This window comes from Miscanthus floridulus, chromosome 6 (assembly GCF_019320115.1).
Source record: "Miscanthus floridulus cultivar M001 chromosome 6, ASM1932011v1, whole genome shotgun sequence".
NCBI lineage: Eukaryota > Viridiplantae > Streptophyta > Magnoliopsida > Poales > Poaceae > Miscanthus > Miscanthus floridulus.
Genome location: NC_089585.1, coordinates 141,475,645 through 141,594,022, shown reverse-complemented (window position 1 = coordinate 141,594,022; position 118,378 = coordinate 141,475,645). Strand labels below are relative to the sequence as shown.

At 46.3% G+C, this 118,378-nt stretch overlaps 5 protein-coding genes, 1 long non-coding RNA gene, 1 other non-coding gene and 3 pseudogenes across 9 annotated transcripts; 9 read left to right on the top strand and 1 right to left on the bottom strand.

The window, feature by feature from the left end:
* Window positions 1-30,488: 30,488 nt before the first annotated feature.
* On the top strand, window positions 30,489-51,359 carry LOC136461392 (protein NRT1/ PTR FAMILY 2.4-like; annotated as a pseudogene).
* Window positions 51,360-52,415: 1,056 nt separating this feature from the next.
* LOC136462082 (small nucleolar RNA Z247) lies at window positions 52,416-52,548 on the top strand. The gene has a single exon (XR_010760603.1). It is a non-coding gene; the product is annotated as a small nucleolar RNA Z247 (small nucleolar RNA).
* A 5,731-nt stretch (window positions 52,549-58,279) lies between these two features.
* On the top strand, window positions 58,280-60,385 carry LOC136457173 (mitochondrial import inner membrane translocase subunit PAM16 like 2-like). The gene is made up of 4 exons (XM_066457218.1): window positions 58,280-58,500; window positions 58,621-58,708; window positions 59,669-59,799; window positions 59,945-60,385. The coding sequence occupies exons 1-4, from the start codon at window positions 58,498-58,500 to the stop codon at window positions 60,062-60,064; spliced, it is 342 nt and encodes a 113-aa protein (XP_066313315.1). The 5' UTR covers window positions 58,280-58,497; the 3' UTR covers window positions 60,065-60,385.
* A 749-nt stretch (window positions 60,386-61,134) lies between these two features.
* Window positions 61,135-61,754, top strand: LOC136457178 (uncharacterized). Its single transcript, XR_010759688.1, has 3 exons — window positions 61,135-61,380; window positions 61,498-61,555; window positions 61,658-61,754. It is a non-coding gene; the product is annotated as an uncharacterized lncRNA (long non-coding RNA).
* A 4,411-nt stretch (window positions 61,755-66,165) lies between these two features.
* On the top strand, window positions 66,166-68,192 carry LOC136461391 (uncharacterized; annotated as a pseudogene).
* Window positions 68,193-68,998: 806 nt separating this feature from the next.
* Window positions 68,999-74,431, top strand: LOC136457165 (E3 ubiquitin-protein ligase RGLG3-like). The gene is made up of 12 exons (XM_066457209.1): window positions 68,999-69,299; window positions 70,463-70,605; window positions 71,766-71,850; window positions 71,971-72,111; window positions 72,214-72,327; window positions 72,612-72,709; window positions 72,783-72,859; window positions 72,928-73,033; window positions 73,293-73,420; window positions 73,535-73,679; window positions 73,764-73,820; window positions 74,037-74,431. Exons 2-12 carry the CDS (start codon window positions 70,477-70,479, stop codon window positions 74,118-74,120), a joined length of 1,164 nt encoding a protein of 387 aa, XP_066313306.1. The 5' UTR covers window positions 68,999-69,299; window positions 70,463-70,476; the 3' UTR covers window positions 74,121-74,431.
* A 203-nt stretch (window positions 74,432-74,634) lies between these two features.
* Window positions 74,635-79,545, bottom strand: LOC136457155 (pentatricopeptide repeat-containing protein At2g26790, mitochondrial-like). 3 transcript variants are annotated; one of them, XM_066457199.1, is made up of 5 exons: window positions 79,430-79,545; window positions 75,818-78,418; window positions 75,417-75,704; window positions 75,195-75,281; window positions 74,635-75,122 (listed from the first exon to the last, which is right to left on the bottom strand). In XM_066457199.1, exon 2 carries the CDS (start codon window positions 78,352-78,354, stop codon window positions 75,889-75,891), a length of 2,466 nt encoding a protein of 821 aa, XP_066313296.1. In that variant the 5' UTR covers window positions 78,355-78,418; window positions 79,430-79,545; the 3' UTR covers window positions 74,635-75,122; window positions 75,195-75,281; window positions 75,417-75,704; window positions 75,818-75,888. The 3 variants fall into 3 exon arrangements, with proteins under 3 accessions (XP_066313296.1, XP_066313298.1, XP_066313297.1); XM_066457201.1 differs by having other exon boundaries at window positions 74,635-75,083; XM_066457200.1 differs by having other exon boundaries at window positions 75,818-78,400; window positions 79,430-79,531.
* Window positions 79,546-79,609: 64 nt separating this feature from the next.
* On the top strand, window positions 79,610-88,026 carry LOC136457156 (uncharacterized). Its single transcript, XM_066457202.1, has 13 exons — window positions 79,610-79,853; window positions 79,939-80,090; window positions 81,266-81,357; window positions 81,490-81,603; window positions 82,933-83,263; window positions 84,124-84,303; window positions 84,457-84,537; window positions 84,736-84,954; window positions 85,059-85,201; window positions 85,757-85,923; window positions 86,281-86,498; window positions 86,682-86,774; window positions 87,115-88,026. The coding sequence occupies exons 1-13, from the start codon at window positions 79,691-79,693 to the stop codon at window positions 87,304-87,306; spliced, it is 2,145 nt and encodes a 714-aa protein (XP_066313299.1). The 5' UTR covers window positions 79,610-79,690; the 3' UTR covers window positions 87,307-88,026.
* A 454-nt stretch (window positions 88,027-88,480) lies between these two features.
* On the top strand, window positions 88,481-89,843 carry LOC136457162 (probable sarcosine oxidase). Its single transcript, XM_066457207.1, has one exon. The coding sequence runs from the start codon at window positions 88,481-88,483 to the stop codon at window positions 89,729-89,731; it is 1,251 nt and encodes a 416-aa protein (XP_066313304.1). The 3' UTR covers window positions 89,732-89,843.
* A 778-nt stretch (window positions 89,844-90,621) lies between these two features.
* LOC136457161 (uncharacterized) lies at window positions 90,622-92,306 on the top strand (annotated as a pseudogene).
* Window positions 92,307-118,378: the final 26,072 nt, after the last annotated feature.

The window sequence follows — 118,378 nt, the reverse complement described above, 5'->3', positions numbered from 1 at the left end:
CGCTGAAATTTAGCTTATGCTACTGCTTATGCTGATTTGTTATAAAAGAAAAATATTATTGCTTCACTAAAAAGTACAACTAAAGTAGTGCCGGAAAACCATACGAATAAAGGCTCTATTTGCCTAGGGGCTTTAGCTCTGGTTTCTTATATTAGTGAAGTCTTGTCAAACATTAATCCATGAAATAGCTCTGCAACAGAAGCTATAGGCCCCGTTCGCTGGTCTGAAATTTGGCTGAAATTGGCTGGTTTTGTGAGAGAGAAACACTGTGGCGGCTGATTGATAAATAGTGCTTTGTGAGGGATTCCAGCCGGCTGGTCTGAAGCTTTGTGACCAGCGAACGTCGCCATAGAGAGAAGGTGTCTTTTTTTCGCTAGACGGGTGAAGACGATTAGGCTGTGTTTAGTTCGTGAAATGAAAATTTTTGGATGTCACATCGGATGTTTCGGGAATATCGGAAGGGGTTTTCGAATACTAATAAAAAAACTAATTACATAGCTCGCCTGGAAACTACGAGACAAATTTATTAAGCCTAATTAATCCATCATTAGCGTATGTTAGTTACTGTAGCACTTATGGCTAATCATGGACTAATTAGTCTTAAAACATTCGCCTCGCAATTTCCAACCAAACTGTGCAATTAGTTTTTTTTCGTCTATATTTAATACTCCATACATGTGTTGCAAGATTCGATGTGATAGTTTGGGATGAAAATTTTTGGGAACTAAACCAGGTCTTAGATCTTGTTTGATAGGTCTCCTCTTCAAAAGCTCGTGTAGAGAAGGTAGAGCCGTTCTAGAGAAGCCATAATTGTTTCTCCTTATTTTTTTAATAAAAATGGTTTCTCCTACTAACCGTTTGGTAGAGGTCCTCTGCAACAGCCGGAGAGGAACCCTCCTAAACATGGCCTAAACGTGTCTTCTCTAGCTTCCGAGGTGAAGTCATCTGTATTATTTTATTAGACGGATGACACCACTTAAATATTACTTATTCTCTGCTTCTTTGGCTACTTTAGGTGAAGCAGTTTGCAAAGAAGTCGTACTAATAAAGAGGGCCTATGACCCTGAAACTTGAAAGCAAATGATCGAGGACCACTAGACATGTTGTGAATTTTCTATATATATTTTTGAAACTTAATAACCTTTGTTGCTTGCTTGTTTATACTTCTTTTTTTGCGAGGATTGCTTGTTTATACTTCAATAATAATTCACTGGTACATATATACATGATGCATTGACTATTTAAAAGTGTAAGCCATTGACATTGCGATAGGTAATATAACATATTCAATTTAGTAGACAACGTATAACATACTTTCTCTATTTCAAATTATAAGATGTTTTATTTTTTCTAGATACATTATTTTTACTATGTATATAGATATAATGTATATTTACTCTCTCTATCCACAAAAGGTGTCATTCTCACTTCTCGAGAAGTAATTACATAAAAGCAATTTTAGATGAAGATCAACACTAAAAGAAGCAACAAACAAATTAAACAACATGACTAGCAACTAAGAGTGACTGCCCTAAGCAGCCAAGACCTCCACGAAATCAACCAACAAAAGTGAGGATAGTAAGGGCTTGGCGCTTTACAACCACATGATGAGGATTTAACCTTGTCTTGAAGCATAACTTCTTAAATTCCCTAGTCACCGGTGGTGTCCTAGTACCAGATGGTGGAGATGGTTCGACATCTCCACCATCAACAATTAAATATTGAGGAGGCAATTTGAACCACCATGTCAAGCGTGAATCTACCACCAGTGAGAGAAGCGATCCCCCATCCACACCAATGACCTTAACAACCACATGTGAGGCTCCATCATATCCATTGTAACTAACAGCGATGGAAAGATGAAAAACATTGGCTAGGGAACTTCATCCACAACTAAAGGTGATTGGCACCCTCCAAGAGCAACAACCAAGGGTAGGGCGTAGAGTTAGACAACATTAGAAGGACCTTCAAAGGTAGGGCATGAAGCAGCAATAAGCACCCCTAACACCGCCTTAAGGCTAGGCAACAATGACATTAGGTCTTCATAGACCACAAGCTCATCAGCAGTGAGAGTTCTCACACCACACACCCAATCGAGTCAAACCATCACCTCCTTTGCTATTTCCAACTAAACAATTGATGACGGCATACTTCCACAGTCAATGGTGATGAAGCACTACCAAGAACAATCGTTGGGGGCATTGAGTTGGAACTTGAAATGGATTGCTAAGGTAGGGCATGGAGCAATATTTCATACAACCTAGCCTCCATCTCGAGGTGGGTGGGGGTAGCAACGACTACATTAGGTCATCATACAATACATGTTTATCGATCGAGAGGAGCATTATCTCACATGCCAAACCGATATGAAACAACACCTCCTTGGTGATTTTTAGATGGTTTGCAGGCAACATAAGCTCTTTCAGCTGAGAGGAAGAGAGAACAACATAAGGAATACCCAAAGAAGTGGCAACAACGATATTCATTCCATTTTCCTCCATGAAAATGACCACAAGAGATTTGAAAGCTAGCGGTAAGGGAGAACATGATGGGGGCAAGAAAAGCATGAAGAAATTAGATGGTGAGGTGACCACCCTTGCTATCGTCATCAACAATGACAGTTATCGCACCAAGAATTTGCACCATCGTAGTAGGAATTGGTGGCTGGCAGAGCAGCTTTGCATAGGGCTACCTAGAAGACAATGCAACAACCAGTGGGGACAATGATGACTACACGCAAAGGGAGGTAGAGGACACATGGAAGGAGTTGGGCATCAGCAAGGGGGCCATGATGGTGAGTGATTCGCCTATTGTGCCATCAGACCCCAAGTTTTCCCTAACAAATTTTTAAAATAATAAGAAAAATGCACAAGTCACTACTACCAGAATGATTGTAGGAGATCGACAAGATATTCTATTTTTAGAGACGGACACTTTTAGCCGCTGCCTCTATAAATCAATAGGGAGCCATCTAGACAAAGACCGCCGCTGAAAATGATTTACAAAGACAGGCTTCCTAACATGGTTGTCTTGGTAAATGGGCCGACCTCATTTCTAGAGGTGTACCCCTTATGAGGCCAGTCTCTAAAAATATATTTTGTACAATATATTAGAACATACAGCAATAACGACATGGCCATTGTATATACTTATGGGCTAATGCTACTATGCTAGGCACTGGTGAAGGATATTGGAGGAACTAAACACACATTTATTTAGTCTCAGAAGTGACAGTTGGCAGTTGATCCTTGTCAGCGGTAGTTGTTCTTCTCGGCTTCATCATATGGCTTGTGTCAAGAATGTCAAGGGTGGTCCCAGCGATGAGGATCTAAGGCCCCTGCCTTGCCAGCCTATAGATGCAAAAGGCAAGACGACGATGAAGCGAGGAAGTGCAAGTACCCTGATGCAGATACAGCGAGAGCAGCCATAGTTGCGGAGGCCATAGAGCGCGCAGAGAGAGAGGAGGTGCTCGGAGTGGTGTTGTTATTGCAGATCAGCTTTCTCCATCTATGAGGGCTGCACTTGAGCAGGTTGAGCGCCATCATGGTGGTCCAGCTGGGACTCTCATGGTTGGAGGACGGCGTGTCGCTATTGATGAGAGTCAGTCTCAGGGGGAGCCTCAGCCGCAGCCATAGCCAGTAGAGCAGACTCAAGAGGGAGAGCAGGCCAAGGAGACAGAGCAGGCACCTTAGCCATAGCTTCGCCGCTCTGGTCATACCCGTGCTCTAGTCACACCGAGGTCAGACACACAGCGGAGGGGTTCTCATCCACCGCCTAGACCATAGGGTTTGCCTCCAGTGACTCACTTGGATTTGAGGGCTGCCATGGCCAAGTAGGTGCAGCAACTTAGATTTGTAAACTTTGAGCAGTGATTTCCACCGAGGCGGGATGAGCGTGCTTTAGAGGGTTTCTACACACCTCTGCGGAAAGATTTTTATAATGCATATCTTAACAGTGGGGTAGTATTTAGATCTCAGAAGGTGTGCAACATTGAGATCATTGTAGCAGCAGCTAGAGAGCATATTCGCCCTCACCTATCTTACCTACTAGGGCTGACAGATTTACTCGGATAGATAGACTTATATGTTCCATCTTGGGTCCATCAGTTCTATGCTACACTTTGGATTGACCCGCAGCATAGATTCATTCACTTTGCTTTCAGAGACAGAGATTACAGGCCAATGAGCACTAGGGTCAGAGAGATACTTAGACTTCAGGAGTAGTCTATCTGGCTACATGAGGTTTGCTATGGATAGACAATGCCTCCCAGACACCCTCACGACGGTCTTGTGCCCCCTACAGATCTAGTCCACCATTGCTTTACAGAGCCATTCGACAAGGGGTCGAGTAGGATACCCAGTGATCTCACTCCTATAGCTAGAGTGCTAGATGCTATTATGAGTAGGACACTACTTCCGATGATGGGGTATCATAAGGGCTTGACTCGTATATAGTTATGGTTACTAAACTCTCTGATGTAGTAAATAGTGTTTGCCATTTGGGATCTCCTTCTATCAGAGATGGAGGATATTATTGTAGAGAGGTTTAGGGGTCATAGGCAGCTACCATATGCTCACTGAATTACATTCCTAATCCACAGGGCAGTTACTGTGAGGCCACTAAAGATGCTAGCAGAGTATAGTGATGCTACTATAGAATTCCCTACATATAACATGACTTAGATGATCCGTCATAGTGTAGTGAGGACACCCAGCTAGCCGAGCCAATGTCTAGAGGTGCCAGAGACTGTAGCTTAGTAGGATGAGACCATTAGGGGCATAGCAGCTATAGAGGAGGAGCAGCTTGATGCTCAGTAGGAGGGGATTGTCATGAGCGACCCTAGTGACAACTTAGATGATGACTACTAGCCTATTCCTCATATGCCTCCACGACGACATGACCATGAGGCCGGTAGCTCTAGTTTAGCTCCACATGCACCGTAGACAGACCCCACTCTACTTGCCATACTTAAGAGGATAAGGCAGGATCAGGCTTGCTAGGCTCAGGAGACAGCTACCACTTTTACATAGTTTTAGATTAGACATGATGAGTTCCAGCGATAACAGCATGCGATCTAGTAGTAGCAGCAGGCTATACAGCAGCAGCAGGCCATGCATCAGGAGTAGCTTCTCATGCAACAGCAGCTACTAGGATTTATGCAACATGTTGTGATAGCTATTGGGGCTCCATCACCATAGCCTTCACCCCATCTTGGTCAGCCTGCCACCACTTCTATGACTCTAGCATTACAGCCTAGTGGGCTTTAGAGTCAGGGATAGCCACCAGCATAGTTTGCTTCACCTATAGAGCAGGTGTCTTAGTGGTTTGCCTCACCAGTGCTAGCCCCACAGTTTACACCTTTTCAGACGGGCTTCACACCGGCTCAGACTTCTTCACTGCTAGTGTCAGATACCTCAGTCTTCAAGAGCCTTGGAGTGACTTTTAGTGAGTTGACAGGGCAGCCTACTTTGCCATATTTACATGTCCTAGGTCCTTCTATAGTTGCACCTATTACCGAGACTATAGAGACGGTCCCTTCTTTTATTGCATCATTAGAGCCGCTTGCTTTAGTGATACCTGCATAGTCCATGACCACTCCAGTCCCTGATCTGACCCAGACCACTTTAGTATCGCTTCCAGCTAGATAGGGTCAGATAGCTCAGAGCTCAAGGTCAGATGATGATGGCACATAGTTCTAACTCGCTCCTCGTACCTCAGCGTCCGACTCGTTCGTTGCAGCCCCGCTGACCGACCCTTAGGTTTTGGTGTTTGACGCCAAAGGGGGAGAGGGATCGAGTATGTTAGACTAAGGGGGAGCGACTTAGGGGGAGCTTAGTATTCTATTATATTTGGTTTTTATGTGTGATATACTATTATGCATTCGTGTGTATTTACTTTCATGCATCAAACTATATTTATGTGATAGTGATATCTACGTGATCATGATATTTGACATGTGTGCTCTCTACTTTGAATCTTTTATATGTCATATCACTAGTGTTATGCTCATTTGCTTTGCTTCCATGTTTTACTCCGATGCAAATGAGCTTTATTACTTGTACTCATGCTTATTTCATATCTTTTGAGTATATCATGTTGGCTTGGGTCATATAAGCTTGCCTAACTCATTTGTTCTTATTGTCAAAAACTTATATGAACCAAGCATGTTAAAAACCTCAACTCTTTCACATACTTGAGGTGGTGTTGTCATCAATCACCAAAAAGGGGGAGATTGAAAGCATCTAGGCCCCTAGTTGGGGTTCGGTGATTAATGACAATACGTGATTACTATGACTAAGATGTGTTTTCCAGAGGTAATTAAGTTAGGTCATGGTAATGGAGATGGATTGGGCTATCATTATGGTCATGCCCCTATAATGGAAATCATTTTGGTTTTCAAAGGATGAACGATAAGATTAAGGATAGACTAGTTCTAAGTGTTGATTAGAGTGAAAGAGACACTTAGAGTAGTTTAGGACTTTGTTTTTCCTTTAGCCATACTATTAAGGGAGGTATGGACAGGTAGCTTGACCTAGGTGAGTCTAGTGAGTTAGGTGTGGTGCACACTTGCTAAATCTAGCACTAGGTAGCTCCTAAGAAGCTCTTAGATCTATTGGAGCAAACTTCATTCACATATGATCGAGAGTTGGAAGTGAATAGAGGGTCAAATACTAACTGGACGCTGGCTCTGGGGTGACCGAACACTGGCGTAGAGTCCGGTCAGTTCATTTGATCAAGGTGAAATCATCTGGTGTGACCAAATGCTGAGAGGTGAAATGACCAGACGCTGAGTCCCAGCGTCTGGTCGACTCCAGTAAGGTTCCAGAGAGGGAAAATTACAACCGGATGCATCCGGTCACATCTTAAACACTAGAGTTTAGGGAGAACTGATCGGAGCGTCCGGTCAACATGACCAGAGCGTCGGTCACCCCACAGAGACACATAATGGTTCATTTTTCAGACATGGTTATAAATACTTCCTCCATTCATGTATGGGGTACTTTTGCTCATTCAAACAGCTGAGAAACACTTTTGAGAGTGCCAAGAAGAGCAAGGTCCTAATGAGGTGATTGAGATTTGAGAATCCCAAAGAGAGCCCTCGTTAGTGAAAGCAGGAGTAGCAAAGTATGTATCCACCCTTCTCATTAGGCTTGTCATGGTCAAGTAAGAGTTTGTGCTTGTTACTCTTGGTGATCGCCATTACCTAGATGGCTTGGTGGTGATTGGAAGCTTAGTGATCATCCGGTGGAGCTTGTGGATGACCCAACTCAAGTTGTGAGCGATTGTGGGTGATTCACCATGATGAAGTGTCAAAGAATCAACCCGTAGAGAGCACTTGATCCTTGCATGGATTAAGGGGGAGCTACACCCTTATGTGCGTGCTCCAACAAGGACTAGTGGGGAGTGGTGACTCTCTGATACCTCAGCAAAACATCACCGTGTTCCTCCTTCTCTCTTTACTTTGAGCTTTTACTTTAAGCAATTCAATTCTTGTCATTTACATTGATAGAATTACCATGCCAGAGTAGGATTGGAACATATGTTGCTAAACTTTTGTGCGGTAGATCAATAGAAATACTTTCTAGGCACAAGGGGTTAATTGGGCTAACCATAGGACTTAATTATTGCAAAAAAAATTAGAATTAGCCCAATTCACCCCCCCTCTTGGGCATCTTGATCCTTTTAGTTGTACATCGGAGGGGCTTATAGTCTTGCGAGATCACACCAACCGCGTTTGTGGTGTGGCCGCCACCGTGTATCGGAGGAAACAAGGCCCGCGACGTTTCGGTCAAAAGCTTGATAGTGAAGACAGCGGGAAGCATCTGGGAGGGGCTTACTGGAAGGCACGTCGAAGACCCACTTGCGCATAGAGAAGGCTCGAGGCTATCCATGGAGTTACCCGACCAGGAGCTTGGCCCTTACGAGGGATTCCTTGCGAGGGGCTCCAACAAGGACTAGGGGGAAGCTTGCGTGCTTCTTGATACCTCGGTAAAAATACCAGAGTTATCGATAGGAGTTTGCATATCTCTACCTTACTCTTTAGCTTCCGCATTTACATTGATTGTATTACTCCTTTTGCGGTAGACATAGCAACACAATAGCAAAACCATAGTTGCACATTTAGATAGTTTATCTTTTGCATAGGTTTTGCTAAGGTTAGAAAAAGAGGCCATAGTTTAGAGTTACAATTTTAAGTTGCCTAATTCACCCCCCTCTTAGGTGTCTCGGTCCCCTTCTATTGGTATCAAAGCCGGTTGGTTCAATTTGGATCTTTGGCTTAACCGCCGTTGAGCCGACGCTATTTAGAGTGGTTGGGATGGATACCTCTAGGCCTCCGCACTTTGACGGTACTAACTTCCCCTATTATATGGCTAGAATGGCTTGCCACCTTGAGGCAGTTGATTTGGGTGTTTGGAGAGTCACTCATGATGGGATGAAACCCATTAAGGATCTTGAAAAAACCCACAAAGAGTGATGAAAAAGAAATGTATTTCAATGCTAGAGCTAAAAATTGCTTGTTTGAATCATTTAGTATGGATGTGTTTAACCAAGTGTTCACTTTAAATATGGCGCATGAAATTTGGTTAAAATTTCAAGAGCTCTATGACGGCACGTCTAATGTCTATGAGCAAAAACATTGTCTAGCTAAACAAGATTATGATTCCTTCACAATGAATGATGATGAGCTTGTTCATGATATGTATTCTTGTTTGAATCTAATTATCAATGAGCTCCATTCAATTGGATTAACAAACCTAGATGATGCGGACATCGTGAGGAAGGTCATCTCTGTGCTACCATAAAAGAAATATGCAAGCATCATCACCATCCTTCACAACATGAAGAACTTGAGCACCATGACCTCGGGCATAGTCATTGGCAAGATAGTGGCATTTGAAATGTCATGTAAGATGGGTCAAGAGGAAGCCTCTTCATCGAGCAAAGGCAAAGCTCTCGCATGTAGCGAGAAAAAGGAGATGAAGGGCAAGCAAGTTGAGACAAGCTCAAGCTCAAGCTTCTCAAGTGAAGATGAAGAAGAAGATGAGGACGACGACGATAATGATGAAGATTCAAGTGAAGATGATCAATCTTCCTCCTCCACCTCCGACCTTGATGAAGAATCAATCAAACTAATCAACAAGGTGGAGAAGATGATCCAAAGGCTAAATGTCAAGGATGTGCCTATCCAAATCCAAGATCTCATTTTTACCAATCAAAGAAATGAGCAAAGAAAGAGAGGATGCTATGGATGCGGCGAGTTGGGGCACTTTGTGGAAGTTTGTCCAAACAAGCCCACACCCAAGACAAAGAAGAAGGCATGCAAGAACCAAGCCCTCACATCAATAAGGTCATGGGATGATTCTTCAAGTGAAGAAGAACACCATCACAAGAGGTGAGGCCGTAAACACTCATCATCAAGCTCTTCTCGTGTGTGCCTTATGGCACGAGGTAATGAAAGCTCATCCTCTAGTGAGAGTGATAGTGATGATGAAATGTCTTCTTATGATGAAATTTTGCAACAAAATCTTAATTATGCTAAAGTTTGCACTAGTCAACAAAAGAAGTTCAAAAAATTAAAAGAAAAGCTAAATAGTTCACAAGAAGCATACAAAACTTTGCTTGAACAATATGAGAACTTTGCTAATCTAAATGTTGAACTATCTACTAAATTTGAGCAACTTAAGGCTAGTGCAACAACAAATGCATGCACAATCAATGATGAGCAACTTGTAAAGAAAAATGAAAAATTAAAAGAAAAGTTAGCTAGCTCACAAGATGCTTATAAAAGTTTGCTTGCTAAAATAGAAACTATGTGCAAACATTATGATGAGCTAACTAATAAAGTTGCTAATCTTGAAGCCATTAGTACAACCCCCACTAAGGCATCTAAAAAGAAAAATTCTATCTTTAACATGTCTAAAAAGGATGCCTCCACTTCTTGCATTGATTTATGTTTAGACTCACCCTTGTGCAACCAAGTTTGTATTAAGAAAGTTGTTGTAGATACATGCACACAAGAAGTTGCAAAGGAGAATGAGCAACTCAAGCAAGAAGTAGCTTGCCTCACCAAGGACTTGACTCAAGTAAAAGGCAAGATGAAGCAAGCCCAACTTCATCAAGATAACACCGTCAAGGGAGTGAAGAAGATTAATGAAGGACAAACCGTGGTTTGCTATGTATGCCACAAGAAAGGCCACAAGTCCTATGAGTGCAAGGTAAAGAATGGGAGAGGAGCAAAGAAGAAAGAGAAAAAGCAAACAAGCAAGCTCTCCAACATCTACACCAACAAGGTGGACAAGAAGGCCTCCACACCTTATCTCTTGAAGAAGAAGAAAAATAATAAGGTGGTGGCCATCAAGGTGAACAAGCAAGCCAACAATAGGGTCAAACGCTTTTGGGTACCAAAGGAGATCATTTCCAACATGAAGAGCACTAAGAAGGTTTGGATCCTGAAAGGGAAGTGAGAAGTTCAATGGACTTTGGGGAATTTAGAGACTTGGCAAAGTATGGGTGTATTTCATGGGGTGCATCATGATGGACAAAATCATTGCCAAATGGGTTAGTGAATACTATGAACCCAAATTCCCCTTCCCATGTTAGGTAACTAGATTCAATTTCCTTCAAGTAGTATCAATTTGCATTTCCTACAAGTGGTATTCCTTACAAATTGGTACCTTTAAGCATCTAGTTACTTTTCATGTCTATGTTTGCATTTGCATACTTATATCTTTTGTCATGCATACACTAGGTATATCTTATGGTAGACTTGCTCGGTTTCATTCTCAACCCTTGGAGCAAACATACATAGTTTAAAATTATTTAGGAGCACGGTACATAGCTTGTCTTTTGATTGTTCATCTAATATGTGCCTAAATCCAAATTGTAGATAATCTCTCCTGAATATCATCTTCGAAAATGATTCTCACATTAATGAGATGTCATCTTTCAAGTGGTATTATTGATTCTAAAATCAATGTGCATCACTTCTACAAGTATCCCACACTTGTGCGCACAAATTTAGGGGGAGGTTACTCTACAAGTTGGATGCTTTGAGACTAACACATTTTCAAACTTATCATGTGTGTAGTAGTCTCATTGCAAGGAAAATGGAGTCCCCGGAGTTAAGCATCATACTTCAAATATCCACCACCTATTGCAAGTGGTAGAAATCAAATTGGTTTCCACATGTGGTATTTTTAAACCAATATCATCATGTTAATTTCACTTTGATAATTATATGCTTTCTCCATACATTATATAGATTAAATTCCCTTGAGCAATAGTTTGCCAAATATGCATATGCCTTGCTTTCTACCATAAGTATGCATATATTTAGGGGGAGCTTAATCTATATAATGTGGGAGTCAAATTTTGTGACCTATTCACCCTCCACATAAAGGATCACAAAGTTTGACCCTCCCTTGTGCTACTAATGTCTTCCTTTTCGGTGTTTGATTCCAAAGGGGAAGAATTTGAAGGACCAAAAGCAAGCACTAATTTATAGGACCAAAAGCTAGATCATAATAATTTACAAGTGGTAATGGTCTACAAGTGGTGTCTACAAGTGGTAATGGTCAGAGAAAGGGAGGATAGTAGATTATGGATTAGCCTATGTAATGGGGAGAATTTGTGGCTTAAATCCATAATACCACATGGGGATTTTTGTAAGGGCAAGATAAGTGTTCAAGTGGTATCTTCTAGTCTTACAAGTAGTATCTTTTAGCATCATATAACCTTGCCCCTTGCATTGCATCCTAGCAAGTAGATAGTTTTTAATTCAAAATTTTTATTATTTGCTTGCTTTGGTCATGTTGTCATTAATCACCAAGAAGGGGGAGATTGTAAGGAAAATGGACCCTAAGCCCATTTACTTTGGATTTTGGTGTTTGATGACCAACACAACCAAATTGGACTAATGAATTTGCAAGTGATTGTTTTGTAGTTCAATAGGATGCAAGACGTGACTTGGACGAAGGCAACGTGATGATTCGATGATCAACACCATAAGCAAGACCCTAGGAGCACAAGAGAAGACCCAAGATATCAAGCAAAGTCTAAGCATGAATATAGGAACCAAGCTATACGCAAGATCGTGAAGAAACAAGCTCACAGAGGTGACTGAACGCTGGAGGAAAGTGACCGAATGCTTCGATCAAGAGGCTCGGCAACAGGCATGACCGGACACTGGACCAGACACTGGCGGTAGATTGACCGGACGTAGGACAATAGAGTTCGGTCGAGTATAGAGAGGTTCTAGAGCGGCAAAAATGCGACCAGATGCATCTGATAGCATGTGACCGGATACTAGCAGCGTCTGATCAGTGGTTCATGGCTCTAATAGTCGGGATGACCGGACGCGTCTGGTTAGGATGTGATCAACGTCTGGTCAGTAGCAGAAAAGTGGGATTTCGTCCCCAACGGCTACTTTCTCTGTGGGGCTTATAAATACAACCCCCAATCGGCCAAATAAGTTGAGTGGAGCTGAGGAAACAAATCTAGGGTGTTGATACACCATTTTAGTGACTAGTGTTTCATTAGGTGATTAGCGTAGGTGCTTTGCGAAGTGCTTAGGTTGATTAGACCAGCGCTTATGCGCTTGCTCTAGTTTTAGGCCTAGTGTTTAGTGAGGTTTGCATACCTCTTATCACTCGGTGCTTGCGCGCACCATTGTTGTACATCGGAGGGGCTTGTAGTCTTGTGAGATCACACCAACCGTGTTTGTGGTGTGTCCACCACCGTGTACCAGAGGGAACAAGGCCCGTGGCATTTCGGCTGGAAGCTTGATAGTAAAGATGGTGGGGGCATCCGGGAGAGGCTTGCCGAAAGGCACGTCGGAGACCCACTTATGCGTGGGGAAGGCCTGAGGCTATCCACGGAGGTACCCGACTAGGAGCTTGGCCCTTATGAGGGATTCCTTGCGAGGGGCTCCAACAAGGACTAGGGAGAAGCTTGCGTGCTTCTCGATACCTCGGTAAAAATACCGGAGTCATCGATAGGAGTTTGCATATCTCTGCCTTGCTCTTTAGCTTCTGCATTTACATTGATTGTATTACTCCTTTTGCGGTAGACATAGCAACACAATAGTAAAACCATAGTTGCACATTTAGATAGTTTATCTTTTGCATAGGTTTTGCTAAGGTTAGAAAAAGAGTCCACAGTTTAGAGTTAGAATTTTAAGTTGCCTAATTCACCCCTCTCTTAGGCGTCTCGGTCCCCTTCAGGATCTGAGGACCACGGATGACAAGCTCGCCTAGATAATTGAGGATGTATTTTAGTCTCGACCGACCCTAAAGGGATGGTTTCTGCCTTGCTAGACCCCTCGGGCATGGGGCTTGTGTCGCCCAACCCTGAGGGTATGGGAGCCATTTCATTCAACCCTGAGGACATGGGCTCAGTCTTGCCTAACCCCTTAGGCATGGGCCCCATGTCGCCTGACCCTAAGGGTACGGGAGCCGTCTCACCCAACCCTGAGGGCACAAGCTTTGTCCCACCTGACCTCAAGGGCGTAGGCTTTGTCTCGCCCGACGGGGATCCATATCGCCTCCAACCACTATGGGTCTAAGGGTATGACCCTAGGGTCAAACTTCTGACACCGGGAGGGAAGCGAGCATGTCTCGACTTGACCCATGGCCACGTTAGGCCACACCTGGGGGTTCACATCACCAACAGTGATGGGGGCATGGTCATTATGCTGCCTAATCCCCATATGGCCACTGATAGGCACGTCGGTTCACCACGCCATCCGCTAGGATAGGATGGGACACCATGACTAGCTGATGATGTCGAGGCATGGCACCAGTGGTGAATAGGAGCCCGATGTGGAGCCATCCCCATCACCATCTATAGTGTCAGTAGGACCCGTATGAAGGAGAAGAAGGGCGCGGTGGCCCTGGAGGCCTTCTTCTCCCTCGCTTTTCCCCTTTCCTCTCTTTTTCTCTCTCTGTAACCTATGCCTTCCCTTCACCTATAAAAGGTGAAGCAGGATGCCCCATGAGGGCACGAGCACATGGCTAAATGAGCTCAACAAAACTCAACTCCATTTGATCTTTTTGTTAGAGATTTGGGACCTTCGCCCTCTCTCACCTGTTTGTAACCCCTACTACAAACTAGTGCCGATAACACGAGTAGCAGCAGACTAGACGTATGGACATTCCACCTAAACTAGTATAAATCCTTATGTTCTCTGAGCACACCATCCGGGCTAGATGTGTAGATACAAATTTACTAGCTGGTGGTTCGAAACACCGACAGTTGGCATGCCAGGTAGGGGCTTTTTGCCCGTCTCGATGTCCACATCAAGAATCAGATGGCTAGTCACGACGTTAGCTAGGTCCTAGGTGCACACGTGTGCTTTGGAAACCTAGACTTCATCACCATGATGGAGGGAGACTTGGCGCAGGCTCCCGCCGCTATCTAGCCTCTCCACTCTGTCGGCCTCGATGCGATCGTTGAGGCGCTTGAGGAGCTGTAGCTGCACACGCTAGAGGCCCATGTCCCTGGGAGTGACCGGCTCATTAGCTTCGATTACAGGAGGCTAGAGCACCAGCTCGATGCCTTCCTAGGACCTGGCCATCCCAAGAGGACCTATGCTAGCTCACCTTCTCGTTCACCAATGTCATTATGTAGCTTGCCGAATGGGAACCACTTTCCCTAAAATACCTCATCCGGAGTGCCCCAACAATGTTCCCATTTGGTCTATGCAATGCTGTGTGGACCATTGGCCACCTTGTGGCATAGTGCATGCACCCATCCCCTATGAACAATGAGTTCGTGGGGATGACCGAATACGTCGTAGAATCTTTCCATAACCTTCTCATGAGAGATTCAGAGTCGCTTTCTGACTCTGACTCCAACAGGGGGAGCCATCACCCCTTAGGAGAATGTTTAATGGTAGGTACCCTTAAGGGATGTGTTGAAAGCATCCACGAGGGAGGGGCTACCCCACCAAACAACCTCGACGATGAGGTCGAGGAAGATGCAGGTGGAACAGCTAAGGGCGTGGCACTAGGAGCTCGAGGATGCATGACTCCAACTCGAGTAGGAGCACATAGAGCTCGAGCATGAGATCAAGCGCTGTGGAGACAGTGGGCGTGCGCGTGCCATGGCCCATGATTTGAACTCGAGGATCATCAAAGATGATGGAGCCCTCCCACACTTTGCCTAGGCAAGCAAGAACATCGCTGCCACGGTGGCCTTGCTCTGAGGGCTCCCAAAGCCTATGACACCCTAGGATCATTAGGCCCATCACGAGATCTGCACGCTGCTCGAGCGCATGGCGGTGCAGCATGAGGAGAGCTTGCTGTCTCGGTGATGCGAGCTCGACGCCAGTCAGCACGCGCCCTCGGGACGACATGTTAGGGATGTGTCTGTCCACCAGGCACCATGTGTCAGTGGGGGGTGCACCGCAGCCCCAGTGCATGAGTGTCTCAGCCTCTACCGTCATGCACGTAACACCCTTGATGCCCGTGGGCATGGACGAAGCGACGAGAGAGAGGAATCCTGCCGTGGTTACCACCCTCATCACGGCGGATGCTACGACAGTGGCGAGGACCTAAGCCCAAGCCCAGACCCAGCAAGACCTTAGGCCTTTGGCTGACATATCCTCAATGCCGCCTTTCCACTACGGTATGAACCACCGACCAACATCCCAAAATACTCCGGGGAAACAAACCCCGCGCTATGGCTCGAGGATTACCGACTTGCTTGGTAAAAATATAAATAATGATACCTAGAATACTCTCAGGTGAAGTGCTACAATGGTGTATTATCTGTGCGCTTGTAGATTCCTTTTCATTCATATCTATATATTCCTCCTAGTCACATAAATTAATAAAGAACTATTTAGTATTATTCTAGTAGTAATGCTAGGTAGTACCAATAAATATCTCTAGCAACATTACTAGGGATGACAACCTAGTAAAGTAATGTTAGGAGATATAGGTTTATAATCGGTGGCTATTAAAACAAGCGACAAGTTAATAAATACCAATAGTTGTGCTACAAATAGGAGCTGCTGAAAGGTCCTAATGGCTAGAGGGGGGTGAATAGCCTAATAAAATTTATACAACAACACTTAACAAAATAGTTAGACAATTATGAGGTGAAGCAAGTGTTGCGCTAGCCTACTCAAAATGCAAGCCACCTACCACAATTTTAGTTTAGATAGTATCTATTCACACAATAGCTATGACACTACTCTATGTTAGTGTGCTCTCAAAAGCTAACTAAAGAGCCACACCAACCAAGCAAGCAAGCTCTCACAACTAGCTATACTAAAAAGCTTGACAACTAGTTTGTGGTAATGTAATGAGAGTGATCAAGAAGGTTATATCACCGTGTAGATGAAGGAACCAATCAATCACAAGGATGAATAACAATGAAGACTAATCGCCTCAGAATTAATGATGAACACGATGATTTTTACCGAGGTTCACTTGCTTGCCGACACGCTAGTCCTCGTTGTGGCGATTCACTCACTTGGAGGTTCACACGCTAATTGGCTTCACACGCCAAACCCTCAATAGGGTGCCACACAACCAACATAAGAAGAGGATCACACAAGCCACGAGCAATCCACTAGAGTACCTTTTGACTCTCCACCGGGGAAAAGTCAAGAATCCCTCACAATCACCACAATCGGAGCCAGAGACAATCACCACCCTTCGCTTGATGATCCTTGCTGCTCCAAGCCATCTAGGTGGTGACAACCACTAAGAGTAACAAGCAAAATCCATAGTGAAACACGAACACCAAGTGCCTCTAGATGCAATCACTCAAGCAATGCACTTGGATTCACTCCCAATCTCACAAAGATGATGAATCAATGATGGAGATGAGTGGGAGGGCTTTGGCTAAGCTCATAAGGTTGCTATGTCAATGCAAATGGCCAAATATATGAGCTTCAACTAGCCATCATGATCACTTGATAAACTATGTTAGCACTTAGGGTTTCATCAATTCACCAAAACCAAACTAGAGCTTTCAATCTCCCCCTTTTAGGTAATTGATGATAACCCTTATACAAAGATATGAAATAAAATTCAATTGAATCCATGTTGCTTGCCCAAGCATATTTACCATGTGTAAAAGAATATGGACAAGTTTCATGAACCCTAAATGGTAGCAATTGCTCTCCCTACATATGTGCTAAGAGTTTGGATTGAAGCTTGCACATATGCTTAGATAGAAAATGTAGGAGACAATGTCTACCAAATGATGCTAAGGTATAAAAGATGGACCTTTGAAGCGTGATACCAATCGGAGTGCACCATTATACCATCCTTAACACCATGGTTAGCTTTATACTACTTGAAATCATACTTTGAAAAGATACCAATTGAAAAGCTTAGAAATGAAAGTTATCTAGTGATTTCATTTCATTATTCAATCTTACACTTAGCATACATCACACAAGCTTGGATTTTGAAATTTAAAACTTATGCCATGCAAGCAAACATATGAAATGCACATTCAAATGCACCATACAAGTTCATGAGCTTGCTCCCCCTACTTGTGTGCTCTAAATTTTAATTGATTCCTTTCCTTTGTCATATCTCTCCTCTTATGTCAAGTTCTCCCCCTATCACTTGTATCTTTATTTCTCTTCCCCTTTGTGTTGTCTTTTCACTTATCTTTGTGCACTATCTCTCCTCCTTTGTCACTTATATCTTTGTTTCTCTCCCCCTTTGTCATCAATGACCACAAAGGCTTAAAATACAGATAGTACCACTTGTAGGATTGAGATTATCAATGTCAATCAACGGGGTGAGGATCATTTTTCAAATTTGGTCTAGTCTAGATCATTGACCAAAGATATTTAACTTAGTTTGATTCAAGGACAAGCTTCTTCACACCTCCAAATAAGGGTTATCTTGTACCATGTTGAGTTAAACACTTAGAGTTTATTTTCTAGATTAAACACTAGGTTTACAAGCCCACAAACATGTCATATGCTATCACTAGATCAAGTCAAACATAGAAGCAATAGTGATACCATATAAACATAAAATTCATTTGATTTTCATGAATGAGCCTAATAAAATAGGACCATTTGAAAAGTCCTAATAAGAATTGAAAATATGACTAGATGCACTAAACATGTCCTTAGCAAGAATGTATGTCATGCCAATCAACTTTTACCTTGAATAGCTCGAAGGAGAGGCTTGTCATATAATTGGGGGTGCATCAACACATATTTGAGAAATCCAATATGTTCAACTCATTCCTTAGCTTGCAAAACCTTTTCTCATTCAATGGCTTGGTAAATATATCGGCAAGTTGATCTTCGGTGCCTACACTCTCAATGCAAATGTCCCCTTTTTGTTGGTGATCTCTTATGAAATGGTGGCAGACATCAATGTGTTTTGTTCTTGCATGTTGAACCAAATTGTTGGTTAGCTTGATTGCACTCTCATTGTCACATAGCAATGGCACTTTCTTGAACTTGATTCCAAAGTCACTCAAAGTGGCCTTCATCTAAAGTATTGTGCACAACAACTACCAACGGATATGTATTTGGCTTTGGCGGTTGATAATGTAGTACTATTTTGCTTCTTTGATGACCATGAAACAAGTGATCTTCCCAACAATTGACACGTGCCCGAGGTACTCTTTCTTTCAACCTTGCATCCCACATAGTCCGAGTCGGAATAACCAACTAGCTCAAACTTTACTCCTTTGAGATACCACAAACCAACATTTGGTGTATGCTTTAAGTACCTCAATATTCTCTTTGTAGCCTTCAAATGACTTTCTCTTGGTGAGGCTTGAAATCTTGCACACATGCCATCATCTTTCCAAACTCATCACAAAAATCTTAATTGGTTGATCCAAATATGATATCATCAACATAGATTTGCAAGATAAATAGATCTTTTTCAATCTTCTTGATAAAAAGAGTGGTGTCAACCTTTCCCATTGTGAACCCTTTAGATAGTAGGAAGTCCCTCAATCTCTCATACCATGCTCTAGGTACTTGCTTCAAGCCATACAAAGCTTTCTTCAACTTGTACACATGGTTGGGTTTCTTGTCATCTTCAAAACCGGGAGGTTGCTCAACATATACTTCTTTATTGATGTAGCCAATGAGAAATGCACTCTTAACATCCATTTGATAGAGCTTTATATTGTGGGCACAAGCATAGGCTAGCAAGATTCTTATTGCTTCCAATCTAGCAACCGGGGCATATGTTTCTCCAAAGTCAAGACCTTCAACTTGTGTATAGCCTTGTGCTATCAATCTTGCTTTGTTCCTTACTACTATCCCATCTCGATCTTGCTTGTTTCTAAAGACCCATTTGGTTCCAATCACATTGTGTCCCTTTGGTCTTTCTACCAACTCCCATACTTGATTTCTTGTGAAGTTATTCAATTCTTCATGCATAGCATTCACCCAATCAACATCCTTCAATGCTTTATCTATCTTCTTTGGTTCAATGGATGACACAAATGAGAAGTGTTCACAAAATGATGCCAATCTTGATCTTGTTTGTACACCTCTTGAAATATCACCAATGATAGTGTACAATGGATGATCCCTTGCTATATTTTTTGGTTGGAGGATTGGAACTTGATTACTTGCACTTGCTTGATCATTGGATTGAGATGATGTACTAGCCACTTGATCTTGTTCATTGTCATGAGATCCACTTGCACTAACTTGATTTGTATCATCTTACATATTTGAGTTAGAGAGCACTTGCACTTGATCATCTTCATCATCATTTACTTGCCTAGGCCTCAATTCACCAACATCTATGTTCTTCATGGCATTTGAAAGTTGAATGCATCTAACATCTTTCAAGTCCTCATTCTCTACTTGTGAACCCTTGGTTTCATCAAATTCAACATCATGAACTTCCTCAAGAGTACCACTATCCAAATTCCAAACTCTATATGCTTTGCTTGTAGTGGAATAATCAAGTAGGAATCCTTTATCATATTTCTTATCAAACTTGCCCAATCTAGTGCATTTCTTTAAGATATAGCATTTGTAACTAAAGACCCAAAAATATGCAATGTTAGGCTTTCTACCATTTAAGAGCTCATACAGTGTCTTCTCTTTCAATGGGTGACAATAGAGGCGGTTGCTACAATAGCAAGCCGTGTTGATAGCTTTGGCCTAAAAAGATTGACTCACATTATACTCACTAAGCATAGACCTTGCCATATCAATAAGTGTTCTATTCTTCCTCTCAACAAGGCCATTTGATTGTAGTGTACTTGGCTGAGAATTGATGTCTAATTCCAAATTCATCGCACAACTCATCAATTCTAGTGTTCTTGAACTCACTACCATTGTCACTTCTAACTCTCTTGATGGTTGTTTCAAACTCATTATGAATGCCCTTGACAAATGATTTGAATGTTGCAAACACATCACTTTTATCCACTAGAAAGAATACCCAAGTGTATCTAGTATAATCATCCACAATCACAAAGCCATATTTGTTTCCACCAATGCTAGTGTATTGTGTTGGCCCAAACAAGTCCATATGCAATAACTCAAATGCTTTACTAGTGCTCATCATACTTTTCTTAGGATAGGTGTTTCCAACTTGTTTGCCAGCTTGACAAGAGCTACAAAGCTTATCCTTCTCAAACACAACATCTTTCAAGCCTCTAACCAAGTCATGCTTAACCAATCTATTCAATTATTTCATTCCAACATGACCAAGCCTTCTATGCCATAACCAACCCATGCTAGACTTAGTGAACAAGCATGTAGATAATTTAGCTTCACTAGTATTGAAATCAACCAAGTATAGATTCTCATATCTAAAGCCTTTGAAGATCAAGTTAGAGCCATCTACACTTATGATCTCTACATCATCTACCTTAAATATGCATTTGAATCCAAGATCACACAATTGAGCCATGGATAGCAAATTAAAATTCAAGCTCTCTACTAGCAACACATTAGATATGCTCGTGTCATTGGATATTACGATCTTACCAAGCCCTTTGACCTTGCCTTTGCCATTGTCACCAAATGTGATACTATCATAACTATCATTGCTATTGGTGTTGATTGAGTTGAACATTCTTGCATCACCGGTCATGTGTTGAGTGCACCCACTATCAAGAACCCAATGCCTTCCTCCGGCTTTGTAATTGACCTACAAAAGAAGATCAATTCTTTTTAGGTACCCAAACTTGCTTGGGTCCTTGAAGGTTAGTCACTAAGCTCTTTGGTACCCAAATAGCTTTTTTCTTTGAGCCCATCCATGGTTTACCAATGAACTTAGCCTTCACACCATTTGTATCCTTAGTAAGCATATAGCATGAATCAAGCTTTATGAAGGATACATTAGTATTTTTGCTCTTGTTTTTGCATTCATGCTCCTTATGACTCACTTGCTTGTAACTAGTGCAAAACCGACCATTGTTCTTTACAAAACTAGTCTTGTGAGAAGCAAAGGCTGCTTTGCCTTTCTTGGGGGTATAGCCCAATTCCTCTTTATAGAGAGAAGCTCTTTGGCTACCCAAGCACATAAGCAAGTGGTCCTCACCACCATAGGACTTAGCTAAGGTGTGAGTGAGCTTGTTGACCTCCTTCTTGAGGTTCTCATTCTCAACCACTAGTGAGGTGTCACAAGTGAGACCATCACTACTAGATGAGGTAGAAGTGGAAGTGCTACAAGAAGGGTTAGTAGGAGCAATAATGATAGGCATAGATAGTGATTCATCAATTATATCACAAGTTAAACCTACATTGCAAGTTTCAACATGCGTCTTTTTATTTTGCTCATCAAGCAAAGATGAATGAGCCTTTTCAAGCTTTTTGTGAGCTTTGCCAAGCTTCTCATTGGCTTCCTCTAGCCTCTCATGAGATGCATTGAGCTCATCAAAGGCTTGCTTAAGGGCTACTAGTTCCTTACGCAAGCTTTTGCATTCCCTTCTCTTAATGTCAAAGTATTCTTTAAAAACTTCTAGCATATCAAATAGTTCATCCTTAGTAGGTTCATCATTATCACTATCACTATCATGGCCATTTTCATTTTCATTTTCATCATCATGTTCTTCATCGCTTTCATCATCACAAGATTGTACCTTAGTGGCCTTAGCCATGAAGCATGATGAAGATTCGAAGAAAGAAGGCTTCTCATTGATAGCAATGCTTGCAAGAACTTTCTTCTTGGTGGTCTTGTTATCATCACTATCATCATCATCATCACTTGAGGAAGCATCACTATCCCAAGTGACTACATATGAACCACCCTTCTTCTTCTTGAATGCCATCTTGTCATTCTTCTCTTTCTTTTCCTTCTTGTCATTCTTCTTGTTCTTCTTGTTGTCATCATCATTGTCGCTATTGTATGGGTATTGAGCAACAAGATGATCTTTGCTTCCATATTTGAAGCACCTTCTTGACTCTTCTTTGTTCTTGCATGAAGACTTCTTTCTTCTAGCATAGTAGCCCTTCTTCATCATGAACTTGCAAACTTCTTGACAAAGAGAGCCATCTTCTCATCATCATCCCAAGATTCATCTTCTTCACTTGATGTCTCTTACTTAGCTTTGCCCTTGGATGATGTGGCTTTGAATGCCATGCTCTTCTTCTTGTCATCCTTCTTCTCATCTTTCTTCTCCTTCTTTTCTTCCTTCTCATCATCATCTATATAAGTATCATCGGTCATTATATCTCTCAATACTTAGTTTGGTGTCATGGTGTCCAAACCACTTCTTACTAGAATAGTGACCAATGTGCCAAATCTTGAAGGTAAGCATCTCAAGAACTTATGGGAGAAGTCCTTGTCCTTCACCTCTTCTCCAAGTGCTTTAAGATCATTGATAAGCACTTGAAGCCTATGAAACATCTCCGGCACACTCTCATCTTCCTTCATCTTGAAGCTTGCAAACTTCTCCTTGAGAATGTAGGCCTTTGCACCCTTCACGGCTTGAGTGCCCTCAAATGATTCTTCCAACTTCTTCCAAGCTTCATGTGCCATCTCAATATTCTTGATTTGCTCAAATGTTCTTTCATCAATTGCATCATGAATAGAACTTAGAGCAATGTCATTGTTTTGGAGAAGCACTTCTTTGGCCACGGTGGGATTCTCTAGATCTTCAATCTCAATTTTTGTTTCTACTACCTTCCACACCTTTCTATTGATTGACTTGATGTGTGTGGTCATCTTTGACTTCCAATAAGGATAATTTGTGCCATCAAATTGGGGTGGCTTCTTGGTGTTGTTGATTTGAGCTATTTTTACACCGAAGGTTGTTAAGCCTCAAATCATGGTGACCTCAGCTCTGATATCAATTGAAAGGTCCTAATGGCTAGAGGGGGGTGAATAGCCTAATAAAATTTCTACAACAACACTTAACAAAATAGTTAGACAATTATGAGGCGAAGCAAGTGTTGTGCTAGCCTACTCAAAATGTAAGCCACCTACCACAATTCTAGTTTAGATAGTATCTATTCACATAATAGCTATGACACTACTCTATGTTAGTGTGCTCTCAAAAGCTAACTAAAGAGCCACACCAACCAAGCAAGCAAGCTCTCACAACTAGCTATACTAAAAAGCTTGACAACTAGTTTGCGGTAATGTAATAAGAGTGATTAAGAAGGTTATACCACCATGTAGATGAAGGAACCAATCAATCACAAGGATGAATAACAATGAAGACCAATCACCTTAGAATCAATGATGAACACGATGATTTTTACCGAGGTACACTTGCTTGCCGGCAAGCTAGTCCTCGTTGTGGCGATTCACTCACTTGGAGGTTCACGCGCTAATTGGCTTCACACGCCAAACCCTCAATAGGGTGCCACACAACCAACACAAGATAAGGATCACACAAGCCATGAGCAATCTACTAGAGTACCTTTTGGCTCTCCATCGGGGAAAGGTCAAGAACCCCTCACAATCACCACAATCGGAGCCGAAGACAATCACCACCCTCTGCTCAACGATCCTTGCTGCTCCAAGCCGTCTAGGTGGTGGCAACCACCAAGAGTAACAAGTGAAATCCACAGCAAAACACGAACACTAAGTGCCTCTAGATGCAATCACTCAAGCAATGCACTTAGATTCACTCCCAATCTCACAAAGATGATGAATCAATGATAGAGATGAGTGGGAGGGCTTTGGCTAAGCTCACAAGGTTGCTATGTTAATGCAAATGGCCAAAGGTATGAGCTTCAACCGGCCATGGGGCTTAAATAGAAGCCCCCACAAAATAGAGCCATTGTACCCCTTCACTGGGCACAACGCGGGCTGACTGGACGCTCCGGTCATGTTGACCGGACGCTGGACCTCAGCGTTCGGTCATCAGACGACAGCCACGTGTCCTGACTTCAATGATCACTTAAGTTGACTAGACATAGTGCTATAACTGACCGAACGCTGAGCCACCAGCGTCTGGTCGTTTCCAGTAAGGTTCCAGAAATGCTTTTCACCCACCAGACACGTCCGGTCAAGCACGACCGGACCCTTCCATTGTTCGGTCAGAGACCCTAGCCTCTGAGCGCTGCCCGACAACAGGACCGGACACACCTCGCCAACATCTAGTCGTTCAAGACCTAGCATCCGATCATTTGACCGACACCAGCATCACAGCTGTTACAACTGACTGGACGCGTCGGTTCCACTAGGACCAGCGTCCGGTCACCTTGTGACCAGCGATATTAACTCTTTTTCACTTCTAACTTCTTCACCCTTTCTTGAATATGCCAGCCATCAAGTGTATCACCTTGTGCACATGTGTTAGCATATTTTCATAAACATTTTCAAGGGTATTAGCATTCCACTAGATCCTAAATGCATATGCAATGAGTTAGAGCATCTAGTGGCACTTTGATAACCGCATTTCGATACGAGTTTCACCCCTCTTAATAGTATGGCTATCAAACCTAAATGTGATCACACTCTCTAAGTGTCTTGATCACCAAAACAAAATAGCTCCTATGGTTTATACCTTTGCCTTGATCTTTTTGTTTTTCTCTTTCTTCTTTCCAAGTCCAAGCACTTGATCATCACCATGGTATCATCATCATCATGCTATGATCTTCATTTGCTTCATCACTTGGAATGTGCTACCTATCTCATGATCACTTGATAAATTAGGTTAGCACTTAGGGTTTCATCAATTCACCAAAACTAAACTAGAGCTTTCAGCTGCACCGCGTGTGGCTGCAAGCATGAATACTGAAGCGATAGCTTTAAACAAAGCCGAGGGAGTGCAGACGAACAGAACCTATGAAACCTTGTAATGTAGCCATCTCTAGCTAACTGCTGCCCCTTGGCTGCTGCAAGCCTACGACTGCTTGGATAGGACTACACTGTATAGTTCACCTAATGATAGAAGGTCTGACCTGACTAAAATATTCATTACTTGGATACTAGTAATGATGAACGTGGTGTGCTTGTGTCAGAAGCCTATTCCATCCCTGGCGTCCCATACGTACAAAGCAAGGTTTAAAATTGAGGGCTATAGCAAATAGAGGCATTGTTTTTTAAAAAGCTATAAAGTTATAGCGCCGCTATAGCAGAGCTATGACAAATAGCGGTTTTTAAGAAAAACCATGAAAAATACAAGTAATTGATTCATGAAAACATAAGAATCATGAAATTTGATAAATACAAATATATTTTCAAGACTTTATGAGTCTACAAAACATTACATAATATAGAACTATAGCTTGATTTGTGAAGCTCAAGTGTTCAATTTTTGAAAAGACCAACATAGCAGCAAAAGATAAGTAGATAATAACTAAATTGTCACTCTAAAAGCCAAAACTGAAATAGTGGCACTATTTTAAAGCTACAACTAAGCATTTTAGCATTGTTAAAGTGCAATATAGTTGTCATATTGGCATAGCGGAAAAAATAGGAATAGCTTAGCACGGGCTCTCTTAAGAAGCTATAGCGGTGCTATAGCGCCGCTATAGTCCGCTATTTAAATCCATGGTACAAAGCCTGGCCTCACTCCTATTGTTTGACTCCTATTGTAGCCCCCACTCGGTGCCCTCCCCTGCCTCCTCCTCAATCAACGTACATCATGCCAGTCCACCTCTCTAGCCCTCCGGCTTGCCACCATCCACACAATGTAGCTCGTTCCACGCGATAATCATGTCGCTGATGGTGCTCCCTGTCAAGGTGCAAATTGTGATCATGGGCCACCTCACTGCAACCTTGGAGCGGCCCATGGATGGCCTCCATAGACTATGGGCAACCTGCTCGTCCATGCACTGCATCTTTGGTGACCCTGCCATCGGTCGGCATCTGGCACTGACTCGGTTCAGACGTAGGAGGACGTGGGATGACCCCATCGACTACAAAGCCCTCCTTGCTAGCCTGACCTAAGTCAGCAACCCAAAGGCTTGCTTCCTCACTAGGATACAAACCGTATTCATGGAAAAGCACTACCCCCGGCCAAGCCTCAATGATCTCGCCTACGTCGCTGATGGCGGGCACAATCTGGTGCCCTATCTGGTCGCCCTATTGCTCTATAGGCATAATGGCGATGCCGGCGACGATGACACTGTGAGGCAGTACATAAGATAGGTTGAGGGCGAGGAAGTATCATGGGTGGTGGTGGCAGACCAACGAGGAGGTGGCTAAGCAACAAGGGGTGTGTGTTGTGCTGTCTCTCGACCACCGAGGTGGTCCTCTGAATGACGTGGGGCAAGTTGTCATTGCCATCACCAGCACTGGTGCACGGTGATCTTCCGTGCACAAGTGGTGTCTGGGGCTATGCAGATGGATAGGAAAGAAGGGCTCTGTATTACAGCGAGGACTGTTGGCTTTGCCAAGAAATCCATTTTTTGAATGGGAAATTAGAATAAGAAACTAGTAATTCACTCTTTTCAAATGTAGTGTATTCTATCATTTGAAATTTGTCCTCAAATATAGTGTATTCTATAGCTTTTGATTTCTTGTTGCTTTTGCTTTTGCTTTTCTATTGTTTTGTTTCAATTTTATTTGTTTCCTTTAGGCCTTGTTTGGATGCATGTGTATCTACTTCAATCCACATGTGTTGGATTTGAATGGAATGGAACTTAGTTTAATTCCACTCGAATCCACTTCAACACATATGGATTGAGATGAATATACATGCATATCCAAACAAGGCCTTAGGGATTCAATGAAAGTACTAGTACAAAACTGGTTTCCCTGTATAACATGAGACGTGTCCGGCCTGGTCAGATTTACAATGCTCGGACTTTCTTATATGTTCAGTAAACTTTGAATAGCTATGTGGCTCCTCCGTTAGGCATTAGATCGACTGGAGACTTGATTGGATGAATTCTGTTATGCATATTTACCATACTACATATCAGAAAGAGAACCAAAAAGAAACCAGCAGGCAAAACCAACCAACAAAGGCTAGAAAACGGCTACCAAATGACCAAAGGACATGATCTACACCATGCTCAACAGAGTTTAACCTGCGCAATCGCTATGTCTGCATTAACTTTTGTTGAACTTTGTATTAGGTGGGCTAAACTCTATCTAGCCCCTGCTGGTTGCTTTTGCCTATAGTTCTCTTTCTGGTTCTCTTTCTAATATGTAGTATACTAATGGTGTTCGCCCTTTCTGGTTGGAATTTTCTGGAGCCTAAGACAGTCTAACCCTAGAAAATATAAACGATATGGATCACTGTGAGTCGATGAACAATGAAATATAGTGATGGCAACTATCAGGGGCCATCCAACTAGTCCATTGAACCCAACAATTAGTTCATAATACAAATAGGTATGGACTAATAAAAACAACTAATTGGCTAATTTTTAGCCATGGCTAACTAGCCACAGTCCATCTAAACAGGGCCTAAGATAGTCCGATACTTAGAAATCTTGATAGGCCGGATAATACAAAATATAGATTGTGTCAACTCTTGCGCCGAGTTCACCACCTCCATCCACCATTTGTCTTGCGCACCTCCACCATGAGCTTAGCTTCATCGTCCTCCAGCTCCTCCTCCCATTCCTCATCGTCGTCATTGTTGCAGGTGGCCTCATGGATCACGCTAAAGAAGCAGGTGTCACCGACATTAAGGTTATTATCAGCGTAGAAAGCGCCCCACCTATAGTTGAATGACACTCGCAAGCCTTTGTTTGTGATGGTCCTCTAAAATCCCATGAACCAGGACTGCCCAACCATCTATAGCTCGACCATGCACTGCTGGTTGTAGTCATGCGGTCGCTCGAAGTCCACTAGCACATTCTTCGCCTCACCTAAAAAAGACTGATGACAAAGAGGACAATGGTAACTTGAGACATCATCGGTACGTTCTGTTTCTCGCGCGAGTGCTCACCAGATACTTTGCTTTGAGGTGGTACTGCCTTAGGATCATTACAAAACTCCTCGGCTCTAGGATGGGTAGGGAGAGCTGACTACTGCCGGCATCGAAGTCGTGTGGGTATTGCTTGCGGTAGGTGGTAAGGTCGAAGACATTGATGTTAATCTGTGATCGGCCATCATACCGCAATATAAGAGAGTTTTGAAGGTGGAGGTAGATGGCACGAGCAAAGTCCTTTCATCCTCGGCTCGGCGGAGGTACAAGTGACCGTTGTTGAGGAACACCTCCACCTTCCACAGGGTCAAGCTCTGCTCATCGTCCAGACAAAGCTCGAGTTTCTAGAGACCTTCGATGGCCTAGGCAATTACAACTGGTAGCTTCTGCATGCACAAAGATCGACATAGCCAGATAGAGGGACAAGTTCATTCCCAATGGCAAACCCCAGCAGATCGGATTCAGCAAACATAAAATAGGCACTTACTAATTTTTCTGCATACATTCTAGGACAAAGGATCTTCAAGCACTCTAGGTCACTCTAGCTCAGTCCTACCATGTCTTCTTGTAGCCCCACCATGCGAACTAGTACAATCTTGAGGAATCCTTGCTGATATATCCCTATTCTCATTCTCCTCTCATGGGGGGCTTTCTTTTTCTATGTTTTTAGTGTTGTCACCAACGCAAGGAGTGCACGCACATGTAGTAAAAACCAGCACCGAGGCTCATGCCGTTTCATCGGCATAAATAGAGGAGACGTGCTCTGTTTTGATCAGTGTATGTTTGGGAACATCAATGCTCCTGCATCTCTAGTCAAACACGCCTTCTGTGGTATGATAGGTTGTGATTCCCCAGGGAGCGCCACGGTACCCGAGGCGAGGCACACCGGTTGGAAAAAAATCTTTATCTTGCCTTGCCTTAGAGTCCCTATGATGGTCTAAGCATTGTAAATCTAACCGAGCTAGACACGCCTTCAGTCTGCCCCTCGACTGTTGTGACTGTTTGGATTGGAATCAAATAAGTACAGAAAAGACCTATCACAACCGCACCAGGCATTCAAGTTTCAAGCGTGTCAAAAGCTCCTTTTGTCGAATCACTTCTTGTGTCCAGCTTTCCTAATGCATTCGCTTCACTCTCATATTTTACTGCGCTCGCAAGAAAGTCTAAATACAGCACATTTGATCTCATTGGACACTATATAGTACAGAGTTGTGAGTAAAACTATTGCCTACGGAGTGCACTTGGTCACAACATTTGTATCAGTAATAGTAGTCATGAGTGGCTTTGATCTTTGTTGAACCCAACTCATCTTATTTTTGTGTATTTGATAAGATTTGTTGAACTTGTAAGAACAATGCATCAAGGATTATTTTTATTTAGAAATTGTATACTTTATAGGATCACACAAGGTTTGGCCATCTGAATTCTAGACTACCCAGATGATGTGCTCCTACATTCCCATGTAGACACATGTGCGTGGGTGGCGTCAGCAGCCTGTTGTAGCAGGAGACATCGCCTCCTTGCTTATCGCATTGACATGACACGACGAAGCCCCGCCTCCCACCCACACAAACATCTCGGTCGTGGGGTGGTCGATGGCCCCCAAACTATAACAACAGAGAGAAGGGGCAAGAGGGAAGGTTATACACCTACTGCCTTCTCTCTCTAGAGCTCTTGATTCTATCCCAAAGCTTTTGTGTTCCACCCTACTACGCCGACGACGCCTCCTGCTAGGACCATGGTGGAGCCAACAAGGTTGTCTGTCGATTGGGAGGCCTCGGAGGCCTTCCACGCCGACAATCCTCCACCGATAGATGGACCTCTCGTCGGCATGGTCTCTCACCCACCTATTCCCCCTTTGGAGGTGTATCATCACCATACCGCTGTTCAAGTTGTTTATCTTCATTTAATTAGAGTATGCGAGTAATGCTCACACTAGTATTTGTGTTCATGCTATTTAATTTAACTTATATTTGGAATTTGCCTACTATCTCAATAGGTGATCATGGGCGTGATGGCATTCCTAGCCTTGTTGGCCTTGGAGGCCAGTTCTTCATCTATGGTCGCACTCAGAAAGTGGCCCCACAAGGCATTCCCCGATGGAGGTAGCCACCTATGATTCTATGCCATGCTATGCCAGTCAGTTCGGTAAAAGTCATTTGCCTTCTCAATCAGATCGCTCTCCCCATTATCCTATATGGGCTTGAACCTGGCTTGCATTATGTAGCACTTCCTCCATGGCGGTGCCATCCCTAGTTGTGGGTCTTTCCCCCGATGGTGCCAGAGAGTCATCTTGTCGCCGTTTGCCACCACCGAGCCTGTCTGTCCCTGCACAACCCTCTGGTTCTAAAGTCGGTGAATCATCAGAAGAGCTTGAATCCTTAGACAACATAGAGTACCATCAATTATTGAAGGATTACCGTGAGGCCCAAGCGGATTTGTCATCGACCAGGTGGAACGCCAAGATGCTACGTGGTGAGCTGGACGCCGCGTGCGATGCACTTCAACCTTCTAAGAATATGGCCTCCAAGGCGCGACATGACTTGGTGATCGCCAAGGAGCAGGCCCAACACATGATGAACCTTACTGTGGTACTAAGCACATGGGTCGACACCCTATAGCTGTCCATGCTAGCCACCTATAAGGTGGCCTTCCCCATTGGAAAAGTAGATAATCTGTTCACCACAGAGTAGCACCTCTGAGCCCTATCGACCCGTCTTCAATCCATGGTGACCAAAGCCGTTCGTCAGGGGGCTGCCATGGTGCTAGTTGCTGCCTAGCTTTAGATTGGCACTATGGTGAACCTCGGAGTGGTAGAGCAAGGTTTTCCATCACGTTCGATGGATGATGACATTATCGATCTGATCGAGAGTTTTGAGTTGGCCGCTAACATCGTCTTACCGAAGGTGGACGTGGATGAGATCCTGCATGCCAACCTCGACCCTTGATCTGTGGGACATATAAGTAGTATTAGTAGTCATGAATAAGTTGATCTATTGGATGCCCTTGCAAAATATGTGAATTCTTATTTGCATGCATGTATTAGGTGGGTTAAACTCTGTTGAGCATGGTGTAGCTTAGGTTGTTTGGTCATTTTGTAGCTAGTTTGTAGCCCCTGTTGGTTGCTTTTTGCTGTAGATCTCTTTCTGGTAGTCTTTTATCTGATCTATAATATGCTAGACATTAATAAGTGCCTTTGATCTCTGTTGAAGCCAATTCATGTCTTTGATAAAATTTGTTTGCTTTAGGGATTCACCGAAAGTACTCGTACGAAATAGGTTTTCCTGTATAACATGAGATGTGTCTAGCCCGGTTAAATTTACAATGCTCGGACTTTCTTGCGTGTGTAGTAAATTTGAATAGCTATGTGGCTCCTACATTAGACATTAGATCAACGCGAGACTTGATCAGATGAATTCTGTTATGCATGTTTACCATACTATAGATACTATATCCTCTATGGCTTTGAGTGCTGTAGTAATTTGTGTGGATTTGTTTATATAGGAGATAAAACGAATCTCGGCCTCATGTCATACATTATTCCTGAACCCAAGTTATAGGAGACAAAACTTTAGATGTGACAACCATTAAAATTTTAGCTAAATCAAGTCTTACCATCACACTTACAATCAAGGTACCAAATGACCAAAGGACCTAATCTACACCATGACCAAAGGACATAAGGAAAGAGTAACAACATGTACTCCCTCCGTACTCCCAACATAAGGAAGATACATCAAATGTCACAAAGTAGTACAACAACATGTCTCACTCTGTCTCATGATTCACCATTGACACAAGCCATTGAACAAACAAAAAATAACAAATAACAAATAACAAATGCAATGTGAGATACATCAAATGCAATGTGAGATACATCAAATGGAATTTTATTTACTCCTCTACTCATCATCGGTATCACTATTCTTGTCCTCATCCTCGTCCTTGTTATTGGTATCAACATCATCATCATCCACCTCTATAGCCCTAAGGCCTTTTTTCTCATCAGTGGTGATGCGGTTGGCCACCTACTCAGCATCGACATGAACCAGGTTGCGCCAGTGCTTCTCGGTGTTGTGGGCGGTGCTGATTCCTTGCGTTGCGATGCTAGTGTCGAAGCCATCTATCCAGCTCCAATAGCAGGCGAGGATGTACTCCATGTTGTTCGTGTGACTCTCCTTTAGGTAGGCTGGCAGTTCTTCTAGGACATTGATGAGTTGGTGAAAAATGAAGACATAACTACTCACCTTTTCAACCCGAGGTGAGGTGAGAGTGCCTAGATTAGTAATTTCTACCACACTCTTGATCTTCTAGAAAGCCTAACTCATGGTGCCAACGGCCCAAATGTCTCTATCTCCAAAGGGATCCGTCGGAGCTTCATCTTGATTCACCACAGGCACGACATCGTCCTCCTACACCATAGGCATGGTGTCATCCTCCTTCACCATGGGCATAGTGACATCCTCCTTCACCATGAGCATGGTCTCATCCCCCTCCCATGCTCGCTTCGCAAAAGGCTCACCCTTGTCCATGGCGTTGGCTAAGAGTCAAGTAGGTTTGGAGAAGGAGACCACATGTTCCTAGTGATTTTAGATCTATAGTGGGAATGGGAGGGCTCGAGGAAGGAAGGAAAACAAGCGTAGTGACGGAAGAGATCACGGTGGTTAATATATCACTACTATAGAGGAGCCATTAGTGTTTTTTATGGAACAAAGAGGAGCCATTAGTGTTGAAATGTTACTGCGCACGCAAGAAAGTCTGACCTCCGTAGGTTTAGACATGGCAGATAGTATTCTGTATCCTCTGTGGCTTTGAGTGTTGCAGCAATTTGTGTGGATTTGTTTATATAGGAGATAAAACTATTCTCAGCCTCACGTCATACATTATTCCTAGACCCAAGAACCTTGCAGCGAGGATAAAGTCTCGCCTCACTCTAATGTAGAGCAGAGGAGCCATTAGTGTTGAAATGTTATTGCACACGTAAGAAAGTCCACTCGCAAGTCTCACCTCACTGTAATGCAGAGAAGAGGAGCCATTGGTGTTCAAATGTTATTATGTACATAAGAAAGTCCGACCTCAGTACATTTGAACGCGTCTAACAGTATCCTCCATAGTTTTTCTCATTTTCCTTTTATGCTTGTTACTGTGTTGTTTACAATTTTAAGTTTCACTAGCTTAATAGGAAAGAGTACCAACATCTATGACATAAAATGCAAAGGGAAGATACATAAGGAAGAGTAACAACATAAGGAAGAGTAGCAGCATCCATCATTTAGGAAATTAACATTGTCCATAGACAAGCAAACAACATTGGTCCATTTAAAATGCATGACAGAGAGATACATCAAATGCAGTATTATTTATTGCTCTGCTAATGAATCTAAGAACAAGGGTACATACGGAAGATAGTATGGTCTACAAATGAACTATTTATTAATGCCACGTCTACCATACAGAAAGACACGGGCAGAGATGACATGAACTTTTATGCGGTCCATGTCATATGCGATGATTGTTCCATCCTCCCCAGTAAAGAAAATCAAATTCTATTTTGGGTGAACTGTAATCACTGTGTAGTCTTCATCATAATCCATAAAACCAAATCTAATATTAATGCTTCCAAACAGCATCAGCGTGTTGACCATATGCTTCAATGTTTAATTATTAGTACCATAGTCTTCAAGGATCTAGATTGAAAGCTTCGAATCATTAGGACCAACAACAGTACATACACACAAGTGACCCTGAGCTTGATGCATGGAGTGTTGAAGACCACTAGGCCTACCAATTTTTCTCCATATGTTTCCCTCCATATCCACAGCAAGTATCATAGAGTACCCCCAAAGTGCCCCATAATGTGTAGACAATCATTAAGAAACACACTTGGTGATTTTGAAAATGTCACATCAGTATCCTCACCCCATTCAGATTCCTTATAGAGCCATGCTGTAGTTTTAGATGAGTAGATCTCCACACCTATGCACAAACCATCCTCATCCACATATTCAAGCACATGGAAGTGCGAGGAGGCTATCGGATCAAACCCCAAGCGAGCCTCACCAACAAATGGCCAACATCATGGGTGCTAAGCGGTAGTATACTAAACTTCTAGGTCATTGGATTGCAGATGACATAGCGACGTCCATCATCCCCAAGGCACCAGCATAGGATGAGGTTGTTGCAGCAATCTAAGATAGCTACATTGTGAAGGTTGTCGAAGGGCAATAATTCCAAGGAGGGGGCGTACACTAGGGAAGCTGGTGAAGTGTTGATTGCCATTCTCACTATCATAGAAGAAGCCAGCCATAGTCTAGGGCATCAAGTTATGGTTGACCGAGATGAGGTTGAAGGGTCGAGATGGCGGACTAGAGGGGGGGTTAATAGTCTTTTCTAAAAATAATCGCGTCGGCTAACCGAAACAAATGCGGAATTATAACTATCGATCTAGCCAAGACTACACCCCTCTATCTATGTTCTCTAGCACCTTCCAAAGATACTAATCAAGCAACAAAGGTGCCAGGCTAGCTAGAGCTCTCCTAACAAATTCTAGGAGCAAGGTTACATAAACCTATGCCACTAGTACTTTAAGCAACAAGGGAGCCCCTACACATGCTAGTAAGCAAAAGCACAAAGCTAACTAAGCTCACTAGCAATGCTTAATAACAAGGCAACCAATGCCTAATTAGAGAGCGCAAAAACTTAGCTACACAAACTAAGCAATGTGACTAACAAGGTTACTAAAACCAAATTAGCCACGCAAGGGAGCTACTTCTATGCTACACAAGCAAGAAGATAATTAGCAAGCTACACAAGCTATCTAATTACAAGAGCAACTACACAAGCTTAATATGTATAAAAGTAATTGCAAGCTTGTGTAACAGGGATGCAAACCAACGGGAAGAATAAGGTTGACACGATGATTTTTCTCCCGAGGTTCACGTGTTTGCCAACACGCTAGTCCCCGTTGTGTCGACCGCTCACTTGGTGGTTCAGCGGCTAATTAGCATCACCCGCTAAGCTCGTATGTCGGGCGCCGCAAGAACCTACCCCAGAAGTGAGGGTAGCTCAATGACACGCTTTACTAGAGTTGCTCTTCATGGCTCCCGTGGGGCGAGCACAATGCCCCTCACAAGCACTTCTCTAGAGTGCCACAAAAGCTTCTTGCGCGCTTTGACGGAGACCACCACCAAGCCATCTAGGAGGTAGCAACCTCCAAGAGTAACAAGCACCACTGGCTTGCAACTCGATCACCTAGTGCCACTCGATGCAACCTCACGATGTAATCGCACTAGAATCACTCACTCATACATCGGATGATCGCTATCAAGTATATGTGAGATGGAGGGCTCCTAAGCACTCTCAAGCATGGACACAAAGTCCCCCAAGGTGCTCAACACTAGCCATGGCCGAAGGCCACTTCTATTTATAGCCCCAAGGTCTAAACTAGCCGTTACCCCATCACTAGGCAAAAATTGGGCCGACCGGACGCTCCTGTCGTGTTGACTGGACGCTGGACCTCAGCGTCCGGTCACCCACAAACGACCACGTGTCCCGATTCCAACGGTCACTTGTCCTGACCAGATGCAGTAGCTTCAACTGATCGGATGCAGAAACCTCAGCGTCCGGTCATTTCCAGCAAGCTCCCCGAGGCGTATTTCTTCGACCAAACACATCCGGTCGCACATGATCAGACACAGCCTAGCGTCCGGTCACACTCCAGCTTCTGCGTCACCATACGTCAGCCTGATCGAATGCACCCTGCCAGCGTCCGGTGCTTTTAGACCCAGCATCCGGTCAGTTGACCAACGCCAGTGTCTTCGCGATCAACTCGTTTTTACTTCTAACTTCTTCACCCTTGCTCCAATGTGCTAACCACGAGAATTTGCATCCGGCGTAATAGAAAATAGGCATTTTATTTTTTCGAAAGCATCGAATCCATCTCAACCCTATAAACACCACCTCCTTTGTAAATGTGCCAACACCACCAAGTGTATACCACCATGTGTATGTGTGCTAGCTTTTCACAATCATTTCCCAAAGGATGTTAGCCACTCAACTTGCCACGCCACTCGATCCTAGCGATGATGCAAAGTTAGCTCACTCGAGTGACACTAGATGACTGATATGTAAACAAGTTTGCCCCTCTTGATAGTACGGCCATCTATCCTAAACCCGGTCATAAACTTCTCTACACACCTATGACCGGTGAAATGAAATGCCCTAGGTTATACCTTTGCCTTGCACATTCCATTCCATCTCCTCCAACATCGATGCAACACATGCACCAACACGATCAACAACGATATGATCCACTTCATAACATCACATGATCATATTGGTTCATCGATCTTGACTTTACTTGCTCTTCACCGTTGCTATCATCCATCGGCGCCAAGTCTTGCTCAAGCTTCACCGCCATGCGGTCCATCACTCCAAAGCCTTTGACTTGCCCTTCATGCTTGCAACTGGTCCATCAAGCCAAGTCTTGTCTTGATCTTCTCCACCTTGATCACATGACTCAATGTCATGTCTCATGTGCATTTAAGCTCCTTCATCATCACATGCGTGAGCTTTGCAACATCTCTAAGCCATTTTCATCTTCATGGCATATGTTGCTCACACACATGTACCTATGGACTAATCACCTGTGTATCTCACATAAACACAATTAGTCCACCTAGGTTATCACTCAATTACCAAAACCAAACAAGGACCTTTTAGAGGTGTTTCTAGGAGCGACAGACACATTTGCAGCAGAACAAGGAGCGGGTGGGGATGCAGTAGAGGATCTCGACAACGACATCATCCTTGAGGCTAGCTAGTGCGTTCCTCTTGTTGGGGCCTCTTCCATTTCATTAGTGTGCAGCAGGATGAAAGCTTGCTTAGTAATGAGATCACTAAAGAGGAAAATAATCCAATAAAGATCCATCAGGAAAGTCCACAACTCATACCAAAGTGCAACTTTAACAACCATTAACAATTGTCATGGTACGACGCCATCTAAATTTAGAGTAGTACCACATAGATATTTATAACTCAAACTAGAGTAGCAGTTAATGGAGTTGTAACCATTATAATTTTAGCAGTTAATGGAGCTTGCTCAGTTTTCACAACTAGAATGCTAGTGAACAAGTGGTAGTGATCATCATTGGCATCAGTAGCAACATGTGCAACTTAAACATTAGTGGCCTCAGTCATGTGAACAATGGACACAAAGTATTGATTTGCTTTCGATGCCTTCCTCCTGTTTGGAACCAAATGGATAACTTGGTTGTCAACAAGGAGAAGACACAGAAAGCAAACATATGAGCTGCATACTAATACATCCAATAGTAATGTAGACATTATTGGCATAGACAAGTGGCCTCAGATATGTTACAAGTTCAAAATACCATAAGGACTCAGTGGTGGCATCGGAGCATATGGAACAGAAATATAGAATCAAGCAAGCACTAGATAGGAAACCAACCAGTGCCACCTCCTAGTTCTTTTCATCATCATATCATTAGCCTAACTAGATCTCCAATGCAAGAATATTTCTTGTATACCTCATGTTCAAGCCAGGACCAAAATAATGAAGCGAATAGGAAAAGGCAAGAAAGGAGACCTACGGATCGGATCTGTCGCCTCTGTCGTGGCACACGACGAACACGGACGCCAATGCCACCGCGCTCCACCAGGAAGACCCACCGCCTAGCCTCCAAAAGGACGCCTAAGCCACCATAGCACACCGGGGATCCTCCGCTGCCGCCACAAGTCGAATGGGCATAGATTTGTTTCCACTTGCAGGGGATATATCCAATATATAGGTCAACCTATAGTGCATCCACACAGAGAATATATACTACTATAAGGACTCCAAAGACATGTTAGCACAACAAGGTGTCTAGCGCAATGGTGAAGATGGTCCATTCCTTGTTGTGGTTCCCAGCTTCGATTCCTAGGTCTCATGGTTTTTTTGAATTTAGATTTATTTAACCCCGGTGGTAGAGAAGTGACACATAAGCCATTGGGTCCCACAGGTCGAATGGAGAAGGGTCCACAAGTGACACATAAGCCATCAGGTCCCATAGGTTGGATAGATATGGAGAAGGGTCCTATAACTACATGTGACCCACAAGCCGTTGGGTCCCACAGGTCAGATGGAGATGGAGATAGGTGTCATTGGGTCCCATAGGTCGAATGGAGAAGGGTCTAGAAGCACAAGTGACATGCAAGCCATCAGGTCCCACAGGTTGGATGGAGATAGAGAAAGGCCCCATAGGTACACGTGACACATAAGCCATCGGGTCCCATAGGTCGAACGAAGAAGGGTCCCATAGGTACACATCACATGGAGCGAAGACTTTTATAACAAATTGCAAGCATCACGGATGAGTAACTGCAGGTCCCATAGGTACACATCAGATGGAGAAAGTACCATGTGGAGATCTATGACGAAGCCATTTGTTATAGATCAAATATTTGTTCATCATAGATGTTTAATTAGTTCAATGACGAAGCCCTGTTCATCACAGTTGTAAAGGAGGTCATCATAGATGAGTCGCATGAGTGATCTATGACAAAACCCTACGCTCTTCTATGATGTTTTTTTGTGACGTTGCCTGATTTCATCATAGAAAAAGAGGGTTGCAGGATCGTCATTACTGATCTATGATGAAACAGAAATATTCATCATAAAAAGCGATCTTCTATGATGGTTTTGGATCCATCATTAAGATTTTTGTCATAGAAGTGGATACTTCTACTAGTGTCAAGCCCAGTGTAGAAATAGTCGACTCGCACCGTTCACTCAGTTTCTATGGGGGCTAGGGTTTCAAATTGATGGTTAACTAGTTGATGAAGATGCTGGAGTAGGGTAGGTGCCCACATGGAGGCATTTTGATGGAAGGGGTTGTCGCACGAAATAAAAACTGAGTCCTAGAAACTGCGTTTATCAAGTGCCAGTGTAGAAATAGTCGACTCGCACCATTCACTTAGTTTCTGTGGGGGGCAGGGGTTCAAATTGATGGTTAACTATTTGATGAAGAAGCTGGAGTAGGGTAGGTGCCCACATGGAGACATTTTGATGGAAGGGGTTCTCACATGAAATGAAAACTAAGTCCCAAAAACAGCGTTTATTAAGCGCCAGTGTATAAATAGTCGACTTGCACCATTCACTCAGTTTCTGTGGAGGCCAGGGGTTCAAATTGATGGCTAAATAGTATTGGTGCAAAAAATTGTGGCAATGCAGCCAACACACAGCAAGTCGGACGATTTGAGCGAGGTCAACTCGTAGATCTTGCTTGGCTTCAACACAGGACCAGTCGATCATGAAAATCCCGAAGGCATGCCAGTCAATTTGACCTGCAATTGACAAGAAGAGAAAGCTAATCAATAATTTAGGGTGGAACATGTTGGTTTTGCCCAAACAGTTCTAAGTATGCTGCTTCAGGAGCAGCCAAACAGATGAATCGACCAAATAGTCGATACGAGAAGAAATCGACTGTTAAGGACTGTGATGCTTACGGGTCATGATTGATTTATGATAGCAAGTACGATGCACCTAGATATAAGTAATATGAAGAAACTTCATCAGCTAGATGGATTAGCCAGTGTATAACATTGAGCCGATAATTTTAATGGGAAAGGATAAAACATGCGAATAAATCGACTGTCCAGTACAAATAGATTTATAAACGCTCTAAATCCAATCTATTATCATCAACAGTGAGGTTCGATCGGATCGATATAGCTATGATAATAGTAACAAGCTAAAGCCAAAGAATCTATAAAACCATCTATATATTGACAGGTTCATGGAAAACATGCTATATGTGTGAAAGCACAGGTGAATCGGCTAAAATAGCCGATACAGGCATAGCAAACAAACATAGTACATATCTCGATCATGAACAAAACCACTAATCGATAATCTCTGATCTAAAGTCTTACTAGTGAGATTCGACTGGGTTGATGCAGCTATGATAGTGTCATTAGATTAGATCTCATTAACTATTGAGTTTGTTTAAGATTGAAACACGTCTTTAGATGCGTACTATGTTTGATTGGAATAGAGATAAAACAGTCGGTCTATTAGAATTAAGCCATCGATTATAAGATTTGAAGCATGACCAAATCAGAGGACGACCAATTAAGATGATATGATGCTGATCTATCTCTATCTCAATAGGGTGATTTTGTTATAATTAATAAAACATTAATTATAACAAGATCGATAGCTGGTGAATCAACCAAAAACAACAAGAAAAATCTTACTAATCTTAGCAGATTCGATAATTGGTGATATTATATTAAACAAGTTATTTAACATAAGATCGATAACTTTGATCTATATTATGATTCGTAGAGATTAGTCAGCTGATGCAGCCTTGCAAATAATGATATAGATCGATAACTAATCTATATTATACTCATAAAAGATCAATCGGCTGATGCAGCTTTACAAGTATGATACAAGTCGTGATGGTACTCATAGACAAGCTGGAGGTCGATCAGTCGATGCAGCCCTACTTGTTGAAGAACTCATCGAGATCTACAATACTCCTAATCCTAAGGGTTGGCGTGAAGGCGAAAAAAGTAATTGTATTGATTGATTGATTTGTTGATTGTTTTATAATAGTCGGGGTCTAATATTTATACTTGGAACCTAAACATGAATCCTACTCAAATACGACTCATTATAATTCTTTGGAATAAAAGAAAACATTCCTAACTTAAGATAACTTGGACCCTAATCTTTTCCTTTTTTGTAGAGTCCGACATATTTTTCCTCGATGTCATCCGTACATAGTCCATTAACATTATCTGCTGATGTCATAAAAAAAGAGCCGATCCTTGTACCGCATCTGAATCAGCTGATATCGATTCACATCTGATCGATTCCTTAAGGGTGCAATCTTAGAAGCTTTAAGTTCCCACGTTCTCTCTACTAAATTTTGGTGTAAACAAATAGTTGCTAAAGAAGCTAGAGTAGGGTAGGTGCCCACATGGAGGCATTTCATTGGAAGGGGTGTCGCACGAAATGAAAATTGAGTCCCAGAAATGTCCTGTTTATCAAGCCCCGATGTAGAAATAGTCGACTCACACCATTCACTCAGTTTCTATAAGGGCCAAGGGTTCAAATTAATGGTTAACTAGCTGATGAAGAAGCTAGAGTAGGGTAGGTGACCACATGGAGGCATTTTGATGGAAGGGGTTATCGCACAAAATAAAAAATGAGTCCTAGAAATTGCGTTTATCAAGCACATTAGTAGAAATAGTCAACTCGCACCATTCACTCTGTTTATGTGGGGGCCAGGGGTTCAGATTTATGGTTAACAAGTTGGTGTAGAAGCTGGAGTAGGGTAGGTGCCCACATGGAGGCATTTCGATGGAAGGGGTTGTCGCACGAAATGAAAATGGAGTCTTCAAAATGGCTTGTTTATCAAGCCACGGTGTAGAAATAGTCGACTCACACCATTCACTCTGTTTCTATGGGGGGCAGGGGTTCAAATTGATGGTTAACTAGTTGATGAAGAAGCTGGAGTAGGGTAGGTGCCCACATGGAGGCATTTTGATCACAGTTATTAGGACCGGACCGGACATCAAACCGGTGAGGCTGTCGATTCACTGGTTCACTAGTCCAACCGTTAGGAACCGATTGAACCGCCGGTTCAATTGTTTTGGACCGGATGAATTGGACCGCTCACAAATACTTTGAACTGGTACAACATAATGATATACAACATATAATTAGCAACATATAGTTTGTCACATATATACCGATAAGATGATAAAAACACAATTATATAACCAACTTCCAACAAATCTAGCCACAAGTCCACAGATTTTTTGGTATTATAGAGTTTTTTATAGGATATGCCAAAATATACCCATAGAAACATAATATATGGAACACTTATTAATTAGTACAAAAAAGATCTAATAGTAATTCAAATATTCATTACTGTAAAACAATCTCAAATGCTAAAATAGAGTTTACCATTGTAAAGAGCTCGTTGAGATAGTCAAAATGGATATATCATTTGTTTAATTTAGAGATCATATAAAAAAGTTATGAAAATTTGAAATTCAAAAGGCAACACACATGAGCTAACGTTAGCAACACAAAAGTCAATAGCACATGCAGAGGCAAGGTATGCGCACTGTACAGGCTCCAAGCGCACACAGCGGCAGCAGCACTCATGCGGGCCTAGTGGTAGCTGCACAGGCGGGCACTAGGAGGCGACGCAAGGGAGCACACGCGCCACCAATCTAGAGCCAGACGGTTTGACATGGAACCGGCCGGTTCACCGGTTCCTTAAAAAACTGGCCGGTTCAACCGGTTTTTAGTGGTCTAATTGCATGAACGGTCTTTTAAATGAACCGAGCCGGTATAGTCTCTGGTTTGGTCTTTTACTGGTCCGACTGCCGGTCCGGTCCGGTCCAAATAACTAGGATTTTGATGGAAGGGGTTGTCGCACAAAATGAAAACTGAATCCCAGAAACTGTGTTTATCAAGCACCTGTGTAGAAATAGTCGATTCGCACTTTGTTGGCGGTCATGGAGGCATTTTGATGGAAGGGGTTGTCGCACAAAATGAAAACTGAATCCCAGAAACTTTGTTTATCAAGCGCCTATGTAGAAATAGTTTATTCGCACTTTGATGGAAGGGGTTGTCGCACAAAATGAAAATGGAGTCCTCAAAATGGCATGTTTATCAAGCCACGGTGTAGAAATAGTCGACTCACACCGTTCACTCAGTTTCTATGGGGGGCAGGGGTTCAAATTGATGGTTAACTAGTTGATGAAGAAGCTAGAGTAGGGTAGGTGCCCACATGGAGGCATTTTGATGGAAGGGGTTGTCGCACAAAATGAAAACTGAATCCTAGAAACTGTGTTTATCAAGCGCCTGTGTAGATATAGTCGATTCGCACTTTGTTGGCGGTTTTTAACACATAATTATACCACCAACATTAGTATAGAATCCACCAAAAACAACACTAGTAGGGGTTTTGAGCTAACCATTTCCATAGTTTTGGTGAATTCTCTATGTTTTGCAGGATTATCATGAAAACGCACCAAAATGGGCCAAAAGGAAAGAAAGAATAAAAGAAGAATAACCATTCTCCATTTTGGCCCAAGCAAAGCAAAGAAAAGGAAAAGCCCACTGAAAGTGACCCATTCGGGCAAGACACCAACGTGGATGTGGCCTAGGCCCATCCAGCAACCGCCTCGGCAAAGTTAGTGTGGGGAGGCACCACCTAGGGGGCAGGTGCACCTAGGGGGTGGCCGCCCCTGCCTTACCGCCTCTCAAGCCCACCTTCAGCAGGGCGGTGTCATCAATGCACCTAAGGTCGGTTGCGGTGGGGATTACCAAAAATAATGTAGCAAACCGCCTTACTCACACTATATAAGAAGACCCCCTCTTCACATCAAAGGCATGATACATTTTGGGAGAAGAAGAAGAAGGGCTACACTCTTTTCATTAGCTTCATAGCTAGACTAGTATAGGGAGTGAGTGAGGAAGAGTTAGAGGAAACTTGGAGCTCGGCTACCTCTACTTCTTGTACTTGGCAAGCCTACTACATTGGGTGGACGGAGTGTAGGACTTGTCAGCTCCCTCTACACTTGTACCTCAATGATTGTCTTACTAATTGGAGTAAGAAGTTCGTATTTATCTATTGGTTTTGATTCTCTTAAGAAAGTTATCTTTGTTCGTTATAATCTTGCGGGTTTGTCGTCCGTCCCCATGGTGGATACTCTGTAGAGGACTCCTGATAAAGACGGAAGTTCCTGTCCAACACTAGAGTAGTAGTAGATAGCGTAGACTTGGTGTCTGAGCTAGAAGTTACCTTTGTTTGCCTCGTTCCCCACGGTTGAGGGGTAGGCGGCAGGTGGTGATAGCCCTATCCATCCCTTGTAATCCCCCATGTTTGGGTTCAGCATAGAGCTATAGGCTGGCATCACCTGACAGACTAGGTGTGATTCGGTGCCCGAAGCAAGGCTACAACGACAGAGTTATCTTCACTTAAGGTTTCTACCCTTAGAAGAACCTCACTACCCAAGCTATCCTTCTTGTTTCCTAGGGAGAACTAGTTAAGAGACTTCATGCATGTTCATTCCTTGTGGAAATACGATACCCTGCTTACCACCAGGTGAAGTGCTACAACAGTACTTCTGTACGCTTGCAGACTTTTCTACTTATGCTAAGAAGCACCAACAAGCATTTCTGGCGCTGTTGCCAAGGAATAGTCGTCGTAGTTATCTCCAAACCTAGTTCATCCGTGTATCCTTTATTTTATCCTTTCTTTTCTTTTTACCCTTTTTTAATGGAGCAACCCACCATTTAAAACCTTTCTGCTCCTAAGGGTGAGTTCATAGAACTACCACAATCCTTGAAGCTAATCATAGCTTCTAGTTATGAGCTCCGACCAGGCTTTATAGACATGGTTTGGGAACAAGCCTTTTCAGGCCTAGATTATGAAAACCCATATCATCACCTATTGGAGTTTGAGCAGCTCTGTGCATGCCTAACCATTTCAGGCATGTCAGAAGAAACCTTGTGGTGGAAATTGTTTCTGTTTTCTCTTAATGAGAGAGAGAGAGACAATAGTATGCCCATAATGTAGGAAAGGTAAACATGGATTGGGAATAACTGAGGAATAGATTTTGTCTCGTGTTCTTCCCTATATCTCGAATCACTGCCCTACAACAAGTGATACTCAACTTTCAACAAAAAGAAAAATGAAACCATAGGTGTAGCCTAGGACCGATTTTCAATCCTATCAAGGTTTGACCTAGACTTGTCTATGTCAAACCACGTGCTATTATAGCATTTCTGGTTAGGTCTTAGCAAGGAATCTGCCCTACAGCTCAATATAGCCGCCGAAGGGTCATTTACCCACAAAACCATGGCGGAAGGAGAAGCTCTTTTAGATCGCATTCTAGAGAACACTCCTCCGCTACAACCCCTCCATGTTGAGCCCAAGCCAAGCCATGAGGAAATCTCTTTAGCTAAGGCTGAACCCATTCCATCTATAGAGAAACCCTTGCCCAAACCAGAAGACCCGAAGGAAGGTTTCCAACCTTCGGACCTTTCATTTTTCAAGGACGATCTTTTTGAAGATTTCAAAAATACCTCGAATTACTCATGTCCAAGGAGGCCACCGGTTCTCATCACTCCTTCTGACCCCCTAGATGAAGAATTTCTTAGGGAATCTATCAAGGAGTTGACCGCCATTATGAGCAGCGAATGGGTAGATGAGGGAGAGCTTTCTTCTCAAGAAATTCATATTCGCACCCCTTCCCTACCTATTCGATGTAAAATCCAAGGGAACTGGGTGGATATGTTGTATAATCCAACTGTTGGAACAAACCTCATGTCAAAATCCTATGCATTTACTTGCCTAGGAGAAAGACCCCGTACTCCAATAGTTAAGTCCTTTAGAGTCGCCCCATGATCATGCTTAAAAGGACTTGGGATCTTACACAACATAACACTCCATCACAACAATGTCGAAATGGCCCTAGATTTCCATGTCTTCGACATTCAGGATTTCTACATTCTGATAGGGCATCCCCTAGAAAAACTTTTCACTGACCCACCAAAAATAGGGGATCTGAACATAAAGTTGGGGAGGGACGCTTTTTCCATCCAAGTCACTCGAGCCAAAAACTCAATGGCAGAACCTCTCCCCTATCATCATCTGCTTTCAGAAGTCATGTCGATTTTGCCCTTTGAATCACCTGAGTCATCCTTAGAAAAGGATGTCAAACTCTTCATAGAAGAAGAGGATGACTTAGAAGAAACCATAGATCTTTCCAAAGAGGAAGCACCGGCACGATCTCCAGTTGAACTTAAGCCCCTACCCGCTGGCTTACATTATGCTTTCCTAAATGGCGACAAGGAAACTCCTGTAATCATTAGTGATAAGCTTTCTGATGAGTGTTGGTATTTCTTGATGAATGCAGAAGTAATTCGCAAGCACACAGAATTATCATTGTAGCATTTCACCCGAAAGTATTTAAAGTATCGTATTTCCACAAGGAACAGAGGTACTCTTCTAGCTAGTTCGTCCAAGGACAACACAAGGATAGAGTTGGTAGAGGGTAGAGAAGGATTCCTATGGTTTTATGGTCTAAGGATAGATAAACCATACTTATACTTGCTCACTTTGGGCACCGGCTTACGCCTGGTCTGCCAAGCAATACCGGCCTATAGCTCTATGTCGTACCCAAACATGGGGGATTATAAGGGACGGACAGGGCTATCACCACCTATCGCCTACCCCTCACCAGAGAGTATGAGGCAAACAAAGGTAGCCTCTAGCCTAGACACCACGTCTACGCTATCGACTACTACTCTAGCGTTGTACAGGGTTATCCGTCTTCATCAGGGCCCTCTACTAGAGTATCTGCCACGAGGACGGATGATGAACCTGCAAACAAGTAAGAGTAAAGCTTAACTAAACGAAAGACTTTATACCATAAGAACCACGAACACTTAGCGAATAATCTGTTGAGGTACAAGTGTTCACCGAGGTACAAGCAGGGGAGACACTGACAAGTCTGCCTCTTCTCCTAAACTCTCTCTCACATCTCTCCCTAAGCTCTAGCTAGCTAGGGCCTAATCCCTTGGAGTGTTGCTCAAAAGTGGAGAAGCTCTTTGCCTTGAGGTGTTGTTAATGAAATGAGGAGAGGAAGCCTCCTTTTATAGGTGGAGAGAGGAGGGTCTTTGCAAATGCTCCAATCTCACTTGGAAGGTACCAAACCGACCTCCAAAGGGTGGTTTGTAGGGAATATTCGGAGGAGATCCCACCGAGATCGCCTTCTATAGCATTAATGGCACCGACTGACCAAAGATGGGCCCAAGGCGTGTCCGTAGGGGGCGGGTGCCCCATTGGGGCGGTTGTCCCCTGGAGGAGCCGCCTTTTTGCCCAACTTTATTTGGTGGGCCTCTAGGGATGTGTGGGCCATGCCTATAAAGTTTCATGCCATTTGGAGTTCGTTTGGTTTGGGTTTTGGGCTTCTTTCTCCACCTAACCGGGCCCTAATTTGCCTAGTAAGTGGGCCTTCTTTCCTTGGGCTCATGTCGGGTTTTTGTTTTGCTAATTCAAAATAACATCATAACATTGCATAATTACCCATCTTTTTCATTATAAAAGATAATTTTAATTAACCCTCTAACTTTGTATCTAAATTACCCATATCTACCATTATATTAATCCTCACAAGACTCGATATCGATATTAAAGCGATAGATAGATCCTAGAAAAAGTCACAAAACTCATAAAGAGCTGGTATAGACTAATCACCATTGGTAATAATAGCTATTAGATCTATTCTATTTCTGAAATAACTACCCAACTCTACTACTATGTAAAACAACATAAAGCAACCAATGAATCTATACCATTAACAAATATGATCTAAGGTGGACATAAATTTGTATCTAATTACCCATGTCCTCCTATTATGATGGATAGTTTACTCACTTCTCTTAATATTAATATATTTAAATGTCATTAAAGTAAGCATACAGGTTGTGCTAGCATGCATGAACGATAAATATATATGTTATGTTTCATCAGATAAAAATATTTTCTTAAAAACAGATATACTAATGATACTAACAATTTTTTAAAAACCATATCAGTAATTATGACATATAATTTGTATCGGTTGTTACTTTTTATATATTTATATATTTTAACTAAAATTTTTGGCATGTCTATATTAATAGTATAGCTATATGCAAATATAATTTCTTCATAGGAAAAATCAATCATCTTAAGAAGTGTAGGAGACCACTGATGGCAATATTTTTCTGGTAGCTTATGTATTAAAATTCTATTGAGGTTAGCACTGATACCCCCATCCGAGATCTCACTTCAAGCTTTATCATATTTGTTAGGGGACATGGTGCAAGTTCTAAATGATTGCTTATGGTATTGTTGTATTTAAGTACATACTACACGACCTAAAATCCTTATTTTGAAAAATGCAAAAAAGAGAGTTAAGTTACAATAAACACAAGAGTTTTAACTTAACTTGAGAATAAAAAAAGAACGTGTAGCGGTCTATAAGAATAAAATTTGAAAAAAATTAAAATTTAGAGTCATGACTTCATAAGGTGTATGATGCAACAAGAGTCACCATAGTTAACGGTAAGGCTTCAAACTAATTCCATATTTGAACAATACAAAGATGTGACGCAAAATAAAAATATGAATATGAATGAAAAAAGTATAGATCTTGCCCCTTACAAGAAAATATTAATTAAATTATGATAACTGAATATAGAGTGTGAGTATCTATATGTCTTTTATGTTAAAAATAAATAAAGAAAAAACATACAATTTAATATAAGTAATTCTTTATTAATCATATATATTAATAATAATAAATACTTATATATTCTAAAATTCTAACCCGTGCGAGAGCACGGATTGATGGACCAGTGTTCAAAATGTGAAGTCGAAAAAACGTCTATATATCTCCACTTCAAAACAGTACTAAGTTAGAGGAGCATGCATTCCTAAATAACTTGGGGACGGGGAAAGGAGAACAAGTATTTAAAAGGATCAAAAGGAAATACACATATATATCATGATGCTGCGCGCGTGCATGCATCGCAGCATCGGATATATATCCTGCACCTCCGACCGCTATATCGACCCACTGGCCACTAGCTCGTAAAAGCACTGGTTCAGAACGAAGCAGCTCGAATATAATCCTTTTCGCCCATAGACAAAATGGAGCTATATATCAAGTACTCTATAGCTACCATCCCTTAAAAACAACTGATCGAATCATATCATACATATATGCATCAGTTCGTAGTGTTGCCCTCCGTCTCCGTGCCGTTGCTGTCAATGCAAGCTTAAATATTCTCTAGCTATAGCTAGCAACTTTTGAGAAATCACCTAGCAAAGCAACTGATCCGTTTGATGCATGATATGACTATCATCATCACATACGAGATAGATACTGAGATAGATAGCAGTAATCTGTCTGTCTCCATCAAAACACGGCGACAAAGACAGAGATATATATACTACTCGCTCGGTTCTAAATTACAAGTCACCTTGACCTTTTCTTAGTATTTTGCTATATATCTACATATATTATTATATCTATATGTATAGTAAAATTGTATAAAAAAAAAGTTAAAGCGATTTAGAATTTGGCACGGAGGAAGTACATTCGGTCCCTACGTAGGTGCTGCATACTTTAGACCAAATCTGTATATACTATATAAGCGAATAAAGCTCTTATTCCACTTCCATAGTTCCATGATGTACTCATCCATCCATGCATGCATTGTGGAGTAGTAGTTGTCCCCGGCCCCTTCGTCATTCTACTCTACTGCTCCTACCTACCCTTTTCTTCAAATAAAGTTTTACATTGGTAGTGCTTTCAATTTTTCCCGGCCCCTATGTGAATTTTGACCAGTCAGCTACATTGCCATACCCTCCTCAAGGCTCATGACATCTACTAGCTTATTTCAATAGTTTTGCTAGTTTAACTCACACACACAGACACAGTGCCAGGCGGCAGGGGCATGCAACAACTGCGCAGTCATTTCTGGTTTTGACGCTGACGGCCACGCTCCCGTCGCTGCGCCCGCCGTCGTGCACGCCGCCGCAGTCATCGTCATGCCACCACCAGCCACCGATCGCCACCCAGGCCGCGGTGCTCTACGCGGCGGCGTGCCTCCTGGCGGTCGGCAACGGCGACGGCGGCACGGGCGGGACGCCTTCTTCAGCTGGTACTTCGTGTTCCTGTACGCGTCCTACATGGCCGGCGACACGGCGCTGGTGTACGTGCAGGACAGCGTCAGCTGGGCCCTGGGCGTCGGCGCCTGCACCGCCACCACTGGTCTGGGCCTCCTCGCGCTGGTCGCCGGGTCCAGGTACTACAGGCGGCCCGTTCCGAGAGGGAGCCCGTTCACGGCCCTGGCTCGGGTGGTTGTCGCCGCTGCGAGGAAGGAAACGCTGGGCCTGGGCCCAACTTCTTCACTTGGTACAAGTACACTGCAGTATTACCACCATGACCATGGATCATCATCATCAAGCCGTGATGACCCTCCAAGTAACAGATTCAAGCACAAACTTTTTTTCCCTTATGATTCCTACGAAATGTGAATTGTTTTATTTGGAACCTTCCAAAAAAATTCAAACTTTTGGGTTTCATTCAAACAGGTCACATGACGATCGAATTGATCACATATATACACTCGTGCCCTGTCAGGTTCTTGAACCGAGCTGCCGTGATCGCGCCAGGCGAAACAGACCACAAGCCATGGCGGCTGTGCACGGTGCAGTAGGTGGAGGACCTCAAGTCGCTGCTCCGCGTGCTGCAGCTCTGGTCGTCGGGGATCCTGGTGAGCATGACGGTGAACGCGCAGGTGAGCCTCACCGTGCTGCAGGCGCTCACCAGGGACCGCCGCGTCGGCGCGCGCTTCGCCGTCCCGGCGGCCTCCGTGACGGTCGCCGTGCTTGCGGCCTTCATCCCCTCCGCCGCGCTCTTCGACCGCCTCGTCGTCCCGAGATGGGAGAGGCTAATAACCGCGGGTGGGCGCGGCGGCGGTGGGCGCAAGCAGCGGCAGCTCACGATCACCACCCCGCTGCGGCGCATCGGGCTCGGGCACGCGCTCAACGTCGCCAGCATGGCGGTCGCCGCGCTCGTAGAGCGGAGACGGATTCGCGTGGCGCACGCCGGCGGCGGCAGTGCCGGCTCAGCGGCGGCGGCGCTGCCGATGTCGGCGCTGTGGCTGGTGGCGCAGACGGGCGCGGAGGAGGCGCTGCACCTGCCGGGGAACACGGCGCTCTTCTACCAGGAGTTCCCCGCGGCGCTGCGGACCTCTTCTACCAGGAGTTCATCGCCGTGGGCTCGTACCTGAGCACGGCGTTCGTGGACGTCGTGCGGTGCGCCACGGGGTGGCTGCCGACGACCTCAAGCGGTCGCGGCTGGACGCCGTGTACTGGGCGCTGGCCTTGTTGGCGGCCCTCAACTTTGGCTACTTCTTGGTGTGCGCCACCACGTACCAGTACAGGAATGCCGCCGTCGACAGCGACGAAAAGGCTCATCAGATATTGGACGAGAAAATAGAACTAACCTAGCTAGTGTGAATTATGCATATTAATCTTGTTCGTTATAACTTCAGCTACGTGGAATTATAATACTCACTCCGATCCAAATTATAAGACATTTTGGCTAGACATGGACATGTGGTAACCACGTGCTATGACCACCTCGATCATCCCCTCGTCTTCTGATCACCTTGTTCTTGTTAGAACTAGAGTTATATTCCATAGTGTGAAACGTGTTGTCCATGTATAATGTAAGCGTGGTGCACACGGTCTCGTTATCTATGATTGGAGATATTCTAGGACATGTGCTTCCATGTTTAGAGTTACCTTAATTATGTTGTACTCAGGTTAGATCTCCAATCTTGGATTATAGCACAAGGCAATCTCCTGCGCTCCTGTACTCTTATATATACATAACATGTAACCGTGGTGAGTCAAGATAGACAGCCACGTTTCTTCCAACTTCACATGGTAATCAGAGCCTCTCTTCCAATAGTACATCCAAAGTCGCCGACTTGAAGATCGTCGACTCAAGATCGCCACGAGCCCTGTATCGATCAGGGACGCGCAAGATCTGAGCCCTGTTTCGATCAGGGACCGACGCCGACGACCATGGCCTCCTCAAGCACGACGCCATCGCCCTTCGGCAAAGTCTCCGAGAAGCTCAAGCGAGACAACTATCTCCTCTGGAGGGCGCAGTTCCTTCCGGCTGTTAGAGGAGCAGAGCTTATGGGGTTCCTAGATGGAACCACCCCAAAACCACCCAAGAATCTGGAAGCTGATCAAGACGATGGTAAGAAGGTGATGATCCATAATCCGGAGTATAGCTCCTGGATGAAGAACGATCAGCAGGTTCTGAGCTATCTGCTGAATTCTCTCTCCCCCGAAGCACTTGCGCCGGTGGCTTCAGCAACCACGGCGGCAGAAGCGTGGGGAGTTCTGGAGAAGATGTTTGCTGCACAATCAAAGTCACGGGTTGCAAATCTTCGTGTCCTCCTGTCTACTACAAAGAAGGGTAACATGTCATCTGCTGCTTATTTTACCAAGATGTGTTCATACAAAGATGAACTTGCCGCTGTTGGGAAAGTTGTGGATGATGATGAGATGATTCACTTTGTCCTTAATGGACTTGATTTTGACTACAACCCTTTTGTCACTTCCATGCTTGGTCGTGACCTTTCCTTGAGTGAGTTATATTCGCAGCTACTCATCTTTGATCAGCGTATGGAGATGTTCCAAGAGAACGGGCAGTTCCAATCTTCGGCCAACATGGTAGGACGTGGTCGAGGTTCTGGAAGAAATTCTGGAGGACGCGGCCGTAACAACAACTATGGTCGTGGGCGCTCAAATCCAGGCCATGGAGGCGGTCGTGGTGCTCCAAATTCAGGAAGAGGCAATGCACCTAAACAAGGTCAAAGTAATGATGATCCAATCTGTCAGATATGCAAGAAAGGGGGTCACTTGGCTAACCGCTGCTGGTATCGATATGAAGAAGATAGCAACTATCAGAAGACAGTTGGTGCAGCAAATACTGCATACGGCTATGACACAAACTGGTATGTGGATAGTGGAGCCTCGGAACATGTTACTGGGGCGCTTGAAAAGATGACAATGCATGATCAGTATCAAGGCCAAGATAAGATCCACACCGCCAACGGCGCAGGTATGAAAATTAGTAACATTGGCCATGCAATTTTACATACCCCTGATAAAGATCTCCACTTAAATAAAGTGCTTCATGTTCCTTCCATAAAGAAAGATCTCCTTTCTGTCCATAAGCTTACTCGAGATAATGATATCTTTGTTGAATTTCATCCTAACTTCTTTCTTATCAAGGATCGGGAAACAAAGAGAATCCTGCAGCAAGGTAGATCCTATGGCGGCCTTTATCCTATCTCGGTAGAAGCACCCATTAAGCAAGCTTTTGGAGTCAGTAGATCATCTACAAATAAATGGCATAATCGGCTTGGTCATCCGGCGTTTCCTATAGTTGAGAAGGTCATTAGTTCAAATAATCTCCCTTGTGTTAGTACTAAACATCTTGAGTCAGTGTGTAACTCGTGTCAGATGGCTAAAAGTCATCAATTACCCTACTCTGTATCTACTAGTGTTTCTACCCATCCTTTGGAGTTAATTGCATCAGATGTTTGGGGACCTGCTCCTATATCCATGGGTCAATATACATATTATGTGAGCTTCATTGACGATTTTAGTAAATTTACATGGATCTACCTTATCAAGAAAAAATCTGATGTGTTGCAAGTTTTCCAAGAATTTCAACAAATGGTTGAGAGGAAATTTGAGAGGAAGATCAAAACCGTTCAATCAGATTGGGGAGGTGAATATGAGAAGCTTCATTCCTTTTTCCGCCGCATTGGCATTATCCACCATGTTTCTTGTCCTCATGCCCATCAACAGAATGGAATAGCAGAAAGAAAACACCGTCATATTGTGGAGGTCGGTCTAGCTCTTTTAGCCAATGCCGGCATGCCCCTAAAATATTGGGGTCATGCCTTCTTAACCGCAGCCCATCTTATTAATATGCTTCCAAGTAAAATTCTCAATTTTGATACACCACATGAGCGTCTACTGCATGAGAAACCAGATTATTCCTTCCTCCGTGTTTTTGGCTGCGCGTGTTGGCCTAACCTAAGACCATACAATGCTCATAAGTTAGCATTTCGTTCTATCCAGTGTGTTTTTCTTGGCTATAGCACACTGCACAAGGGTTACAAATGTTTGGATCTTGATTCAGGCCGTATCTATATCTCTCGTGATGTCATTTTTGACGAAGATGTTTTTCCCTTTTCCAAGCTTCACCCAAATGCTGGACCCCGTCTTCGTCAAGAAATAAATCTCCTGCCTAGTCACCTTTTAAATTCAGGGGGTGTAGATTGCATTGCTAATGATACTAATATATCTGTTGAGGACTCAGCTTGTGTGCAGGATCCAGGGATGGAAAATTATTCAGAAGACGTCGCCCCTGATGTTTTTTAAATGCAGCACACGGATCCGTTGGGTGCCAATGATCTAAGCTCCGATCCCAGAGCAGATTCTCCTGCCCTACAGCCGGTTCCTGACCAGGTTTCCAGTGCGCCCATCGAGGCAGATTCGCCTGCGTCTGATGGCCCTTCGACGCATGGGGGGCTCCCCTCTGGGCCTGCACCGGCACCTGCGTCGCAAATCACGACGGCGGCACCTGATAACGGCGGATTTTCGAACGCACAAGGATCTGGTGCATCTTCACAATCCTCTCCAGCGGTAACAAATGAAGCACCTTCTGCTCATCATCGTACACGCTCAACATCCGGCATTGTAAAACCTAAGATTTTCACGGATGGTACGGTTCGATGGCTGAACTATTGTGCAACGGGAGAACCTACTCGTTTTCATGAGGCTTTAAATGATCCCAAGTGGAAACAAGCCATGACCGAAGAATACTCAGCCTTGATAAAAAATAAGACATGGCATCTTGTTGAAGCAGAGAAGGGCAGTAATCTTATTGACTGCAAATGGGTTTATAAAATCAAAAGGAAAGCTGATGGTTCGATTGATAGATACAAAGCTCGTTTGGTGGCAAAAGGATTCAAACAACGATATGGAATTGATTATGAGGATACATTTAGTCCTGTGGTCAAGATTGCTACAGTGCGGTTGGTTCTGTCAATTGCTGTATCTAGAAATTGGTGTTTAAAACAATTGGATGTACAGAACGCGTTTTTGCATGGTGTTCTGGAAGAGGAAGTATATATGCGACAACCGCCTGGTTTTGAAGACCCAAGTAAACCTCAGCTGGTATGTCGACTTGACAAGGCAATATATGGCCTAAAATAAGCTCCAAGAGCATGGTATGCAAGACTTAGCTCCAAACTTGTGAAGCTTGGATTCAAGGCTTCCAAATCTGATACATCTCTATTTATATATAATAAATCTGGAATTACAATTTACATGCTTATTTATGTTGATGATATCATTGTGACAAGCTCATCAAGTGATGCTGTTAAGGCTCTGCTTAGTGATTTGAGAGAAGACTTTGCCTTGAAAGATCTTGGTGATTTGCACTATTTTCTGGGAATTGAAGTGGCTAGAGATAACCGTGGACTACAATTGTCACAGGAGAAGTATGCTAATGAGATCCTAACACGGGTAGGCATGAAGAAGTGTAAAGGCGTGCCTACTCCTCTTGCTGTGACTGAACGTTTATCAAGTCAGGATGGGACGCCCCTCAGTGCAGAAGACAGTACAAGATACAGGAGCATTGTTGGTGCGCTCCAATATCTTACTATTACTCGACCAGATTTGGCTTTCTCAGTAAATAAGGTGTGCCAGTTTTTACATAGTCCAACAAGTACTCATTTTACAGCTGTTAAGCGAATACTTCGGTATGTTCAATACACCTCAGACACAAGCTTGTTTATTGCACGGTCAAGTTCTTTACGTTTGAGTGCTTTTTCCGATGCGGATTGGGCTGGTAGTGTTGATGATAGGAGGTCAACTGGAGGATTTGCTATATTCATAGGACCAAATCTTATATCTTGGAGTGCAAGGAAACAAGCTACTGTCTCAAGGTCCAGTACAGAGGCAGAGTATAAATCATTGGCTAATGCAACCGCCGAATTGATCTGGCTCGAGTCACTTTTGGGAGAACTTGGTGTCAAGTTATCTCAGGCGCCAATTCTATGGTGTGATAACTTAGGTGCAACATATTTATCTGCCAATCCGGTGTTCCATGCAAGGACAAAACATATTGAGATAGATTTTCATTTTGTCCGAGAAAGAGTGTTTAAGAAACAGCTACAGGTTCGGTTTATATCTACCAAAGATCAGTTAGCTGATGGCTTCACCAAGGCTCTCTCTGTTGGCAAGTATGAGCTGTTTAAGAGCAATCTCAATCTTCGTCGCAAGAGAAGCTTGGATTGAGGGAGGATGTTAGAACTAGAGTTATATTCCATAGTGTGAAACGTGTTGTCCATGTATAATGTAAGCGTGGTGCACACGGTCTCGTTATCTATGATTGGAGATATTCTAGGACATGCGCTTCCATGTTTAGAGTTACCTTAATTATGTTGTACTCAGGTTAGATCTCCAATCTTGGATTATAGCACAAGGCAATCTCCTGCGCTCCTGTACTCTTATATATACATAACATGTAACCGTGGTGAGTCAAGATAGACAGCCACGTTTCTTCCAACTTCACAGTTCTATCCTCATTTGCACTAATATTAGCCGAGGCTTCAATCATTTCAACCATCATATACACATCACACACGATGTTTGAACTTAGGGTACCAGGACTTAACAGCTTTAGCTTCAGCTTCTCTATAGTTTTAGGTGCCGAACCTTTCTCTGAGAAACGGCTGCAACCTGCAACCAAGCAACAGAGAGCTCAAGCCGTTTTTGACAGGTTGGTGAAGCCACTGGAATGTGGTTTCTCTGGTTTTACCAACTTTTGTGGATTTGTGCATTAAAGGTGTGTTTTCACTTCTCCTTCCAAAGAGACCCTTTTGTCGTTGCAATATTCCGGCATCGATATAAATCCAACGCGGGGGCCTTACCCTCAAAGAAAAAGGCACGGCTAGCAAACCACCCATTTCCTTCACACGAGAACCTTTTTTTTTGGACATCTAACTCTATACGTACTATTGACATATCTTATTTTTTCCAGTCAAGCGTAGTGAGCACCGATGACAACGCAAAGCCCCGCCCGGTGCAAGATTCTCATTTTCATAACCGAGCATCAATGGCCACAGCGCGAAATCGATGGTGTGGCTCCTCTAATCTAAGGGAATAAAATTCTATGCGGTGGTGTCGCAACTTGCATGCCCTACACACCTCCTGCCCACGATGCGTGTCCTCTAGCCCCACCACACGCATGTCGATACTCTCTGGCTGGCTCCGTCACTTTTCCTCTAGGCCCTCCACGGCGTATGGCTTGAGTGATGCTTATTTTAGAGAGAGAGAAATTGAGAACCGCTCCTCCCATTGCAGCAATCAGTTCCAACTTGTATCGGTGCCAGAAAAACAAGGAGCGGAGCCTGTTCGGTTGGCTGGTTCGTATCATTGCTGGTTCGTTTATGTAAGAGAGAAGTACTACTAGCTGATTCATATAAATAGTATCCATGTGAGGGGCTGGCCAGCCCAGCCAGCCAGCCAGCCCCAGCCGAACAGGCGTGCGCCGCTCTCAACTGATAACCATTGAATAGAAAACAATTTCCTTTTACTTTTGTGCTCACGCTGCTCCCAGCCGAGTACCAGTTGCATGGCTACTTCTGAGTAGTATTTTTTTTATCTCTTACGCGGGTTCCACCACCAGTTGCTGTCCACATTGCAACACTTGAGGAGCGTTCCTGGTTTTAGCTGTGGGCCCCGGTTTTTTTTTCTGGCTCTACTTCCACATTGTGGAAGACCGCCCGCCCGCCCACATGATGCGCGGGTCGTTGTTCCATCCGGCTGCTGGGCTATACATCAAGATTAGCACGGAAGGGTACGTGGACGGCTTGTAGACGGTGCCGTATGGAGTCGTACTATAATACGAGTGCATAGAATTTTTTTCCTAAGGCTCATTGTCGCCTTTCTAGTTCATTTTAGCCCGTTTAGACTCTAAAGAGGACTGTGTTATATAAGTTGCGCATTATGAAATGTCCTACTCAATTTCTCTTAAAAAAAGAAGTTGATGTATATTTGTGCAACCATAGTTTGTACTCTCTTCATTTTAAATTATAAATCGTTATGATTTTTTTCTAAATATATAACTTTTATTCCATGTTTAGATATATATTATATCTAAATACGTAGTAAACCTATGTATTTTGAAAAAAAAAAAACTAGAGTGACTTAAATTTGCCCAGCCCACCAGTGCGTGCGCGTCCCATCCCACTTTCGTCTTTCGTGACGCCCAAGATGAACCTAAAGCCCAAAGCCGCACGACGGTTCACGGCTGACAAGCCAAAACCAAACACCACCGTCCACCACCAACGCAACGGCCGCCTGCCGGAGCCGCCACTTCCCTGCGAAAATCGGAGCCCCCCCTGGTGGCCGTCCCCCGCGAGCGAGGCCTCCTCCTCCTCCTCCCTCTCGGCCAAACCAGCCCAGCCCCTAGTCTCTAGGTCCCCTTCTTCTTCTTCGCCGTCCGCCGCCGTCGCAGGAGGGGGAAGGAGGATACATCGCCATGGTGCGCTGATTTTTCGATTCCCTTTTCCACCCGACTCCTGCTAGGGATTTGTTCGCGCGCTGCTTCGCTAGAGGTTATTTTTATTTGTCTCGCGTCTGACGCTTCTGGTCTAACGCACAGGCGGGCCGGCTCCTCGCGAATCTGATCGTCATGGGCGGAACCGTGGTGGGCAGGGCCATGCTCCAGGCCTACCGTCAGGCCATCGTCAGTGAGTGCTCCCCCTTCTGTCCTACCTTGTCAAAAAACGTAGGATTTCCGGGCTACTTTGACTGTACGGTGACTTGAATCGTGAAACCATGGCGGTGTCTCTGCCTGAGGTGTTAGTGATTGGGGAGGCAGTTATCGTCAGTGGTTACCTGCAACTCTGTTTGGTGATATCTGGCTCACAGTGCTAAAAACGATTTTTTTTTAGTCAGTCACTTTTTCCTAAGATTTAGGTGTATCATTTGGAGCAGCTCTGCTTATCAAAATACAAATTAGAGATTCAAAAATGTGTTCTTGTTCTTAGTGCTATCTGTCGAAGCATATAATCGACACCAAAAAATATATATTGAGGCGTTGGTCCATGGAATGCGGGCTGTCATCCTGTCACGGTTTGGATGGTGGTGATATTATGGTACCATACCAGGGTAGCCGCTACCCAGCCATTGTGTATTTGTGTCAGTCCTCAGATTTTTGGACATTGGCACATTGCCTGGACTGCTTTGTTAAATTGCAAATCAAAGATGTGAAAATGAATTACTTTCTTTCAAACAATTCTGCATTTGTGAACCAATATTGATGGTAAATTCCATGATGGCTTTTCCTAGTATTGAAGGATATGTGAAGTCCTCGTATACATGCATAGAAAAACCAATTTCCTAGTATTGAAGTGTCAACTCTATAAGTAGTTTTGGGCTCTGTGTTTGGAACTTCTATGCGGAACCTGATTTTGACTGAATTGATTAGGTTCTGTGTATAACAAAATGACTGTATGAATGCTAACTTATAGATTGTAGCAAGATGAATAAAGGCACTATAATGCTTCTGAATTAAATGTCTTACCTTCCTCTATTTACCTATAAAGAGAGTTGGCTTTCATTCTGGAAAAAAGCATCTGCATGGCCACGTTATCCATGTGCCATATTCCTTTTGAAAATCAATTAATCGTTTTTTATTTTTCATGTAGATGCAAACAAAACTGGAGCTGCCCAAGAAGCTATAACTGGTATTAGACGGGCTAGCAAGGCCATGACTGAGCAAGAAGCCCGGCAAATTCTCGGTATCAGTGAACAATCCACGTGGGAAGAGATTGTCCAGGTCTGTGACAATAGTTTTATGATGCACAAAATACGTTCCTGCAGATGTTAGCTTCTGTCAACTCCATACTGTTAGGACCATCTGTACAAAACCATTGCCTGAGCCAGACCTAACTTCAAGTTTCCCCTGTTTGAATACTTTGCAGAAGTATGACACAATGTTTGAGAGGAATGCCAAGAACGGGAGCTTCTATGTCCAGTCAAAGGTTCATAGAGCGAAAGAATGCCTGGAACCTTTATATAAAAAGCCTGATGTACCGAACTGAGATTGGGTAGACGCCCTAGCTTCTGTTCGAAGCAGTATGCCTAGTTGATCGATTTGCCGGTGCGCCCAGAGATCATCGTTCAGTTTTGAGTTGTGTGTTGGGCGCATCAGGTTGATTGGTTGTAACATGACGCAGCTTTGCTGGACCTAGAATAATGTTTAGCAAAGATACGAAATTTTGGCTGATTCTCATCGGCAGCGCGTCATTCAGTGCGGTTGTATTTCATAGTATGTTAGCTGGCTGTGATGGGATAATTTTTGTTTTAGATAACAGGTCCCATTCCCGCCTTGTCTTGAAAGGTGACTTTGGCCTTTGCTGCGATGGAATTGTCGTTGTGTGGGTAGTACTCCGTATTTGCTTATTTCAGCTCAATGTTTTTCCATGCTAATGCTCCTGATTGCTGTGCGCTACAAATTTTTTTTTTATTTATTCTGCTGCGAATTACTGCACCACGAATCCACGATAATGCTCTGTGAGATCAATCAAAGTAATATACGAAACAGTTTGTCAACCAAGCGACAGGGAGAATGTCCTCTCAGATCCTGGGCACTGTGCTGATTTTCGCTGGCCCGTTCGGCTTACCTTAAATCCGGTTTGTTCGGTTTTTCTTCAGTCAGAATAGTATTTTTTCTCTCACAACATTTCAGACAGAACAATATTTTTTAGTCAATTTCAGTCAAGTTTCAGCAGGCCGAACGGGACTATCCGAAATAAGCGGAAACAACAGGGGCACTTAGTGTCGGGGACTAATACTAGAGTACCCGAAGAGTAGGAGCTAATGGTTATTAGTATTGATTTATCCGAGTAGTCAAGAGCGCGACTAAGCTCCAACCGACCCTCAGGTGCGCGGGCTCCGCCTCACCCGACTTCGAAGGCGCGGGCTCCGCCTCGCCCGACCTCTGGGGGGCCGGTTTCGCCTCGCCTGACCCTAAGGCCGCGGGCTCCGCCTCGTCCGACCTTGGGTTTGTGCTTCGCCTCGTTCGACCCCGGGGCCGCGGGCTTCGCCTCGCCCGACGGGCAGGCCCGTCTGATAGGCAGGTGCAGGGAGTGCGACGGCCAGGGGCCCATGGCGTTGGGGGCCCATGAGTATATCCCTCATTACTACAGGTATACAGGCTCATACAGTCCATTTGATGGTGCCGCTTCGTATGATCGTATCCCTGGTCGCGAGCGACCCTTCGTATTCGCCATCACGAGTCGCGACTTCCTTTGCGGTTTCGGTGACGGCGTGCTTCGCGGGAATCTCTGCGGATTGAGGGTGGCCGGCGGTGGGCACGGTGACCTCGTCGGCATGCTGCAGTCCTTCAGCCCTTCAGGTCAGCACTCAGCAACAAGGCGAGCGCACGATCAGCGGGTTCTGGTCTTGCCTCCGCCCTCCGGCGTTCCCTATCTGGCTGTATGTCTCCCTGTCCCTGATCAGTTTTTTTTTCCAGTTTTGTTGAATCAGTTTGTCAGTTTGACACTCGGCGCTCCGTGACTCTGTGGCCAACGGTAAGTGATTGCAGTTGCAAATTTGCAGTTCCAGTTCAGTTATCAGTTGTAGGAATCTAATTTTCTAAATTCTAATTCAATTATATTTTTTGAAAATGATAGATGCCGCCAAAGAAACATTTGTCGTTATCAAACAAGGAAACAGAGAAAACTAGAAGATCAATAGAAAGAATAAAAAAAAAGGTGCTATACATAAGTTTTTTTTCCAAGTTCAATGAATGCCGAAGTCCGTCAAGATCAGAGGCACGAACAAGATCAACCAATAATTGCACAAGCTGATGGCAATGATGGTGGTACAGAAATGCCCGAAGGCGGTTCTTTTAAAAAGCACTAGAACACTACATTTGAGGTAACCATAATATTTATTTTACCGTTCTTTTTGCTTCTTCAATTCGATGTAATGTCATTTTTTATTGAACTAAATATATACTGCAAGTTATCTCTTATTAGTAGTACTATTATGTATTTGAAACGTCATTTTGAAAGATTAGATTGTTGGGCCCTTTGTGCCTTACTTGCACGAGGGCCCTCAAAATTATTGAGACGGCCCTGCCGACGGGGACCCATGGCCCCATTCGACTTGCTGAAACTTGGCTGAATTGGCTGAAAACACTGTTCTGACTGAATTATTGTGAAAGAAAAACATTGTTTCGGCTGAAAAAAAAACAAGCTAAATAGTGCGGATTATAAGGTAAGCCGAACGGGGCCCATATCGCCGCCAACCACTCCAGGTCCAAGCGTATGGGCCTAGGTCAAAACTCTGATACCAGAAAAGAGACTATCACGTCTCGATTTAACCCGTGGCCATAGGGCCATACCTGAGGGTTCACATTAAGAACAGCGTCAGACGTGCCAGTGCTGTTCTGTCTAACCCTTATACGAACAAGACAGGCGCGTCAGTTCACCACGACGTCCACCGAGACGAGATGGAACGCCATGACTGGCAGAAGCAGGGATGGCAACGGGGATGTACCCATCGGGTATCGCCGGAACGTTCTCTTCCCTACTACGGAGAATTCATCACATCCCCGTCCCCGTTAACTGTCTCGGGTATAGATTCTTGTCCATCCCCGTACCCGTCGGGCATTGGTCGGGTAACAGATACCCGATGGGTACTGCATACCCGATAAATAAGGACACTTGGGGGTCATAGCTTTGCAATCGGATACGTTTCTTCTTCACCCGGGTATAAGTGTCGGAGTCTCGGAGATGCCGAGGAGAAGGAGCGAGGTTGCGAGGAGGACGAGCAAAGGTGGCAGAGAGACCAAACTAAAGGCACGAACGCTCATGAGGCAGGCGTGCTTGTGCTGCTGGCGGAGATGGTGAGGAAAAATTGAATTAGGGTTCCTAGAACACACAAACTATATATATATGATTGTTCAGATTTGGGCCAAAATACCTATATTGAGCTTCTTTGGGCCTAATGCTCGCATGACAGCTCAAATAGTCGGGTTCCCCAACGGGTAACGGAGACGGGTAAACAGAGAACGTTCATGTACCTGCTATACCCATCGAGGATGGATTTTTGCCCATTTAGATGCCCGTGGGTAAAGATATGATCACATCCCCGTCCCCTAATGGATCAAATACCCGTCGGGTATCGGGTATCGGGGCCACATTGCCATCTTTAGGCAGAAGGCGCCTATGCATGGTGTCAGTGACGGACAGGGCCGCGACGTGAAGCTATCCCTGTTGACATCTATAATATTGCCAGGACCCTCACGAAAGAGAAGAAGGACCCAGCGATCCTGAAGATCTTCTTCTCTCTCGTTCTTCTCTTTTCCTCCGCTGTAACCCGTGTTTTTCCTTGACCTATAAAAGAGAATGCAGGGCGTCCCATGAAGAGAATCCAATTCAATCTGATTGGACCATCGAGATCCGATCCAGATCGGCACAAGAGCACGACACGAACGCACAACTGAGCAGCGATCGAGCTCTCAGCACCCAGCACCCACTCACTCCTTTCACCAGAGACTTGGGATCATTTCTCTCTCGTCCGTTTATAACCCCTACTATAAACTTTCAGTGCTAATAACACGAGTAGCAGCGACGAACTGGATGTAGGGACTTTCTGTCCGAACCAGTATAAATCTCGTGTACTCTCGGCACACCATTCAAACCAGACCCGTAATACTAAAAATTTACACATGAGTGGTAACTTGACACCACAGCGTTTTGGACGGTTTTACCCCATCCCTCCCGTCCCGCCGCTAACCAGTCCCCTAGACATTAACTCGCGTCTCCTCGCGCGGCGCATCCGAGAGGAGAGAGACTGCGCTTGCTTGCTTGTGCATCAGAGAGGAGAAAGACTGCGCCGGGCCGCGCATCCGGAGTTCATCGCGCCGGAGTCCGTCGAGTCGTCGGAGTCCGTGCATTCGGAGTCCGTCGAGACGCCGGAGCTCGCGCCGGAGCTCCCGCCGCCGCCGAGTCGTTGGAGCAGCTCGCGGCGGAGTCCGTCGAGTCGTCGAGCCTGACTCTGTACCGGTGGAGGATCGTGCCGGAGTCCGTCGAGCCCTAGAACACGTGAACCTAGAACACACATCAGTAAAGTTCATGCAGGCATGCAGCGAGCGCCATGCAGGCACGCAGCTATCCCCACAAGGAAAAAAAAATCGGAAAAATTCCCACCAATAAAGTTCATGCAGGCATGCAGCTATCCGCGCAAGGAAAAAAAAAATCGCAAAAATTCCCACCAAGAGAGAGACACACGGCTTAGGATTGAAGGCACATAATTTAAGATTAAAAATATTCTGACCATACTCCTGACATTTAATCCTAAGGCTCAATCGCCACTCAAATGACCAGGTAAAGATATCCTTAAACCCTAGTTATTTGGACCGGACTGGACCGGCGGTCGGACCGATAAAAGACCGAACCAGAGCCTACACCCGTTCGGTTCAGTTCAAAGACTGTCTGTGCAATCGGACCGCTATAAACCGGTTAAACCGGCCGGTTTTTCATCAAACCGGTGAACCGGGCGGTTCCATACGAACCGGTGGGTTTTTTATTTTTTCCAAAGTTACCCCTCTGTGCACTCAGGACAACCTTATCTACTTAGGGGCATTGATGTACATCGGTAAAAATGAGTCCTTTAGGGTTGTTTGCTGGCTGAGGGAGGGAAACAATTTCACTCTTATCCTTTTCGCGATCATTTTGGGCGGCGGCGGCTCGGCTCCTCCAGGCAGCGGCGCGCGCGTAGCCGGGGGCTCGGTCACTCGAGGCGCGGTGCAGAGCAGGCGACGGGCAGCTGTGCAGAGCAGGCGGGGAGCCATAGCGGGCGTGGTGCAGACTGCAGAGCAGGCGAGGGGCCGCAGCGGGCTGCTGCGTGCTACGGTGGGCGGATTCGGTGGGCCGCCGTGGGAAGGAGGGGCCGCGGTGAGCGACAGGCAAGGAGCCGCCTCGGCGGGCAGATCCTGCAGTGCACTGCGCCTGCAGCGGCGGGCAAGGAGCCAAGGACAACGAGCGGTGGGCGGATCCAGATTCCTGCTCTGCTTTTTCAATCTCCAGCTTCCAAACAGCACCTCCACTCCACGACATGGCTGCTAATGGTGAGCTTGTCTAGTATTTGTCTGCATTTATTAGATGAAAGGCACCTCCACTCCACGACACTATATGGCTTGCATTTATTTGGTATTTGTCTAGTGAGATTTTTTATATGCTTTCAATAAGATTTTTTAGATATATTTAGTAAGATTTTTTAGATATATTAAGTAAGATTTGTTAGAGATATTCAGTAAGATATATGGCCTGCATTGCTTTGTTAATTGACTGATAGAATAGAAATATGGCTCTGATTATTGATTAATGTCATAGAAACGTAAGGTTATACATGCACTGATATAGTGCATGTATAACCTTACGTTTCTATGACATTAATCAATAATCAGATTGGTTTCCACATGCACTGATTAATATCATAGAAACGTAAGGTTATACATGTACTGATATGTATTTTCTTTTGCACACAGTGGATTCTTCGGACACTCCAACTCCGGTTGACAGTAACCGGAATTCAACACCTTCTACTCAAGAGGCATCCGCAGAAGTAAAGACAAGAAGGAAATATGATCCAGCATGGGGATATTGTACACAGTTCACTGAAGGAGGAAAAAAGAAGATCAAATGCATGTTTTGTAATGATGTATTTTCAGGAGAAGGGATCCATCGTTTCAAGGAGCATTTAGCCAAATACCCTGATAATGTGGCGCCATGTAAAAAGGTGGATCCTGAGGTTGAGCATGCAATGTTTCAAAACATTGAAGATTGGAAAGAAAAGAAAAAGAAGGCACATCAGGACTATGAGGAAGGGAATGCATATGGGCCAGAACCTAGAGAACAAGATGACGTTGTTGAAGTCTCTGTTACTAATGCACCTGTAGCCCCTTCCCAGCATGTTGCTGCTGCACCTACAACAAACAAAGGAAAAAAAGACATGTCGCTACTCCTAGTGGCAAGTACTTCAAGCCTAGAACTGGTCCAGGAGATCAACCAACAATTAAGAGTGTTTTTCAAGAAGAAGCAGTCAAGGAGAAGACAGATTTGTGTATGACAACATGGTTTCTTGATGCATCTATTTCATTTAATGCAAGTAATTCCATTTTTTCCAGCCGATGATTGATGCTGTGTGTGCATATGGTTCTGGATACAAGAGGCCAAACTTCAATCAACTGCGTGGTCCATTGCTTGCAAAATGTGTTGCGGAAATTAGGAATTTTGTTGATGGTTTCCGCAGAACTTAGAGGAAAACTGGTTGCACTATTATGGCTGATGGGTGGACTGACAGAAAGAGAAGGACCCTCATCAACTTCTTGGTGTACTGTCCCAAAGGTACTATTTTTCTCAAGTCAATTGATGCCACTGATAGCTCCGAAACTGCAGATTTCTTGTTTAAATTATTCAAAGATGTAGTAAATTTTGTTGGGCCTGAGCATGTGGTTCATTTTGTCACTGATAATGCCTCAAACATGGTTGCTGCTGGTAGAAGGTTAGAAGATGAGTTCCCATCCATTTCTTGGTCCCCTTGTGCTGCCCATTGTTTGAATTTGATATTGTCTGACTTTGGTAAGGAGGATTTAGTGAAGACTACTATAGCTCATGCATCAGGCATTACAAAATATCTCTATAACCATTGCTTCCCATTGTATCTAATGAGGAAGTTCACTAAAGGTCATGAGATTCTCCGCCCAGCCCAAACTCGTTTTGCTACTAATTTTATTGCTTTGTAAAGCATATATAAGCACAAAGCTGAACTGCATGCAATGGTTATCTCCAATGAGTGGACAACCTGTGCATATTATAAGGAACCACAAGCCAAAAAGTTCACCAAAGCTGTGCTATACCAAAAGTTCTGGAAAAAATTATGCTATTGTTTGCCAATTATCAGAACCACTAGTTCAGGTGCTGAGAATAGCGGACCTACAATGGGCTATCTATTTGCAGCATTCCATGCTGCAAGAGAAGAAATTGTGAAGATATTTCAGCGAAAGAAAAAGTTAGCAAAGCCTTTCTTGGAATACATAGATGCACGGTGGGATAAGCACTTTGATAAGAATCTCCATGCTGCTGGCTTTTGGTTCAATCCTAATAACCAGTACAATATTGAACTAAGAGAGAAGTACAAGTTTACTACTTCTGGAGTTCTTGATGTCATAGAGAGATATGCCGGCAAAGATGCTGCCCTTAGAAGTGCTTTGACAAAATAAATGAAGATTTTTAGGAATGGAGAAGGTGATTTTGGGCGTTCATCCGCTATAAATGATCGCTCGGGCATGCTTGCTGGTAACTTCACTACTAATTCTAGATTGCTGTTTTTACTTTTCCAGTTTATTTCAGCATCACTAACTTCTGTTTTGTCACACAGATGAGTGGTGGCAAACTTATGGTTGCAGCGCACCAAATTTACAGAAGCTTGCCCTGCGTGTGTTGAGCCAAACTTGTAGTGCTTCTGGATGTGAGAGGAGCTAGAGCTACTTTGAGCATGTGCACTCAAAAAAAAAAAGAAACAGATTAGATCATCAAAGGCTAAATGATATTGTGTATGTTCATTGTAACCTGAGGCTGCGTCAAAGATACCCCTTCTCTAGTTCCTTACATTCATTCACAGCTATCTGCTAGCCTGTTCTTTAACCTGAAAATGATATTGTCTATTGGGCTGAAACTTGCACAACTAGCTGCTAGTCTATTCTGTAACTTGAAAATAATATTAACTGTAGGTAGCAACCTCACTTTAGGATTGTTGGTTACTGTCAAATATTAATGTCAATTGGATAATAGTCCTCATTGTTTTCTTGTTTGAACTTTTTGAACATTAGGTCCAAATTCAGTACAAGAAATTATGACCCAATAAGTTTGGAATAAATTGGAAAGGGAAATGAAGCTTGGATCTTAGAGGACAATGCACCTCGCCTTAACTCGGAAGAGCTGAACGCCTTTCGTAGTGAACTGTCCGCACTAAGTATACAATGCAGTGATGGTAATGTCTCTCGTCAATTGTGAAATCAGTTCAACATACATGCATTTTTTCTCATTTAACATCATATCTATATTGATAAAAAAATCAGAATTGGTGCTAGACTTGGATGATGTTGAGGCTGATGCCATGGAAAAAGTGACGAGATTCAGGACATTCGGAACCTAGAAAGAGAGGAAGATCTATTTGATTACGATGGTATCGCACTTGATGTTGGTGGACCACGTGATGATGCACTTGAAGATGAATGGGATCCCCTGAATTTCGATTGAGTACCATCTACCATGTGTTCTGTTGTGTGTTTGGAACTCTTAGCATGCCAGTATGTTATCATTTATCACGTAGTTGATATTTTGTATTAAAGAACCTGCGAAGTTGTGTTCTTGTGACTCCGTGACTGTGAGCCGTGATTCTATATTTTCTGTATTTCTATGATGTATGAAGTATGAACTATATATGAAGACAAAAGTTATGTTATTGTCATCAGGCACTTGATGTTTTGAATTATGAACATATCATTCTATATATACATATGTATGAACCTTATAGTTGTGCAATTAAATTTATGTTGTTTATCACCCGTCAATTATTAATTATAGCATATATAATTATATATATATACCGGTTCAAACTATTTGTGACCGGTTCGATTTGTCCGGTCCCAAACAATTGAACCGACGGTTCAATCAGTTCAAAACAGTTGGATCAGTGAACCAGTGAACCGACGGCCTCGCCGGTTCGATCTCCGGTCCGGTCCCAATAACTATGCCTTCGACACTCGCTCCAGTTGTCGTGATGCCGCCACGACCGTATCCTAGATTATGAATTTTATTTATCCTTTTTTTAGCAAAAAGAACTATTACATCCACAGGGGGATTATCAACGCACGATGGCTGTCTCACCGAAAGCGAAATCGGTTGCTATAATGCCATGTGAGACTGCACGATGACCCTCCTTTTGGGTTGCTTGCCTTGTGTGTTGTCTTCACTTCAATCACGCACGCTACGGCCAACTTCCGCAGCCGTCGTGCTGCAGCTGCACGCTACAACCGCTGCTTCCCGCTGGCCTCGCCCCTGGTAGCAGCATCCTCGAAGCTGCGCCCACAGCCACCACAGCGAGGCGCTTTCCCAGTCTCCCTTCCTTCGTCTCCCTTGACTCTGCTGCTCTCCTCTTCTTGCGCCCGTGGCCCCGTGGTCTGTACCTTCACGCGCCGCCGCCGCTCACCAGACCGGCCGCCGCCACGTCCGCTCACCAGACCCTCACCTGCTTTATCTGGTAACAATGATCTTTTGCTTTGCAATTTCTGTCTGCCTTGTGATTTGTCTGTGCGCCGAGCACCCGTCGTCGTCGACGGTGGTACTAACAAGAAGCCGAATCGACCTTGAAGTATTATATTATTTTTATTGTTATAATAACTAGGATATGTCGTTTAAGTGTGGGGATTTTTGGCTCTACTAGTGGATTGAGGATTTGATTGATGGGACGATGATGGGTGTCTGGGGGAGAAGGCCGCCCCAACTCCCAATTCCCAATTCCCAAGCAACTGATTAGGGGCCAGTCGGTTCTTCAGCTTAGTAGCAGCTGGTTAGGGACGGCAATTACTCTACTGTGGGTGCTTATTTTCCACCCCAAAATGGGAATGGTTCTTGAGGAGCTACATTATGCGTCGCCCTCTGTTTATGCTTTGCTTAATTTTAGGCTTTCTTGACGACAACTGCAAAGCACGCAATTGACCTTCACGTGCAGTTGGCTTGCATCTATTACTAGGCTTAAGGAACTTTAAGAGTCTTCCTTTAGCTTAATGACTCGATTTTGTGGTTATCAAGTTCATATATCTTGCTTTGTCGAACTTGTGTGGTTAACTCGCAGCTGTTACTAGGCTGACCGAATTTTATGTTAGTTTGATTCCGTTTTGTGCTTGGTTCACCATATTGCTTCATCGCAACTAACTAGTAAATTCTGTTAAGATATTTGATCCATCAGGCTCGTTTCATTTTTTAAGGATACACATCGGTAGCTGCTAGCTTATGTCTGACAAATCACAATTCCATCAGATGGAACAATCTTGTGCGCAGATTCTATTAGCGTACTACTTTTCGTGTAGTCCCTCCATCGTTTCCTGCAAGAAAAACTATAGTGCATGGTGTATATTAGAATCTAGTATCTAATCTGATTTATTAGATTGATCTGTTCTCTTTAGATCACAAGGTTCAGCCATGGAATGTAACCCAGCAAGGGATAAGGAATTCCCTGGTTCTACGTATTGTGCTAGTACTAAAAAAATACATACCCTCCATATGCCCTCTCCCTCTCTCTCTCTCCTTGTGCATAATTTCTAAAAACTACATGTGATATATTTCTCAGCTGTTGTGACTTCTTTGCTTCAACGACTAAATGTGACTTCCTAATAATGCTTTGGAACTTATATGTTACCGCAGATCATTTTATTATAATGTGGGGTGAGAGAACTCATCACAAGCACTGGCATCAAGGTCATGTTTCCTCTGGGAATTCCAAGGACAAAAACCATGATAAAAGGCAGCCAAAATTTATACCAGACAATTATAGCTCCATCGATGAGGTAACCAGCAGTAACATTTCCTGATGCGATCTTGCTCATATTTGAAGTCTAAACAAGTTTGTCATCTGAACCTATAATCTTTCCTGTCATCCTTGATTTTGTTAGTTTGGAAGGTCAAGTAGTGCCTAGGAAGGATACCTTTCGATATTTAGGATCAATGCTACAGAGGGACGGGGATATTGATGAAGATGTTAGCCATAGAATCAAAGCAGGGTGGATGAAGTGGCGGCAAACGTCTGGTGTGGATGAAGTGGCGGCAAACGTCTGGTGTCCTATGTGACAAAAGGGTACCACAGAAGCTAAAAGGCAAGTTTTATAGGACGGTGATTAGACCTGCTATGTTGTATGGTGCAGAATGTTAGCCTACGAAAAGACGACATATTCAACAGCTAAGTGTCGCGGAAATGCGTATGTTGCGTTGGATTTGCGGTCATACAAGAAGGGATCGAGTTCGGAACGATGATATACGTGAGAGATTAGGGGTAGCGCCAATTGAAGAAAAGCTTGTCCAACACCGGTTGAGATGGTTTGGACATGTGCAACGGAGACCTCCAGATGCACCGGTGCGTAGTGGAATCCTAAGTCAGGATAGTAACGTGAAGAGAGGCAGAGGAAGACCGAAGTTGACTTGGGTAGAGGCAATAAAAGGAGACTTGAAAGGATGGAATATACCCAAAGACTTAGCCTTAGATAGGAGTGCTTGGAAGACAGCTATTCACGTGCCTGAACCTTGATTGCTCCTGTTGGGTTTCAACTCTAGCCTACCCCAACTTGTTTGGGACTTAAAGGCTTTGTTGTTGTTGTTGTTGTGAATCTGTTGAACATAAGTTAATGCAGAAACAAATACATTCTTAAGCAGAGGCAAGAGTAAACACATTCCATTATCTTTTAAAAAATGTAATTCATAGAAGGTCAAATTGAGGGCTTTAGGTGGCCTTACTACCCTAAATCTTGGCACTGACAGTTTTCAAAACGACAATCTAGTATCATACAGTGTATACCTGTCAAACGGTCATAAGTCTTTGGCCACAACATCTACCAATTTGGTTTCGTGTAGTCAACGCTGCTCACATGCTTCAACCGCCCTATTTCAACACAATATGTTTTTTTGTGTTATATGCCTCTGTGTACATTTTTAAATTCATTTCATATTTGTGAAGGTTACTACTGCACTGAGAGAAGCTGGTCTCGAATCATCAAATCTAATTCTTGGTATTGATTTCACCAAAAGCAATGAGTGGTCAGGTAGTGTTATTTCTGCAATCCCATCACGGCTGTTTCCTTCTACTTCATGGCTTTCTAGCAGCTTTACTTAAGAATTAAGATCCTCCTGATTATAAAGAACTGCTTGTCTGAATTCTGCAGGCAGGCATTCCTTTAGAAGAAAATCTCTGCATGCCATTAATGGCACCCCAAATCCATATGAGCAAGCTATCTCTATAATCGGGCGAACACTGTCACCTTTTGATGATGATAACTTAATACCATGTTTTGGATTTGGCGATGGTAACTATTCACTGTTCTTTTGTCATTTTCCCATTATGACCTGAATTTAGGCAATTGGCATGGTTCATACGTGACGTGACAAGAGTTAAATTCATTTTGTAGCTTCTACACATGATCACTCTGTCTTCAGCTTCTACCCGGAGAACCGACTCTGTCGTGGCTTTGAGGAGGTTCTTGCAAGGTATCGGCAAATCGTACCACATTTGAACCTTTCAGGTAACAACCCCACCCCCCCCCTTCTCTCCTCCCCCTCGTGTACCGTAGATGCTGTAATACCTAATAAGTCAGAAGACCAAAGCATTTCAGTTTCCAGAGAGCCCAGACTCTAGGATTTTCAAGTTTCTGAAGAGAAACAAGTCCTAAGCTCCTGATAAACTACTGTGCAATAGCCTATTTGTGCAGTCCTCAAACTCGTAGCGAAATATTAGTGTCCAGCAGCATTACTGGCAGTACTGGTCTGTGGTTACGTGTTGCTTATTCCTTGGTTCAACTGTGTGCAGGACCAACTTCTTTTGCACCTCTTATTTATGCAGCGATTTCTGTTGTTGAAAATAGTAATTGGCAATACCATGTCCTCGTGATCATAGCTGATGGACAGGTAACACGTTCATAATAGCATAGAAATACTTAACTAGAATTATCAACATATTTGACCTGAGCAAAAGTTGTAGGTGACTGCTGCTAGTACAAATGATGGAAGATTAAGTCCACAGGAACAAGCAACTATACAAGCAATTGTTGATGCTAGGTAAAATTCAGTTCATCATTTCTTAGAACTTGGTCTTGTGGTATTACTAAAGCCTATTTGGTTGTCAGCCACTATCCTCTTTCAATAGTAATGGTTGGGGTGGGTGATGGACCATGGGATGCGATGCAGCATTTTGACGACTGTATCCCTGAAAGAGCTTTTGACAATTTCCAGGTGATTATAATACTATACTCTATGATGTTTAAATTCCAAAACATTTATGTTCCACCACTTATAGCAGTACTCCGTGCTTGCTATTGTACCTGTACCTGTCACTTTTTTACATAAAGTTGCGAGCATATTGATTATTCCAAGTAAGAAAAAATATACTGACCTAAATTAAATTTATTTTCTGCCATTGCCTTCTGAGCAGAATAGACTTCAGTTTCTGACCTGTTGGTCTTCTGAGAATCTTACTGATGAACTATTGCAGTTTGTGAACTTCACTGATATTATGTCAACAAGTAAGGATATGTCAAAGAAGGAGGCTGCATTTGCCCTTGCAGCTCTTATGGAAATACCTTCTCAGTATAAAGCAACTCAAGGCCTCCGACCTCCAGAGTACCTGTTCTTACTCAGTTCTTTGTGGTCCTGAATTAGTTTCTTGGCATTGCTGCCATTTCTTTTCCATTTGCTGATCTTGTATGTATTGTCTTATCTGAACTAATCTCCCAGAAAGCACGCACAAAGGATTGGCTCTCCTAGGATTCTTCCTCCTCCAAATAAAGTTCTTGAAAATGATAATGCTGGAGCTTCACATCCTCCTCAAACCGCAAGCTCGAAGTCAACTGGTATTGGCAAAAGCACTGCCGACGAGCAGGTACTTTGGGCCAGTAACTCTTCATTATATTTCTCAAGAGTAATGGCACATTAAAGTATTAAACTATATCTTTGCCGCCTACAGGTATGTCCCATATGTTTAACCAATCCAAAGGACATGGCTTTTCAGTGTGGTCACCTGGTAAGTTTTCTATACACATTCCATCTCCATATGCGAAGTATCGAAGTTTGAAAGTATGAAATGGTAAATGATTATCCAATATGACAATATCAATTGCTAGTGAACTCTCCCAAATGAACTAACCTGAGATTTGAGAACTATGGCTAACCTTTAAAGATAATAATTCAATTAAATCCTTGGGGATGAGTTATTGAAAAACCTTTCCTTTTTCGCAAGACATGCAAGGAATGTGGCCCAACACTATCAACGTGCCCATTGTGCCGTTCGCCAATTACCATGCGTGTGAGGCTCTACTCTTAAGATGGCGTGGTGTCTGGAGGGATGAGACCAAACAGTAAGGAGCAAGAACTTTAGAGCGCAAGGACTTACTACAATCTTGATATGTGAATGTCGTGACAACGATGCATGTACAAAAACTTCTCCATGCTTATTCAGTAATGTTGTTGACGAGTAATTTGTATCAATCACATGTAAAATTCTAATGTTGTCTTGTATTAGTAGCAGGGAATTTTGTGTCCTTGTTGAATGAAATACCACCAATTGTCCAGCAACGATAGTAAACTCCATGTGCATTTGGAAGGCACTTGTGAAATACAGAATAGATTATTCAATCTTTGGATTCTGATGTGAATCAATAGTTTGGTAAAATTAGGGTTCTCTGTCTTCAACAAAGCTGATGGTTCGGAATTTGAAGTCATAATTTCAATCGTGCCAATATCTTTATTTGTTGACACCAGACAGGTTACATGGGCAGTGTATCACTGGTCTTGTGATTATTTGTTTTGTCTCTACACGAAGCACAACACCTGGAGGCTGGAGTAATGTTATGAGCACTAAACAAGAGATTGTTGTATTAACTTCTCGAGGGACGGTGCACAATAGAGGTACATAAAAAGGTTACTTGACATGGATATTGATAGTCATATAGAGTGAGACCTGAGAGACCTATCAAGGGGAAATCGACTTGGCTCATGTAATAGCTTAGATGATTTGCGTGTGTTTTCTGTGCTCGATGTTGAGCTGTGAACCCTGTTAAACTGGACGAATGCTGTAAACGTTTTGTCTTGGTTAATGCTAAGGCTGGGGCAAGGCCCTTAAACTCTAAAAAAATCAAGGGGAAATCGTGATGGATTCTACAGATTACATGTATCTATCATTCCCATTATGTATCCGTATCTTGTCTCCTCGCCAGGTGTGATTTCAGAGTCCAGCTCATCCTTGGATACATCATCATTCCAGTCATCAGTATAATGCCGACATGGACTGTTAGGATGACACCAACATGGCATGGGCACAGGCCACCTGCATTTCAATGCAGTAATAGTTTATCCAAAACATTGTAACTGGCTTAATAGTATGTCTCAGGATGCCTACCTGTTTAACCGGACTCTGCGATCCCTGTCCAATTTCCAGAAAGAGGAACTACTGTCCTTCAAACTTCACCAGCCTCAGTGTCGAACACTGTAAATAGATTTATCACACAACATTATGCTTGACTAAAAATTGGAATCACCTCATTACAGCACAATGGATGTGGTGCAGCATGGACTCAGGAGCATCAAAAGTTCCCCATGGCACGGGACCCCGAGAGCTTACCTGTCTTCTCACTCTTGGTTGTCTGGGAACACACCACTAGTTGCAGCCACAAAACGGTCCAGTAAACCCTCAAATGGCATGGGTGCCAATGCCACAGCCAGCTTTGCCACGATGGTGTCTGCACAGCTCCACTGCTGGTCGTTGATCCGGATGCTGAAGGTAACTGCATTTTGTTCTCCTTGAGGACCCATGCGCTGAGAGAGCAGTCTTTCCATGCTCCAGGTGTCCGCCTTCCTGACATAGGCACACCGATAACCGAATCTGGTAGGATTCTAAGAACAAAAGAGCCTGCAGGTGGATAAATATAATTATATTGGATAACACAATCTAGCAGATACTAATTTTTTTTGTAAATTCATTCATGATTGACTTGTGTAAATATAATTACAAGAAAGTAGTACCTTTTCGTTGGCAGGATGCCCCTTCAGTCAAAATGGCATTCATCAACACAACCTTTAGGACATCACAGATATTAATGAACCTTTTGATGTCTCAAGGTTCTCTGATGTAATACTGAAAAGCTCAGTACATATGGCTTCATTCCCTTATCTATCATTTCTTGGAAAAGATCTTCAGCCTTAGCTATTTCTCCCTGGCTACAGTATCCATTTATAAGAGCTGTGTATGTGTAAACATCAGGGGTAAGTCCTTTCGCTAACATCTCATCAAACAATCCCCGTGCTTCCTCTAGATATTCTGCTTTGCACTGTCCATCAATCAATACTGTGTAACAGGTTACATCAGGTTCAATTTCCATATCTTTCATAGAGCTCAGCAACGCCTTATGCTTTGTTCTAAGAAAAAAGGTCCTCCTTTCTTTAGCAATGCCCTGCCACCCTTGTTGTAGGGTCTCCTTTAGGTGGCCATCCAATAGCACTGTGTATGCAACTACATCAGGCTTGATTCCTAAATTTATCATTTGAACAAATAATTCACATGCTTCTTGCAACCGACCAACCTTGCAATAACCATTCATCAGTACAGTGTATACAATGACATCACAAAGTCCTCGCTCAACCATATCGTGGAACCATAAGTGAGCATTGTGCATATCTCTTGACTGACAATAAGCTGATATAAGCTTGCTATATGAAATTACATCAGGAACAACATTCTTTTCAAGCATCATACCACATACAGTTGATGCCTCTTGAACCTTTTCATCTCTACAGAGGCCATTTATCAATTTTGAACATGACAAGTGATCCACCATATTTCCTTGTTTAGCAACTCTAAGAAAAAGTGTGTAAGCATGGTCAGTCCAGCCTGAGTGCAAATAACCACAAACCATAGAACTGTACAACACATCGATATTATCTATTCCCTTTTCTTCTACTATATTAAATAACACCTCTGCTTCGCTCAAGTTACCTCCTCTACAAAAACCAGCAATAGCTATACCATAGGTGAGTGAATTAGGCTCCAGCCCTTGATCCATCATGTGCTCTAGAAGGTCAAATACCTTCATAACAAGGCCATTCCTGCTATATCCACTGGACAATATGTTATATGTAACTATATCTGGTTTTATATTTGCCTTCAGCATCTGCTCAAATACTTGCCAGGCATTTTCTGTTTCTCCTTTCAGACAGTAACCGTTGATCAGGCATGTATAGTGGATTTTGTCTGGTACCAAACCTCCAGCCATCATCTCATTCAGTAGCTTAACTGCCTCATTCATGTTCCCAAGCTTGCAATAAGCATCCATAGCAACGTTATAAAGCACGCCATCAAGATGGACCCCTAAATCTCTAAATTTCTGGAAGTGCACAATAACTTCAGATATCATGCCTAACTTCCTGAGGCACTGTAGAAGGGAACCAACAATGTAACAATTTATCTCGATGCCATGGGATACCATGTCTTCAATATGATACCATGCCTTCTCTAGGTTACCCATTTTGCAATGACTATGAATGAGATAGCTATAGCCATATAGATCAGGGGTAGATCCATGTCTGGTCTTGATCTCCAAGACCTTTTCAGCCTCCTCCAGTTTCATTTCTTTGCATAGTCCATCAATTACCATATTATACGCGAAGGCTTCAATTGGAACCCTCTCTTGGGATATCTCTTGTAGAACAGCATATCTTCTTACCATGTTATAAGCTAGATTATACTTTCCACAGTCACAAAGGCCAATTATAAATGATGAGTATCCATGTACATCTAATTTCACTCCCATTTCAATCATCCCAACCCACACTTGGAATGCTTCGTCTGCCTTGTTTGCTTGAAAAAGCGATCTAGTGACTATGTTCAATGATTGAGCATCCAGTGTCAACTGAAAGCACTTCATTCGATCATAAGCTGCTACAACCATATGTGAATCACTGCTCTGAGATACAAATTTTAGCAGAAAGTTGCAAGCCCAAAGCGTTGGAACAAATCCAAGTCTGCAAAGGTGACAAAACATCTCTACTGTTTCTTGTGCATCGTGGCGGGTGGTGTATGCCTTGATTAAGCAATTGACTGCGTATGAGAGTACGTGAGAAGTGGCACATGTTTTTCTCAAGTGATCAATGAGCGGTAAGATTTCAGGGCCACCACTACCAGTTCCCGAGAGAATCTCACAAAACAAGGAAACCAGCATCTTCCCCTGGAATGAATGGGATAAAATTTGTATGATCTCTGAGTAGGTTGAGAAGTCATGGTGAAAACCAAGGCTATGTGTATCTTTAAAGTAGGCAAATGCAACTGCAGGTTTCCTCCTTAGACAGCGGAGTGTCTGCACAACACTGTCAGAGGTCAAAGACCGGTGTGATTTCTGGATAGGCTCATTATCAGGAGCAAAATTCAGCTTTTCATCACCGCTTGAGTCATCACACTGAACTGAAGTGGCGATCGTGGAGTAGGGGCAAGAAGGAACTTCCAAGGGGAAAAGCTTCCTGCGCCTGAAGCATTCAGCAGTACATCTGGGCCACCGCCGCAGGATCATTGGAGATATAAATCTTTCTGCTCCTCCTACGACCCATTAACCATCACTGATAAAAGAAATATGCCTGAATCAGAAAAGAAATAGACAAAACATATCAAATTTTCAGAGAGTTACCATTACTGAACAGGCAAACGTATTATTTGATTTCAATGCTGATTGCACATAACAGTTAAACCCAAGAGATGATTGGTAAAGAGACAGAACTTCTTGTGAATTCATTCATGTATCTCCATATAATAATAATAATGTTACACTAAACCAGCTAATCAGTTTAAACCCACCAAGAGCCTTCTCTTGTAACTGAGGAAATTAAGTACTTTGAGAATTTGCAGAACCAGCTATTTCCTGCATGCACTGTTTGGAGTTTCCTAATCCTGGCTAATTCACAGCATAAGTCCTTAAAGACCAGCCACATGAGAATTTTGTTAAGGTAATGAATAGTGACAGATAGAGCACCATTTCTCCATGAGGAAATTCTTTATAAAGTTGGTGATACAGATGCAAAGCGATGTATATCTAACATTGAAACATGTTATTGTTCTTCTAGTATGGTGACAATACACTGGAAACATTTGAGAACATGTTTTTACGATCAATAGCAAAATTATAATCTGCACACTGAGGCTAGAAATCTTACTAGAATTAAACTAAATCCATGGTCTTTTTTTTTCGTTAAACATAGTTCCAGTACTATTCTTCGACACATCTTTCTTAGTAAGATACTTTTCATGTAAAAGGAGCTTTGAAACCGAAACAATGGAGCTAAGCCCAATGAAGAAACAAGGTGGCCATGGTCATGCCGCACTGAAACAAATTCGGTATAATTCAAAAGTAACACTAGGAACTGACCTCAGTATAATCTTAATCTGCAAAAGAACAATACAGTACTGTGTTCTGCTAGCAGTGCTACTTGATCAAACAGTAATAATCCTAGAAATCATACTAGACTGATTCAATTCTTCGAGTGCATATGTAGACAGAGGCCGGGTGTGCAAGCAATCAAGCAAGCGATACGTCACACGACAGAGAGGACAGAGGAGGGGAGGAAGAGGAGGAGGGCGGCCGTGCAGCGGACCTGGTGTGGAGGCGAAGGGCGGCGCTGCAGCCGTCGCTCGTTTCCTTGCTTTCCCGTGCGCCGGCCCTAATCCTCCATTTGCCGTTGGATTGTTGTGACGCGCTCCTCTCTCTCTCTCTCTCTCTCCCTTTGTGTGTGCCTGCCTCGTGGGCCATAGGTGTCAGTAGCAGTGATGGGTGGACAAGGGGTTGGCTCAGGTTTCTAGAGTTTCTTTGAGATATCCTCTCTCAGCCTCCGCCTTCCTCCTCGGCGTCGGCGGCCATGCTGCTCCGCCTCCGCCCGCCGCCGCATCCGTCCACCGCGGCGGCCGCAACCCTCTCGTCCTTCCTCCCCTCCACATCCTTCCGCCGCCTCATCCCCTTGCCGCGCTGGCGCCCCCCTCCGCGCCGCCGCCTCTCCGCCGCCGCCACCGCCGCCGCCAAGGGTAAGGCTCTTCTTCACAGCTGTGACTGATGCTGGCGACAAAGGGAGAAGAGGTGCTTACTGCCAAATTTCTGCTGTTGCGAAAGATTCGAGCGGCCGGTTGGATCCGCGCCAGGAGCGGTACGACGTCATTGTGGTCGGAGGTGGCCATGCCGGCTGCGAGGCCGCCCTTGCTTCGGCTCGCCTCGGTGCGCGCACCCTGCTTCTTACGCTCAACATTGACCGGATTGCCTGGCAGGTCTGCCCTGAGCTATTTTTCAGTTCTACAGTACCTTTCTAGTGTTCGTTGGCAATGACGTAGTAATAACTTAGTCCTTTGCATCAACAAACCATGCTTCTTGATCCTTGATAGTAAATATTCTAGTCAAGTTCATGGCTGAGATTTTTTGAACATTGACTCCCGATGCCATATAGTAAAAAAAACAAGACCCTTATATGAAGAATTGATTCATCAAACCTTGTAGCACAGGAGTTGAGCAATGTGAAATCTCTCCTGTGATAGCATGTTTATAGGGCACAAATTCTATTAAAAAAATTATGTGATGTATGTGTATTTGATGAAAAGAAAATAGGATAATGAAAAACTCAAACTGTTCCAAGGTATGAATGTATGATAGCTGTGGACTAAATATCATCGGCAGTCCACCGAGGGGTATACCCACGATGGTAGATTGATCGGAGATGGTAGATTGATCGGAGAGGTGCGCGTGAACAGGAGCAAGATGGTGACAGAGACATAAGATTAGACAGGTTCAGGCCGTCAGCTCGACGTAATACCCTAGTCCTGTGTTCTGTCGGTTTGTATTGGCTATCGTATGAGATTGAATGTGTTTTGAGGGGGTCCCCTACCCACCTTATATAGCCCGGGGGTAGGGTTACATGCCGATCAGGTCTAAGTCTAATCGGGTAAGATACAATCTTTACAAGGAATCAAGCAGATCGGCATATCCTAATAGATCCTATGCTATCTTCAGGGTATCGCCAGGATGCCTTGCGGCGTGCGCCGCAAGTCTTCATCTTGTGAGCAGTGTCGTTTTTGAAGATTTTTACCGTCGAGGATTTGGATTGCCTGCGCATCCCTTTTTGCGCAAGCTTCTTGATTACTACGGGATTACCCTCATCCATCTGAATCCCAATAGCATTCTTCATCTTTCCATTTTCATCAATATATGCGAAGCCTATCTCGCTATAGATCCGCATTTCAATCTTTTCCGATATTTCTTCCACCTCAAATCCTTTGCTGGCTCCAAAATAGTGGGCGGGGCATATCTTGTGCTGCGGGATTTGATAAAGTATGTTGCATGTCTTAGAATGCTATAACTGTAAGGAAGCATCCTTTGTCAATGAATTGCATGTAAATTTTAATATTATAGGTGTGATTCTGCTTCCTAACTCATTTTCTGCACTATCCAGCCTTGTAATCCTGCTGTTGGTGGGCCTGCAAAGTCTCAACTTGTCCACGAGGTAGATGCCCTTGGTGGTGAAATTGGAAAAATCGCTGATAGGTACGAGTTCAAACGTCTTGTTGTCTGGAGAATGAATTTATCTACGAGTTCAAATGGCTGAGAGTTCAGACTTTGATTACTAGTGAATCAACAAAGATATCTTAGCATACTCATTGCATCTTCTTCTGATAGGTGCTACCTGCAAAAGCGTGTACTGAACAGCTCAAAAGGCCCTGCTGTACGTGCACTGCGTGCTCAGACTGATAAGAGAGAGTATGCAATAGAGATGAAGAACGTTGTGGAAAGGTCGGTGTATACTAAGTTGCTTTAGTCATAAGTTGCTAACTTTACTTGGATTTGTAATCTTGTCTGGCACCTCCAAAAGTAGTTAATGCTACATAAATTCTGAATATGCTTCATTTTTCTGACCTCATTTAAGTTATGTTAACTTGATCACCATTTCAGAGCTTCTTAGGTTGTACTCACAAAATTGTGATCTTCTTTAGTTTGAACTATATCAAAATGACACCTTCACAAATTTGGCATTACTGGATTAAGACCATGGTTCTGCATGGCTAGTCTTAAGTCCTCAATTTAGTAAAAAAATCTCTCAAGGTAGAGGTAAATATTTTAATCTTCTGACATAAGAGTTTATTATTTTTTTCTGCCTGCCAAATAATTGAATAGAGTTTAACTTTTGTCATTGTATGCTGACAGTGGCGGAGCTCGTCTAGTTTCACGCCTAGGGCCACTATCAATTATTAAAGCATGCATACCGCCCACACCGAGTCAAAATACCGATCGCACTGAGTTAAAATACCATCTGCATGAGATCAAAATACCAATATAGATATAACTAATCTAATTCATAATAATAAATATACAAATATTGCTCTAATCAATTAATCATTCATTGAATTTTTAGATTAGAAAGAGTTCAACATTTAAAATAACATTAAAATAGAACTTGATTGAAGAAGGGGAAATTTACCAAGTTCCAAGCCTCCATGGCTCAGGTGCTCAGGTGTCTTGTCGCATTCTGTGGGCTGTGACCCTGCTCTGCTACAGTGCTGCCTCATACCGTGACGCGGCCAAGGCGAGATGCAGGTAGCCAGCTCGCCGCTCGCCTGCTCGGTGCTCGCTAGCCAGCGCAGCTATGTCTAGGAAGTCCACTCACCCAACACGGAGCGCAGACAGCCCCTAGCAGCGGACAGCGGCGATGGCGGTCAGGGATTAGCCGGAGTAGGGAACTAGTGCAGCACAGACTGCAGGAGAGGGAGAGGAGTTGCGATTCGGCGGACACGACGGGGACGGGAGCTGCAACCCGTGACTCAGAGATGGCGGCGCTCGTGGAATCATGCCGACTGGAGTCGCGAGGGTGGAGGCACTCCTGCTCTCTCTCACTGTGACTGGGCCGGTTGGAGTAGAGGATTTAGCCCAACGCTTTCCAATTGGCCCAGAAATTTCCATACACTATAGAAGGTATATATTTTGGGCCACGCCTAGGGCCACGGCCCTAGTGGCCCAAGGCCCATATCCGGCCCTGTATGCTGATGTTTACTGTTGTTGATTGCATGTAATTTATTGTGATAGATTTCACATTGCTTATTGACTATTCCATGTACTATGCTTCAGCACAGAAAATCTTTTCATTAGAGAAGCAATGGCTACAGAGGTTTTGATTGGAAAAAATGACAGCGTTGAGGGTGTTCGCACTTTCTTTGGCATGGACTTTTACGCACCATCTGTTGTACTTACCACCGGAACATTCATGAGTGGTAAGATTTGGGTTGGTAGGACATCAATGCCCGCTGGGCGAGCTGGAGAGTCAGCTTCTCATGGACTTACTGAAAACTTGCAGCTTCTGGGTTTTGAAACTGACCGCTTAAAAACTGGTACACCACCACGAATTGATCGCAGGACAGTTGATTTTTCTGGATTGGAACCCCAGCATGGTGATGAAGAGGTATATAGTACACAACAGAACTTTCCCACTTATATTGAGAAATGCAGATTCAATAATGTAATAGCTTTTCATTACTGTCTTTTTTATTCATTTTGTATTTGCATGTTAAAGCAAAGAACAAGATCAGTACTTTCAAATTAAATGCTGCAATTCTGTATCATCAGGTATTCCCTCCGGTTCAATAGTTCTTGTCGTTTTGGACATTGACATGCTCTTCAAAATATAACTTTGACTATGATTTTCATTATTAGAGTACATACAACAAAATAGCAAATATGTCTGTTTCTTAAAGTACTTTGCAAGAGTACTCTATACATGTTGTCTTAGTATCTTCAAACTAAATATTTGAAAAGTTATTGATTGTAAGTTCTAAAATTTTGACCTCAACATTGTCCAAGACGACAAGAAAGCTGGAGGGAGCAGCTAGTTATAGCAACACCGTACTTTTGAAACGATCCAGTTATACTGATTTCTCTCTAATTGGTCATTTGTAGGAATGAGTTTCGTAGTTTATAAATCTTATAATAAAGTATGCCATGAACTGAGTGTTCCTTGCATGTGTAAGATCAAAAGAAGCCTTGAATTAAGTATACTGGCAGACTTACAGTGAACAATTTATATGCGTTCACTAGCTGATCCCACCCTTTCGACCACATGGAAGTGTATTCTCCCACAGGAGTTTTACGACATTTCCTGCATCTTGTATACGCTGTAAACCTTACAGGTTTCCACCCATATGGTAAAGGAAATCAGTTGCATTTTTAGAATGTAGGGCTTGTCAGGATGGTTAAGCTTGAAGTCAAGTTGCTTTTGTGTTACACTTTTTTTGGGGAATAAAAGGATGGTTCCTCTTGAAACAGGTAGGTTGGTTTAGTTTTGATCCTGAATTTCACATCGAGAGAGAACAGATGTGCTGCTATCTAACACGAACTACAAAAGAGACGCACCAAATTGTTATAGACAACTTAGATGAAACACCAACTTATGGTGGCTGGGTTGAAGCAAAGGGACCAAGATACTGCCCGGCAATTGAAGATAAGGTACTGTATAATGGACCTTGTTGGTTTGTTACATGGCAATCTTCTTTTATTTTGATTATTGGATTGTTAACAAAACTTGTAATTTTCATGCAAAAAATTAAGTACTATACCTACAACAGCTGATGTACTCACTAACCAAGGTCTTTGTTGCAGATTGTAAGGTTCAAAGATAAAGAGTCTCATCAGATCTTTCTTGAACCTGAGGGTAGAAGTGTTCCTGAACTATATCTACAGGTATGTTCCTCCTTCCCTATCTCCATTCATGATTCTCCCCTTTTTCTTTGGTCAACATTGTCATATATTGTGCTTCTTTTCTGTTTGTCCCCATCTGTATCTGTATGTGGAAGTATGTCTATGTACTTTTGCTAACCAAACCCTTCTTTTTTTAGATGAGAAACCTATTACTTATGATCATTTATACATCTTTATTAGGGCTTTTCTACTGGGCTTCCTGAGAGATTGCAATTGTCCCTTGTGCGAACTATACCAGGGCTGGAGAACTGTCTAATGCTAAGGCCTGCATATGCAGTTGAATATGATTACTTACCTGCATATCAATGCTCAAGATCACTTATGACAAAGAAGTTTGAGGGTTTATTCTTCTCTGGCCAGATAAATGGAACAACGGGATATGAAGAAGCTGCAGCTCAGGTTTATTCATTGTTCTTGCTCTGTTCTTCATGAATTAATTGCAGTTCGTATGGTTGGTTGAACTAGATTTGCTGGATCCTAATCTTGCTGATTGCTATATATAGGGTATAATTTCTGGAATCAATGCAGCTAGGCATTCTAATGGGAAATCATTAATTATTCTTGAGAGAGAAAGCAGTTATATAGGAACTCTTATTGATGATCTTGTTACAAAAGATCTTAGAGAGCCCTATCGCATGCTAACAAGGTATGGAATTTCAGTATAAAACATTTTTATTATTCATGCTTAAATAACTGACGCTGAAAAATAGTTTTACTCCTGCAGTATATAGTAAGCCTGAGCAGTGTTATGTAATATTTGTGTTCTTTAGTTAATAATTGAGTTTATCTTTTAAGAGGAAGTATTAGGTGCATAACTGGACAAGAGTATATTGGTGCACATATGCATAAACTCAATCTCATCCCTCATCCAATATGAACGGTCCAAGTGAGAGGTGGGAATTCCCTCATCCTCTTGTCCACCTTTTAACTGGATTAGATCCAGTTAGGCCTAAATGAGCCCAAGAGGGGATGAGAGAACTCCCACCTCAGCTTTGAGCCACTTGGATCCAAGGAATGGGATAACGTTTGTGATTCTGAATTCCTGTAGTCTACAGATATACACATGGTTTTATTTTGGTAACACAAAATTACATGCTGAATTCTTTGAATTTTATGCTGTCTAATTCAATATGGCTTCTGTGTTCATAAATTTCTTAACCTTTTCCCCTTTTTTCTTTGTTTTTGCTGGGGCATTTTCCAGTCGTTCAGAACACCGGCTATTACTTCGAGCAGATAATGCTGATAGTCGTTTAACCCCTTTGGGACGAGAGATTGGTTTAATAGATGATAGACGCTGGGAGCTTTATCAGTCAAAGCAAGCCCGCATCAAGCAAGAAAAAGAACGGTTGAAATCTACAAAAGTTCCAGGTGAGCATCATATATTTTCTTAGCTAATGAATAATGACATACTTTTGACATACTGCACCATTCATATTGTTAGATGTCCTAGAATGCATGCATTCAAACTTTTTGACTGCAAATTTACATAAAAATATGTAGACTTTATCATGAAATTACATAAGTAGATATGTAATCACATTTAAGAGTTTTGGTAACATATAATTAGAAAGATAAATGGTCATATGAATTTATTGAAGAAAGTTGATGTCTTAATTGAAAGGTTGACTGCACATGTACTAGAGAATCATGTGTTTTGACTGTAGTTAGTATATAAAATGCTGTTAGCATGGTTCACACGCTCTAGCTCCAATGTTCTGTTATCAGGAGGTGAATTTGCTGCTGAAGTTACTGCAGTATCCAACCAACCTGTAAAGGATTCATCTACACTTGAAGCCATACTAAAGAAGCCACATGTACAATATAAACTCCTTGATAAGCATGGATGTGGAAACGAAAATTTATCTCGAATTGAGAAGGAATGTGTAGAGATCGATATCAAGTATGAAGGTTTCATCGCACGACAACAGAGTCAATTACATCAGGTAATTGCTTATGGTTATGCGATTTTGTTCTGGAGTAGATTTGTGAGGGAAGTAGAACTGCTACAACAATGGTACATAATCATTCAAGATGTCCAACAGTAATGCATTATGCATGAGTTCATTGTTTTGTTTATTTAATTGAAAAGGAAGCTAACTCTTTGTTGTTTGTTTTTCTCTGTTAAGATTGTAAACCAAGAACACAGGAAACTTCCTGAAGATTTGGATTACCACTCAATGACAAATCTATCACTTGAAGCTCGGGAGAAACTTTCCAAGGTAAGTTCGGATATGTAAAAGGAACCTTATGAAAGATAACCTGCAACTAAATAAAAAGCGTTCAGCAGTTCTCCATTTGTTAAGAACATGTTTTTTTTTTGGGGGGGTGGGGAGTTCCACCTGCTTTGGGATATGTACATGAACCAAGCATTCTGCAGTTGTCCATTTCAACTACTAGGCCACATCTTTTCTGAAACTTGGAATCATGTGCAAGAACAAGGTCAAAGTAGACCATATAGACAGTACTGCAGTTACATCTTATTCCATTGTAATAATGTAGATTGGGAGCCAATTTTGTGGTCTCATCTTATCTTAATTGTACCCTGTGATTCATCCGTAGGTGCGTCCACAAACAATAGGTCAAGCTAGCAGAATTGGCGGTGTGAGCCCAGCAGACATGACAGTTCTCCTCATTTGGATGGAGAGCAACCGACGCATGGCTAACCACAGGAGACAGCAAGAGCAGCTGAGATCAGCTGCAGTCGAGGCGGATGGTTCTTCAGAGGAGGTTGTCCATGCCAGCACTGCATAAACGGGGGAGCTTCTGGCCGATTCATTCAACTGAACCAGGAAAAACAAATTCAGTGAGGCATCCAGGGATTCTGCGTGTTTTTGGTAGAGCGATGCAGGAGGCGCAAATGCATGTATGCCTTAAGAGTTTTCAATACTATACAATGAGAGAACAGATTGTAAAGAATGGCAACAACCGCAATGGAGAGCTCTCTTTGTTAATCTGTGTAACATGGCTTCTAAAAATACTCCTACATGGAACTGAGATATGATGTCTGCATATATCTAGCTGTATCATCAGAATGTACGTGGCAAAGAAGAGAACGCAAGGAAGTACATCTGGGGCCTCTGCTCCTTCGCCCCCCCTAATACTGGGAGGAAATAAACGCTGACGAAAGATTGAGAAGCATGTTAAAGGAGGCAAATTTGGTTTTTACTTTCTGAGACATTACTTGCTGATCTACTGATGGATGTTCTTATCTTATTCGTTCGTGTCTTTTTTTTGTTGTTCTGAATAGGGTTCAAGTTCCTAGCCTAGACCAGTCTGTTCAGAGACGTCTCTCCATGTGTTGTTCTGGTGCAGGAGGCTGGAATGATAGACGACCTGTGCGTCGTCTCAGCTCAGTGATCGACAGCGAACATGCTATCTGCAGGTCTACCTATTATTTTGGCTTGTATAACAGGTTGGATTGCCAAATGCTTGCCTGCTGTTTTGACTATTCTACTAATTCCCTCCATTTGTATTTACTTGTTAGTAATTTTTTACTGTAGTAAATTTGATCATATGTTTTTTCTTCTAAAAAATTTTAGATACTTTAATGTACTATATAATACTAATGAAGTATGTTCATATAACATTAATAAAGTATGTTCAATAAAGAATTATATATATGAAAACTTGATATATCTAAAAAAAAAAAATTTATAGAAAAAATATATGATTAAAATTACTACGGTAAAAATTCGGTGGTAGTACATGTTGGACACAGCAGCCAACAGGTGAACAGAGCAGCAGGCCCAAAGTCCCAATCAGCAATCTTGTTGTTTTCCGGTCAGGTCACGGTCACGTGTCTCCAGTCACCACCCACCTCCCACAGTCCCACTGGACTCTCACTCCCCGAAGCAGCAGCGGAAGCCTATCTTTTCCCCCTCCTGCCGTACTTTCGTTCCAGCTTGCAAAGCGCTCGCGAGCAGCCATGGCCGGCGCCGGTGCACCCGCAGCTCCCCAGGCCGCTCGCCCCGGCTTCGACGTCATCGTGGTGGGCGCGGGCATCATGGGCAGCTGCACGGCGCACGCGGCGGCGTCCCGGGGCTCCCGCGTCCTGCTGCTGGAGCGCTTCGACCTGCTCCACCCGCTGGGCTCCTCGCACGGCGACTCCCGCATCATCCGCGACGCCTACGCGCAGCCGCGCTACCTCCGCATGGTGCGCCTGGCCCGCCGCCTCTGGGCCGCCGCCGAGGCCGAGGCCGGCTACCGCGTCCTCACCCCGACGCCGCACCTCTCCATGGGCCCGCGCGCCAGCGCGGCCCTCGCCGCTGCCGTCGCCAACATCGGCGCCGAGGAGGTTGTGGCCGACGACCTCGGCAGCAGGTGGGGCGGCGCCTTCGCCTTCACCGTCCCGGACCCGTCCGACGGGTGGGTCACCGCGCTCAGCGACCACGGCGGCGTGCTTAGCGCCACCAAGGCCGTGGCCATGTTCCAGTCGCTCGCCGTCGCGAAAGGCGCCGTGGTCAGGGACAACACCGAGGTCGTCGGCATCGACAAGGCGCCCGAGGGCGGCGTCGTGGTGAGGGCCAGCGGCGGCGAGGCGTACCACGGCGCCAAGTGCGTCGTCACGGTGGGCGCGTGGGCGGCCAAGCTACTAGGCTCCGTCTCCGGCGTCGACCTCCCCATCACGCCGCTGCACACGCTGCACCTGTACTGGCGCGTGAAGCCCGGCCAGGAGCAGAGCCTCTCGGCGAGCGCCGGGTTCCCGACGTTCTCCAGCTACGGCGATCCGCCCGTGTACGGCACGCCGTCGCTGGAGGTCCCGGGGCTCATCAAGATCAGCTGCGACGGCGGCCCGCCGTGCGACCCGGACTCCCGCGACTGGCTCGCCGGCGACGCGGAGGTCACGGACCGGGTGGCCAGGTGGATCCAGGAGGCCATGCCGGGCCACGTGGACGCCGCGGGCGGGCCGGTCGTCCGGCAGTCGTGCATGTGCGCCATGACGCCGGACGCCGACTTCGTCATGGACTTCCTCGGCGGGGAGCTCGGGCGGGACGTCGTGGTCGGGGTTGGGTTCTCGGGGCATGGATTCAAGATGGGCCCCGCTGTGGGGAGGATCCTGGCGGAGATGGCCATTGATGGTGACTCCAAGACGGCGGCAGAGGCTGGCGTCGACCTCGGCTTCTTCCGGATCGGCCGCTTCGATGGCAACCCCATGGGAAATGCCAAGAAGGATTAATAGTAGGGAGCCCCTGCTGCCATGTACTGTAGGAGTGCGTATCTACGGAATTCTTCTCGACGGTAGATGCATTGGAATTGAAATAAAATAAAATGTGGACAAGTTTTTATCCCATGTAATGTTGAACTAGCATTGAATGGAACTTCGTAGTAATGTTAAGGCCAAATTTTACCTTACCATTGGCCATTGGTGAAACAGATACAGCGTTGCTATCTTGCTGTGACGAACAAAACAGTCCAAGTTGCTGTTACAACTCCTTTTTTTAAAAAAAAATACAACCGTATTACGAGGCAAGTATTACTCCTGTTTCGTATTACTCATGTTCACGTATTCCATGAACTGTCAGGTGCGGTTGCCACTACAACTGTCTGGGCTCCTAGTCAGCAGTAGTGGCTGAAGAATAGGCTGAGGTCCGGATCCGGAAATTTATCCAATGTCATGCATATATCTCATCCTGCTCTCTCCCTCTCTTATCCTTATTATCGCCAAAGGGGAAAAAACAGCTCATCTGCTCCCTGGATATATCTTCACCCACACGGCTTCACTGGTTCTCTTGCAGAAAAAAAACAAACACAGATAACAATATATGCATACCAAACCTTACTTTTAGAGATTTACCAATCCTGAATTTTTATTGCTTATTATACAACTGCTCAAAATTAGAGGAAGGGATTAAAAACAATTTCAAATCCATTCAAATAAATACACCATACAAATATTTTAAATGGAAAAATTACTAAAAATTATTTCAATATTAAAGATATTGACGTATTTTTTCCTATATATAAACTTGAGGGCCCTATCTTACAAAAGGCCCAGACGGTGTTATTTTACATGGGCCGCGCAACCCAACTTAAAAGGCCGACAACAGAATGCTCGTTCCGGGCGGCCCCACCATCCCAATTCCATCCTCGGCAGTCCCCAGTTCCCACCACCACCCGATCGCCGCGATGCAGCCGGAGCCGCCAACGCCGTCCGGCGGCACGACGGCGCTCCGACCGCGCGCCGACGTCACGGAGGGCCTCCCTCGCCACGACGCCGTGTTGTACTGCCCGTCGTGCTGGGCCTACCTCCAGCCCCCGGGGTCCTGGATCCGACGCGAGCCGCGGTCCTGGATCAGCGCCACGCCGGGGACGGCTGGAGAGGTAGCGAGCATCCACCTGGGCCGCGTGCGCCGCCACATCGCCGGCCTCGGCCTCACGATCGCCGCCGCGAGGTTCGTATCCACCGACCCCTGCCCCAGGCGCTTCGACCTCCGCATCCACCTCCGCCACGAGCACGAGGCGCTCAAGACGGATCCGCAGCCGCAGGCGCACGCCGTCGAGCTCACCGCCCACGACCGCCTCTGCGACGCCTGCGTCCGGGTCCAGGCCGACCCGGACCAGTGGCCTGCCGTCGTGCAGGTGCGCCAGCGCGCGTCGCCGTCGTCGTGCTGCCGCCGCCGCACGCTGAACCACGTCAAGTCGCTGCTCGTCTTGTACTGCGGCAAGGACTCGTTCCTCCGCGTGGACTGGGACGCGGACGCCGGGGTCCTCCACGTGCACGTCGTGTCGCGCGCCCACGCCGACCGTTTCGTCCGCTTCGTCTCGGCCGTCGCGCCCGCCCGCGCCGCCGGCACGGCGCGGCGACAGCTCGTCTCGCGCGACGACGAGGGCAGCCCCTACAGCTTCCACGTCATCTCCGTGGACATCTGCCCGGTCTGCGAGGACGACCTCGTCCTCCTGCCCGCTGAGGCGTCCCGCGCCCTCGGCGGCCTGGGGCCTCTCGTCCTCTGCATCAAGGTCACCAGCTCGCTGGCGCTGCTCGACACCGGCAACATGCGCGTCGTCGTGGTAGGCGTGCGAGCGGTTCAGGCTCGGGCCCCTGCTCGGCCGCGGCCGCCTCGTCGAGTACGTCGTGCTCGGCGTGCAGCACGACCCGTCCGGCCACGTCGCGGCGCTCGGCACGAGCTTCATGATGTCGTGGGCGCAGGTCGCCCGCGCGTCGGACGTGGGCAAGAAGGACGCTGCCGTCTTCACCGGGAAGACGCACCTCGGCTACGATCTGGAGCCCGGGTGCCACGCGCTCGGCTACGACCTCTGCGGCGGCAACGCCTACAGCCATGGCTTGGAGAAGTATGGGCAGAGCCACAGGTTGCCAGCTGCGGTGCTTACTACGAGGTACTACGACGTCGAGGTCGAGGACGAGGACTGGGAGGAGAGCGCAGGCGAGATTCAGGACGGCAGGGAGGGAGGCTGCGGCGGCGAGATTGAAGAGGTTGCCACGGCCATTGGATGCATGGACCTGAATCTTGTCGACGACGAGGACGCCACCATGGCACCATTTGATCGGCTCTGAGTAGCGGGTTGTGACGTCACCTCGTGCTTGCTACTTGCTAGCATCTTTCCAATGGTTCTGCCTGGCTGTGCTTATGATCTTGGGTTTTCATGTAATTCTCGGTTACAATAGTTCAGTACTTCAATGTATGCTAGCTCTGACTTTACATGTTAGTTCAGTACTTCAGTGTATGTGTATCCTGCTCTCATTTTACCTGTTATTATCTGATCTGCGTGTCTTTTGAATGCTTGTCCAATTCAGAAATGCTGTAAGCATCTTTCTCATATACATATTAAATTTTAATTCTTCCGTTTTTCCCCCTCCACACGTTCTGTACTTTAGATATCTGAACAACAAATTCTGGATTCGTTGATAGTTCAATGAGTACAGAGCGCATATTTTTACTTTAAGTGTGCATTTTTTTCTTTCTCGGATGCACGGGAGAACTACACATCATTTTAGATTAAGAAGGAAAAGGTCTAAATGACCTGTACAACTCTATAGGGGCAAAGAAGTTTAAAAAAAAAAGATTCACCAACGAACCTTAACCACTTATGTCAGTTGTGACCTTGCACTTGCTGGCAAGCATTCGGTTATGCCTTTGGGAACCATCAGTAATTTTGATGTTTGCATAATTCCCAGAAAATTTTAATAGTTTAACGCATACATAGCAATATGCTTTCTCTCATTGCATATAGTTTTGTAATTTCCGTATTTAAGTGGATTTTGAATTGTCTCCTAAGTCACAACTCACAAGCAAAACAGAAGAACAGTCTGAAGGAAGCATTGGTAACAGTATTTTTTTAGAAAAAAAAAACAGATAACACGTAACAGTATTTGGATTTCACTTTTTAGGGCCTAATGGTGAGCGCCGAGGAGAAAGAATCATTTTCTCATTCGAAATACAAAACGATTCGAAGGATGAACCTCAGATAATGTAAAATCAGGGTAGCATTGCGTATCAAAGATATGCAAAACTTGTTCAGATATTAGAATCATAGGGCCTTGTGGAGGGAAATAAAAAAGGGAAGAATGACTCAAATTTAATCATTTGATCAGGAAGATGCCTACTGCACAAGTAATTCCCGTTCAATTTGATTCCGACTTGGAAAAACATTCAAATATCAAAAGACATGCATATTAGATACACATGTAAAGTCAGAGCAAGAATACAGATGTATTACTGGAAGACAAGAAGCACAGCAGCAATCATAACATGATGATCCTCGCAAGTCGCAAGTCATAACCGGTCAAATGGTATGCAGTAGGCACTGCCACCTGAACACCTTATGCAGGGGGAAAAAAAGAGAGCCATTTTTAACTTTGATCTAACCAGAGCAGTAGTACGAATTGAATTGACCAAAAAATATTCCATAACAAAAGCGTTACTCCTAGCATTAGTGCATGCATAACATAGTACAAGCATAAATAACAGCTGAACATATAGAGCCAATATGCAAGCATTGAAGATTACATAATATACTCCCGAGTCCAGACATATATAATAGCTGAATACATAGAGCTACTCCTACCAGTTCTATGCAGGCATTGAAGATTTAATTAGATAATACGGCTACCAGCTAGTGCCACAGATTCAAGGCTTCCATTCCATATTAATCATGATCATTAGAAGCCATCTGGAAGAGAGAAATTGTTTTTGAGTTCAGTTCCCACGCTGGCGGATGATGTGGAATGTCCACGACGTAGTTGCAGAGGACCTGTGTTAATGTGTACGGTGGGCCATAGACAACACCTGTTTCCAGCAACTCTGGTTCTTGTTCCTCAATGCCAACTTTGTAGATCGCATGCTCCCCAAAAGAACCAGCCATTGGGAAGTAGGCGCAGTTGGCCTGAATGCCCTTGAACATGTTGGCGTCAACAGCAACGCACCTGACTGCAAGGAATAGAGCTAGGTTACCGATGCTCTTGACCTGCTCCATCACATTCCCAGCAGAATCGATCTTGAAAACAGCCATGCCACGGCGCCGCTTCAAGACCGCCAACATATCCCCTCCAGGGACTCTCACCGCGTAACAACGGCAGCGCACGTCGGTGGCGAGCTGGTCGAAGATCTTGTTGGCTTTAGAACCAGAGCAACTGTTAACGTCGGCGCATTTGGCGGCCGCTATCAGAGGTAGGCTGCTTGCAGGACATTTGGAGTGTCTCTGCACAGAGAAAGAGGGGCTCCGGGGGTCTGCCCAGTACACCTTGTTGCGACAGTTGAACTCGACGGAAACCAAAGCGATGTTAGCCAAACTGTCGCACATATCATGTAATCTTTTGTTTCTTAGTTAGTTAAGATATGCATTAGCTAGGATAGTGGGTGGATCTGATTCTTAGGTGTACAAGATCAGATCAGGCCCAGAGTCCATGGTCGACCCGCGTCATGCCGTCCACGGCGCGCACCGCTGAGCAACGGCGCGGCGCACTTTGTTCGGATGACGTGGGGTGGGTCGTATGTACCCAGGTCTGTATCTAGACACTATATATACATGAATATAGAGACCAGGCAAGCTTCGTTGCGGGCAGCGACATAATACTTTGTCTTCTCGCGAGTTCATTCGATCTGCTCTAGATCTTGCTCTTGCCGCGGTCACCGCATCGACGCCGGCGTTCACGTTCAAGCCTGGGAACAACCATCGGTTCCATCAGTGGTATCGGAGCCGAGAGGTCGTCGGAGGAGCGGTGTTCGTCCGAGAGGAGAAGGAGGAGAGTTCGTTTGGTGGTTGGTCCACCGCATCCGAAGAAGAAGTCGTGAACGCCATCAACCGCCATGGGCAGCAGCGGTGAAAAGAAGGAAGAGCTGATGGAGAGGGCGTGGAATCAGGCGTCAGGAAACCTGGTGTGGCCGATGCTAACCCGATCCAATTACCAAGAGTGGTCGGCTCATGTGCAATGCAATCTCGAAGCTATGTACTTGTGGGACGCAGTTGAATCTGACAAGGTCGAGCAACGGCGAGATCGGCTCGCTCTGGGCGCCATGATCCGTGGTGTCCCCCCTGAGATGCACTCAATGTTGCTGAACAAGAAGTCAGCCAAGGAGGCCTGGGAGGCGATCAAGTCGATGTGTCTGGGTGCAGATAGGGTGAAAGAGGTGAATGCACAGAAACTGCTAGCAGAGTTTGAAGCAATCTCGTTCAAATCGGGCGAGACAATTGAAGACTTCGCAGTGAGAATTGGTAAAATTGCAACCGATCTCAAAGGCCTAGGGGAGACGAGTGTTGATGATGCTTGTGTCGTGAAGAAATTCCTCAGAGTTGTGCCACCACGTTATAATCAAGTTGCAGTCACGATTGAGATGTTTTGTGATCTCAAGACCTTGTCGGTGGAAGAATTAGTTGGTCGTTTGCGTGCAACAGAAGATCGGTTTGAGTCCGTCGTGGAGGAAGTGACCAACAAGCAAGGGCAACTCATGATGACGGAGGAAGATTGGGCGGCGAAGCACAAGGCTTGGATGGTGACAGATTCGTCATCATCAGGAGGCAAGGGTGGCGGTAATGGCCAGTATGCCAAGAAGAACAAGTTCGGGGGGCGAGGAGGCAACAACGGTGGAAACTGTGATTCTCGTGACTCCGGTGGCAAGGAAGGCACGTCCTCAGGCACGCCACGACGCAAGGGACGTTGCAACAAGTGTAAAGTTTATGGCCATTGGGCCAGAGAATGCAAGAAGGCAGGCAAGGAGGTGACAGATGTAGTCCATCATGCCAACGCCGACGCTGATGCACAGCCAGCACTTCTTGTCGCACAGGTTTGTAACCTGGTGCGAACCACCAATGTGACGTCTCCCCATGTGTTCTTGAATCAAGAATGCGTGATCCCGTTAGATTATGAGGAAGGGTCGTGGGTGCTGGACACTGGAGCGACGAACCATATGACAGGATGTAGGGCTGCACTAGCCAGCCTTGACGAGACGGTTAAGGGAGCAGTCAGATTTGGTGATGGGTCCAAGGTCGAGATCTGCGGGATCGGGGCGGTGACGATCGCCGGCAGAAACCAGGATCATCGCGTGCTCTCTGAGGTGTATTATATCCCATCCTTGAAGTGTAATATCGTCAGTCTTGGTCAGCTGGAGGAAGGAGGGTGTCGTGTCAAGATCGAACATGGCATCATGAAGGTGTTCGAGCACCCTCAGCAAGGGATCCAAGACCGAGGTGTGTTGATCAAGGCAGAACGCAAGAATCGGCTCTACATCATGAAGGTGAAGCTGACGACACCTATATGCTTGGTGTCAAAGATGAACGACATCGCGTGGCTCTGGCACGCTCGGTATGGACACTTGAATTTCAGGTCTCTACGCAAGCTCGGTGCTAGGGAGATGGTTGTGGGCATGCCGGTGATACGGCGTGTTGAGCAAGTCTGTGACGGATGCGCGTTGGGCAAGCAGCATCGCACGCCCTTCCCCAAGGCTTTGGCGTATCGCGCATCCGAGGTGCTCGAGTTGGTGCATGCTGATCTGTGTGGGCATGTCACCCCGCCCACACTAGGAGGGAAATCGTTTTTCCTCCTCATCGTCGATGATCATAGCCGCTATATGTGGCTAGAACTGATGGCCACCAAAGATGAAGCACTGCTGTACTTCAAAAGGTTCAAGACGGCGGTGGAGTTGGAATCAGGGAGCAAGCTCAGAGCGTTCCGTTCAGATCGTGGTGGGGAATTTAATTCTGGCGCGTTTGTGACTTTTTGCCAGGATCATGGGATCAAGCACAATACGACCACATCGTATACTCCGCAGCAGAATGGAGTAGTGGAGCGACGTAATCAGACCATAGTCGAGATGGCACGGTGTTTGCTGAAAAGCATGAGCGTTCCAGCTCGTTTTTGGGGAGAAGTAGTCCGGGTGGCAGTCTATTTGCTAAACCGATCGCCCACGAAGAGCCTAAGTGGCAAGACACCGTATGAAGTTTGGTATGGCAAGAAACCAGGAGTCAAGCATCTTCGCACATTTGGCTGCGTAGCTTATGTGAAGCGAGTCGGCCCTGGGATCAACAAACTTTCTGATAGGTCAGTGCCAGGGGTGTTCCTCGGTTATGAAACGGGTACAAAGGGCTATCGAGTGTATGATCCAATGAAGGATAAATTGATGGTGAGCCGTGACATAATCTTCGATGAGCAGACGACCTGGAATTAGGAGGGAAAGGAAAGCAGGACGCAGGAGCAGACGGAGACGGCGGCGCCCGAAACCTTTTTAGTTCAGTACTTTGACAGTACTGTTCTTGGTCCGACAGTAGGACCTAAAGCAGACGAAGGGGTGTTTTCAGAAAACGGTCAGGGGGAACCAGCCTCGCCTGCTGCCTCAATTCCATCCGGGGGGTGCCACACCTCCACACATGCCACCACAACAGCAGATACAATGGGCAACTCCTCCCATGCATGACAGTGATTTCTCTGATGGGGTACCACTTCGGTACAGGACTATTCCCAATCTGTTAGATACGACAGATGAGGTGCAGGGGTTCGAGTACAGTGGCCTCTGTTTGGTTGCTGCTGAAGAGCCAAGGACAATAGAGGATGCTGTCAGAAGAGTGTTGGAGGAAGGCAATGGAGTTGGAGATGACGGCAATTGAAGACAACAGATGCTGGGTTGTCAGTGATCTCCCTCCTAAACAAAAAGCAATTGGCTTAAAGTGGGTTTTCAAAGTCAAGGACCCAGATGGAAACATTGTCAAGCACAAAGCACGATTGGTTGCAAAAGGTTATGCTCAGCGTCAGGGAGTGGACTTCGATGAAGTGTTTGCTCCAGTTGCTAGAATTGAAACTGTAAGAGTGTTGTTGGCACTTGCAGCTCATGGTGGTTGGGAAGTTCATCATATGGACGTGAAATCTGCTTTTCTCAACGGTGATCTGACTGAAACTGTCTATGTGCAACAACCTCCAGGTTTTGTTGTTGGCAAAGGTGACAAGGTTCTCAAGTTGAAAAGGCCTTGTATGGTCTTAGGCAAGCACCTCGAGCATGGAACTCAAAGCTTGACAAGGAGCTTATTGCTCTCGGTTTTGTTAAGAGCAAGTTGGATAATGCTGTTTATAGGAGGAGCGGCAGGAACTCTTTCCTTCTTGTGGGAGTATATGTGGATGATTTGATTATCTCTGGTCCTAGTGTTGATGAGATCAGAAAGTTCAAATCAGAGATGATGAAGAAATTCAGGATGAGCGATTTGGGGCTTCTTAGCTATTACTTAGGGATCGAAGTAAAGCAAGGAGAGGGACATATTACTCTAAGTCAAGGTGCATATGCTCTCAAGATACTTGAAGGGGCAGGCATGAAGAACTGTAACTCCTATGACACACCTATGGAGTGCAGGCTCAAGCTCAGCAAGAAGAAGGAAGGGGATGCAGTGGATCCAACAGCGTACCGCAGCATAATTGGTAGCCTCAGGTACATTGTTAATACTCGACCAGACTTACCATATGCTGTCGGAGTGGTGAGTAGGTACATGGAGGCACTAGGAAAGGAACACTGGGCAGCTGTGAAGCATATTCTGAGATACTTGAAGGGTACAGCAGGATATGGCTGCAGATATGAGAAGGGAGCAGAGCTGAAACCAATGCTACTTGGTTTTAGCGATAGTGACTTTGCAAGAGACGTTGAGGACAGGAAAAGCACTACGGGTGTTGTTTATTTCCTCGGCAATAGCTTGGTCACATGGTCATCACAAAAACAGAAGACTGTGGCGCTCTCATCTTGCGAAGCTGAGTACGTAGCAGCGGCAGCGGCAGCTTGTCAGGGTGTTTGGTTGAGCCGGCTAATCGCATATATGATGGGAACAAAAGAGGCACCAGTGAAGCTACTCATGGATAACATGTCCGCAATAGCGCTAAGCAGGAATCCGGTACATCACGATCGAAGTAAGCATATCGATACAAAATTTCACTTCATCCGTGAGTGTATTGAGGAGGGCAAGGTGGAGGTTGATCATGTTGGGACTGCCGGGCAGCTCGCCAACATACTCACCAAGTCGCTGGGGCGCGTGAGATTTGTGGAACTCAGGAGTGCTCTCGGAGTGGTGCAGGTGCAACAGATTTGAGGGGTGATTTGTTAGCCAAACTATCGCACAAGATATCATGTAATCTTTTGTTTCTTAGTTAGTTAAGATAAGCATTAGCTAGGATAGTGGGTGGATCTGATTCTTAGGTGTACAAGATCAGATCAGGCCCAGAGTCCATGGTCGACCCGCGTCATGCCGTCCACGGCGTACACGGCGCGCACCGCTGAGCAACGGCGCGGCGCACTTTGTTCGGATGACGCGGGGTGGGTCGTATGTACCTAGGTCTGTATCTAGACACTATATATACATGAATATAGAGACCAGGCAAGCTGCGTTGTGGGCAGCGACATAATACTTTGTCTTCTTGCGAGTTCATTCGATCTGCTCTAGATCTTGCTCTTGCCGCGGTCACCGCATCGACGCCGGCGTTCACGTTCAAGCCTGGGAACAACCATCGGTTCCATCAAGCGAGGGTGGGTGAAGGTCCGATGACATCAGCAGTGAACAGCCATGGTCTGGCCGGCATTGGCACGGCGAAACAGATGAAGGAGCCGGTGAAGGGGTTTAGGATGCGCACGCAGGAGTGCTTGGACGTGGCAGAGTCCTTGGCCGCCATAACAAGGAGACCACCGGTGGTGCTCGTGACCTAGTCAGCCGCGGAGGAGCGGCGGGCTCCTTCGGAGGAAGCGGCCAGTGGCAGCGTTGACAAAGAGGCACGAGTCATCGTCGTCGCGGCGAGCGTAGTGCTTCACCTCGTCGAGCATAACCCACTGGGTGGGGCGGAAGCGAGGGTCATGCTGGTTCATCCTGGGGTCGGCGGTGATGGAGCGCCAGATGTGGCAGATGGCGCCGAGGTCCATGCAGTAGTCGATCCGCCCTGTTAACTTCGCTTATAAGCCATATTTTTTCAGCCAACGAATAATATTTTTCTCTCACAACAAATCAGTCAACAGTACTTTTAGCCATGACTTATCAGCCAAGCGAACATGGCCACTGGAAGCGAGGACCAGCCCTGCACATGGCAAACGTAATTAACGTGTGATTTCAAGATTATTTTGTTGCACCAGGATACTCCTACAGTCAATAAGAACTTTACAGTCAATTGTCGCATATAAAAAAAATGAAAGGTTCATAAGAACTACAGTCAATACGCGAAAATATTTTGTTGTACCAGGAAACTCAGGATCAAACTCACTAGAAAATTTTCTAGTTGTCATTGCTTTTAGTCATGCTTCTTTCCTTTTTCTTTAACCGCTTCCTTTTATAACGAAATGCAGAGCAAGAGCATAGAATAGAATACAGATATTACTTAATCCAGACACCATCTAGAAAGTGTCAACTAATTAAGAATATTGACAATCCCAGTTGCGGAATCAATTATAGTTTACAAGTCTACATCTAACAGCTATTGCCAACTTACAGTTCCACAGTGCGGGCAAACCTTTGGTGCGGCAGTTGCTGTAGCAGTAGCTGGTGCTTGCGCCGTCAGTGTGGCCTGCTCGCCCTCGGCGTCGGCGACGCCAGCCGTGGGCTTCGCCTCCTCTACATTTGTGCCCGCCGTGGCCTCCTCAGCTTCAGGTTCCGGCCCTTCCGCGCCTGTCGTGGCCGGCATTGGCTAGCAATAGCAGCATGCCGCCCGCGCCTCCTTCAGATCTGCGTCCAGCAAGGGCGAGCAAGCCTTGGCCGACGATCTTGCCCTCCTCCGCGACTGCAAGGCACTGGCAGATGGCGGACGGGAGCGAACCCTAACCGAGCGCACGAGCGAGAGCGGCGATATAGATGGGCAACGGGCCAGACCGGCCCCCGATGGCTATCGGGCCGACAAGGCACGCGGGCCTGGCCTTCGGCCCAGATACGACATTATAGGTCTTTTTTCGTGCCGTACCAGTCCGTCAGGCACGGCAAAATTGCCGGGCCGTGCCAGCCCACAGCCCGGTACACATGAAGCACCTCAAAAAACTCATCTCCTTAAACATTTTCACAGTACCAATCATCAATCATCATTCACAGTTTCAAATTTTAAATATTCACATAATATCAGATTGATCAACTCATAGTTTCATATTTCATTCATCAACTAAGAACATCAATAAGACTAACTGAAATCAGAATCAGAGGAAAGCACTAGAGAAGACAGAAGACTTAACAGAATGAGCTATTTATGCAATGCTGCCTCATTAAAAATCTTTCTAAGTAAAACTCGCCCTTTGAGAAACCCTAGAAAGAAAAAAAGAGTGTAGCAAGCTCTAAATTATGTTAATTAAGTTACAAACTATTGTTCAAATGCAAATGACACAAGTGACAAGTCTCACACTCTCACTCTCAACTCACACAAAAGCACCTCAGTCTCGCTCTCTTAGTTCTCACTCTCTCAGTCACCACCAGCAGCAGCACCCCCTCAGTCTCGCTCTCTCAGTTCTCACTTCTCACTCTCTCAGTCACTAGCAGCAGCACCACCACCACCTTCATCTCCATCAAGATACAAATTCTTCAATGCTTCTTCAAGCTTTTTGTTGTCAGCAGCTGCATGTTGTTCCCTCTTTGCTCCTAACTCCCGGTCCTTCAAGCAGGTCAGCATCTCAATAGTTTTAGGTAACAAGCGTCGGTATCGTTCTTCAATGATCCTGCCTGACAAGCTGAAACAAGATTCTAAAGAACAAGTAGACACAGGAACTGACATAATATCTTTGGTCATTATAGATAGGATTGGATATGTTAGTTTGTGGTCATGCCACCAAAGAAGTATGTCAAAATCATCCTCATAAGAGGTGACATTGTCACTGTCTAAATAGACTGAGAGTTCAGAAGCAGCAGAGGTAGAAGAAGATGAAGTGGTGGCAGGGGAAGGACCAACAACACCTTCTCCTCCAAAGATTCTTTTCCAAGCCTGTTTCCCTTACCTGATTGATTTGATGGCTGTGTAACCCTTTGAGACCTAGTGTCGGGTACCATAAAATGGGGTACCCCGAGCGTACACCAAAAGAGTCACTTAAACCCCATCAACAATGAAGCCAGAAGGTGAGCCATGGGTTCACCACCGGCCCCGTCCGAACCCACCGGCTCTCCGCCTTGCTTTAAGCCTCGCACGGGAGGTCTCGACACCCTGATGAATCTCCGCCTCGCGCGAGGCCTCTCGCGGGAAGGCCTCGACAGGGAGCCCAATCTCCGTCTCGCCCGAGGCCCCGCGCGTACAGCCTCGAACGAGACAGGGATTCTCCGTATCGCTCGAGGCTGGCTTGTTAATAACCCATCGCTCCCGCCTCGACCAGTCTTCCCGACAGCGTGTCACGTCCCATTAATGTGCCAACCACTCCTGCAATCTTAGCCGGACGACGGCTCGACACCACGGAGTGGCCAACGGGACAAGGAGTCGTATCAACGCCATACCGGTTGGGACAAGGCGCAGAGGGTATTACCGGCCACTATGATCTGGCCCTGTGCCCATGATCAGCGCCTGAACTACACTGTGCCCCGTAACCCCCGCCCCGAAGACAATGCGGCATGGGAAGTCTGATCCGGGTCATCATCGCCTCCAAATTAGCGTACAAGGTCGACCGCTCCCTCCGAGCCTCGGCACCCTACGTCAGGGCCTCGGCTATCTCAAGATTCATGTCTGCCGAGACCCCCCACCATGGTTTGGCCTCGGCACCAACTGAGCCTCGGCTTTGCGCGCCGACAATCTACAGCGACCCGCACGTCGACCACCGCACCCGCTTTGAGGTAGCCCTGGAGCTCCCATGACACACAGGATCAGATGTGACCAGCACGTCGCCCCAGTACTTCAAGGACGGACCACTCCGACAGCCATGCCGCCACAGGAACAGACTACAGGGCTCGGACACGCCACCTCCGTTCGCACGACGCCATGTAGTTAGCACATGTGCTACCCTTGTCCCCCTTCAACTATAAAAGGAAAGGACATAGGCCGTTTCTAGGGAGGGAACACACCCGCACACAAAAACAACACCCTGTGACACGCACACTCCCCCGCTGCCTGAGAGCAACGTCTCAAGCAGCCGCATCACTCCACGCCGAGACCTGGGACTAACTCCCTCTCTCACCCAGCTTGTAACCCCCTACTACAAGCACTTCGGTGCAAGGAATACAAGATCGATCTCTCAGACTGGATGTAGGGCACCGATTGCCCGAACCAGTATAAACCTTGTGTCTCTTTGCATCACCATCCGGGATCGAGAACACGCAGTACAAATTTACTGGTTGGTTGAGGACCCCCTGGTCCAAAACCCCGACAGTTGGCGTGCCAGGTAGGGGGCACTACGTGTCAGTTTCGTCATCCTAACAAGTTCCAGATGGCAGACCCCGCACGACCGCTACGTCTCGGCACGGTGATCTGGTTTGGGAGCCTAGAGTTCATGTCTCTAGGGCATGAGTACAACATGGTACTCCTCATGCCCCGAGCACCACCGACCGACGATGACATCATGCACCGACAGCCTAGGCGCAGGCAGCGCCCGGGCGGCCGCTCTCGCCGTGCTCGCTAGGCACGACGCGAGCAGGATCACCCCGATGCTACGTGAACCCAGGGCGACTCGTCGCTCTCCGCCGGTATCTTACGACCGGCTGTTGGTGCAAGGTCCCTGATTGGGGACCTGTCTAGCCTGAGCCTGGACAAGGGAAAAAACCCGGTGGCACCCGGCGACACCCCATCATCAAGCTCTGCTCCACCACTCCCTGAGGAGCCAACTCCAGTGGAGCAGAGCCCGGCAACGGCACCATCTCCATACCCCTTCGGGTTGAGAAATGTCGCCGCCTCTTATGCTTACGCCTACGCTTCTGCTCACGCGGATCCCTCAGGACACCACCAGCGCTTCACTCTCGACTTCGACACCACCGTGTCAATCCACACCCACGCCGACTCCTCGGAGGAGGACGAGGCATGGGCTGGAGCGGATTTCTCTGACCTCCATGACCATGAAACCATGCGCCGCTTCTTGGCCGCGAGTGACTATTGCTTTGGCTACTCCGATTCTAACAATGAAGGTACTCACGATCCCACTCATGAGTGCTTCCACGTTGGACTTGGGATGCCAAGCACGGGTGATGAGGACGAGGGGGTAGGCAACCATACTCTGCTTCATCAGGGAACGGGCGATGCCACGCCCTCACGCATTGTCCCACCGGCAGCACGGAACGAGAACCTTGCCCTCGGACAACTTCGACGCCCGGAACTAGAGCAGCTTCGTGAGCTTCAGGCAAAGGTTGAGCAAGATTGACTCCTTCTGCAACAGCTCCGAAACACTCTTGAGCAGGAGCAGCAGGGCCACGGTGACGGCGGTGGAGCCCAGCGGTGGGCCCGCGACGTGCACCACCGCATCAATGACGATGAAGGGGACGATCGTCCCCCAATCTTCAATCGCGCTAGCTAGAATGTCGCGGCTACAGCGATGCTAGTGCACGCGATGCCCGAGCCCTCTACCATGGAAGGGCGATGGGTTCGTGGTGAGCTCCGGGATCTCCTCGAGACCGCCGCGGTGCAGCAAGCCGAGAGTTCCGCCTCCCGGCAGCGCGGAGCCACCTCGGACCTCCCCTCGGCACTACATCAGCAGGATAGGGAGGCCTCAGATCGTCCCGAGCCCGCTCGGGCGCCAACAGCCCACGGAGTCCCCTTGCGGCTCGACCGCCTCGGCAACCAACGCAAGGTGCAGGCAGACCATGAGGTGGTCAGCAGGCGACGACGCCACGACAATGAGGGGCCCGCCCGAGGCTACCATCCACACTGAGGTGGCCATTATGACAGTGAGGAGGATTGCAGTCCTTCTCCTGAACTGCCTGGTCCTCGGTTCTTTAGCATGGCCATCCGCAACGCTTAGTTTCTAGCCCGGTTTCGACAACCAGCCAACCTCACGAAGTATAGCGGCAAGACCAATCCCGAACTCTCGCTTGCTGATTATCATCTGGCTTGTTAGCTAGGTGGCGCGGACGACGACCTGCTCATCATCCGCAACCTCCCCTTGCTCTTGTCAGACTCGACGTGAGCCTGGCTCGAGCACCTTCCTCCCTCACAGATCCACGACTGGCGCGACTTGGTTAGGATCTTTGTTGGGAATTTCCAAGGCACATACGTGTGCCCTGGAAACTCTTGGGACCTTAAGAGTTGTCACCAGAAACCAGACGAGTCTCTCTGAGACTTCATCTGGCGTGTCTCTAAATAGTGCACCGAGTTATCCAGCGTCGGCGACTCAAAAATCGTCCAGGTTTTCCTCTCCGGCACCACCTATCAAGACTTGGTCCAAGAGTTAGGCCGGAACATGCCACGCTCGGCTGCTGCGCTCCTCGATATCGCCACCAACTTTGCCTCGGGCAAAGAGGCTATTGGGGCCATCTTCCTCGAGAACAAAGCCAAGGGGAAGCGGAGGGACGAGGCCCCCAAGGCCTCGGTTCCCCACCTCCCCAAAAGAAAGAAAAAGGGTCGCCAGGGGAAGCAGGCCGTCCTTGAGGCCGATCTAGTCGCGGCCGTAGAACGCAAGAATCCCCGAGGCCCTAGGGCCCTAGGCCCTTCGACGACATGCTTAAGAAACTCTGCCCTTACCACCGGGGCTCGGTAAAGCACGCCCTCGAGGATTGCTCCATGCTGCGGCGTTACTACGCTAGGCTCGGCCTCCCCAACGACGACGCCAAGCAGAAAGGCGCCGGTGACCGGGACGACGACAAGGACAAAGGGTTCCCCGAGGTACACAACGCCTTCATAATCTTTGGCGGACCCTCGGTGTGCCTTATGGCACGTCAGCAAAAGTGGGAACGCCGAGAGGTCTTCTCGGTTAAGGTAGCCACTCCCCAATACCTCGACTAGTCTCGGGAAGCAATCACCTTCGATTGGGATGACCACCCCGACCATGTTCCAAATCCCGGGCAGTACCCACTTGTTGTCGACCCGATCATCGACAACACCCGACTCACCAAGGTGTTGATGGACGGAGGCAACAGACTCAACATCCTCTACGTCAACACCCTAGAGCTCCTAGAGATCGACCGATCATGGCTATGAGATGACGCCGCACCTTTCCACGGCATCGTACCGGGGAAGCGCACATGACCCCTCGGGCGCATCGACCTTCCCATTTGCTTTGGCACCCCCAACTACCGCAAGGAGGTCCTTACCTTTGAGGTGGTCGGATTCAGGGGAACCTACTATGCCATCCTAGGGTGGCCGTGTTATGCCAAGTTCATGGTAGTCCCCAACTACACCTACCTCAAGCTCAAGATGCTGGGTCCCAACGGCGTCATCATGATTGAGTCCACGTACGAACATGCATACGACTACGATGTCGAGTGCATCGAGTACGCCGAGGCTCTCATGGAGGCCGAGACCCTCATTTCCAGCCTTGACCGACTCGGTGGCGAGGCGCCTGACTCCAAGCGTCATGCGGGGATGTTTGAGCCCGCGGAGGCCATCAAGCTTGTCCTGGTTGACCCCGCCTGCCCCGATGACCGGGCGCTGAGGATCAGCGCCACCCTCGACATCAAATAGGAAGTCGTGCTCGTCGACTTTCTCTGCGCAAATGCCGACATGTTCGCATGGAGTCCCTCGGACATGCTGGGCATACCAAGGGAGGTCGCCGAGCACGCCTTGGACATCCAAGCCGGCTCTAGGCCGGTGAAGCAGCGCCTACGTTGATTCGATGAGGAAAAACGCAGGACCATTGGCGAGGAGTTGCAGAAGCTCTTAGCGGCCAGATTCATCAAGGAGGTATCCCATCCGAAGTGGTTAGCTAACCCTGTGTTGGTCAAGAAGAAAAGTGGGAAGTGGAGGATGTGTGTAGATTACACCGGTTTGAATAAAGCCTATCCAAAAGTCCCCTTCCCGTTACCCTAAATCGATCAAATCGTTGACTCCACTGCAGAATGTGAGACTTTGTCTTTCCTTGATGCGTACTCCAGTTACCATCAAATCAAGATGAAAGAGTCTGACCAGCTCGTGACTTCTTTTATCACACCGTTCGGCATGTACTACTACGTGACTATGCCTTTTGACCTTAGAAACGCAGGAGCCACATACCAGCGGTGTGATAAAAGAAGTCATGAGCTGGTCGGACTCTTTCATCTTGATTTGATGGTAACCGAAGTACGCATCAAGGAAAGACAGAGTCTCACATCTCATAGTGGAGTCAATGATTTGATCGATTCGGGGTAACGGGAAGGAGACTTTTGGACAGGCTTTATTCAAACCGCTGTAATCTACACACATCCTCCACTTCCCACTTTTCTTCTTGACCAACATAGGGTTAGCTAACCACTCCGGATGGGATACCTCCTTGATGAATCCGGCCGCTAAGAGCTTCTGCAACTCCTCGCCAATGGTCCTGTGTTTTTCCTCGTTGAATCGATGTAGGCGCTGCTTCACTAGCCTAGAGCCGGCCTGGATGTCCAAGGCATGCTCGGCGACCTCCCTTGGTATGCCCATCATGTCCGAGGGACTCCATGCAAACATGTTGGCATTCATGTGGAGAAAGTCGATGAGCACGGCTTCCTATTTGATGTCGAGGGTGGTGCTGATCCTCAGCGCCCGGTCATCGGGGCAGGCGGGGTCAATCGGGATGAGCTTGATGGCCTCCGTGGGCTCAAACATCCCCGCACGACACTTGGAGTTAGGTGCCTCGCCACCGAGTCAGTCAAGGTTGGCAATGATGGTCTCGGCCTCCATGAGAGCCTCAGCATACTTGATGCACTCGACATCATAGTCGTATGCATGTTCGTACGTGGACTCAATCGTGATGACGCCGTTGGGACCCGGCATCTTGAGCTTGAGGTAGGTGTAGTTGGGGACTGCCATGAACTTGGCATAACATGGCCGCCCCAGGATGGCGTGGTAGGTTCCCCTGAATCCGACCACCTCAAAGGTAAGGACCTCCTTGCGGTAGTTGGAGGGGGTGCCAAAGCAAACAGGAAGGTCGATGCGCCCAAGGGGTCGTGTGCGCTTCCCCGGTACGATGCCGTGGAAAGGTGTGGCGTCATCTTGTAGCCGTGACTAGTCGATCTCTAGGAGCTCTAGGGTGTTGACGTAGAGGATGTTGAGGCCGGTGCCTCCGTCCATCAACACCTTGGTGAGTCAGGTGTTGCCGATGATCGGGTCGACAACAAGTGGGTACTGCCCGGGATTTGGAACATGGTCGGGGTGGTCATCCCGATCGAAGGTGATTGCTTCCTGAGACCAGTCGAGGTATCGGGGAGTGGGTGTGTAGATTACACCGGTTTGAATAAAGCATATCCAAAAGTCCCCTTCCTGTTACCCCGAATCGATCAAATCGTTGACTCCACTGCGGGATGTGAGACTCTGTCTTTCCTTGATGCGTACTCCGGTTACCATCAAATCAAGATGAAAGAGTCCGACCAGCTTGCGACTTCTTTTATCACACCATTCGGCATGTACTGCTACGTGACTATGCCTTTCGGCCTCAGAAACGCAGGAGCCACATACCAGCGGTGCATGACCTAGGTCTTTGGCGAGCACATTGGGTGAACCGTTGAGGCCTATGTGGACGACATCATGGTCAAGTCTAGAAAGGCCGGGGATCTCATCGATGACCTAGAGATAGCCTTCAAATGCCTCAGAGAAAAGGGCATCATGCTCAACCCTGAGAAGTGTGTGTTCGGGGTTCCCCGAGGCATGCTCTTAGGGTTCATAGTCTCAGAACGTGGCATCGAGGCTAACCCGGAGAAGGTATCGGCCGTAACCAGCATGGGACCAATCCGAGACCTTAAGGGAGTGTAGAGGGTCATGGGGTGCCTTGCGGCCCTGAGCCGCTTCATCTCGCGCCTCGGCAAAAAAGGCTTGCCTCTGTACCACCTCTTGAGAAAATCCAAATGCTTTTCTTGGACCCCCAAGGTCAAAGAAACCCTCAACAGGCTCAAAGCACTGCTCGCCAATCCTCCTGTCCTGGTACCGCCGGCCAGAGACGAGGCCCTCTTACTCTACATCACCGCAACGACCCAAGTGGTCAGCGCTGCCGTAGTGGTAGAGAGGCAGGAAGAGGGGCATGCCCTACCCATCCAACGACCTATTTACTTTATTAGCGAAGTGCTCTCCGAGACCAAAACACGATACCCCCACATCCAGAAGCTAATCTACGCCATAGTCTTGGCTCGGCGCAAGCTGCATCACTACTTCGAGTCCCACCAAGTGACTATGGTATCGTCTTTCCCCTTGGGAGAGATGGTCCATAACCGGGAGGCCTCAGGCAGGATAGCCAAGTGGGCCGTCGAGCTTATGGGGGAAGCATTGACTTTTGCACCTCAGAAAGCAATTAAGTCTTAGGTCTTGGCCGATTTTGTGGCTGAGTGGACCGACACCCAACTGCCACCTGCTCAAATTCAGACAGAATGCTAGACCATGTACTTCGACGGGTCTCTGACAAAGACTAGGGCAGGCGTGGGTCTGCTCTTCACCTCGCCCCTCGGAGTACATATGCGCTACATGGTGCGGCTCCACTTCGCTGCCTCCAACAACGCAGCCGAGTATGAGGCCCTCGTCAACGGCTTACAAATCGCCATCGAACTTGGAGTACGGCGTCTCGACATCCGGGGTGACTCTTAGCTCATCATCGATCAAGTCATGAAGGAGTCAAACTGCCTCGACCCCAAAATGGAGGCATACTACAAGTTGGTACGTCGCTTGGAAGACAAGTTCGACGGTCTCGAGCTCAACCACATCGCGCAGAAATACAACGAGGCCACAGACGAGCTGGCAAAGATGGCCTCGGCGCGGGCTCCGGTCCCCCTGAACGTCTTCGCCAGGGACCTCCACAAGCCTTCCATTGACTACGCCTCGGCAGCGGAAGAGGGCCCACCGGCCAAAACCACCACAGGGCCCGATGCCCCCTCCACTGCCGAGACCCTTTCGACTAAGCCCGAGGTCATGGAAGTCAACATCGGGCCTCCCCAGACCAACCAGGACACGAACTGGCGAGTCCCATTCCTTGATTGGCTCGCTCAGGAAAAACTTCCTAGTGATAGGACCAAAGCCCGACGGCTTGCGTGGCGATCCAAGACTTACGTCCTCTACAATAACAAATTGTACTGGCAAAGTCCCTCTGGTGTCCTCCAACGATGCATCACCACCAAGGCAGGCCAAGCCCTGCTTTGGAACTTGCACGTAGGGGCCTACGAGCACCATGCGGCGCCTCGGACGCTCATCGGAAACACTTTCCACCAAAGGGTTCTACTGGACGATGGCGGTTGCCGACGCCACCAAGCTAGTACGCTCCTGCGAGGGATGCCAGTACTATGCGCGGCAGACACATCTCCTGGCCTGGGCCCTCCAAACCATTCCCATTACATGGCCGTTCGCCGTATGGGGGCTCGACATGGTCGGGCCTCTACAAAAGGCCCCCGGGGGCTACACCCATCTACTGATAGCAATCGATAAGTTCTCCAAATGGATTGAGGCTCGTCCGATCAATCGAATCAAATCCGAGCAAGCAGTGTTGTTCTTCACTGACATTATCTACAGGTTTGGGGTCCCTAACACCATCATCACCGATAATGGGACACAGTTCACCGGCAAAAAATTCTTGATGTTCTACGACGACCACCACATCTGTGTGGCCTGGTCGGCCATAGGACATCCAAGGACCAACAGCCAAGTAGAACAGCCAACGGCATGATCCTACAAGGCCTCAAGCCAAGAATTTACAACCGGTTGAAGAAGTTTGGCAAGAAATGGCTCGCCGAACTCCCATCGGTCATCTGGAGCCTGAGGAATACTCCAAGCCAAGCCATGGGGTTCACACCTTTCTTCCTTGTCTATGGAGCCAAGGCCATCCTCCCCACTAACTTGGAATATGGTTCCTCGAGGCTACAGGCCTACAACAAGCAAAGCAACCACACCACCCGCGAGGACGCCCTCGACCAACTGGAGGAAGCCCGAGATGTCACGTTGCTGTACTCGGCCAAATACCAGCAAGCCCTACGGTGCTTTCAAGCCCGGCGCATTCGAAGCCGAGACTTGAAGGTAGGTGACCTGGTGTTGAGGCTGACACAGAGCAACAAGGGCCGCCACAAGCTAACCCCACCATGGGAAGGGTCGTATATCATTGCCCAAGTGCTAAAGCCCGGGACCTACAAGCTAGCCAACAAAAAGGGCGAAATCTTCACCAACGCTTGGAACATAGAATAGTTACGTCGCTTTTACCCTTAAATTTCCAAGCATTGTACATATTGTTCCTCGGAATACAATTGAGAAGCGTTCTTTAGTTGTTCTAATGTTTCGAGAAACCCCCTTGAACCCATCGTGGGTCTCGGCAATACGATAACACTGTAAGGGAGACCCGGCTCTGCCTCCGCAGAACCGAGCCTCCCTTAGGGGCTAGATGGGGGATTCCCCCCTAAGTCCCACGCACCATTTTTTAGTCGTTTTTCGAAAAAAACTCTACGCCAAACCCTCTAGCACGCTCTGACGAATCGATTGCGAAAAACCCAAGGACTGAAAGCCCGTCTTAGGGCTAGAAGGCCAGTAGAGTCGCGAGACAGCCTAAGCCTCCAGGCTACGATGCTCCCTCACCACCTTTCGCCCAAAGGATGGATTAGGCTCCGAGGAAGTTTTTTGCGAAGAAATCTGATCAGAGACAACAAGAGGGCAGAGGCTTGGAAATACAAGACAAATGATTAAGAAACACGAGTACTTTAAAAGAAAGGCCTCAACGGCCATAAGCATTACGATACAAAGTTAATTCCTACTCTATTTACATGGCCACTTGGGCCCAGGTCAAGGCTCAAGACCTCTGGCATCGGTAGACGACGGGGGAGGGACCACCTCCTCTTTAAACAACATTGCCAGCACCGTGCTAGGGCCTTCCGCCACCTCTAACAGCTTCATCACCGCCTCGTCGGCCTCCTCATCATCATCGGGCAAGACATAGCCATCACTGATGGCTTGCAGGTCAACACCAACATAGTGTGAGGCGATGACGGCCAGTGCGCGCTTGACGCCTGTATGCAGCGCTCCTCGGAGCCGCTCATGCACTTGACCGCTCAGTGCAATTAGACGGCTCCCAAGGGAGCTGCTTGACTGAACCCCCTCGACCTCTAGGGCCTCACAGGCGGCATGGGTAGCACCCTTCAGTGCGTCATGCTCCCTGATCTCGGTCTCAAGCACCGTCTACACTGCGACGGAAGCCTCGGCTGCTCAGGTGACCTCCGCCTCTGACTCTGCGCCATAGGAAATGGAATGGGGTTGAGCGAGAGGAAAAACAAGCCAAATAAGGACAAAAGCCTATGGGACTCACCTTTGGCCTTTTGCTCCCAGCGTTGGGCCTTGACCTGAGAGGCCTCGGCTTTCTCCTTCCAGCGCAGGGCTTCGGCCCGAGAAACGATGGCCTCCTCCTTCAGGCGCTGGGCCTCGACCTAAGAAGCCTCGGCCGCCCTAGAAGCTTCACTCCCCAGCTCTACGTCACACTAGGGAGTTAGGGAGTGAACATAAGAAAAAGTGAATAAAACAAGGGGAATAGGACTCACCCTCGGCCTTTTCCCTCCAAACCATAGCCTCGGTTTGTGAGGCCTCAGCCGCCGTAAGGGCCACGTCCAAGGCGCCCTTCGTCAGCTAGTGCGCACTCTGCTCCACCCCTAGCTGTCCAGCAAGGACCTTGCCCAAGGCCGTGGCCTCTCTAGCCTGGGACCTAAAGGTGTCCCGCTCACCGGCCACGCGGGTCAGCTCCTCCCCCAACTCCTTGACCCACGCCGCCAGAGGGGTGACCTGCTCCTGGGCCGTGCCCGCCTTGACCTTCGCATCAGCACAACAAAGGTGGAGGTCCTCCACCTCTGCCCTCCACACCGATAGGAGCTCATTGGTGCTGGTAAGAAGGCCTTTCTGCCGCTGAAGCTGGTCCTAGACGTCCCTCTCCTGCCGGAGAAAGACCGATTTCCCAAGGGACCGGGTCTTGAGCTCCTGGGGGAAACAGAACAGGGGTCAATCCCTACAAAGAAAACTCGGAAAAAGACCACCGCATGAGAAAAGAAAGCACGAACCTAGGCGACTCTGGGCAGATCGTTGGCCACCACAGACAGCGTCGTCCGTAGTGACTGCTCCGCTAGCTGGCGGTACTGCTCGAACGTGTCCCAGCGACTGCCCTCGGCCGCGTCCTCGAGAGCAAACAGAGGCTCCACCTCAGGGTTGTCCCAGCTCTGCCACAGGACACGCGGGTGATCCCACCCACGGGGCTCGGGTCGTACTCGCGCGAGGGCCGAGCTTCCTTCGCCTAGGGTCGGAACCGTCTGTTCCACAACACCGGCCACCTTGGCGCTGGCCATCTCCTGCGCCCGGGAAGTATCGCCGGAGGAGATCGGAAGGACCTCCACCTCCCGGGTGCTCTCCCGCAACAATGGCGGGCCTTGAACCAAGGGTGCCACCGAGGCCTCCGTCGCCTTCACCCCCACTTCCTAGGCCGACAGCCTCGCCGCGATCACATCGGCCTCGGTGGTCCCAGGGGCTCTGGCCTCCGCCATCGTGGCCTCGGTGGTCTCGGGGCTCCGGCCTTCGCCATCATGGCCTCGGTGGTCCCAGGGGCTCCGGCCTTTGCCATCGTGGCCTCAGTGGTCGCGGCGGCACCCGCCACAGAGGCCTCGATGGTCCTAGGTGCCCTGGCCTCCACCGTCTTAGCCTCAGAGACCAAGAAGGCCTCGACCTCGGCGGCCTCGGCAACTGAGGGCACTTCGACCCCATCCGACTCGCGGGCCTCGTCCTCATGGGGCGGAGGCGCACCCTCCCCCACCTGTGTCAGGGCCGCCTCGACAGCCCCTCCTTGGGTGGTCGGCTTCTTCAGGTCGGCCCTTGCCAACACCACGCCATGTTGTAGGGCGGCTTGCGCCTCCGCCACCCAGTGGGCGGTAGAGTCAGGGTTAACCTTGAGTGCTTTTAGGGGCACCAAGGTAGGCACCTCCGTAGGTCACTTCTGGCTAAGGACAAAACATTTATAAGGTCAGCACAAGACAAAAGAACGAACGGAAAGCACTACGGCTCCACTAAAAATACACCTACCTCGAGTGGGGCTGCAACCGCTTCGGCACGGCGACCCTTATCTGCGTAGGCGGTGGCGGCGGCAGAGGCACGGCCTCCGTGTTCATCAGCGCCGGTTGGTCCTCGATGGCCCCTGGCGCCCCCTCGGTCCTCTATGGGGGCAGTTGCGTCGCCCCCACCGCCACCTGCTCCACCGCTGCCGCCGAGCCCACTGAGCTGATGGCATGCTTACCCAATGCCCACCCCTCGGGCATGTCGGCCTTGGCCCCGAGGCAGGCAACTGCCGACCCAGGGGCGGCTCCTCCTCCTCCTCCTCCTAGGAGCGCCGAGCTACTTGCCAATGCCCCGGGCATCGTCTCCCCTATGTCAGGGAGATGGTCCAGGGGACCCCGCCCCATCTCACCCTCATCATCCCCGTCCGAGGCATTCGTCGATAGCGACGACGACGGGGACTCCTCCAACGGGAGGCCGTCCTTCCTTTGCTACCGGCGACGCTCATCTAGTTTCTCGCGCGTGAGAATCTGCTTCGTGCGCTTCACCGCCTTGGCGTCCTTCTGCTTTTTCTACGCCTCGGTGTGTGCCCGGTTGATCACCTGCTGCCTCGCGTCCTCAGGAACGAGTGGTGGAGAGGTTCGCACGTCTCTCATCCCCTGTAGGAACGACGATCACGCATGAGGGAACGAGAAATAATGAGAAACGGAGAAGGCTCAAGGGCTGCAGCGGCGTGTGACTTACCAGCGAGAGGAACCCCCGCGATGGGCGCATCACGATGGGGGTCAGGTTACCACCCCTTAGCTTTGCCTCCACCATCTCCCCCACCCAACGAAGAATTTCCTCATCGGAAAGGGTGGAGGAGGACATCCAGATGCCCGTGTTTGGCTCACCCGGCCTCATCTCGAACAGGCGCCGCCGCCGAGCCATCAGCGGTAGCACCCTCCGGCGGTGGAAGGTGGCCACGACCACAGCCGTAGTAAGGCCACGGCCCCGTAGCCTCTCCAGCCTTTCCAGAAGCGGCTGCAGCTTGGGCTGATCTTCCCTTAGGACGCCATACTTCCACCTCTCCGGGTAGCTCCCCACAATCTGCCCAGTGTAGGGGGAAGTCCACCGTCATTGTTGCAGAGCTAGAACCAGCTCATGTACCATCGACGATTGGATGACGTAAGCTGGGCCCGGATGTAGAGGTGCTGGCGGTCCAGACGCACTTGGAGAGTGTAGCCGCCGGCCCTCACCGCTTTCCTCATGCCCGACGTGCCCGTCGGCTTAGTGGTATGCCCCGCTCGGAAGAGATGGAGCCACAACTCCCAATGGGGAGCAATCCCCAAATACCCCTCGCTTATAGCGACGAAGATGGCCGCCTACGCGATGGAATTAGGGTTGAAGTTGTGGAGCTCCATGCCATAGTAATGCGGGAGCGCCCGCATGAACCAGTCTGCCGGAATGCCGAGGCCACACTCATGAAAGGAGACGAAGCTCACGACGTAACCGTCGCGAGGCCTCGGCTCCGGCTCGCCCTACGGAGCGATCCACTCTGGCCTGTTGGGGTCCATCACCGGACAAAGGAGCCCGCCGTCGATGAGCGACTGAAGCATCTCCATGGTGACGTCAGATGGGTCCCAAGGGTCTGCCTCGATGACAACGATGTCACCGGCCATGAGTGCGGTGGAGGGTTCAAATGCGGCGGTGAGTTTGTCTCTCTCTCTCTCTCCCTGGCTCGCCCGTCTCCCTTCTTCTTCCCGGTGCCCACTGCTCTAGCGACGGCTCGATGGGGGCAGAGCTAACGCAGGCAAGGTAAGGTGGGGAGGGGAGAGGCTCGTTGCATATTTATGTAGGGTAAAGGCGAAACAGACGGGTGATGAAATAGGGGAAGTTTCCCCCAGATCCGGCGTGGTTAACCCCGATCCAATTTTACCGCCCACGTGCCCACCTTTTTCTCATTAATCGCGGGAACAATTACGTCCCATCCGCTGACACCACATCGCGCCCGACTGCTACGGCAGCAGGCGTCGTTCCGTCTCCCCAGAAAACTGCCTCAAAAGGCGCGCCAGCCGTTGCTGAGCCAATGGGGAAGATATTCCCCCTGCCCTATTCCTTTCGGATGAAGGAACCGGGCGCTGAGCCTATTACGGTCCAGGAGTTCGAAGGCTGGGCCCCTAGGGGTTTCGACAGCCGCCCCAGGGCGACAGAGTCAGGGACGACCATGGGCGAGCCCACATGGGGCCGAGGCCCAAGCAAGCGAAACGCTTAGGATGCCCTAAGTCGTGTCCGAGACTGGCAGAGAGGTCTCCGAATGGGATCCCACCGTAGGGAGGCGCCAAGCCACCGGGGCCCAACAAACGGCCTTGGCACCCACTAGAGAAACCCTCCGGTACTCTTGGAGTGTGTCTCTAGACCACTAGTCGTCCCCTAGTGAACGGGGCACGGGCCTCCACTCGGACTTACCTAATAACAGCTCACCGGAAGTGCCACTGCTCGTGTCCACCGAGGGTAGCCTAGCACATTCCACCCCTCCTTCCAAGCAAAAAGGAAGCACAAGGGTCATACGAAAAGCCAGGGGAACCCCTAATGGACCTCTTGCTCCATGCAGAGGCTAAGGGTCTCTTCCTGCAACCTTGCCGAGACCCAGTGACCTCGGCTCGCACTCGAGGGGGCTCGGCAAAACAACCCCTCCTTTTGAGCGAAAAGGAAGCACGAGGGTCGTACAAAAAGCTAGGGGAGCTCCTGATGGCCCTCTCGCTCCGTGCAGAGGTTAGGGAGCTCTTCCTACAGATATGCCGAGACCCTGCGACCCAGGCTCGCACCCAAGGGGGCCTCGGCAAACAAACCCTCACACGCGAGGGGCGTACAAAAAGCTAGGGGAACTCCCAACGGCCCTCTCACTCCGTGCAGAGGCTAGGGGGCTCTTCCTGCAACCTTACCGAGACCCAGCGGCCTAGGCTCGCACTTGAATGGGCTCGGCAACAACCCCTCCGTCCGAATGAAAAGGATATGTGAGGGTCGAACAAAAAAATCAAGAGGACCCCTGACCACCCTCTAGCTCTGGGCGGAGGCTCGAGGGCTCCTCCTGCACCCAAGATAAAGACAAACAACCTAAGCCCGTGCTAGAAGTTTCGTTACAAACACGATAAAGGGCATCGAGCCCGTTATGGTCCAGGGGTTCGAAGGCTGGCCCCCCTAGGGTTTTGACAGCTGCCCTAGGGCAACAGAGTCAGGGACAACTATAGGCGAGCCCACGTATGGCCAAGGCCTGAGCAAATGATCGCTCGGGACATCCTAAGTCGTATCCGAGACCGGCAGGGAGGTCTCTGAATGGGATCCCACCGTAGGGAGGCACCGAGCCACCGGGGCCCAGCAAACGGCCTCGACACCCACTAGAGAAACCCTCTGTTACTCTTGGAGTGCGTCTCTGGACCACTAGCTGTCCCCTAGCGAACGGGGCACGGGCCTCCACTCGGACTTACCCAATAACAGCTCACCAGAGATGTCATCGCTCGCACCCACCGAGGGTAGCCTGACATATCCCCCCTCCTTCCGAGCAAAAAGGAAGCATGAGGGTCGCACAAAAAGTCAAGGGTACCCCTGATCGCCCACTTGCGTCGTGCAGAGGCTCGGGGGTTCTCCCTGCGACCTTGCCGAAACCCCGCGACCCAAACTCGCACTTGTGGACTCGGCAAATACGATAGAAACTCCACACTCAATACGAAAAAAGCCCCTAGAGGAGTAAATCCACTCCTCTAGGGCCTCAGGGGCTACACCCGGCGGGTGCGCTCGCGTGCACCCACCGAAACCTCAAAAAGCAAAACACAATCCCTACAGGAGCGGCTGCAAGCCAAGTCTCGACAAACCCTGAGGGAGAGTGCTCACACTCCCCCTAAGGCTCGGGGGCTACTGTCGGGTAGCATAAAATAGGGTACCCCGAGCGTACACCAAAAGAGTCACTTAAACCCCATCAACAACGAAGCCAGAAGGTGAGCCATGGGTTCACCACCGGCCCTGTTCGAACCCACCGGCTCTCCGCCTTGCTTTAAGCCTCGCACGGGAGGTCTCGACACCCTGACAAATCTCCGCCTCGCGCGAGGCCTCTCGCGGGAAGGCCTCGGCAGGGAGCCCAATCTCCGTCTCGCCCGAGGCCCTGCGCGTACAGCCTCGAACGAGACAGCGATTCTCCATATCGCTCAAGGCCGGCTTGTTAATAACCCGTCGCTCCCGCCTCGACCAGTCTTTCCGACAGTGTGTCACATCCCATTAATGCGCTAACCACTCCCGCAATCTCAGCCGGATGACGGCTCGACACCACGGAGTGGCCGATGGGACAAGGAGTCGTATCAAGGCCATACCGGCTGGGACAAGGTGCAGCGGGTATTACCGGCCACTATGATCTGG

What these genes read in the sequence shown, in the direction of transcription:
- LOC136457173 (XM_066457218.1), top strand. An exon ending in CTACCGTCAGGCCATCGTCA is followed by an intron (nt 58,709 to 59,668) that starts GTGAGTGCTCCC and finishes TTTTTCATGTAG; the next exon opens with ATGCAAACAAAACTGGAGCT. An exon ending in CGTGGGAAGAGATTGTCCAG is followed by an intron (nt 59,800 to 59,944) that starts GTCTGTGACAAT and finishes AATACTTTGCAG; the next exon opens with AAGTATGACACAATGTTTGA.
- LOC136457165 (XM_066457209.1), top strand. Translation starts at nt 70,477, where the DNA reads ATGTGGGGTGAGAGAACTCATCACAAGCACTGGCATCAAGGTCATGTT. An exon ending in CAAAAGCAATGAGTGGTCAG is followed by an intron (nt 71,851 to 71,970) that starts GTAGTGTTATTT and finishes TGAATTCTGCAG; the next exon opens with GCAGGCATTCCTTTAGAAGA. An exon ending in AAAGCACTGCCGACGAGCAG is followed by an intron (nt 73,680 to 73,763) that starts GTACTTTGGGCC and finishes TGCCGCCTACAG; the next exon opens with GTATGTCCCATATGTTTAAC.
- LOC136457155 (XM_066457199.1), bottom strand. Translation starts at nt 78,354, where the DNA reads ATGATCCTGCGGCGGTGGCCCAGATGTACTGCTGAATGCTTCAGGCGC.
- LOC136457156 (XM_066457202.1), top strand. Translation starts at nt 79,691, where the DNA reads ATGCTGCTCCGCCTCCGCCCGCCGCCGCATCCGTCCACCGCGGCGGCC. An exon ending in TTGACCGGATTGCCTGGCAG is followed by an intron (nt 80,091 to 81,265) that starts GTCTGCCCTGAG and finishes TGCACTATCCAG; the next exon opens with CCTTGTAATCCTGCTGTTGG. An exon ending in AACAGAGTCAATTACATCAG is followed by an intron (nt 86,499 to 86,681) that starts GTAATTGCTTAT and finishes TTCTCTGTTAAG; the next exon opens with ATTGTAAACCAAGAACACAG.
- LOC136457162 (XM_066457207.1), top strand. Translation starts at nt 88,481, where the DNA reads ATGGCCGGCGCCGGTGCACCCGCAGCTCCCCAGGCCGCTCGCCCCGGC.